This window comes from Nymphaea colorata, chromosome 5 (genome assembly GCF_008831285.2).
Source record: "Nymphaea colorata isolate Beijing-Zhang1983 chromosome 5, ASM883128v2, whole genome shotgun sequence".
NCBI lineage: Eukaryota > Viridiplantae > Streptophyta > Magnoliopsida > Nymphaeales > Nymphaeaceae > Nymphaea > Nymphaea colorata.
The window spans coordinates 14,269,863-14,414,041 of NC_045142.1; the positions used below are offsets into that span (position 1 = coordinate 14,269,863).

General features: G+C 37.1%; 3 protein-coding genes across 4 annotated transcripts; 2 read left to right on the top strand and 1 right to left on the bottom strand.

The window, feature by feature from the left end:
• Positions 1 to 25,601: 25,601 nt before the first annotated feature.
• On the top strand, positions 25,602 to 86,962 carry LOC116254330 (uncharacterized). Its single transcript, XM_050077888.1, is given in 24 exon segments — positions 25,602 to 25,809; positions 28,027 to 28,322; positions 28,482 to 28,602; positions 31,689 to 31,810; positions 32,162 to 32,164; positions 32,167 to 32,375; positions 32,493 to 32,619; positions 43,963 to 44,045; positions 44,127 to 44,342; positions 59,319 to 59,675; positions 59,760 to 59,931; positions 61,306 to 61,497; positions 61,582 to 61,797; positions 61,908 to 62,000; positions 69,012 to 69,226; positions 73,824 to 74,399; positions 74,508 to 74,588; positions 74,766 to 74,851; positions 84,299 to 84,601; positions 85,376 to 85,654; positions 85,803 to 85,877; positions 86,018 to 86,171; positions 86,260 to 86,367; positions 86,488 to 86,962. Coding segments are annotated over 23 exon segments (4,182 nt in total). The 5' UTR covers positions 25,602 to 25,688; the 3' UTR covers positions 86,345 to 86,367; positions 86,488 to 86,962.
• A 30,206-nt stretch (positions 86,963 to 117,168) lies between these two features.
• Positions 117,169 to 128,457, top strand: LOC116254199 (protein trichome birefringence-like 3). 2 transcript variants are annotated; one of them, XM_031629398.2, is made up of 6 exons: positions 117,169 to 117,475; positions 117,578 to 117,887; positions 125,423 to 125,645; positions 126,480 to 126,679; positions 126,915 to 127,073; positions 128,042 to 128,457. In XM_031629398.2, the coding sequence occupies exons 1-6, from the start codon at positions 117,271 to 117,273 to the stop codon at positions 128,373 to 128,375; spliced, it is 1,431 nt and encodes a 476-aa protein (XP_031485258.1). In that variant the 5' UTR covers positions 117,169 to 117,270; the 3' UTR covers positions 128,376 to 128,457. The 2 variants fall into 2 exon arrangements, with proteins under 2 accessions (XP_031485258.1, XP_031485259.1); XM_031629399.2 differs by having other exon boundaries at positions 117,171 to 117,475; positions 125,423 to 125,597.
• LOC116254198 (asparagine synthetase [glutamine-hydrolyzing]-like) lies at positions 128,388 to 136,491 on the bottom strand. The gene is made up of 14 exons (XM_031629397.2): positions 136,257 to 136,491; positions 131,949 to 132,087; positions 131,721 to 131,816; positions 131,429 to 131,570; positions 131,201 to 131,296; positions 130,998 to 131,092; positions 130,593 to 130,754; positions 130,379 to 130,459; positions 130,036 to 130,257; positions 129,738 to 129,872; positions 129,519 to 129,593; positions 129,164 to 129,250; positions 128,975 to 129,082; positions 128,388 to 128,812 (listed from the first exon to the last, which is right to left on the bottom strand). Exons 1-14 carry the CDS (start codon positions 136,334 to 136,336, stop codon positions 128,561 to 128,563), a joined length of 1,770 nt encoding a protein of 589 aa, XP_031485257.1. The 5' UTR covers positions 136,337 to 136,491; the 3' UTR covers positions 128,388 to 128,560.
• Between the last annotated feature and the right edge of the window lie 7,688 nt (positions 136,492 to 144,179).

Here is a 144,179-nt window from a genome sequence, read left to right on the forward strand (position 1 = left end):
ACATGCATATGCCGATTTAACTTTGTCATGCTTACACATGGATAGAAATATAGCACTTTAGTTTCTTTTTAAATCATGCACATATAATAGATACATACGAAGGCAACATGCTAAGCGTCATCATCAACCATCATGCGTATATAGAAATCTGGACCCACATGCAACCATTAAAGAAATACAACAAATAACAAGATGTATCATCCTGTGCCATTATTATGGGCTTGCTATCAAAAGAGTGCGATACCTGAAAAGTATTGCACACAACAGGTAATCCTCTGACAGTACAGTCCACACAACCTAATAAAAAATACACACGAAATAAAAAAGAGCACACACTCAGGAAAAGCCAGAGAAGAAAGAGCCGTGAACTCTCTCTCTCTCTCTCTCTCCCAAAACGGCACAACTACCCATTTAAAGCGCCGTCTCTTTGCCATTTTCCTCTACTTTCAGTGGAGGCTAACATGTCGAGAAAGAGAAAGAAATTTACCGTTGTTTAACAAGATGATAAATAAGATAATAAAATTTATAGAAAGAAAAGTTTACCCTTTAAAAACATGTGGGGATCACATACAGACATTGTTGTGGAAGGTATATGGACGTGAGAGGTCATCATCTGAAAATATTAATAGTGCATTCACCATAACAGAGTTGACCATTTCAGTGATTGATTTTGGAGACGTGTTTGGCTTCACCATGATCTTGCTGAGTAGATAATCCACAACTTCTCGATGCTTCGGTGATGTGTTAATCAAGTTTGAAGTTAAGACATTAGATAGCACAGTGTTGGTTTTGGAATTCAATTTATGCTCAATGACCTTGAAAATTTCAAAATTCGTCCTCTTTCTTCTTACATTGCAAAACCAACTTAAGCTTTAGAAATCATTAGCATATTTGATCCTTTTGCAGGCTAAATGTGACACTTTTCCGTTACCTAATTGCTGAATCTGACTTCTAGGAAAGTGCTTCAATGAAAATAATGGGAGTTTGCTTGGTGAGGGTCATTAATTGATGTTGCAGTTGGATATCTTGCTTTAAGCTTCACCTAATGTGATTTTGTGAACAGAAGGGAAGAGTAGAACCTACTACCTCCATCTCATTAGTGTGTCAGGGAAAATGGTTATAAGGATGTTCAACAAGTCGAGCCAGCTCGGGCTCGTTTCAAAGTCGTCCAGTTAAGCTCCACTTTAGTTCAAGCTCGTTGTTAAACAAATCTAGCTTTGGCTTAACCAAGAACATGACTTTGTAAAGGAATCGAGTTTGAGTTACACAAACTTAATTAACTCGAGTAGGTTTACTTACATCTGGGTACCTATTTTTGAAATTTCATATACTTGAAATGGCACGAAATAAAAATTCCAAGGCAATTTTAAGCTGTTTTTGAGAAAAACAGTGAAATATGTAATATCACTTAAAATTGCGGGGGATAAAAATGGAAGGGAAATTTTAAGTGCTTTTGTGAACAAGAGTGAAATATCAGGGTCATTTTGCAATTTTGGCAAATACCCATCTTTTATATGTTTCTACTTTCGTACTTTAACCCATCTACTTCTCTCTATTCTCTCAAACTTTCTAAGTTTCCTCTCTTAATAAGGAAGAGGGAAGTGGGACAAGAGAACAATGGAAGTAGCGAATAAAGTGGGCTGAAGGCCACCACCGTCATTGTGGTGAACACCTATTGGCCAAAGGAGATGAAAGAGCTCCTCCTCCTCCTCATCGAGGAAGAAACCACCCTTTCACTTTGTCAAGTCTTATGTTGGGAGCAAGATGTTTGATGTCTGAAAAAGCTCTATTGCTATTTCTCAAGGTCATCCACATTGATGTAGTGAAAAGGAAGGACCTATCTCAATGATGGAACAACCCAAATAATCGACCAGGTAGTCTCGTGAAATCTTCCTCTTGGCTTATTGTATTAAACATGATTTCTGTATCTAGTCCAATGATGCTATTGTTCCATACCATTATGGATGACAGGAAAGATATGGACTTCTTCGGAAATGACAAAAAATTGATCAAATTTCATTTGGTATAAAATCTTTTGGTCTTTGATACTCAATCAGACCCTCTTTTTTGAAGATTGAATAGACCTCTATGAAGCCATATTTGGTAATTCCCGAACTGCTTATTATGTATGATGGATCGTCGAAATAAGTTAGAATACTATTTCTACATAAAATATCAGTTGAAGGTATTTCAACTGTGATACTAGTACTAGAATGAGGGTTAATTCCTTCTTTTGTTTTGGATCATATTGAAATGGTATGATGAATCTATTTCTTAGCCTCTTCGCCAATAAATAAGAATTCTCTTGGAGAATGGTGGGATATATGAAATCCCCATCACGATTGGATATGACCCGCTCAAATCCTACTGCATAATGAGAAATCCTTCACCCTTTTCTTGCCAGGGGATCCGAGCCACACAGTTTGTGTCTCACTCAATTATTATTCACTGAGAAGTTAGAAATGGATCTCTCTTGGATAAAAAGAAATTGAACATTCATTTGATCTTGATCCTTATAGTGAAAAAGGTACTAGACAGGATTTGCGCAGCCCCTCAATAAGATCCATAAATGACTTATTTTGAGTAAGAAATGAACATTACTGTTCGTATATTTAGGTGCATGGTACACATTGGTACTCCACTGCATTTCTCCCTTTGAGTCAAAATAAATATGTTTTGAACCATCTCTTTAAAATGAAAAGTGGATATTCCAGCAAGAATCTCAGCAATCACTTGTTTTGATTCCACATATTGATCATTTCAAAGCAAATGAAAACTTTTTGGTGGAATATTCACACTATGTATAATATCCTGACTCTCAATGGTCACATATAGGTCTACATAGCAAAGAAAGGCAGAATGTCCATGACGTGTGTGTGTGGGATGAACCAAATTCTCATTGAATTTGATTTTTCCATTAGAAGGAACTCGTACATGAAAAGTTCTTAATGTTAGTTGAGTCCCTAGTTCTCCAATGGATTGACCTGCAATAGTACCTACTACTTCTCCCAATTCAACCAGGTCACCATGAATAGGACTATGTCCATAACATAATCAACAGATCCAAGATCACTTCAGCAAGTGAAGGGAGTTCAAATATATATTGGCTGCATCCGAGAGGTCATGAATTGATTGACAAGCCCAATCCCAACAGTAGTTCGAATCTATATACAAAGCATTCCTTTTTTTACACTTCTTACTATTGAGGCAATGGCACATTGAGCTAGTCACCACCATAGTCATGAAGTACTATATAAATGGATCCCTTTCTGCCAATAAGCTCCAAGTACATCATAGGAATTACAAAAAATAGGGTTCTTTCCCTTTCCAATACTCATAATTACTATCACCAATTCTTTCATTTTGGTGGCTTTTGGGTTACATGGATTATACCTGTTTGCCCAAATGCCTCTACGATTTCCCATTGTTAATACATACAGCCCCATAAGCATATCTTGAGTGGGTATGGAAATGGGATCCCCAATGGCTGAAGATAAGAGATTTGTATGACAAAACACAGGTAAACAAGCTTTTGCTTGAGCTTTCAAAGATAAAGGTACATGAACAATCATTTGATCTCCATTGAAGTTAGCATTGAATCCCTTACAAACCAATGGATGCAAACAAATAGCTCATCCCTCCACTAAAATAGGTTGGAACGCCTGTATGCCTAATCTATGCAAAGTGGGTGCTCTTTTTAGCAATAGAGGATGTCCCTGCATAACTTCCTGAAGTATTTCCCATACAATGGGTTCTTTTTCCAGAATTTTACTTTTACCAAGTCCTGTGTTGGAAGCACGATGTTGTCTTATTAGTCCATGAATTACAGATGTCTGAAAAAGCTCTGTTGTTATTTCTAGAGGTAATCCACATTGATGCAGTAAAAACAAAGGGCCTGCCACAATGACGGAACGACACGAATAATCGACCCGTTCACCAAGTAGAATCTTGTGAAATCTCCCCTCTTTTCCTTCAATTACATCTGAAAATAACTTGTATCAGATCTGATTGATAAAGCATCCCATCCTTTGAGACACATTCTACAATCATATCAGATCTGATTGGGATAGAGGAGGTGGTGCCATGGCCACTACCTTTCCCTTTGAAACCGTAAGTTCTAAAACCTTAATTATTCATGCATTATTCTCCTCCTTTGAATATGGTTTCAATCTTTCATTGTTTCACTTACTTGTTTTCTTCTCCTTCGAATGGGCTTTAGTTCTTCCCTATTTCTTTGAATCGATAGATAGAGTTAGAGTTACGTGAACAACCAAAATTTTCATAAGGTCAAATGATCATTTTACCCCTCATCATAACATTTCCAAACTAGTTTTTAAAAACCAAATTTCAAGTACAAGGGTCATTTTTGCACCAAGCAAGCATGTTTGACACCAACATTGAGCACCAAGACTCAGATTATCTAGGTCGCCATTCCTAAAAATGACCATTTTGCCCTTGCATCATGTCAAGTAGGAATTTTCACTAGGTTTTCGAGAATTGCCTAACATTTAAGCAATTCACCTATTTCACAACTTTACAAAACCTCAAGAGTCATTAGAGTTAACTCATTAGGGTTATCTCAGCTCAAAGCCAACACACTTTAGCTCAATTAGTTCACTAAAACCATGCACCTACCAATTTTGGATCACCAAAACCATGTCAATCCAAAACCGAGCTAAATATAAGCTCGTCTCAATGCATAGTGACTATTGCCTCAATTACTTTGAATTTTGGAGTCTAGTTTTAGAGTTTTGTCCTAAGATTAGAGTGACACCCTCTCACCAGCTTTAGTAGGTTTGAGCTATAATTCTCACAATTTGCACTATATTAGCTCATGCTAAGGTTGGATCATATTCTTCAGTGTCATATTTTGGACTTTCATTTTAGTTCATTCATTTGAATTTGTCTTCAATTTTCATTTTATAAATTTACTAAGGTTTAGACACTTAAAAGATTTAAATGTTTAGTTTTAGTATAACTCAACCTTCAGAACTCAATTCTGATAAATCTAGGAGTCCATTGCTCAATGTCTTGAAATGGTTGCAATCAGCAACACTTTGAAATAGTATTTCCATGAAGATGGCTGAGATCAAAAGTTCTCATTTTGCTTTTGCCTAGGCTGTAGAAAAGGGTTATCTTCCTGCCCATAAAAATTGAAGTTCTGACTTTTGGAGTGACAAACAAGGACATGTTTCCACCAAATTTCACTAGATCCTTATTTTTACCACACACATATCCCAATGTGGCAAACTCACTCACAAACCCACAATTTCATTTTCCTTCTAGAGATATTTTGGTCATTGCTACTATGCATATATTTTTTATAAAACCTAACTTAGGAGCCACATGAACTTAAGTTAGCATTTCATATACATTCACATGAACCTAGTATGCCCGAGCTCAGACTAAGCCATTCTCAGTTTCCACTAAACCAGAGTTTCTAAAATAGCACCATGCCCTAGTAAACCTGCCCCAACCCTAGGTCTAGACCCTAGCCCAAGTCGAACTAGGTCCAGGTTCATGCCATTTCAGATCTCCATTTCAAATTTAGATTTCATGTCTAGGTCGAATTTTCATATTTAGATCTCATATCAAAATCTCAGATTTGATATCTATCTTTATAGATCTGAATCTCAATATTATATCTAGATCCATCTTCTACAATTTTCTTCAGGTCTTGACCTAGATCTAGTTCCAATATGTTAACGCTCCAAATTTTCTCACCTGAATCCCAGTGGAAATTTCAAAATTTTGCAATATGTTTAAGCAAAATCAAAAGTAATTTACTTTAATGCCCACCAAACCCAAATCCTAGAGCAAAATCTAGGAATCGATCACAATTTTAAAGGTTTAAGATTTGAATCAACTTAGAGCTCTAAATCTCAATTTTGTACTAGATTTTAAAATAAGATTTCAAATGCAAGATTCAATCTAGACTGAAGCTTCAAAACTTCAATTATAGCTAAAATATAGCTCTAGAAATTAATATGGAACAAAGCCAAGGAGTTTGGTCCATAATTGAGTTTCAACTCACAATTTAGATTTCAACTCATTACCCAAACTAAGTTAAAACAACAACTTAACCAATTCCTCCAACGCTGGAATTATGGACTAAGATGTCCATGTACATTCTAAATGGAAATATCAAAGAAACCCTAATTTGGGGTTGCTTCAAATCAATCTATATAATCAATAGTATGTGATCACATGATCTAATTATACAAGTTGAAAGAACTTGAAATGCTGAGCAATTGAATTATGTTTAGTGACAATTGAATCAAATTGACATATATGTACTAGAAAGAGTGTTCAAAGTTGTTAAAATACCATGTGATCAATTGCGATAAACAAATTAAAAATAAAGTTCAAACTAGAATTAGATGGAAATCTAAGTACCATAATGAAAATAACTAAATTAGATCTGGTCAAAACCACGATGGGCTCATGGCTTTGACTGAGCATAGACTCACCTAGCTCTTGCATGTGGACTAGGTGGGTCCAATAATTTTCAAAATGAGAGAGTTTAATTCTTTTTGTATGTAATCAATCCTAATCAAGATATTGCAACAAATAGAAGACTGGGCCTTCATTTTAATTGGTGGATTTCACGATAAAATGAGGTGGCATCCACCTCATCATTTCTAATTTTTCTTTGGCCACCTAAGAAAAATCGACATTGGCTACTTTAGCCATGTCACCCAATTCACCAACCCAGAATTTCCAAGAAGGAAATTAGAATTCTTCCTAATAGGATGAAATCCAACTAAGAAAAGTGTTTAAAGATAATTAAAACCAAATCTCTAGTTCCACAAGATGCTTCATCTAAAGATGGAGCCAATTTAAACTAAAGAGAAGCCCTGGTTGGTTGTCTTTCTCTCTCCTATTTTGAATAATACATAAATGAGTTTAATTAAAATCAAATACTTAACTAATCAAATCTTTGATGTTTCAAAAAATGTAAAGAAGAGCCCCATCCTAGGATGGGCTCATGGCATGGCTCTTGGATGATCAGCAGCTTTCTCCTTCAAGCTTGACTTCAGCAGCTCAGCCCTCTTCTTCAGTAGCTTAGCTCTCTTCTTTAAGCCTAGCAGCTCAGCAGCTTCCAACCTCAGCCCAACACCTCTGCATCTGCCTCTCCTTCAAGCTCCATCAGCAGATGCCTCTTATTCAGCTTAGCAGCTACTCTGTCAAGCTCTTGGACTTTAGCTCGGGCTTCTCGCTCAAGTTTATGCTCACTCTCTTGTACCAGCCGAGTAGATAAGAATAAGAAGAAAGGAGGACAGCTGGCAGCTTTGATGACCTCTTCCCTTTTGCCGAATTTGCTAAGCTTGAACCCCACCCTCAGGTTCTAGCTTAGGATTTTCTGCTTCTAGTTAGTGAGCACCAGCTATATTGTTTCCACTGTAGTGAGAAGAAAGTCTCTTCTACCTCCTATGTTTGGATTTATTAACCTTAGCCCTTTCATTCTTTTAAGATTTTCAATTAAAGAAACCAAGTCCAGCTCTATTCTCTTCCAACTCACCCGAACAAGGTGGATATTCTCAAACTAATCTCATTTCATTCTATTTTTCTATTTTCTATGCATGGATGAATGATTTAGATCCAATGTGGAGGTTTTTTTTATTTAATTTAAGGCTGGGAATGATGTCCACCCAAACTATCTGAATGAAATGTACATGCTAATTGCATGACAATGCATGCAACCAATCAATTTTGATAACAAAAGCAACATAAACCTATTTTCATCAAAGAGAATGAAAATTTTTCTCTTAAGATTTTCAAGCCAACCAAATTTGAATTTTTTTAAAGAAAATTTCTTCTCAAATATCCAAGTCAAACTTTACAAAATGAACTCCAAAATCGGCAGTCTGCCTCTCAATCCTCACCTATCATATCATTTCAAACTTCAAAATAAGTTCAAAATCCGGCAAAACAATACTTCAATCTCATGATAAATTTCTAAATCTATCTTCCAAAAGAAATTGAATTTCAAAGTCCCAAATTTATCAACCCTCAATGCAATTAGTTTAAGATTAAAGCCTTCAAACCAAAGCAAATTTCCAACTCTAATTTGTTTTTTTAACTCAAGTTGCTCAAACTTGTCTAAAAATATAATTTCTGGAACCAAATCAGTAGCTTCAATTCAAGTCCAATTTTACTCAACTTACAGCCATTTCACCAAATCTTCAATTTTAAAATAGCCGAAATTCAAAAAAATTAATTCAAACTCCCAATCAAAGTTATCAAACCTAACCCAAATTCCTATCCAACTCATTTAGTCCTTGTTCAAACAAAAGCATCAATTGTTAAAAGTTGAATACCAAACCAATCAAGTTTGAAATAATCTTCAAAATCGAATCCAATCCATGCACAAGCATATAAGGTCAATCAAAATGACTTGTACAAGTTGAGAAATGTTTAGACCTTGGGCCGACTGCCTTATGAAAAGTAACAGGAATGGTCAGACCTCGTACCGACAGACGGATCCCTTTCTCAATCTTTTAAACTAAAAGAAACTCTTGCTGCCTTACATGGCTCCTATTCATAAGAGGTGTGCAAACAAAGTAGCAAACCCAGATCCAACATCCACATATGAGCTTGATTCACATTATATTTTCAAAAAGCATTGTGATTTTCTCACTCCACACTTAATGACAATTCATATGAAAGGACATGAATCATGTGAAATTCTTTGTTGAACACAACAATATAGATACAATTAGAAGCTATATCCATATGTGGTTGGAATGAACACTTTTCCATCTAATGTTTGTTCTAAACTATGCTTTAAATGTGTGTTTTCTCTACTTCATATTTTCACATCATTCATTCTCTACGCTCAATGTTAACTCCTTCATCATGAATCAATCAGCACGTCTCCATGCACGAATTGGTTTTTGTGGAATCAAATTCAGATTAGATTTGAAGTCGTACCAAACAAATTTCAATTGAAAAACATGTTTTTACTATGAAGTTTGTCCTTTGTGAAGTGAGGAGGACTAAAAATTTAGTCCTAGATCAATCCTCTTGAGGATCGACGACCCCCCCCCCCCCCCTCTCCCACAATTTCAAGCTACCCAAAAGCCCTATTATTCTGATGAAATTTTAGTTTAGTGCTTCAAAAGAGTATTGGCTAAAAAAAAATCAATTTTTAGAGTTTTGGTCTAAGTATTGGTGCTGCACTAGCCCTCAACCAGACCCAATGCAGAGGTCATAGTAGCGGGATCGGTCTTTTCAGGTACAAGTAATTTTTTTTCCTTCATTTTTTTTTTTTTGCAATTTGGTGCTTTTTCTTTATTTCTTTTCTTTTGTGCACGTTTTAGTTTTTCTTTGTTCCTTTTAGCATGCTTAATTCACTTTCTTTCTTACTTAGGTCCTAGGATTTCCTTATATGCTTTTGTAATGCTCCAATTTAGCTTATTTATTTCCCTAAAATACATTTAATTTAATGTCACTGGGCTAGGGATAGAGGCCAGGTATGCCCCTTGTTTCCCTCTCTCTTTCTTCTGATTTCATGCTTTATGTTTAGTTATTCCTTCATTTAAATCATACATATAGATAAACTCTTTCACAATTATTTCAATATGGACCTAGATCACCCTGCACCCACGTACTACTTGTATTTGACACTAGATCCGGTCAGCCTAGTAGAATATACCCTATGACATTAGCCCTACTATCTGAACACCTGGATGTAGTCTAGTCCTCACACAGGACCACATTCAAAATGATAGCTTTTGTCTAAAATGTTTTCAAAATCAACTTCCTCAAATGATTTAAAAAATCCTAGGTCATGTAGGCATGGAGTCCAAACCCAGTCTAAGCCCTCTAAGGCCTAATCTCTGACTGGTTTTAAAGTCCCCTATCAATGAGCCAAGTACCATAAGCTAGACCTATCAAACCTCTATAGAACTCATCCATACAAGATGAATGAAGCCCATATCATGAGCCATATGCTAGGACTAAACCCACCTACTTCAATCAAACCCGTCCCCAAGTAGGTTCAAACTCAGCTTAGCCAGGACCGAGCCTAGTCCATTTTGATCAATCTAGCCTTAGTTATTTGTATCATGGACCTTGATCGGATTTGATTGATCTTAAGCTTACTATCAAATCCAAATCTACCATACTTGAACATCGATCTCAAGAGTTGGATTTTTTGGATCTCAAATGTTGGACCATGGATTTTGTCTTGTAACATATCTTAACTTTAGGTCTTGGATTTTGGATCATAGATATTGAATTTCAAACACTATACTCTAAACACTAGCTCGATTCTCAAGGAATTGGATTAAGAATCAATGACTTTGAATCAAGATTAGATTATTAAATCTCAGATACAAGACCCATATTTATTGGATTCCTGACCTTGAAGTTTGGATTGTGAGTTTCAATACCATTTCATGATATTTTAGACCCTATGATATTTTTTACCTCAAAACGAGAACAAGAATTTCATTAAAATATCTTAGATTACGACTCTAAGTTTCAGATTCAGATCTGATTTTCCCTAATAGTTCCACATCCCTTACTTGAGTCTCAGTAGAGGCCAAACTCCAAGTCTAATGACCTAGTTATGCTTGTGACATATTAGGCTTTGTATATTGATTTGCATTGGTCGTTAATGATTCAGACGTGAGCAATATATCAAATTGATTCTCATTTTGTTCAATAGTCTATTTCTGAGATCTACTTAGATTAAAAAAAAATGCAAAATTTGAAAGTTAGGACACATATAAGATAATAGAGGCGAGTACATGTAACAAGTCTATTTTATTATGGTATACATGTAAGATGAAAATTTTGCATATAAACAAGTTTCTCTCTCTCTCTCTCTCTCTCTCTCTCTCTCTCTCTCTGTGTGTGTGTGTGTGTGTGTGTGTGTGTGTGTGTGTGTGTGTGTGTGTGTGTGTGCATGTGAAACTCCCAACTCAATAAGAACCCTATTTCCCCCTTTTGACTAAACTAAACAATGAAACATGAGTAGGTTGTGTTGTGTTCTTTACCAAACATTCCAAAAAAAAAGCCAACTAGATTTCTTTTTTTTCAATTGCTATTATTAGGTTCATGTCATTCCATTCTTGTTCTTCTTTTTTATCTTACAAGTTGTTTTGGAGGCTATTATACCTCATTAGAATGGGAGTAATTTTTAGCTTTGGTTCTCTTCACTTTATTTGTCATGATTGACGAGGATTAACCAAGGGTTCATTGTTGTTTTTGGCGTGTGTGATTTGGTTTCATGTTGTAATCAGCATTAAAATGAATTTAAACAAGTCAAGCTGCTCGAGCTTGGTACACTCGACCTAAGTTGAGCTCCAGCCAACCCTGTCAAGCTTGATTCCAGCTTAGGCCAAGCAAGTTTGGAGTCAAGTTGAGCTTAAGCTAGCTGAGTTCAAGTTCGACTCAGCTCATGTACATCCCTAATTATAAACATTTCCAACTATCCTTGTTTCTCCTGAAAATGCTCCTTGATGTGGAATTGGACTATATTCTTGAAGACAAAGCAAAGGTATTCACCTCTATACTGTGAATAAATTTTTCGATGAACATGCTCACTATTTTATCAAGCTTTTTCAACTTAATGGGGTTGATGTGTTCTACATACCAACAAGCTGCCACTCCTAAACTATAAGAGAAATAAAGGAAGAAAGAATAATAATCCTTGTAGAAGTGATGATATTGTGTAAAAACATGACAAGGTGCGTTTTTATTCCTTTTTTGTCATCAAATTTCCATAACTTTCTAGGCAGATCATCCAAGCAGTCATCTATTCCTTCATAGAAATTCATCATAATAGACCCTTTTATCTCCATTTTTGTTTTAGAAGGCATGCATCCTTCATTCCAATTATTCAAATTTTGCTTGGATTGGATTAACTTGGCCTCTCTAGCTCATTTGACTTCTCTATTGTTCTGGATGAAAATTCTCTCTTGACTTTCTTTATATCCTCTCCTCATTGCATCCTGCATGATTCAATAATTCTGCTCTGAATGCTTCCAAACTATGTCTTTCTCATATAAATATGATAACAAAATAATGTAACATGTTTATTGGAATGTCTACAACGCATGCAAGCTATCTAATTATTTAGAAAACATCAAACAACCAATTACATGCAAAAGCATGTATGCACCATTGTAAACATCCCAAAATTTTCACTATGACCAAATGACATTCTAACCCTCTACAAGATGGTCTTTGAACTGATCTTTCAAAAGTGATTTCAGATGTAGGAGCCGGTCATAGAAAATTAAGGTCCAACATACCTTATTTTGATGCTTGATACCTAAACCATGATTACCTAGATTGTTGCCATCATATCAAACGACTATTTTATCTCTAATCATAAGAAAAACGCAGCAACCCTTGCAATGATTTAGAACAAACTCAAACAAGGTATTCTTAGCTCTACAACCCTCACAATGATTTTAAAATAAGTTCACCAGCTCTTTTGACAAGCTTAAGTCAGCTTAGCAGAACATAAAATTGCAACTTTTAGCTCGAACATATATCCTAAAGCCGAATGAAGTTTAGGATAGATTACCTTAGTGGAAAGAATGTATTATTTCACTACTTTGAGTTGCTAAGCTCAAATTTCAGTTTTAGAGTAACTCGGAGTTTAACACTGGTCCACCCTTTCTCCTATTTAGCAAGGTTCGAGCTGAATTTCAGTTTAGCTGGGTTGAATTAGCTTGAACTGAGCTAGGATCATGTTGATCATGCATAAATTTATCTTACTTTAGTTTCATTTGAATTCATACATCTCAGTCTGAGCTCAATTTAGTTTTGAAGGTCTCAATGCTCATTCACTCTCTTGTGTTCAAGGGATTGAGCTGAATTTGAGCTTAACCTAATGGGATGAGCTGAAAGCGCGAGCTAAGATCATGTTCATCATATATAAATCTGAAAGCGCGAGCTAAGATCATGTTCATCATGTATAAATCTATCTTCTCTTAGTTCGTTTGAGTTCATTTATCTTGGTTTGAGTTCAATTTAGTTCTAACAGTCCTAAAGATCATTCCCTCTCTTGTTTTAAGGGTTTGAGCTGAATTTGAACTCAATTTGATGGAGCGGGTTGAACCTAAGCTAGGATCATGTTTATCATATGAAAATCTATCTTTGCTTAGTTCCATTTATGTTCATTCATCCTAGTTTGACTTCAATTCAGTTTCAAAGGTTTTGAGTTCATTCCTAGTACTTCCTATACTTTATGAACAATTGTCGAACTCAATTCAGCTAAACTAGATCAAAATTTTTTGATCTTTCTACATATCCTTATGAGCAATTGGTTGATCTAAGCATCCTTAATTCCACTAGTGACAATCCCAAAGATGACCTAAATTTTCATGCCCTCCTCGGTTTCCTTTTCTAAACATGAGATTTACAGCTTGTAAATTTTAGAAAAATTGACTTTTAAAACAATTCTGGATTTTTTTTTACAAAATTTTAACCAAAGCCGATCTAAGTAGACCCATAGGATGGTCAAGTCAGATCAACAAAACTCATCAGTAGCCTTGAAATTACACATATAGGTAAAATGGCCATTTCATTTTAATCACAGTTTTTTGTATAAACACAAGACATATGCCAATATAGCTTAGTTTCATCGAGCCTTGGCCAAGCCAAATTCATGATTCAAGCTTGTTTCAGTCCAAGGCACACCCAAAAGTAAAATAGTCATTTCTTTTGATACATATTTCCACTTGAACCTACAATTATATGTCACACATACGTAAGTTCATCAAGCCTATCATTTTCAAATCTTCAGAGCTCTAGTTTGAGATCATTTTCTTATTTCAAGTACATAACAAATTATCCAATCTTCACCTAAGGATAAAATAGTCGTTTCCTTTTATATATCTTATCCATGCCCAGGAGCAAAATAGCAATTCATCTTCAATAATGTGCTTCTATACTTAGGTTATAAGTCACATATATCTAAGTTTATAATATTTGGAGCATCAATATTTTCATAAAAAAAATTACATCCGGGAACTATTGTCATTCGGATCTCTTATCTAGAATTCTAATCCAAATCTCCTATCAATCCAAGAACCATTTTCTAGAACTTCTTCTAGACTCAGACCTCGATATGAATCGCAGAACCATATCCAAGATCCATGTCCATATCTATTTTTTTAGAATTTTCTTTAGATTTGGATCATGATTTGAACCTTAGATCCATATATTGTGATTGATTAGAATATTCGTTCCGAGAAAAAATGTTGTTTTTGATTTCATTTACGTTGCTCATGAAACATGCAGAATTCTGGTTCAGGATGAAGCAAATTTAGAGTCCATATGGCTTCAGAATGAATATTTTTATGTTTAACATGTAATATAGTAAATGGTTTGATATGTTCTTTTTCACTATACCTACATCAAATTCTCTCTATGCAACTTGTCAACATGAACAATTGCTCATGAATCATTCCGAATTTGCAAAGACCAGACTATTTTAGAGGAGTGCTTACATGTAAAATTTTTTCAACGTTATTTGCAGACCATACAAATAGAACTTGTTTACATGTACTCACCTTTGTCATGTTTGTGTAGGATTTCAAGAGACGGGGCCCAACCTATTGGTTAGGAGGTCCGAAATTTCCTTGTGTCTTTACGAGGGCTAATCAAACTAAGAACTAGACTAAATGTTCTAGTTCATAAGTCTAAATGTTGTCCAAAACCTAAGAAATCAAATGTGCCTTAATTTTGAAAATTTTCATGTTTTAAAATCGATTACACATAAGAAATAAACTTATGAACAAGAAAACAAAATCTTGATGTCATAGAGGTCGAGATTTAGTAAATTTGATCTTGTGTTCATAATAATTTGATCTTCTAAAATTCAAGTTGAGAGAATATATTTAAATATGATGAATACATGGTTCAAATTCATGTCTTGGGTCTAATAATGTGAATCTCAACCTGAGGTTCATCTAAAGCTCACCGTATAAATCTGATCCAAAATCCAAAATCTAAGGTTTGAGATCCAAAATTTGATGTCCAATATTCAACATCCATAATCCAGGATCCAAAATATAATACTTGACCTAAGTATTCTAAAACTGGATTTAATATCAAGGTTTAGATCAACATAAATTTTCGCGATTTGAATCCAATGCCTTTGACTTGAATCTAGATCTAGGTAGACTAAGAGTAGGTCGGCCAAGGGATTGGGTTCGGTCTTGCTTACACTTGGTTTGAACCTAACTGGGGAGGGTTTGACTATGGTAAATGTGTTTGGTCTTGGTCAAACCGTATGACATGGTATGGACTTCATTCACTTCATATGGGTGGGTGTTAAAAAATTTAGCTAGATATAGGTTATGAGACTAGGTTCGTAAGTAGTGAGCTCTAAGACCGGTTTGGCTAGGCCTTAATGAATTGAACTAGTTTGGACTCCACGCCTACATGACCTAGGGTTTTTTAAATCATTTAAGGAAGTCGATTTTGATAACATTTTGGGTCTGCTACTACGCTGACCCCAGTCTGGTTTCAGACAAGGGGTGAATGTAGGTGCAAGGAGGTCCAAATGTATATTAAAATGAATGTGCTATGCATGCCAAATAAAAGCATAAAAAGGAAATGCTATCTATATGCATGATTTAACCAAAAACTAAGTAAGCAAAAACATTGAATTAAAAGAAAAAAAAGAGGGATGAGAGGGGTATACCTGACCCCTATGTCTGCCCTAGTGACATTAAATTGAATCTATCATAGGAATTCAAATAAGCTGAACTAAAGCATTACAAAAGCAACTAAAAAAACTTAGGAACTAAGCAAGAAAATAAACTAAACTAAGTATGCTAAAAGTGAAACGAAAACTAAAACATACATAAAAGAAAGAAAGCACTAAATTGAAAATAAAAAAAGGAAATTACCTGAAGCTAGAGGCATGGCCAAGCCCGCTCCCACCACCTATACACTAAGCCTGGTTGGAGTCTAAGTTGAGCCAAGCTTTGTGAGTACGCCTTTAAAATTTTACCAAAGTTTTTGGACTCTTTAAGCAGCTTTTGCTGCACAGTGCAGTGAAAGAGGGGAAGTGAACCCTATTTATAGGAGAGAGAAGGGGTCAACCTCTTGAAAATCGATATGGGACTAAACTTTTTTTTATTTCTCTCCTTTCAACAACTTAAAACCATAGGTTAAAACTGTGTTTTCGATAGAAATTTGTTCATTGTGATCTCAAATTTGATTTTGCAAAAAGTAGTGCATGTAGGAGAAGTGTTGATCGGTTCTTGATCAAGGATTCTGATTCACATTGATTTTTAAGAACAAATGTTGTGAAAATATAAAAAGGAGAAAGCACACGTAAAACCATAGTTTAAAGCTTGATATGAAATAGAAAATGTTCATTCCAACTATGTAAGGATACCAATTTCAATTCTGTTGATGTCAAACTGCTCAACAAAGAATTACACTTGTTTCAAGTTCGTTGCGAATTGACATTAAGCATGGAGTAAGAAAATCATGATGCATTTTTGAAATATAATGTGCATTAAGCACTCGATTCGCTTTGCTCATGATGTGATTGCACAAAGCACTCGCTTTGCAAAGAGGATTTTGCTCATGATGTTTTTACAGCCAAAGCGAAGTCTGATTTTTTCTGATCAAAAGCATTAATGCCATTCAAGTATGAGCTAATATATGAAAAAATGATATAAACTATGTTGTGGTTTCTTTTATGAGTTCCCTGACTCGGTTCTTGAAAAGCTTGAGCATATCATGTGAACCTTCTTATTTCAAGGCACTAGCGACACTCATCAAATTCAGCTTCGCAAATTTTTCTCATGTTTGTAATCACATGTGGTTCCTGGATCTGGGTTTGATACTGGTACCTAGATCTGGGTTCAGATCTAAAGAAATTTCTAAAGATGGATCTGGATATGATAGTGAGTTATCGATCATCATTTTATATCTGAGATTTGAAAATTGGAATAATGGCACTCGGTCTATGAAAATAGATCTTAGAACTAGGACTTAGATATGAGATCCAGGTATGAAAACGGACGAGGATAGGACAATACCCATGCATGTGATTCTGGTCTAAACAGGTACAAGTAAGGAGGATGGTTTGAACCAATGTTCTATAAAACAAAAAAGCATAAACCAAGGTAATGCCTTATGTCTATGCATGAGAACATGGCTAAAAAAAAAAGATCCTTTTACCCCTATGTGATATTCTAGAGTTTTGGATAAGTTTTCTCAATCCAACTAAACCAACTTGTGGGCCTACTCCTAGATTGGCTTTGATTAGAATTTTCGCTGAAAAAAATTTCTTGGATTTCTCTAAAAAACAAATTTAAATTTTTATTGAGCCGTGTGTGTCATATTTATAAAGGACAATCAAGGAGGGGCATAAAAAGCTTATTTTTATTGAAATTTTTACTAGTGGAGCTAAGGGTGGTTGGATAAGCCAGTTACTTTCTAATTGAGCTCGACCACCGTGTACTAAGTGTAACATGTACTAGGAATGAGCTCCATGCCCTTTGAAAATGAATTGAACTCAAACTAAGATGAATGAACATAAACTGAACTGGAACTTAGCTTGTAAACATGATCCTAGTTTGGTTTCAGTTCACTCTATTAGATTAAACTCAAACTTAGCTCAACAACCCTGAAAATCGGATAGAGAAGAGATCAAAACTGAATTGAACTCAAACCGAGCTAAAGGAAGATTGATTTATACGTGATAATCATGATCCTAGCTTGATTTCAATTCACTCTATTGGGTTGAGCTCAAATTCATTTCAACCCCCCTGAAAACATGAGAGAGGATGAACTCTAAACTAAATTGAGCTGAAACTAAAATGAATGAGCTCAAACCGAACTAACAGAAGAATTATTTTTACATGATAAACATAATCATATCTCGATTTCAGTTTACTCTATCAAGTTGAACTCAAATTCAGCTCAAACCCTTAAAAACATGAGAGAGAAAGAGCTAAAAGACATCTAGAACTGAAAGTAACTAAGGAAATATTACGTATGCGTTGAGGAGAACTTACGTTCAACTCAATTTGGATTGACATGGGTTTGGTGCTCCATAATTGACATGTGTTTGGTTTCAGTGAGCTGGTTGAGCTAGAATGAGCTGACTTTGTGCTGAGACAACCATAGTGAGCTAATTCTAATGACTCTTCAGGTCATGTGAAGGTGAGAAATGGCCCTAATTATTTAAATGTTAGGCAATTTTGTAACTTTGATAAAGATTTGTGCTTTTCAGGTCAAAATGCCAGGATCTAGGGGCAAAATGGTAACTTTTAGCTTGTCTGATGTAGGTGATATGGGTCTAGGTGATTAATGCTAGTGTAAAAAGTGCTTGTTTGCTCCAAAAATAACCTTATTTTTAGAGTTTGAAATTTCAGGATCAAGGGTAAAATGGTCATTTAGACTTGTAAAAATTTTGAGTGTTGAGCTGCTCTTTCATGCTATAAAAAAGGGGCCTCTCCCTCTTCTCTCTACAAAACTTTTGCTATTTGCATGTGAGTGCAAAAAGTTTGTGGAAAACCCAAACTAGTACCCAAAATAAAATTGAACAAAAACTTTAAAGTCAAAGTGAAGTCTTGGATTAGAGGTGCAGTAGCACCACAAAAAACTCAAGCAGGGGGCAGGCTCAGTAAGGTCTTCCGTAGTTCAAATAGTTTCTTTTCCTTCCTTCTTTTCTTTATTTTTAGTTTTTTTAGTAGCATGTTTTAAATTTTTATTTTCTGCATTAGCACACTTAGTCTAGGTTATTTCTACTTTAGTTCTTAGTTAGTTTAATTTCCTTTAAGCATGCCTTGGTTTTAAATTTTCCAACTTTCTATTTTTCGGTCTACACGTGGGGTCAAGTATGCCTCTTTCCTTTCTCTCTCTCTCTCTCTCTCTCTCTCTCTCTCTCACACACACACACACACACACACATATTCTAGTATTTGAATTTGGGTCTCTATTCTTGCTTTAATGCATGTGCAAATATATAGTTACCCATTTGCATAATAATAGCATATGTAGGCCAATGATCTAAATTAGATTTCCATTATGCACCTCAACATAAAATTCATATAGAAACTAAGTCTGACTAGGTAGTACAATGCCATGCAACAGTAGCCCTAACATGAGAGCATCTAGCTTAGTTCAGTTTCTATGAGAGCTCACTTTCAAAACAGATTTTCAAATGCACGTTTTCAAAATCAAACATCTTCTAAAAGCATCATGTTTTTCTAAAAACCTAGGTTCATGCATGATCAAGACCTAAACCTAGAGTTAATCTATGTCCAAAGACTTCTAGAGTCCAACTTAGACTAGCCCTAGAACCTACTACAAATAAGTTATAAACCTTAGATCTAGCTCTCCTTGGTAAGCCCCTATAAAAGCTCTTGATGCTTTAATTAAGACCTCATTGAGTCTACTATAAGGAACATTGATTTGATCAAGCCCTAGCTAGGTTAACCCCAACTATGAAATCCCAATTACATCAAGCATAATGAAACCGACATCCAAATCAATTGAACCTCAAACAAGCATTATTGGACCTTGAGTTTTGGATATCATGGTGAATTGGATCTAGGATCTGGATAGGATGATATTGGACCTCATGTCTAGATTTGAATTTTATAGCTATATTAAAATTTAATATGGATCATAGTTTACATGCATTACATCTTGAATTTAATTTTTGGATCCCAAATTAGGTGATTTGGATCAAGCCTCAAGGATTTGGATCTTGCATTCTGAACTTTAGATCTTAAATTTCATATTACAAGTGTGAACCATAAAATTGAATCTAAAACCAAGTTGGCCTTCGGGTAAACCATAGAGCCTAAATCCCTATTACAAGTTTGGATCAAGAAGTCTGGATTTTAAATCAAGCTAATCATGATATGAATTTTGATTTTATTTTAGATCTTCTTAAGGTGATGTCTCATATTTCATATAACCTTAGAGACCAGATCTTGAGTATGCATAATCTAGTTGTGTGCATACATGTTAAGACCTAGGTTCGTTTGCTGGATATGAGCTAAACATGAACCAAATCTCATTTTTAGTTTTCCCGGTTCACAATTCCTATTTCTGATAATCCAATTCGATTTTAAAGTTTGATTATTTTAAATTCAGAACATGTATGATTTCTTAAGATTCGGAAGATTTCTAATTCATAGGTATTATAACATAAGGTCTACTCCGTAGTCTGATTACCCTAGCAAAGGTGTCAAGAACGTTCAGACCTCATATTGACTGGTTGGGTCCCATCTCTCAAATTCTTGTACATGGAAAGCAAAGGTGAGTACATGTAATTAATCTCATTTATGCAGTCTATATGCAAAGTTGAGAAATTTGGCATGTAAACAACCATTTAGCATAGCTCAGTGCCTCATTCTTGTCAAACAAAAACCAATGATAGTCGATGTCAGGCCTCCCGAGATATCACCATCCATGTAGAAGAGCGATGGAAGATGAGATTATACCTCATTTAAGCTCCATGTATTAGCCACAAAAAGAATGTATGAATGTAGGAAAATAAAAGAAATAAAGGGAAAGATGAGGAGATTCAAGCTTCTATCTAACTAAAACCACATCTCATTCAAACATAGAAAGAAATAAGAGCTTTTAAAGGAGAAAACTAAAAGTGCTTAGAGGCATACCTTTTCAAAGAGTTTTGGTTCCCCAACAAACTTCCCAAACCATTTCCCACCAACAAGTTTGGTCACATAAAGTAGTACTACTTGCTGTAAGGAATCACTTGTACTCTTCAAGTTTTAAGAGTCTCCGCTAAAAGGCAACTTCTTCTCCTTTTGAACTAGTCATGCAAAGGGGAAGAAGAAACGAGATGAGAAAGATAAAACATAGATGAATGGGGAAGAGGGAGAAGAGGAGAGAGATGAAAAATAAGAAAAGAAAGATAATGGGGTGGACATCCTAGATGAACAAAAAGAAGAAGTGGGTGGCCTAGAGAGAGGAGGGAGAAAAGAGGAAAGAAGAAGAAAAGGCAGGAGGCTTACTTGGAGGGAGTGGCACCAAGAAGACAAAACTAGAGAGAGAACAATTGGAGAAATACTAAAAGTGCTAGATAGAGGGTGGCCATCCCCCTCCTCTTGTATATATAGAGGAGAACAACACCCCCCCCAAAGTGGGTGCAGCCCAAGGAAGATATACAAAGAGCGAGGGAATAAGAAAGGAAGGGAAAAGAAGAGAGCGAAATTAAGGAGAGGACGAGAAGAAAGGATGGAAGAAGGAAATAATAAATAAAGAGGAAGAAAGGCAGGGGTGGCACCACCTCCTTGTTTTTCTAGTATGGGGGAGGTCCAGGTACCTAGACATATAAAGATTTAGATCTAGATAATGGAAAGATATGAGATTTGGATTCATATGACAAATAGAGTGGAGAATTGAATTTGAAAATGAAAATCTTGGTCTAGTATCAAAATGGATTCCTAGGTTTTAGATTAAGTCCTAGATAGAAAGTTGGACTTTAACTTGAGATTTGGACCAAGACATAAGATAGAACATGGATTTGAGGTGATCTAGATTCTAGAGGAGATCTAAATGCAAAAAAATGATAATGGATTACATATCAAGGCATGGAACTTGGATTTGAAACTCATTGCCAAAACAAAAGGTTGACGATGGATCACATGATGATTGATTCAAACCTAGAAGGGATCTAGACCTAGAAAGTGATATTAGATTTGTGGAATAAAAGATTGGACTTGAACCAAGATTCAGATCCAATATGCAAGGTAGATCCTAAATCCAAATAACATCATAAAATCAGGCTTGAAGAGATCTAGACCTAGAGAGTGGTATTGGATTTCGGATAAGATCCAACATTTGTAGATCAGAGTATTAGAATAGGGGGTCTCCCCTATGTGTGGGTCACTTTGGTCTCATATGGTCTAACAAAATTTTGGTTGGTGCACCAAAGATAATTTTAGTTGACTCATCTAGAACTATGTTCAATTTTGCTTGGGGGTGGTAGTTTCAAGCCCCATAGGCTCAAAGAACTAGGTTTAGTAAGCTCAGACTAGAAGATCTAGGCTTAACAGGCTAACTTGAACTAGGTTCAACAACTAATTGGAACTAAACTAGCTGGGTCTAGTCTTAAAAGGCTAACTAGGTCAAGACTCGACAGTTTGGCAGATCTAGTGTCAATAGACTAACTGGGTCTAGGTTAGGTGGAACTAGATTGACCAAGTTCAACAAGCAAAATAGGCTCACTAGGGCTAAACTCAGTAGCTGCATCAGGACCTGTTTCAGTATATTCGCTAGGGCTAGATTTAATAAGTTATGCAAGACCTGGCTTATGAGTTCAATGTTAGCAAGTTTAATAAAACCAGGTTCAACAAGCGCATGGGGACCAGCCACATTTAGAAGGCTTCACTAGGCCCAAATTTGGCACATTCTCTATGTATATGTTTATAATGTCCAATTGGTTTACTCAGTAATAGGTTTCAGGTTTAGGAAGTTCATTGGAACCAAACTCAACTCATTGGTGAGTCCCATTCGACCGGATCTAAATACGATATATTTTTTGAAACTAGCAATTTTGATTGGAAACCTTGGATTTGAAGGATAGGACTTGTAAATAAGGTATTTTGACAATAGAAATAGGTTAAAGCAGCTTCATTTGGCAGGGCCTACCTAAAATATAAGAATTGCTTTTCGAACTTGCGGTCAAGCTTAGAATGTAGAAATAAAAATTAAACCACCGAAAGCATTGAGTTTCCAGATATGGAAAGAACTGTCTCATTCAACAAAGGGTTATTGAAAATACATAAGCTCTGAGATTCAAAAAAAGTTGATCCTCTAGAAAGCCATATGAGTTTGTAAAACATATAAAAAAATCGTAGCTGCCTAGAGACTTGCTTTTCAAAGCCAAATCCAAGTTTTGGGTGAAAACAAAAAAAAAACAAAAAAAATGGTGATTTGAAGATGCAAGTAGGCCCTTGAGGTTGAAACATGATGAAAATTATAATGCTACCCTATAACACTTGGGCCACATGACCATTTTTTCAGCTGCCATATATATCTTGGCTCCCGTTAATTTTACCATCCTAAACATAGCCAAGTTGTGGACCTTCGTCTAGATAGGCCCAAGTTTAGATTCTCATTTGGAAACTCAACATAGTTTGCCTTTCTTTCCAAATGACTGTTCTCTAAATGGCAGCAACCACTGAGTGGAGAAAGTTAAGTGCAACAGCTAGAAACATTGGAATTTCAATGGGTTTCAAAATGGGATTTTCAGTAGATGAGCAAAGGGGAATGCAATTGGATGAAAATTTGTTAGACAAAGATAATGTTTGATGAGCTTCCACCTAAAATAAGCTCAAAATACAAATAAGTGAAGGAATTAACAAAATTGGACTGACGATTGGTGACCATGAGCTTCTGATAAGCTTGATTAGGAGTACCCATGCTTAGTTCATGCTAGAACTATTATAGAGTGCTTACTGAGTAAAGTAGGAATGATATTAAAACAGGGCTATACCAAGTTCGAACGCAAACTAGAGGTTTGTCGTCATGGGGGGCTAAAGCTAGGTTAGATGTTAATTAAGACCAGTTTCTAAGTCTCATGGACAATTTTTTAGGAAATGGGCCTTGCCGAGCTCAACCGGATTACATTGAGCAAAAGTGAGCTAAGCTAGAAATCGATATGACACTTTCTCCATCTAAAGTGAACAGAAAACAATCCCATAATTGGCTGATTTTTAAGGTTACAAAAAAGGGGGCAAAATAATAAAACTTTATTAGTATCAACCATGTCGTTTGACATTTTACTACATCCATGATTACCCTAGCCTACATCAGAGAGGGAGGGGATATACTAAAGCTATTTTCAGGTACAGGTCCATCATGGATTCAAAAAAATTTAGAACATTTAGAGAATGACTGCAAATTGGTTGAAAATATTTGAAAAATAGCCATGAGAAAGGTAAATAGGGAAATAAAAAGTGGAAAGTTTTTAGGTGTCGATGACAGCAAAAATAAATGATCTAATGAACCATCGAGGATTTTGGTGTTCCACAACATGAGTATTGTTTCATACCAACTGAAGAAACAACAATCAAACAATTGAAAAACTCAAGTTTCCCCGGATATATAGTGAGTGCATGCTTGATAAGATAGATATGATCTCACATTTCATGGTCAGAGTACACACTCTAATTGCATATAAGATTTCATCTCTAAATTTTGTATCATTCCAATTTTATTGGATGTCTCTAAAAAGATGATTGCATCTTTAGTCCCTCAGGTTCTAACCAACCAACAAATAGAGAACAAGGAGACATGTGGTATGTTATCCCGGCTTTTTTTGAAATTCGAAGAGATTGCAAAAAATTTGCCAATAATAAAAGGATGTTCATGCCATTTAGGCCTACCACAAATGTATGCATTTATGTTGCATTTGATGAGGTTGGATTTGTTGTGTAAATCTAAGGTTTTTCAAGCTGTCGATTTAAGAACCGCAGATTTCAAATCCGTGAGAATGCCGAAATCCATGTATCAAATTGGAGGGAGGGGTCTAACTTCAAGTGTGGATTTCAGATCCACATATGAAGGTAGCAAGGGAAAGAGAAAGAGAAGGCTGAGGCAGTGCATTAAACATGAACTTTTAAAACCTAAGGTAGTGATTGGATGACAAGTTGAAAAAAGACTTTTTTTCAGAAAACCTGGTTTTGTAAAAATGATTTTCTTAATGAGTTTCAAAAACATCATTTTATGCTTGGGTGGGTTAGACAAAATTGGTTTTGGGTGAATAAACAAAGGGGTTAGTTTTTTCAGTCTCCTATGAAAACAGCTTTTTCAGAAACCATTTTTTTCTGACAATGCTGTTTTCATGCCACCAGAACAGATCAAAAAATGAGTTTTGGAGGCAAAACAGGTACCTCCAAAATGCATTTTTGGACATGCATCCAAACATGCCCTAAGATTTTAAAAACCCGAACTTCTAAAATCTGCCTTGGATCTTTTGATCCAGGGCAATAGAACAATCTTTTTTAGATAATCCCATGAACTTGGTAGTTGGCATGTAAGAAAGTTCACGAGCAAGTCGAATGAGAGTTTAGCCAGCTCGAACTCGGCTCGACTTGCACATTGCTTGGCTCGAGCTCAACTCAAGCTCACTTGGTTAACTGAGTGCGAGAATGTGCTCAACTCATTTAAGCTTGTTGGCGAGGGAATAATCATCATCTTCTTGTCATAAAAAACAATCATCAACTAAGCTAAAAATGTATTGGAATATAATTACATATCAAATGTGCTGTGCAGGCAGGCACTAGTATCATGTTTATTATGTATAAACTAATCTTCTTAGATGAGGGTTCCTGTTTTGAAACCCTCAACAGAGGGCTGTTTTGTAACTGAAGTTTTAATTTAAAATCGAAACCGGCTCCTTTTATAACTCGAGTTTTAATTGAAACTGGGACTCAACTCCTTCAATAAACAAGTCGAGCTCGTATAACTTCGGTGGAGTCACTTGACCCCATCACTGATTTATTCCACATGTCAGACATTGGTAGTAGGGGCTTTGTCTCGATCTACTTTAGGAGGCATTCGAGCAATTTCCGAAACCCGAACCGGAAAATATAACCATCTTTGGATTGCCTTGTCCCAGGGAGGGACACATATAACGTCCTTTGGACTGGCGGGAACCTGCCGCCTGTGTCCGAGACCCAGCGCCGCCTCAGGGGTGCACAGCTTCACGCATGATGGCGGAGGAGAAGCGCTCATCACGTCTGCAGACAGGTGCTTATATTGGAGATATCTCAGCTCTGTGCCTTCTCCACGTTCCCTGCAGCATCTCCTCTCGCCCTTTTATCCTCGCGGGTACCCTTCTCGTTCCTTCCGACGCGCATCGTTTTTGTAGTTTCAAACCCATTGTATCATCTCATTAGCACTGACTATGGAAAGTTTGCACGAAGAAGATCTTTCAAGTCCTTTCTTTCCGCCATCTCTTTGCTTGATTGAGGAGGTGCTTTATGTCGCATGGTAACTTCAACATAAAAGGCGGCTTATGCTTGCGTAGTAAAAATTCTTGAAGTCTGACGTCTGGTTGTAGTATGAATCTCTTATGCATTGGGTACCTTTTTGATGGAAGTTTCTGGTGGTCTCATTGTTTCCGACTAGAAGTGTTTCCAATGCATTGACCACCCACCACGGAGATGCTAAGGTTTGAATTGGGATAATCAGTAATATTCGGTACAATAAGAAAAATAAAAATTCCAAAGCCGTATTCTATCCAGTAATATCCATATGCTCAGGCTAGTAGAGTGCAAGTGTTTGAAGCTAAACATCAAAATGCTTCATTGGCAGTCTGCAACAATGAACTGTTCTTGAAATTTGATAGCCACTAAGCACTCAACCTTACATGTACACAGTAGGAATGCATCCATCCCTAACCCAAAAACTATGAAGATTTATGGAGATTACCTTTTTGATGGTTGGAGGTGAGCGATAAAACAAACAAACACTTGCCATGAGCGTCAACTGGGGGAATTGTTCCAACACCTGGTGCGGGTGCCCTTCTCTTGGCTTCTCACAAGAGGTATTCCATCTAATCAATAACTTAATGCATGATGATGCTAGTGAAGAAGACAAGATTGTGGGTTTGTTCCAATCAACTCTTGGTTCTGAATGCCCTGTATTGTGGGCTTAGCCTTATGAAGGAAGGAGACATATGATTGTTGAGGGAGTTTGGAGGAGGTAAAGGTAGAGGGCAGGTTAAGGGTGTTCACAGCAAGCAAGGTTCTTGTGATTGTAGTCGGAGTCCTCGGCTGTTAATGCTTCCCACAAGAAGGGGAAAGGGCTGCAATATGTTGAAGCCATGAACTCAATGATGATTGGATGCATTTCCGTGAAGACAAACCTTGTTGAACGATGTTGGCACAAAGAAGGGGAGGTGACAACACAGGGTACACGAAGCACTTCTTGTTGAGTTTCCTTGGAACGATTAAAATATGTCCTTCCTTGGTAGTTTTTAGAATCATCAAAGCATTACAACATTCTAGAAATTTGAAAAAAATTGGAAATTTAGAATTTCAGGAAACAAAAAAAACTGGAAAGCTATTTTTCTAGATTTATGACCAAACAAGCCTTAAAGGAGACACATGCTAAAACTAAGAAAGATAGCAAAAGGAAAAAAAAAAGTTTTTCTTTTTTGAAAAATGCTTAAGAATCGACTAAGCTGGCAAAGGTAAATGGAACGAGAATTGATAAGGGACCACTCAGAATGAAGCAACCATGAGATGCTGGAACAATCTAATCGGGTCCAACACCAAAAGTGGTATACTCCTGCAAGTTCCACTCAAGGTAGACAAAATATTTTTAGATATTGATTTTGTGTACAAGTATGCCACATGGACCTCTAGAATGACCTATGCAACATTGTCTAGCTTTTTGTTGTTGTTAAGGATGGTATACAGGGGTACATCCCAGGCAAGCAAAATCCAGAGCTTCTTTGGCTGCAGTGTTTAACATTTCAAAATATCTAGGTACACCATTAAAAAATAGTACTTAATCCTTTGCAAATCAACCACCATGTTTGAAGATAAATGTTGCAAAAAAAAAAAAACAGTTTTCGCCTCTTCCTTGTAGTCAAGAAGTAATCTTGTATTTCATATAGACAAGCATATGATAGGAGCCAAAAGTATTGTTTTGTGAAGTGCTCTTGTGGAACATGTGCTTGCAGTTTTACTCTTGCAGAATTCAGATAACAACAACATCGGAAAGAAGTCTATCAAATTTTAAGAGCCATATTTTAAACCATAGGCAAAATGAACCATACATATGGAAAGTCTATATGATGTTCAAACGTATTGCTATTTCCTGTTATGCCTGTTAAAGGCAAGTTCTTCATCGGTGGTTGCAAAAGAAAACATGTGCATTTGTTTCAGTGCCAATTGTGTGATTAATAAATATACGTTTGCTGATTCTATGTGATGGTAATCTAGTTGCTTATAAATATGTGCTAGTAAGGGAAACAAATTATTAGACCCTGGCTGATTCTGTGACTAGATGATTAACTGGTTTCTTATTCTCATGCAGGAACTGGGTCACAAATTCTTCTTTATGACGTTGGAAAAAGCAAAATCTTGAACTTGTTCAATGTCTTTGGGGGTGTCAGGGTGCATGGGATCTTTTCTGGTGCTCCCTCTTATTGCAACGAATCTTCAAAATGGTTTTTCAAAATTGCTGTATTTGGAGAGAAAAGTGTTAAGCTCTTCCACTTGTCTTTTAGTGGATTGGATTGTACATGTCTGAATGATGTGAATGCTGGATTACTACTGATGCATTCATTGCCAAAATTTGGTTGCTGGGTAATGGATGTCTGCCTCTTGAAGGTACTACTACCATATGCTGTAGCAGAGATTCTACATTGTATACTAGCTTAAGCTGCAAAAATGACTCATTTTTGGTTATTCATATAAGAGAAGACTACTAGTTTCCATCCCCTCCCTGTTGGTCTACCTCTGACACAGGTAATGATGATGGTTTCACAGGTTGATGGTGATGGGACTTGTAATGAAGAAGGCAGCAATCTGGCAATAGGACTCAGTGACAACTCGATTCACCTTTGGGATGTCTGTGGAGCTAAAGTAGTCCTTGAAGTGCAGTCTCCTGGTATGAAAAATAAAAATTCAGATTCTCAGAATAAACATTAAAAGATGTGAACCATTCTTACAGCTTATCCTAAGACACCTCAAGTGCATTCCAAAAAAATTTAGTTGTGATCATTCAAAGGACATGATCTTTTTAGTCATACTTTTTTTGACATTTCAACTACATTGTAAGGTCCAATTTACAAGAAACTGCTACAGTGGCCGAACAACTGGTAGATGGCCAAACATTTGGTCTGCCAAATGTTATTTTGCACACACTAACACACACAAAAGCTAGATCTTGACTTCGTTAAACAAGAATTTGACTTATCTATTTATCTCTTTCTTCCAAAATGCATTTAAATGAACGAGGTACATACAATAGTAAGGGTTGTTAGGCTTCCAGAATACAAGATCTAGTTAACGTTCTAAGACGCATAATGTAACACATATTAGTTAGTTCAATAGTTAGATCAGTAGCATAACTTACAAGTTGCAAACTTATTATGATTATTTTTTAAATAGATCAAAAAAATATCCTTCATATGAAAAACGTATCATACATAAACACTACTGAATAACAAACGTGAAATCCATTATCTATCATCAACTTCAAGTTCCAAATATCAACAAGTAAAACTTGTTTGGTACAAAAAATGGATATCAAATATCATTCATTACCATTTTATTTTTCATTTTCTCTTTCAAAATCTATATCATCTCCAACCTACACAAGCCTTCCTGTTACCATCTTTTTGTGCTTTTTAATCTTGTTTGTTTTAACATTTTTCTCTTGAACTAGCAGCAGGTTGTCATCAACCCATGTATCTAGTACATCAAAGTGCTTTTTATGCTTTCCTGTTGAAGTTCTCTTCAATTCCTTAAACAAGTGAAACATGATTGGCCATATTGCAAAACAAGTGCATATTAGTGTATGAAATAGATTATAGCATAGATTATGGGATCCATCTAAGAATGTGGAACAGCTAACAAAGGACCTTTGCTCCCATTGCCAAAATGAGAATCAGTATGACACCCATTGCCATTGTAGTAACTAATAAATGGTATATTTTTCAAATGGATGTGAAAAGTGCTTTCTTAAATATTGGCGTTACCATGGATGTCTAATATCCCATTTAAATGTTCCAAAGAAGAAGGTGCTTAAATTGAGAAAAGTCCTATATAGGCTTAAATAAGTACCAAAAACTTGGTTGGATAGTTTAAATCACATATTAACAAATTAACATTTTAGATCTTGTTTTATTGGCACTACATTATTTGCTGAAGATACTTGTGTAGAAACAAGGATCCTACTTTATGTTGGTGATATGTTGACCACCAGTAGTGACAAAAGAAGAAATTAAGTTAAATTCTTTTGAAAAAGTATATTTGAAGATTGATTTGGATTTTTTAACTTACCTTTTCAGGGATTGCAAATGCTGATAACACTGGAAGTTTGAAGAGGGGGGCAGGGTGTTAAAATATATGTAAAATACATCTATATATTTCTCCATGCATATGCATCTTAATTATGTATGTAAATTTGGTTTGACTTGGCCCTCTACCTGGTCAAACCGGGTAAGGGGACTCATTTTTTGTTAAACTCGGCATGACTCGGTCTTGACTAGGCTTAACTCGGCCATGGCTTGGCTTGACTCGGCCAAAACTCGTTTGACTTGGTATAGTCCAGTGATAAATCTTGTATTTCATAATTGACAGAGTGATTTGTTTATTAATTATTAATTTTTGACATGAATCTTCTGATAGAAGAATTTAGAATTATTGTTCATTTATTAAATTTGCATAGTACAAATGAAAAGTTGAAACCTTAGTCATAGGAAACACGTTTTTTCGAAAAAAGCGCAAAAACACGCGATAAATTAAATGGCTGTTCAAAACTTAAAAAAATGCGTTTTTGAAAAAAAACGTTAAAAATGAAAAAATGCGTTTTTAATGCGTTTTTTTCAGTTTTTTCAGTTTTTTTTAATGCCAAACAGTTTTTTTTCATTTTCTATTTTTTATTTGTTGCAAATCTACTTATCTTTTGATGTTTGTGTTATTAGTTTCTCACTTATCTTTTAGTTTTTTAAAATTTTAAAAAATTTACCGTATTTTTCCCATATTTTTCCACTTTCTTCAAGTTTCCTGTATTATACCCGAGAAAAACCTCGCTTTTTAAAACTCCGAGACGTTATTTGTGACTATGGTTGAAACTAATTATGCTTAACTTCTTGACAGTATATTTATTTCAATTTTAAGGACATTGGACTCTTCACTTTTGGATTTTTAGTTTTACATAATATTAACATACATGTCGAATTTCTTAACCATTTAATAGTTGTAAATGTTGAATATATTATTCTTAGTGTTTGATTCTTATTGACTTATTTTTTCGTTAATATATTGATTCTTGCCGCACGGTTTTCTTCTAATATGCAGTTACAGAGTAGGAGTAGCGGCTTAGTTGTCCAATTTTTTGTTATCAAAGACAACGTATACCTTATTTATTACTTGATGGTACGAATTATACATGTATTCAAGTTATTTTATAACTTTTTTATATTTAAATGACAAGTTATATTGTTTTTCTTTTAAAAACGATAATTAACAAAACCCGGCCCGAGTCACTGAATTCACTCACTGAGTCAGGAGTTAAGAATGAACGAGTCGCATCCCGAGTCACCGGGTTTTAAAATATTGATATATACATAGGAATATTAATAATATGTACTGTATAGAATTAAATTTCTAGTTTTTATTCTTGTTGTATATTTGTATTTTTCTCTTTTTGTAATCCCTTTCCTATTGTGTGAGTCTTTGTTCACATGGGTTCCTTTGGACGTTGAGATTGCTGGTTTGGGCCTTGGAGCTCATTATTGCTCATTTATTTATGCTTCATTGATATGAACCTCTGTGCATGTGAAACGTAGATGTGAAATAAACTAACACGGTCCAAATAACGTAATGGATGCACTTGTACAATTTCCTTTCCTTGTTAAATGTATATCAAATGGATATTTATCTTCAATTTTTTCCTTCAATGTTTGCTTTTCAGTCTTGTTTGTTTTATCAGTTATGGGCGTTCATTTGTTTGAGGAACTTTTGCAGAGAAATGCCTTTTATATTCAATGAGATTTTGGGGGGATAACCTGAAACATCTTCACATTGCTTCAGGCACAATCTACAATGAGGTGATTTGTCATGTATTTGAGCTATGCATTTTGCTAAGTGTGAGTGCTTGTTTTGGTGTCTATTATCTGGCTTGTTATAAACTTATAGGCAAGCTGATAAAATTTGTTTATCCTTCCTTTTGAGCTTCTGTTTTAATAATATTCCCTCATTGTTGTGACGTGGTTTGGCATCATCTGGCATAATTAGAAAATAAAGCATTGCATGCCAGCCTGCAGTGAGGTTGTGTATCCATGACCGAATACTCTAACCTGGTCATGTTTTATTAAATTATACTAATGCTCTGCCTACACAATCTGATTATCTGTTGTAGCCAAGTTTCATGCTTGCATTTTGTTGTGGGAATAGCCTTTCCAACATAACAGTAATAGCTTGAAGTTTTGGTTTTATAGATCCTCGTGTGGACAATAGCTTCTCAAAAAGAACTGCCAACAATTTTAGAGGGGGTGATAATCTCAAACCAGTTCAGTGTAAATATTTCAAGTTTCAAGGTTTGGAATACAAAGCAATTCAATCGACTAGACTTGTTGGGCATGAAGGTTCAATCTTTCGCATAACATGGTCATCTGATGGATCTAAACTCATGTCTGTTTCTGATGACCGTAGGTATAGACCTGTTCCATTCCTAATCCAAAAAATGGCAGGCCATTCACATTCTGTCTATGCATCACGTTTTCCGTTTATGTAGTTCTAATAGAACATTTTTTTGTTGTCTTGATGCAGTGCCCGTATATGGTCTCTTTGTGTTGATAATTCTGGCCATCTTCAAGTGCAGTCTAATCATATTTCAGCTCGGCATGTTCTATTTGGTCATAGTGCTCGAATTTGGGACTGCCACATGTCTGAATCAGTGAGTTCGTGTTTTGAGACATTATAAGATATTGATCATAATCTTATCAAGTCCTTTTGTTCTTCGTTTTTGAAATTGGATGTTGTCAAAGTTGACTAATTCTTTTTTCTATGCAACAGAAGCCATAAAATGTCGTTCAGTTTCATTTTTCCTATGTTTTTCATTATTCTCAGAACTCTGACTCTTTGTTAGTTAACCTTCTGATAGAGTTATAAGCTCTGGCCTTTCTTCTCAAGCCTTTATATGCATGCAAGATCAAATTCATCAGCTTTGAACTTCTTGACTTTGTCGTTGTAGATATAGCTCTCATTAAGCTAATGATTCTCACAGAGAGCCATATATAAATATCACACATTCTCTTATACACCAACTTAGTACGTACACAAGAAGCAGTACAATTTTTTTTCCTTTTCTTCTCCCCCTGTACAATTTTTCCTTCTTTTTTTCCCTTGCATCACTCCCTTTTTTGTTTTCCTTGCTGCTGCTGTTCTGCAGTGCAATGTTGCTTGGACATTTCAAACAATATGAAGTTGTCTGAAACCGATACCAACACTCGTCAACTTGCCAGGCACATATGAAATGTTCAGCAGGCGTGTGTATTTCTCCCATCTTCCCTCATTTTGCACCCTCACTTTTTTTCAAGACACCTCTATGTTTCTCTCTGCACCTCTGATCATTCTTTAAAATTGACAACGTAGGATCTGTCATCCTTCCCTCATTTTCCTCGGATGTTGCTGCTGCAACAGTCTTCCGTTTTTCTTCCCCGTCTCACTCTTTTCTCTATCTTATTTCTCTCTCTCTCTCTCATTTCCTTGCTCTCTTTCCCTCACATAAGTTCTCTTCGCATCCCCACCCCCCTCCCTCTCGAACCATATGGGTCGAGAGAGGGAAATGCGGTGAGGGTGTGTGTGTTGGGGTTTGGATTTTGGGTCCCAACTGATCCAAGTCAACCCTTTTCCAATATGCTATGTCACATGAGTGCGGGTACAGACACAGCAATTTTGAAAATTGTGGGTACGCAGGTACGACAAGTTTTATATTCTGAAAAATAATAAAAAGATGCAAAAAACATATAATGGACAAAAAATTGAAGGAATAAAACAATACATAATAGTTCAACAAAATCAATACTAAGAAACAATACATTGGGATGCCATGCATTAGAAGGCTGAGGACAAAACAAATGGCTAAACCCAGCCTTAACACACGTTGGCAATACACAGATCAAAGACACACAAAGGGGAAAGAAACGTATTCTGATCTAACCAAAATTATATCTCCCATCTGCCTCCCTGTAAGGTTTCACTATTCGGCCGATTTCAACAGGGATCCCAACATTATAAGTTACCAAACAGTTTTTGGGAAACATCTCAACATTATAAGTGCATAAGGAAGCATAACAACTCAGAATATCTGCAAAGCTGATATAAATGTGAAACCAGCATATACGTCATTCCTATTATATTACAGGTGTGAATCCACCACATTTCCTGAGGTTCATTGTATCTATTTCTGTAATAAGTGATAGTCTAAACATGCACAAAGATGGAATTGGAACTCCAAATATCACTTGTATTTTTCGAAATAGATATGCTTTTACAGTTCACTTTTAGAATCGTAAATTACAGTAGAGTAATTGGACACTGCGATAGACTCCGAAGGCTGACTGCCCTGGTGACTGCAGATAGACTCCAAGGCTGATTGCCCCTGTCGATTATATGGAAGATCAGGCAAAACTCGAGCCGCGAGACTATAACTTGCTCGTGTACAAAAATAAAGTCTGCTAAATCCATCATCCATAGCATTGAACAAGAGTTAAGGCTCAAGATCGACAGATTAACCATCTAATCTTCAAACAAAAACATCCCCCAATCGGCAAATCCAAAAAAAAAAAAAAAACCCCAAATCAAGAAATTGAAACCCTAAGTTCTAATATCGAAAAGAAAAAAAACACTTACATGCCTGCCGCAGGACACCACTGGACGTCGCCGTGGGTCGCCGGTCGTCGTCGTCGCCGCTGACCATAGTTGTGGTAAAGCACTGCTGCAGAAAACGTCGTTGAAGTGCAGAGCTCGGCTTCAATTCGATATAAAGTCGAACACTTTTTTTTTGGTTCGGATTGGGTCTGACCCATACCCGATCCAACCCGTACCCGCCCATTTCCTGTAACCGAATCTACATATCTGCGTACCGGAGCGGGTACGTGGACTGAATCCACGTACCCGTGTCACGTAGCCAATATGTATGTGTCATATATATATTCTTTCACAAGAAAATAAAAGTACTATACAAACAATGAATCCCAATCCCCTGAAAGTTCCCTAAACTACGCAATTTAAATTTGCAACTCTATTCGGCTCATTTCCATTTTAATTTTACATATTTTCTTCCTTTTTTCTAATTTATCTCCAATAGTACCCATGTCTCTCTCTCTATATATGGATATATGAATATATGCTGTTATTACTAACTGATTCCAACCTCGAAATGTTGATTCCCTCATACACTTTTTTTTTGGTTCATGTGACATTTATATATTTCAGATTTGCCCTTCTTTTGATATGAGAAATTACATTTTGCCGCCACCATATAATGTTTACTATTTGATGTTGATATGTTCTTTATATGCATAAATACTTATTGTAGGGCTTATCGGACATGCATGTATTCCAACCCTATAGCTATAAGAAATTCTGTTTTTACTCTTGTTTACAAATAACAACATAAAAATCAAACTTGTATTGGAAAATCACGTGATATTACACTGTCATTGGAGGTATATTTTTCCTCCTTGCAATCAAATTTTTTACTTGGAAATGACCGGATATTATGCTATCATTTAGGTATAATATTCCTCCTCACCATTAGTAGACTCCTCAATCATCAAGTCAATAGCGATACTCTTCTTCAGACGAGGTTCTGCCTGGTTTCTGAACTTCCAATCATAAGACCTTGATGTTTGAAATGCTAGCCTTTGTCTTTTCTCTTTTCTTTTCAAACTCAGGGTTAGAAAGCATTTGCAACAGTTTCCAACCATCTAAGTAAGAAACGGTTGTAGTGGGTCAGACATCATTAGCTCTATGAAACTGCCCAACTGATTTACAATGACTTCAAAAACCAAAAACAAAATGCAACTTTAGGGGTCTGGGTTATGTAATAGAATGAAAAGACAAAAATATGGACTGAGTGAATCAGATAACTGATGTTGATTGGGGAGGTAGGGAAGAAGAAGAAGAGAACGTGAGGAAGAAAGAGAGTAAAGAGCAGTCTAGTTCGTCTCCGCTGCTACTCTTCCATTTGAATAAAAAGAATTGATTAGGGTTATGTTTAACCCCTTACATAGAGGGTCCAATAAGAAATTAAAATTCAAAGAACTACCTAATCATAAAGTTCCAAAATACAAAAAACCTCAAACCTCAAACCAGTATGTTTTCTCAACACTCCCCCTCAAGCTGGAGCATAAATGTCTATCATGCTTAGCTTGTTGCAACATTTCATGAAATCTGATATAGGGAGAGCTTTGGTAAATATATCTGCAGCTTGATCTTCTGAAGCCACATATTTAGTAGAAATAATTCCTACTTGAACCAAGTCCTTGATATAGTGGCAATCCACTTCGATATGCTTGGTCTCTTCGTGGAAACCGGATTATTGGCTATATAAGTAGCCGCTTTATTATCACATTGCACTTTTTATAGGCAATTCTATCTGAATTCCAAAACCTTCTAGCATGGCTCTCACTCAGGTGATTTCAGTAGCAGTTTGAGCCATGGCTTGGTATTCTGACTCTGCACTATATCGAGCTACAACAACTTGCTTTTTACTTCTCCAAGAGACTAAGTTACCACCAACAAAGATACAAAATTCCATAGTGAACTTTCTATCATCAATAGAGCTTGCATAATCTGCATCATAATAAGCATCTATTTGGAGTGAAGAACTTCTAAATAATAGACCCTTTTCAGGGGAATCTTTTAGAAATTTCAATAATAGCATAGCTGCATCCCAATGGACTTTTCTTGACTTATCCATAAACTAACTTAGTTTTCCTACAACAAAAGATATATCAGGACTCATAATGGTTACATATAGTAGCATTTTGTCAGTGACCGATATGTTTTACTATCAATAGGTTCAGATTTATCATCATATAAGTGAATACAAGAATCCATAGGAAAATATGCCGGTTTAGTGAATACAAGAATCCATAGGAATATATGCCGGTTTAGTTCCAGCCATACTTGTCTCTTGTAGCAAATCAAAAACATATTTTCTTTGGCAAAAAACTAAACCTTCTTTACTTCTTGCTACTTCTATCCCCAACAAGTAACATAGAGAGCCAAGGTCTTTAGTAACAAAATGTTGTTGGAGATACTTCTTTGTGTCTTGTATTTCTTGCTCACTGTCACCAGTTAAAATAATGTCATCCACATATATCACCATAACAACCATATCTCTTGAGGTCATTTTTATGAACAATGAATAATCTAAAGGAGATCTATGAACTCCAAACTTGGACACAACATCACACAACTTTTGAAACCATGCTTTGGAACTCTGCTTCAAATCATATATAGCCTTCTTTAGCAAACATACCTTGGTACACTCCCTCTGTTTCTCAAAGCCCCATGGTTGCTGCATATAAACTACTTCAGATAAATTCCCATACAAAAAGACATTTTTGACATCTAATTGGTACGTATTCCATCCATAATGAACTGCAGTAGATATAATTATTCGTATGGTACCCAAACGTGCTACAAGAGAGAAAATTTCAAAGAAATCAATACCATATGTCTGTGTATAACCTTTTGCTACCAACCGTGCCTTGTATCGCTCGACAGTACTAACAAAGTTATACTTGATAGTAAATACCCATTTCAAGCCGACAATATCTGCCCCAGAAGGATCTTCAACAAGATCCCAAGTGTGGTGGGATATTAGGGAGTCCATCTCCTCCTTCATTGCTTGGTACCACTTAGAGTCCAAAATAGCTTGTTCATATGAAATAGGAACTGAAGTAGCTGACAAGACATCAATAAATTTGCACATATGATTTCCCAAATGAGATGTACTAATAAATTTAGAAGATGAATTGTGCATTGTCTGATCCTTTTATGTAGTGCAATTGGCAGTTCATCAGGTTGAAAAACATCAATGAAACACTCAGGCATGTCATGTAATTTAGAACTGCGTACCTCCCCAGTGCAAGACGGTGCAGGGCCATTAGATGATGAATTCCTTCTTGAATATATGAGAGGTGAGTTTTTAAATCGTGGAATGGAGGGATTGGGACAGGTGGGGGATGATATAAAAGGAAGAGACTCAAGTGGAATATGAGGAATTGAGAGTGAAACAGATGGGGGCATCTCAGACTGTGGATATGAAGGGCTTGCAGGAAAGAACGGAGAAGACTCGAGGAAGGTTACATTGGCATTGACAAACTCTCGATTAGATATATGATCTAAGCATCGATGCCCTTTTTGATTTCGAGAGTATCCCACAAATACATATTTAGTTGCTTGTGCAGCTAAGAACAAGACCCTGTTTGGGTAGAGAATTTGAATTGGTATCTTGTTGTCTATGGAAGAGGATGACATTCTATTTATTAGGTAACATGCGGTGAAGATTGCATCTCCCAAAAAATTGGAAGGCATATGAGAATGAATTCATTATAGTGCGGGCTACATCCAACAAATGGCGTTGTTTCCTTTCAACTACATCATTTTGTTGAGATGTGTGGGGGCAGGTAAAATGTGGCATGATACCATGAGATTTATAGAATTCAAGCAGAGAAGTAGATTTGAACTCGAGAGCATTGTCAGTGCGAACAATTTTGACACAAACTAAATTGAGTTTTTATTTCCAATGTGAAAGATGTCAAGATACAAGGAGCTTCAGATCTATCTTTCGTCAGAATGCCCCAAGTGACGCGAGAGAAATCATCAACAATGGACAGATAATAACGAGTCAACAACTGACTCGAAATCCAACTAGGTCCCCAAACATCTACATGAACTAAATCAAATAGATTTTGGTTAGACTGACTTTGACTCGATGGAAAAAAAGTACGACTATGCTTGTCCAGTCGACAAGCTTCACACTTGATAGAGGTTGTAGAAGAAATATGAGGACATAACTACCGAAGTTTAGGGAAGGATGGATGACCAAGTCTGAGATGCCATTGGAACGCACTTGAAGGTCAATCAACTAACAACGGTGCCTCTTTAACAAATGTATCCCAGAAGTAGATTCTATCTCTTTCATGGCCTCCATTAATCTTTCTCCCAGTCGATAGGTCCTGAAATACACAAGCTCCCGGGTAAAAAATAGCTCGGCAATTCATCTCTTTAGTTAGTTTCTTACAGATAACAAATTCTTTGGGATTCAGGAGTGTATAGCACTTCATGAACATGTAAAGATGAAGATAGATGAACATCTCCATGTCCTTCTACCGGAGATAGTCTTCCATCTGCCAACCGAGCATGCCCAGAAATACTAGTATTTCTACAAGTTTGAAATACTAGTATTTCTACAAAAGTATTTAGATGCTCCAGAATCAATTATCCAACAGCTATTATACGGAGTTATACCTGCAAAATATGCTGAATTTGTGATAGTAGTGGAAGCTGATGAGGTAGAAGGTGCAGTATTTGATCGATGCTCCATAATTAAATCAAGTTTAGCGGGACTTAAATTGAGCGACGTAGCATCTATAGAAGCAGCAGTGGGATTTACCTTAGGAACCAAACTAATAGACTGTGTTTGGAGCTAGAATGGATGAGGATGTCACAGTCAAGGATGCAGATAAGTTAGGTTTACCCACTTTGTTCCAGCACCTATCCTCTAAGTGGCCAAGACGACCACAATATGTGCATTGGAGTCTTCTACGTCCTTCTGGACCACGGCCTCTTCCTCTACCACGGGAAGAGTATTGTCCATTTCGTCCTCCTCCAAATGAGGCAAGTGTAGACGACTGTGAGTTATTTGTAAATAGAGGAAGAGTAACAACCAATCTGTTTAGCCTGTTGAAGGCCTCATCAAGATCAAGAAAATTTGATCTTGTAAGAATTTGAGCCTTGGCTGCAGAATAATCTGATGACAGTGCAGCAAGAAATTTAACAACGATCTTTTGCTCCATGTGAGATTTGAGACAATGCTTGTAAGGCGGTTTTAAGGAGTTCATCTTTTCATAAGTAAACTTCAGTTTCGTAAAGTATTCAGTTAAATCCATGTCACCTTGCTGCATTTGTAACCGTTCTTGCTGAACTTGTAAAATTTTGCTGTTGTTTTTGTCCTGATAGTACAAATTTTGCTGATGTTTTTGTCTTGAGAGTACGTTTGCCGAATTGAATTCCACATAACTTTAGCTGTATTATAATAATAGAGCTCAACAGTAATTTGGGGCTGAGTGCTATTTAGAAGCCAAACACTAATTATGCTGTTTTCTTTATCCCATCGTGCATATTTGCCGATCTTTTCCACTGGTTCCTCTTCTACCAATATATATTTTTTCCCATGTCCAACAACTGATACATCATAGTTAGATCCATCAAGTTTGATAGTAGATCCAAAAGAAAAAGCATTTGAGAAGGCTTTGTACTCTACGCCAGCCTCAGTTTGCTTATTTCCAGATTCAAATGTATCATGTTGTAGGAATTTATTGGCATCTATGATAAAAACTCGAAGATACAGGAATCTGGAAGTTCACGACAGACTGCAATCACGTTTGCAGCTTTACGACAGGCACACTACTGCAACTCGTGGTCTCTGCAGCTCCACGATAGGCACACTACAGCAGCACGTGGGATCTTACAGGTAAAACAGAAATATAACTGCGCCAAATAAAGGGACAGCAGGGCAGACAACGATTTGCTGTAGCTGGATTGAATACTACTGTGATTTGTTTATCAGATTGGTACAACAGCACACATTTGATGGCAGAATTGGTACACAAAACTTGAAGTCATTCAACGACTTCAACAACTACTGGCTTCCACGTTATTCACAGTCTCATGGTGGAGCCTCCATGACGTCAACTCCATTATCATTCAACAGCAGCAATGGTCCTTCAACTTGGGGACTTGGAGGCCATTCAACAGAAAAATCAACAACACTCCACCATTGACTTCAACAGCAATCGACCTCTTCAAATGTAGCAGAAGTTGAGAAAAGAAATAGGAAGAGAGCTCAGCAGCAGAGAAGAAGTTTCGATGTCAAGAGACTCCCAAGACTTCACCGCTCTGATACCATGTTGATTGGAGAGGTAGAGAAGAAGAAGAGAACATGAGGAAGAAAGAGAGTAGGGAGTAGTCTAATTAGTCTTGGCTGCTCCTCCTCCATTTGAATAAAAAGAACTGATTAGGGTTATGTTTAACCCCTTACGTAGAGAGTCCAATAAGGAATTAAAATTCAAAGAACTACCTAATCATAAAGTAAAATGCAGAAAACCTCAAACCAGTACGCTTTCTCAACAACTGAATCAGAGAAAGAAATAATAGCGTAAAGAAAATGAGATAAAAAGTGATGAGAAGAATAAACCACATAACTTTTGAAAGACAACTACTTTCCTAGGGTTTGTCTCATTAAAAAAGTAGGTATTTTTTCATTGCACCAGATCTGAAAGAAGAAAGATGTTATGAAAGAAATGACAAGGTGAGAAGTCAGAATGCAGGATTCCATGGGAATCAAGAAAGAAGAAAATGAATTAAGGCTTTGAAGAAAAAGTGGCTTTCTTGACTGGAAGAAGAAAGATTAAATCTCTCTTGGCATATCTTTGGAGGCAACCACAGGCTTGGAACCTAACATTTCTCCATTATCATGTTAGATTTCTGAAGACACAAGAACTGATTTGTGCAAAGAATGAGGAGAGAAGGAGGAATGGGAACATAAGAGTAATGATTCCCAATTCGGGAGATGAGTTAATCTCTATTCTTTTATAGAAGAGAAAAGAATAATCAAGGACAATAATGCCCCAGGTGTATGAACAAAAATGCAATATGTGATAGTTAGCTAACAATTTTTAAAGAAAATCATTAAAATGAATCCTAATCTTGAGTTGGTTGAGTCTTTTCTCATTTTCAATAAAATATAGAGTTGTTGGTAGATGCAATCATAGTCACAAATATTGTTAATGGGTTTTAAACGATGAGGTTTCTCTCAGGTATTTTTTGGTAAAGTTGAAAATCTCAGAAACATTTGGGAATTTTTTTACAAAATAAAAACCTAAAAATTAGGAATAAGTAAAATAAAAACTAATAAGAAAGCAAAAAAAAAAAATTTCATAAAACGATAAAAATGATGTTTTTGGTAATGATGGAAATGAGGATAAATAATTTAACATAAGTTTTGAATGTTAAACCAAAAATAATGTAAAAATAACGAGATAAAAATGCTAAAAAATGTAACAAATTCGTTTTGGAATTAAAAAAAATGAGAAAACGACTATCTTTTTGTTTTCATTGGTTTTAACATTTTTATCAGGTCTTTTTTGAAAAGGACGGGTTTTTGGTGACTGTGAATCATAGTCACAGAAAATATTTTTAAAATGCAAAAAATAAGTCAGCTGAAAAAAACATCAAAGCAACGTTGTTTTTCGAAAAAAATGCCAGAATCAAAATGCATGAAAAAAGGCTTCGCTTTTTTTTCATTTTAGGCATTTTTTTCACGTTTCTTAATGTCACACTGCTTGTTTCCATTTTCTAATTTTTATTTTTTGCTTATCCACTTATTTTTTTGATGCTGTCTTATCAGTTTCTTATTTATTTTATTTTCCCTATTCTTTTATAATGTTTTAAAATTTTAAAAAGATTCACCGTATTTTCTCCGTTTCCTTCAGGCTCACTGTATTACACCTGAGAAAACCTTGCTGTTTAAACCCAAAAACAATGTTTACGACTAGCGCTATTTTTTAGGATGTTTTAAATCTTTTAAAAAATTCACCATATTTTTTCCCATTTTCTTCAGGCTCTCTGTATGATACCAAGAAAAACCTCATGTCTAGAACCTGCAAATGATTGTGATGACTATGCTGTGGATGCAGTTTGTCCTTCCAGAAATTGTAGCACCTATATCGCTTGTGTGTTCTAGAATACCAACAAAACGCATGATATGCCTTTGTGTGAGAGTTTATCATGTTTGTTAGCAAGGATAACCCATTTATGTTACTTGATCGGACCTCTTGTGGTTGTGTAGTGTTCTATGTAATATACCTTTTGACAATGATGAAGTATTTTTTTGATGTGAAGGAGGCAAAATGTTAACAAGATAAACCAATGTAGTGCCTTCTCAAAAAGTTCTAAGAACATCTTATGCCGCTGGTGAGTTTTAGTGATTCCCATCATGTGACGGTGTTTATTTCAGCTAAATCATTTTATTGAGGAATATAAGGGCATGGTTTTTGATGAAGAATACCTTGTCTTTCTAAATAATTTTGAAATTCTTTTGATAGGTACTCTCTCACAAAATCAGTTTTAGGCATTCCGATTTTTTGAGGTATTTTTTTGACGATGGTGATGTGAAAAATCTTAAAAGTTTCAAAAACTGCATCTTCAAGCCTAAGGAATTAGTTCAATAATATCTAGTGAAATTATCAACAAGCATAACATTATAACATGTCAACAAGCATAACATTATAACATTTACTTCCGTTTGCAAGAATAGAAATGGGGCCCCACACATAGCCAGTATGCAATAAGCGTACAACCGAATGAGATAAAAATCCCATTATATACAACACAAGGGAGTGGGATCTAGCCATTGGCTTATTTCTGATAGCTGCTAATTTAGCTATTGAAGACTTTCTGATGGCTAGAATGCAAACTGCTGGTAAGGATTGCACCTGTTGCATTTGTGGCACAGATGGAGATCATCATCTTACCCCAAATGGGTACTTGTGAGTTTTGACTAATATGTTGTTAACTTGACTAAAGAGAAAAAATGCAGATATCCAAATACAGAAGATACATTACCAATAATACCACAAACATACTTATATATATTAATAATAGTTTGGTTGTTCCGTAGCTTGTTTTAAATTTTTATTTGCTGCTGTGGTTTCTACCTCCTGCATTTGCATCGTGGATGGAGACAATAATCTTACACCAAAGTAGCATGCATGAATATTGACTGCCATATAGTTACACTACAGAGAACAAAATACAAAAAATATACAAATACTGAAAATACATTACACATAGTATGATATGTATGTAAACATATGATATGTATGTATATATATATATATATATATATATATATATATATATATATTTATATGTACTCCTAATGTGTGTGTGAATATCTACATATTTTTATAAATTTTTAAATGTTTTGGTCCTGTAGCTTGTTATAACTGCTGGTGAGGATTGTACTTGTCGCATTTGGGGCATAGATGGAGGTCATCTTCTTACACTAAAAGAACATGCGTAAGTTTTGACTGCTGTATAGTTACAATATCCTTCTCACTGAATATGTTATAGGTCATGGAGTTTTTTTGTTTGACACAGGGGGAGAGGTATCTGGCGATGTTTGTATGATCCAACTTTTTCTCTTCTTATCACTGCTGGCTTTGACTCTGCAATCAAAGTGCACCCTTTGGCAGCATCATTAACTCGTCCTGTCTGTCAATCTAGTGTTGATGGAACAATGTCCTCCAGAACGGAAGTACTTGATCTTTTCATTCCTAGCACCTCACATGAAGGTGGTGTTAGAGGGATGAATAGGTGAGTGATGTTAGGCTTTTGCTTGAAGTCCTCCATTTGCTTAATGTTGTACTGGGAATAGTTTTATATTTTGAATCAGGTGCTCTTTTTCATACTAGGTATATAACATGCTCATGGAAATAGAAAAAGATGGTGACAGAAAGCTAGCACACATACATATATATGTATATATGATTCTTTAAAAAAGTAATTGTTAAATATATTAGACTTTTTTTTTAGTGTCATTTAACATTTTAAGAAGTACTTTGTTTTTTTATTAATGTTTTCATGAGAGTTATTAGTATCAAGCTTAAATTTTGATAATTTTCTTTATTTTGAGTTGTAAGATCTTCCTTAGAAAAGCAAGTTCCATGTTTAATACACAACAAAAGCTTAGCCAATAGTAACCCGAAAGTGATGTTTGTGACCTTCAGAAACACACATTTCAAAAATATCAGTTGTATGAAGGTGTACAAGAAGGTGTTGGTGGACAAGTGTGTTTAAGTCTAGAGAAACAAGGGTTTGGTCAAGGCATGTCAGGCTGCAGGCAGCACCAAATCCAAGGTGGAAGGTTATGGTAGGCCAGTCACTGAGGCATGTGACGTCTCGTGGTTGTCACAAAGCCAGTGGAAGTTCATGGTAGACCAATTCCTGAGGCCTGTGATGTCTTGTGGTTGTCACAAGCCGAGATCACAGATGTCAAAGAGCAGAGAAAAGGAAGGATGGAGTGGGCACTAGGCCGGACCTCAAAGAGAGCCATAGAAGATTGCAGCACCTTTGGTTGCTGAGTTGCTGACCACAAGAGAGCTCGACAAGCCATGGCCAGTGGTTGCTGAGTTGCCTTGCATTGGGGAGTGTCTTCAAAAGTTGAGCAGGGGTCACTGAGGTGTTAGGAATTTTCAAGAGCAAAACAGAATACTAATTCGTTAAATCAAAATGAAGATGATGCTCAAAAGGTCTATAATCAAATACAAATCAAAGGACATAATTTCTAATGAAAGTGGAAAGTATGTCATGCTGGGGTGAGAACGCTGGTGGCATCTGCTGCTCATGCAGCAAATGTTGATGTTGAGGCAGCTTGCCTTTACGTGAGGTGGCACGTTCTCAGGTTGGCAGGTGAGTGTTTGCTCGACGAAGTAGCTCTCACCTGCCCTCAATGTTGAAAGTGTTGGCCAGGGGTGCTCCCTCCCCAGCATGCTGTTGATGGAAGTGGAATCTTGTCGGTTATGGTGTTATCATGTGAAATGTAGGTAAGCGACACTATTTTATGTTAAAATACATTACAATGATGTTTTTGGTGCAGTTCCAATGAAAACAAGCACACCAAATTTAAATTTATAATCAATCTCCAGAAAAGTGGTGAATACAGGTTGATCGACAAGTCGACAATTGAAATAGAAAGGATATGGACAAAAGATGCTTTTATTTAAATAAAACAACAATTTCTTAAAATTAATTTTCACGGAAAAATAAAATAAATACAAGAAAAATAACTAAAATCTAGTTTGCCCAAGGATTTGTAACGGTTCAATATGCTTCTTTGCTCTGGTCTGCGTGTGTACTGCAATGAAGTCCACCTTGGAAGCCTCCATATATGCACTTTATACTGAAATTTAGAAAGATAGAAATACAAGACACGGCTCCCTATATCTTGTCTTCACGAATTTTTTTTTAAATCTAAAGTAATTCCTATATACTATGCGCATGTAAGTCTTGTTTGAATATAGTTATTAATGGGTTAGGTAGTTTTATGGTTTTTTTCTCTCTTTCTCGACCTCATCCCTTCTTTCACCTTGGTCTCACGCAACATGGTATTAGAGCTGATCCTTCCTGGATCTGCCTAAAGCCAGCTACATCTCCTCCTTTCATCTCTCGTCTTTCACCTCCTCCTCCTCCTCTTCATCTCTAGTCTCTTGCTCAGATTTGTTCGTGAGTAGCAGTTTGCCCTAAGGTGCTGTAACGTGTGGTACATCAGGGATCTAATCACTACTGAACATGTCACGGTAGTGATTAGATGCCCTAGATCTGGTCATTGCAGAGCCTGAAGATCGTCGGTGATGTGAAGATCATCTTCAGAGTTGGGTGTGATGGTGATGTTACTGTATGAATGTTGCTGGAGTCAGGGTAGACTTCTATAATTTTTTCTTGATTTGGTAGTTCGTGGATGCTAGGAGACAATTATCTACTGATGCAGCATTGTCAGAGGCATTAAAACTAGTCTTAGTTGGAGGTGACAGCACAAGTGGTCGTGGATTAGAAGATTCATGAGTAAGGATTTTTTTCGTGGATTAGTTGTGGTGTGGCTGTTAGCAAGCAGACAGCAGTATGCTGTGAAGGTATTTATATATATATTTTTTTGGAAGAGTGCTGCTCATCTTATGGTCTACATGTGTATGTGTGTATATATATATATATACGATCAGAGAGAGAGAGAGAAGCCAAAAGATTGTCATTAACGTAACCCTAATTTCAGATTTAAAGAGATTAGGGCTGACGATACAATATTTACAATATGAGCTCAAGCAACATTAGATAATATTAAAAGACCTACACTCTAACTTTTTAATATTGCAGAAACCCTCTAATCGTCGTTTAGTGTATCTAACACTCTCGGTCAAGCTGGAGCATATATATCAATCATGCTCAGTTTGTTACAACCTCTTAGGAAATCGCCTATGGGGAGAGCCTTGGTAAAAATATCAGCAGCCTGATCTTTTAAGGAGACATGAACAGTGCTGATAACACCTTCTTAGACTAAGTCCCTAACATAGTGACAATCCACTTCAATGTCTTTCGTCTTTTCATGGAAGACATGGAAGACAGGGTTGTTTGCCATATAGGTTGCTGCCCTGTTATCACAATATATCTTCATTGGGAGATTCACTGAAATGCCCAAATATAGAAGCACTGATCTGATTCATGACATCTCAGCTGTAGTTTGAGCCATAGCCCTATATTCTGGCTCAGCACTAGATGGAGCCACCACATTCTGCTTCTTGCTCCTCCATGAAATAAGATTGCCTCCCACAAAGACACAAAAACTTGTAGTAGACTTCATGTCATCTACATACTCTGCATAATCAGCATCACTATAAGCTTCTATATCAACACATTCTCTCTTTTTGAACCATAACCCCTTGTCTAGAGCCGATTTTAAGTATCTGACCACCATTAGAGTAGTTTCCCAATGAACCTTTCGGGGTTTTTCCATGAATTGACTTAGCTTATTTACAGTAAAACTAATGTCCCCTATCAGAGATTTGTAAGATCTAGAGTCAAAATACTCTGATTCATCATGATGAATATGAATGCGAGGATTCATAGGAAGTGTGGCAGGATTAGCTCCCAATAAGTCTGTCTTCTGCAGAAGATCAAAAACATATTTTCTTTGGGACACTACAACCCCTTTACTACTACAAGCCACCTCAATACCAAGAAAATAATGGAGTTGACCAAGGTCTTTTGTGACAAAGTGTTTCTATAGAAACTCCTTTGTTTGAGCTATCCTTTGATTACTTTCCCTGGTGAAAACAATATCATCAACATATGCAATCAATATCATTATACTAGATGTAGCTCGCTTGATAAACAACGAGTGATCAAGCTGGGATCTTCGAAATCCGCACTTAGATACAATCTCAGTTAGCTTATGGAACAATGCACGGGGACTCTGTTTAAGTCTATAAATAGCCTTTTTCAGTTTGCATACCTTGGAGCACTCCCCCTGTCGCTCAAAACCCAGGTGGTTGCTGCATGTAGACGGTTTCAGAGAGATCTCCATATAAAAAAGTTTTTTTCACATTTAGCTGAAATAGATGCCATTCTTACTGGACAACGAGAGATATAATAATAGTGCCCAACCGAGCCATAAGCGAAAAAGTCTCATCGAATAGTGCCCAACGGAGCCATAAGCGAAAAAGTCTCAAAGAAGTCCACTCCATACGTCTGTGTATATCCTTTAGCGCCAAGACGTGCTTTAAACCGTTCAGCTGAACCATCCAAATGATACTTGATGGTGAATACCCATTTGGAGCCAACCACGTCGCAGTGCATCAGGGGATCCTCCAAGTCCCAAGTTTCTTGAGAGATAAGAGCATCCATTTCCTCCTGCATGGCTTGTCTCCATCGTGAATCTAACAGGGCTTGATGGTGAGAAGATGAGATAATGTGACTAGACATAGCTCGATCAAGCTGCACCAAACTTGTACTCAGATAGTCAGTAGAGACAAAATTACAAATCATATGTAGTGTGCACTGTCGATTGCCCTTGCGAATAGCAATAAGGAGATCATCTGCGGAGTAGTCATCATTTATACCTGAGTTAGTGCTACCAGTGGAGCTTACCTCTTGAGAAGGCACTGGTGGGCGGTTGAGAGAGGGACTGATGTGACAATGAGTGTAGACTAATGGAGGATCAAGGAAGCGATCAAGTGACATAGGTTGAGAAGGAGGAATAGGAAGAGGAACAGACACAGGCATTTGAGACGTAGGAGGACCTGAAGAGGAAAAATAAGGATGAGACTCCAAGAATGTAACATCCGCACTAACAATCTCTTTCTTGGTATCCTTTTTGATTGCTAGAGTATCCAATAAATACACATTTGATGGCTTGGGTAGCAAGTTTGTTTTTGTCTGGGCCAAGGATGTGTGCAAAGCAAGTGCGTACAAATACATTGGGAGGTATATGAAATAATGGTCGATCTGGATGTAAAATTTGAATGGGAATACGTTCTTGGATGGCCGACGAAGGTAATCTGTTATGAGATAGCATGCGGTAAGAATAACATCACCCCAAAAGTAGGTAGACATGTGAGAATGCAGCATGAGGGTGCAGACCACATTTAGGAGTTGCCGATGTTTGCGTTCGACAGCACCATTTTGTTGAGATGTGTGAGGGCATATGAGTGTGTAACATGAGGGTACGAGCCACATTTAGAAGCTGGCGATGTTTATGTTCCGCGACACCATTTTGTTGAGATGTGTGAGGACATGTATATTGTGGTCGAATCCCATGATCGGCATAAAATTGAAGTAGAACAGAAGATTTAAATTCGAGAGCATTATCAGTGCGAATATTTTTGACAATGGATTCAAACTGAGTTTTTATTTGCTTGATAAATCTCTGAAGAATACAAATGACTTCAGACCTTTCCGTAACAAAAATACCCAACTGACTCTGGTAAAGTCATCAACCAAAACAAGGTAATACTAGAAACGTGAACGAAAATAAACCCGACTTGGACCCCAAACATCAACATGAAGTAGATCAAAAGGACTCTGACTAGATGGACTCTGACTCGAGGGAAAACTACTACGTGTATGCTTGCCTAACTGGCATGCTTCACATAGGAAAGACTCTGATGCCGGAATATCTGGAAACATGCGACGAAGTTTGGACACAGAGAGATGACCCAGTCTGAGATGCCACTGCAAAGGAGTTGGCTTCGATGTGAATGATGATGCAACAACATTGACTGGGGTACAGAGAAAGTAGAGCCCCTCTCGTTCATGGCCACCACCAATCGCCTTCCCTGTTTGTAAGTCCGAAAAAGAACATGAACGAGGATAAAAAATGACTCTACACTATAAGTCTCTAGCCAATTGCTTAACAGATAACAGATTAACAAGAAATTTAGGAGCATATAGCACATGGGTAATGGTGCCCAAAGATGTGAGGTAGATATCCCCGCTGCCCACAATAGGTGGCAATTTGCCATCAGCCAAACTGACGTGTTGTGGTAGTGAACCTGGTTAATGATAGAAACATATGTGGCTGATTACAACAATGCCTGGAAGCTCCTGAGTCGATCATCCATACCATACCTGGGTCAGTGGTAGTGGCACCAACAGTGAAAGCCGACTCTACTGCAGCAGTGCTGGTAGATGCAGGGGAGGACCTCTGAGCAAGAACTAGATCATATTCCTCCTTAAGTTGAGAGAGTATGATGGAGCAGAGGTAGGGGACTCAACCATAGAAGCTGTAGCCTGTGAGGAAGGTGCGTTAGTCGAAGAAAACCCCTTTCCTATAATGGTTCTCCCTCCACCATGCCTTACCCAACAGAACGAAGATGAGGATGTTTGTCCCAACATCGGTCCTCTAAATGACCCAGCTTGCCACAACAAGAGCACTAAAATCTGCCACGTCCTGTACCACGACTTGTGCTACATCCTCTCGTGCCAGTAAAAAAACTATGACCCCTTCCTCCTGATATCACAAGTGCGGAGACTAGTGTGTCATGCGTAGGCTGAGAAAGAGTGACAGCAAGACGACTCAACATATTATATGTGTCCGCTAATTTTGGAAGATCACTACATGTGAGGATTTGAGACTTTGCCACATAGTACTCTGAAGATAACCCAGATAGAGACTTTGCCACCATACCAGTTTCAAAATGAGATGCATAACAGTGCTTGCACGGTGGACAAAGAGCTTTTAACCGCTCATATGCAGCAGTCAGCGTAGCAAAATATTGTGATAGGTCTTGATCACCTTGCCGTATGTTACAAAGTTCTTCTTCCAACTGCAAGATCTTAATAACATTAGTAGCATGTGAATATGTCTTCTTTAGGAAAGACCACATATCTCTAGCTTTGGTGTAGTATGCAAACGTTGGAGCGATACGGGACTCTATACTGTTCATGATCCATGACATCAGAATCTTATTATCTTCATCCCAAGTAGCATATATTCCTTTTTTGTCAAGAGGTTCATCTTCTTCAAGAATATATTTCTTCCTATGACCAGCCACCGACATCATAAATACCCTCGACCAAATTTCATAATTTGAACCATCAAGTTTGATTGTGCTTCCATAGGAGAAGGACTTACCCGCCATCTTATATTCATTAGGCCCTTCTGACCTGCTGCTGTCAGCCATAGTAAAATTATAGAATACGTGGATCACAGCCAAAAAGGAAATGCAGCAAGATGAACACAACTAGACGTGCAACAATATGAACACAACCAGAGAATAGCAGGCTAGTTTCAGGCGTAGATAACTACTGTCAGATGTAGATATCAAGCAGCAATATTAGATATAGATATTAGGCAGCAAGCATACATAGGTTGGAGGACAGCTCCACTCAACGTCAACTATGCTGGAAAACGAGGCAAACTGAAACTAATCTTGACTCCAACGATGCTGCCCAAAAAAAAATCTGAAACCAGTCTACACCACTTGACTTCAACGATGTTCCCCCTCCATATGATTTCAACGCTGCCAATAAAACATACCTCTAAATGTGAAGATCCACAAGGCAGCACCCAACCAAGCAGATCAGCACACCCTTGTCGATGGCCTGACCTTCTTCCACGGCAGCAACATACACAACGACATCAGATTTGATCAGCATACCCTTGTCGGTGGCCTGACCTTCTTCCACGACAGCAACATTCACAACGACATCAGTTTTTTTTTTTTTTTTTTTTTTTTTTTTCTGTAACTTAACGTCTTCAACAGCAACACCAGGGTGCTAATCACGTCTCTACATGTTAAACGTGATTAGCCCCTTTTCACCAACCAGTTTGATTGCTTTTTTTGTAATCAGTAGGGATTTCAGACGTGAAACCCTAGCTGACGGGAAAGATGAAAGGGGAGGAAAGGAGGGAAGGAGCGTGGAACCCTAAATCCCTAGGGCTGTCGCTCTGATACCATGTTCACTATGGGAGGAAGAAAGGGACGAGAGAGAGAGAGAGAGAGAGAGAGAGAGAGAGGAGACATTCTAATCTCCATTCACGTAACCCTAACTCATATTACAAGAGATTAGGGTATTAACAACTTTACAAAATTAATCCACTAGAAATAAGAAAACAATAAAGTGGACCCTTTCAACTTTCTAAAATTTCAGAAAACCTCTAATCAACTTTTAAAAGTATTTAACAATATATATATATATATATGTATGTATATACATGTTTGTGAGAGTTCTTTCTACGAAGATCTACTAAATTTGTTCATGATTTCAGTAAATTTATTGGATTATTGTGATTCAATAGAAGTTTAGTCTGCTGTGAAGAGTTTTCCCATCCATTATTCTACAATCTTATATGTGTTGACAGTCTACACAATATTTTTTACTTCTCTTGTGTGGTGATAGTCGATGGTTCATTTCTGATCAGCTTTATTCGACTATATATATATTCTCTTTTGGCTGAATTCTTGTGGACAGATTTACGATGGCTGAAAATCCCAAACCTGATTCTTCTCATGAGTTTAAATTTGGGGCAATCCATTCCATTAGGGTTCTACAGTTAAGTTGGATGGCCTTAACTATGAAATCTGGTTAAGGTTATTCATGATGTCGGTCACTGGACATCGCAAAAAATATTTACTTGAGGAAGATGAACCAATAATGAAGACTGGAAAGTATGTTTCTTGTTAAGAGGATAACAACATGGTTATGTCTTGGATAATGAATAGTGTAGACTCTTCTATTGCTCTTACCATTGCATATTGTTGAATATTGGAGGAAGAAGGGGACGCGAGAGAGAGAGAGGGAGAGAGAGAGAGAGAGAGAGAAACACTTTCTACCTTATTCACGTGACCCTAATCTCATTTTAAAAGTGATTAGAGTTGGCAACATAACAATTACAAAATCAGTCCACTAAATATAAGAAAATATTTAAAGAACTACTATTCAACTTTTTGATATTGCAGAAACACTCTTTAACACTCCCCCTCAAGCTGGAGCATAGATATCAATCATGCTCAGCTTGTTACAACCTCTCAGAAAATCGCCTATGGGAAGAGCCTTGGTGAACATATCAGCTGCCTGATCTTCAGAGGAGACATGAATAGTGCTAATAATTCCTTATTGAACTAAATCCCGAACATAGTGGCAATTCACTTCAATATGTTTTGTCCTTTCATGAAAAATAGGATTGTTAGCAATATAGGTAGCCGCCTTGTTGTCATAATACATTTTCATTGAGAGATTCACTGAAACACCCAACTCTAAAAGTAATGATCTGACCCATGACATTTCAGCCGCAGTTTGAGTCATAGCACTATATTCCGACTCAGCACTAGATCGAGCCACCACATTCTGCTTCTTGCTCCTCCAAGAAATAAGATTACCTCCCACAAATACACAAAAACCTGTAGTAAACTTTCTATCATCTACAGATCATCACTATATGCTTCAATGTCAACACCTTCTCCCTTTTTGAACCATAACCCCTTTCCTGGGGCTGATTTCAGGTATCTGACAACCATTAGAGCAGCGTCCCAATGAACTTTCCTAGGTTTCTCTATGAATTGACTTAGTTTATTCACAGCGAAGCTAATGTCAGGGCGAGTGACAGTCAAATATAGCAGTTTTCCTATTAGAGATCTGTAAGATTTAGAGTCAAAAAGCTCTGATTCATCATCATGTATATGAATGTGAGAGTTCATGGGGAGAGTTGCAGGTTTAGCCCCTAATAAACATGTTTCTTGCAGAAGATCCAAAGCATATTTTTTCTGAGATACCACAACTCCTTTACTACTACGGGCCACCTTAATACCAAGAAAATAACGGAGTTGTCCAAGGTCTTTTGTGACAAAGTGTTTCTGAAGAAACTCCTTTGTCTGAGCTATCTCTTGATCACTTTCTCCCGTGAGAACAATATCATCAACGTAAACAATTAATATCACTATACCAGATGTACCTTGCTTGATAAACAATGAGTGATCAAGTTGAGACCGACGAAAGCCACATTTAGATAAGACCTCAGATAGCTCATGAAACCATGCAGATAGCTCATGAAACCATGCATGAGGACTCTGTTTAAGCCCATAAATAGCCTTCTTAAATTTGCATACCTTGGAACACTCCCCCTGTCTTTCAAAACAAGGTGGTTGCTGCATATAGACAGTTTCAGAAAGATCTCCATATAGAAAAGCATTTTTCACATCCAGCTGAAATAAAGGCCATTGTCGCTGGATAGCAAGAGATATAATAAGTCGAATAGAGCCCAATCGAGCCACAGGTGAAAAGGTCTCAAAGAAGTCGACACCATAAGTCTGTATATCATTTAGCGACAAGACGTGCCTTGAACCGTTCAACTGAACCATCAGAATGATACTTGATGGTGAACACCCACTTGGAGCCAACCACATCACAGTGCCTCGGTGGATCCACCAATTCCCAAGTCTCTCGAGTGATAAGAGCATCCATTTCCTCCTACATGGCATGCCGCCACTGTGAATCTAACTTGATGGTGAGAAGAAGGGATCATGTGACTAGACAGAGCTCGATCAAACTGCACCAAACTTGTACTCAAATGGTCAGTAGAGACAGAATTAGAAATCAGGTGTAGTGTGCACTGTCGCTTTCCCTTACGAATAGCAATAGGGAGATCATCTGCATAGTGTTCATCATTTAAACCTGAATCAGTCTGATCAGTGGAGCTTACCTCTTGAGAAGACGGTGGTAGGCGGTTGGAAGAGGGACCAAGACGACGAGTGTAAACCAATGGAGGATCAAAGAAACGTTCATGTGACATAGGTTGAGATGGCGGTAAGGACTCAAGGGACACTGGTGGAATGGGAAGATGAACAGGTATAGGCATCTCAGACAAAGGAGGACTCGAAGGAGAAAAATAAGGACGAGACTCAAAAAATGTAACATCCGCACTGATAATCTCTTTCTTGGTCTGGGGATCGAAGCACTTATATCATTTTTGATTGGTAGAGTACCAATAAATACACATTTGATGGCTTGGGCAGCAAGTTTGTTTTTGTTTGGGCCTAGGATGTGTGCAAAGCAAGTGCATCCAAATACTTTGGGAGGTATATGAAATAGTGGTCGATTTGGATATAAAAGTTGAATGGGAATACGTTCTTGGATGGTTGACGAGGGTAATCTGTTAATGAGGTAACATGCAGTAAGAATAGCATCCCCCAAAAGTAGGTAGGCATGTGAGAATGCAACATGAGGGTACGGGCCACATTTAGGAGTTGTCGATGTTTGCGTTCGGCAACACCATTTTGTTGGGATGTGTGTGGACAAGTATATTGAGGTCGAATTCCATGATTGGCATAAAACTGAAGTAGAATGGAAGATTTGAATTCAAGAGCATTATTAGTGCGAATATTTTTGACAATGAAACCAAACTGAGTTTTTATTTCCTTGACAAATTTAGGAAGAATACATATGACTTCGGGATCTTTCCCGTAACAAGAATACCCAACTGACTCGAGTAAAATCATCAACCAAAACAAGATAATACCGAAAACGTGAGTGAAAGGAACCCGACTAGGACCCCACACATCCACATGAAGGAGGTCAAATGGACTTTGACTAGATGGTTCTTGACTCGAAGGAAAGCTACTCTGTGTATGTTTGCCTAATTGGCAAGCATCACATAATAAGGACTCTTGATATAGTAATACCTGGAAGCATGCGACGAAGTTTCGACACTGAAGGATGACCCAGTCTGAGATGCCACTGAAAAGGAGAAGGCTTTGAGGAGAATGAAGATGCAACAACATTTACTGGGACAGACAAGAAATAGAGACCCTCACGTTCATGGCCGCCACCAATCATCTTCCCAGTTAGTAAGTCCTGAAAAGAACATGTACCAGGGTAAAAAATGACTCTACACTTTAAATCAATAGCCAGCTGCTTAACAGATAACAAATTAACAGGAAACTGTGGAGCATAGAGCACATGGGTAATAGTGCCTAAATGTGGGAGATAAATATCACCGCTGCCCAATACAGGAGATAGCTTGCCATAAGCCAGTCTGACATGCTGTGGTGTAGAGAACCAGACTAATGATGAAAAAATATGTGGTTGATTACAACAGTGCCTGGAGGCGCCAGAATCTATCATCCACATCATATCTGGGTCATCGGTAGGAGCACCAACAGAGAAGGAAGAGTCTATCACAGTCGTGCTGGCATATGAGAAGGAATTTCCAGCCATCTTGTAGTCATTGGAACCCTCAGACACATTACCATCAGCCATAGTAAAATTCCAACCAGAATTGTACTCACAATATGTATGTATAAGGTGCAGTAGTTAACTTCAACCAAGGCACGACAACATAGAAGAATCTGGAACACACTTATGGCTCCAATCATCAACTCAGAAATTCACTAAAACAGGCAGCAACATAGGCACAAACTCAGGCAGCAAGTCAACAAAATAATTTCAGCCGATGGCTGCAACACAAGCAAGAACTTTACGATTAGCAGCAGTCCACAACTAATGAGACCTCAACTTATAGATTTCATATCCACGATCCGTAGATCATTCTGCTCCTCACGTCAAATTATATCCACAAGCAGTAGATTAACTCTGCCCCACACGGTCAACATAAAAATCTGATTACAGCAACAATAACCTCCACGAGATCCACTTAAGGATCAGGTTGAACACAACCACAAAACAAATTGGCGGACTGTTTTCAGACGTGGATAGCAGGCAACACTTTTAGATGTCGATAATAGGTAGCAAACAAGCACAAGTTTGTCAGTAGAGAAACCTGTCTCACTTCAACGATGCAGAGAGAAAACAGAAATCTGCCTACTCCATACAATTTCAAACTTGTCTCACTTCAACGATGCAGGAAAAAGACTGAACCTGCCCACACGACATACCTTTGCCTGTGAGAATCCACCAGGCACCACACAACTAAACAAATCTGACTGCTCTAGCAGATCCAACATTCTTTGGCCTGAACATCTTCCACGGCTGCACTTGAGTTAGATTTGATTTTGCAGCAAGGTCTGATCTGATTCACCATTTCAGCGACGTGATAAGCTTCAACGGCAGCAGCTTTCAGCAACTTCACGACAGCAGCAGCAACACAAGGGTGCTAATCACGTTTTCACATGTTAAAAACGTGATTAGCCCCTATCCAACCAACCAATCAACTTGCTTGTTTTGTAAACAACAAGAACCGTAGGTGTGAAACCCTAGTTTGGCGGAAGAGAGGAGAGATGAGAGGAGAAGGGAACCCTAGGCGTGAAACCCTAGATCACACAGCCCTAGGTCTATTGCTCTGATACCATGTTGAATATTGGAGGAAGAAGGGGACGAGAGAGAGAGAGAGAGAGAGAGAGAAAAACACTTTCTACCTTATTCACGTGACCCTAATCTCATATTAAAAGAGATTAGGATTGGCAACATAACAATTACAAAATCAGTCCACTAAATATAAGAAAATATTTAAAGAACTACTATTCAACTTTCTAATATTGTAGAAACACTCTTTAACACATATTACGCCACTGCTAAGGAGATGTGAGACTTTTTATGTCAGACTTATTCACATGATAAGAATATGAGTAAGGTATTCTAGGTAGAGGAAGATTTATACAAACTACAATAGGGTGATATGAGTTTGCCTCAATATTTTGCAGTTGTCAAGGCCACTTTTGAGCGACTCAAATCCCTTCGGCCCCTATGTGAGTCATGCTATAAGACTCATCATGAGCAAAATATGGTTTCCAAGTTTTTTTTAGGTCTCTCTCCAGAATATTCATTGGCTAAGGCACAGATGCTCACTAGGGCTGATATCCCTGGTTTGACAGAAACATATAACAAGCTAAGTCGTCTGATTCTCACCGTTGTCACATGGGTACTGCTATAAAGGCAGCATACTCAGGTACGACACCGGTACTGGTACTGTACTATCCCAGTACTTCTTGGGTACCGGTTAGATACAGTCAATGTACCGAGGACGTATCCGTTCGATTTAGGACTCAGTAAAAGTTGACTAGCCCTTTCCTATCCAAAATTTAGGATTTCAGTTTTGTTTTTTATACCATTTACACTTAGGAAACACATACAAGCCTGCGTTTTCATACTTTGTTCAATAGTTTCTTCTTTAGAATCTATAAATTTTGAATCATAAATGTGTTATTTTGAGACTCTGCTGTCTTCAGCAAACTAACTCTGTTAAAAAATTGAGTCAGATGCTGGCTGAATGGAAAATACAGTACTGCAGCAAATCAGCTGTGTGACATCCCAAAAAACTGATTTGGAAATTCTTGATGAGTTGAGTAGCCAATCAAATCTATCAAATATTGTGAAAACTTCAACTGAAGCATGCTGTTGATAATCTCAAGAAAAGTAATGTGAATCCAAGTTCCAGTCATTTGCCAAGATAGTGGAATACACATTATTTTTGGATTGTATTTTCAAAAAGTAATGTATTTTAAAAAAAACGAAAAAAAAGCGAAAAAACGCGTTATTTTTGAAAAAACACGAAAAAAACGAAAGTAAATTAAATACCGTTTAAAACTGAAAAAATGCATTTTTTTTAAAAACGTTAAATTTGAAAAAAAAAGCGTTAGAAATGTGTTTTTTTTCACATTTTTCATTTTTTTTAGTTCTTTCATTTTTTTTAATGCCAAACAGTTTTCATTTTCTATTTTTTATTTGTTGCAAATCTACTTATCTTTTGATATTTGTGTTATTATTTTCTCACTTATTTTATTTTCTCCCATTTTTAGTTTTTTCAAAATTTTAAAAATTTACCCTTTTTTTTTCAAGCTTGGTGTATTATACCCGAGAAAAACCTCACCATTTAAAACTCCGAAATATTATTTGCGGCTATGGTTTAAACATGATAGAAACAACATTTAAGATGCATCCATGCCAATTTGTATTGAATAAAATATAGTTTTTTATTCATATTTGTATATAACCTTGAGTTTGGTTGTAGTGCGTAATGAATATGAATGCAAATGCCTGCCGAAGGTAAGCCTGTAAAATCTTCTTTTTCAAAGCAAAAAAAGTTGTATGCAGTCTTCGTTGAGACTATAAACGAAGAAAGAAATTGATGGCTCCACTGGCTATTCTGCGTGTTTATTCACTATTTACTTATATGGAATGTTATGTAATTAACATTATTCATTTGCCTTTTACCATCTTTTACATAATCTAGAAGTAACCCTTCTTACTTTTTATTGCATGTGGAGAAGAAAAGTTATTATTATGTATCTTTGGAATTTCTTCCTTAATGTATTGCTGATTCTTACTGGACGATCAACTTTGTCACAGCAAAAGTGAATATGTAAGGTGCTTGCATTTTGCTCGAGAGGACACTCTTTATGTTGCCACTAATCATGGGTACTTGTACCATGTTAATATTTCTTTTGCTGGAACTGTGAGCTGGACTAAAGTTGTCCAGGTCATTGGAGGAAATATTGTTTGCATGGACGTAATGTCTTTGAAGTCAGCAAACGTCTTTGAACATGTTGAAGATTGGATTTCTGTTGGAGATGCCAAAGGAAATGCAACAGTTGCCAAAATCATCTTCGTGTCTTCTAGCCCCAAAGTTACTTTTAGTTGTAATTGGACGGCAGAGCGAGAACGGCAGCTTTTGGGCATATACTGGTGTAAATCATTAAGTTACAGGTGAATAAGATATCACATCATCAAATGAATCATGGTTATGATTCTTGCACGCTGTGTATAGTAACTTGTCATCCCACTATGCAGCCACATTTTTACAGCTGATCCTGGAGGCAGGTTGAAGCTATGGAGGATCTCCAATTTCATGGCATCAATTCCTGATAAAACTGTTCCTCATTGCAAAATACATTTAGCTGCAGAGTTTATATCTGACTTTGGAGCACGAGTTATTTGCCTTGATGGTTCATTTGAACAGGAGGTTTGTGCTCCTTTTGGAAAATTAGATGTGTTTTATTTCCCGACATGGAAATATGGTTATGCTATAGGATGAATCATTACCATAATACTCTGGTAGAGTTCTTTCTTTTCTATTTGTTGCACTTTTTTCTAGATGGTTAATATTTCCATGTGTGGATATGTGAGCATATTGCAATTCTATTGTTGGATCTATTTCCTAAAACTCAAACCTGAGGTCCTCCAGTATTTGCAAAAGTTTCATAATATGATGGAAAATCAATTTGACACCAAAACAATGATTCTTACATCTGACCTTGAAGGAAAATATTTAGTGAATTCAAACAATATGTTGGAGAGAATAGAATTGTTCATCAAAGATAATGTCAAAATACTCTTCAACTAAATGGTTGGACTGAAAGAAAACATACGCATATTGTCAAAACATGCAACTACAAGAACCTTACTTCTTTCAAGAGATCTGCCAATAGGCCCAATACATTATTGGGCTGAAACCGCTGTTACCACAGTCTATTTGATAAATTGAATGCCTGCCTCATCTGTAAAGAACTTAACTCTTTTAAAAACTTCACAAAATTTAAGGCTATTACAAAAGATTGAGAGTATTTGGAATTTTGGATGCAACTGCTTTGTGTGAACAATAGTAAATGAAAAATTATCTCCAAAGTCATTCAATATACTTTCTTGTGATATGTTGTTAATGAAAAAGGATCTAGATGTTATGATATTAAAAAGACAAACTTCGTGTTTCTAGACCAAAACCTGACCATAGCAGTCCAGGTATATATAGAAGGATTCACATCCACGACGTTGTCGAATGGCTAAAAGTTGCAAAATCTGTCACTGAAAAAGCACCATTGCTGTGCTAAAAGCACCATCAATTGTTGCTGCAGCATAAACCGTCATTAATGCTCATATAGTGACTGTTTTCTAGCAAAAGAGTTAATTTTTAGCCATCCGACAACATTTGTTACCAGACAGACAGTTTTAATATATATATATATGTATGTATGTATAGATGTATCTATACATCTATATGTGTATACATGTATATATACTTGAATGACCCACACTTGCACCCTGAAGCTGTGTGATATAGCTCTTGTTCTTACGATAATAACACTGTTTTTATTGTCATTAATATTATTATTGCTTTTATTTTCTTCAAATATTTCTTTTTTTTCAGGCTCTTACTGTGCATCATGCTTTGATTAGTCATGAAAGAAAAATAGACTGCTACCTGTCTTTTAGCTTGTTGCTTAAGTTGCTGATGTTTATGGTGGTTTCTTAGTTGAAGTTTCATTCCAAATTGGGATCGCATATCATTAATTTTCAATATCTTGTCACATATTTTCCCCCTTTTTTTCCTGAATTTTAGTTACTTGTCTGTGGGGATCAACGTGGTAATCTCGTTGCTTTCACTATGGAAAAAAGCCTTATGCTATCCACTAGTATAGAATCAGCAAACAAGATATTGCCATGCAATCATTTCAAAGGTGCTCATGGGATCGGAAGCGTCACTAGCGTATCCATTTCTGGATCTAGTCATGGCCAAGTCAGCATACATTCTGTATGTTCTTCAATCTTGTTTTGTTTTTGATATTACAGGTTTTATTTCTTTTCATAACAAAAAATTGGTTGGTGAGTTGATCAGACTGGAAGAGATGGATGCATTTGTTATTTTGTGTATGAGCAAAATGGAATCCTGAAAGGCTTAAACTTTGTGGGGTTGAAAAGAATAAAAGAAATTTGTGCCATTGATTCTTTTCATAATGGTGGTCATCTGCTGGAAGACTTGGGACCAGGCAAGTATGCAATAGGTTTTGCTTCTGCTGATTTTATTATATGGGATTTGGTGAATGAGTTTAAGGTATGTATGTACAGATCATTGCTTTTATTCCTCTATATTTCAATTTTATCCATTTACAGTACCTTAGAACATGTCAACATTGAGAAAGCTGACACTTTTATGTCTTGTAGATTCTACAAGTTCCTTGTGGTGGATGGAGAAGGCCTTATTCTTATTTTGTTGGTGATACACCAGAATTGCAAAATTGTTTCGGATATGTCAAGGTATGTGATATTTTGTTCTTAAGTGAGACCATTTCTCCAAACCAACTATAATTCACACAAAAATCACACTTCAGAAGGATGAATCACAAAGACTAAAAATTTGAAAGGAACATTAGTGCACTCCAGAACTGCCTAACAACAATAGTGAAATAATGAGAAGCTTGATTTACAGATTAAGAGTAGCGGAGATATGCAGCGAATACAAAGATGCATTATCTCCTCTATATGTACTTGAGAAGCAGCCAAGTTCTAGCAGTCTAGTTTGATATAAATCTAAGTCTTGTAGCTGCTTTTTTAAATTATAAGCTATGTCACATAGGTACGGGTATGGGTGCTGGTGTGGAGTACTTTTAAAAAACTTGGGTATAGGGACATGACCGTATGTGTGTGTATATATATAATTCATAGTCACAGAAAACGCGGTTTTTTGAAAAAAACACGAAAAATTAAATGGCTGTTTAAAACTTTAAAAAATGCATTTTTTTTGAAAAAAAACTAACTTAAAAAATGCGTTTTTTTGAAAAATACGTTAAAACGAAAAAAACACGTTTTTAACACATTTTTTTTTGCGTTTTTTTGTGTTTTTTTCACTTTTTTTCATTTTTGCCAGTTTTTTTAATGCAACCAATATTTTTTTCATTTTCTATTTTTATTTGTTGCAAATCTATTTATCTTTTGATGTTTGTGTTGTCAGTTTCTCACTTATTTTTTTTTTCCCCATTTTAGTTTCTTAAATTTTTAAGAAATTTACCGTATTTTTTCCATATTTTTTCTGTTTTTTTCAAGCCCGTTGTTTAAAACTCCGAGACGTTATTTGTGACTATGATATATATATATATATATATATATAAAACTGAAAACAAATAGATTAAAGGAGAGAAGTGTACAAGCACAACAGCAAGAGGAAGCAGTGGCTCAAAGTGTAACAGATTTGGGAAAACAAGCAAAAAAGCAGGATAGATGCATACTTTAAAAAAATAAAAATTTGGATGATTCTGATCTTGGTCAATTTTGACCAAGTCCAGAATTGGACGTATTTGGCCCTAGGTGTGGTGACCGTAGCCTACATGGTCAACTCCACACCTGAGCAGTGTCCAAGGTAGTACCAGTACCAGTGTCTAGTGTCTACTCGTGTCAACTGTCAACACTAGTACTTCACTCCAATAGGAGTGTCCATGTGACAGATTATAGTTGTATTTACTTGATCATGAAGGACATGAGTAACTCTATTTGCGGTTAGTAGTAGTCAGCAGAGCCACATTGGCTTTAGGGTGTGGAAATCTTACAGTGACAAGTTTTGAATAGGGAAAGATGTAAGGTGCACGATGCCTATTTTGTGGTTCTGTTTTCCTCCCTCTCACTTTGTTGCCCCTTAAAGAATAAAGATGTTTCTATCCCAATTTCCCTGAATTTGTAAAAAGAATGAGATATATGTGTTTTTCTATTTCTTTTCATATAAACGCTGCACAGGTTTGTTAGGTTTTGATTTCATTCAATAATCTCTCTCGAAAAAGAGGAAACATTTATAGGAGAATGCATAAAGTAAACAAAACACCAAGAGGGGAAGCATATCTATTACATAATATTAATGTTAAATATCTTTAACTGTCGTCTAGAGTCTTTTTGCAATGTTAGGAAGTTAGAGTGTGTTTTTAAAGATTATCTTATTTTATTTTGACTGGTATTGTAATTTTTGTTACCACCAGCCCTAATCTCTTTTAACTTTGAGATTAGGGTAAAGTTAATCGAAGTTTTTATGCTCTCTCTCTCTCTCTGGTCGTAACATGGTATCAGACCAGAGGTTTTCTGAATGCCGGCAGCCAAGTAAGTTTTTCTACGACCCCTTTTTTTTCGGCGACTCCCTTCCTTCCACCTCTCCCTCTTCTTCTTCATCTCGTTTTCTTTCTCTTAATCCACCAGCAAGGAGGCGGTAAGGGAATTGTGCTGTGTGGAGGAGGACCTGATCACACCTATGTGGAAACCGTGATTAGATCCTCAAGTGGATAGTGTGGAGCAGAGTCGATCTGCTGATTGTGGGTATGAAAGCTGTTTGGTGATGCTGTCTAGAGTAGTTTTCGTGGAGCAGCCTATGTCGTCCGCTGTGGAGGAGTATAACAATCATCGGGTGCTCAATTGATAGTCTTATATGGACTGGCTTTTAGAAAAAATCTGAAGTTGGAAGTAACAACAGTTAGAGGTTGTTCTTTTTTGTTTGCTGCTTAGAATTGTGAAGGTGACGTAATTTGTGTGTGGCCTTCTTTGTTGCGTAGCCTGTGGTATTCTTGTGGTTTTCTTGGGCAATTGAGGTATTTACTCCTACACTGGACTGTTGTGGTTGACTGCTGCGTTTTATACACATATATTGTACATCAAAACTCTTTTTTGTTTGGAAATTTACTATGGATGATGGTAGTAAGATGGTAGTGAATTCGAAGGTTCTAAAGAATACAAGATGGCTGAAAACTCCTTCTCTTATGGAACCACAATCAAGCTGAACGGTTCAAATTACGAAATCTGGTCTAGGGTATTCATGATATCTGCGGCAGGTCATAGGATGAAGTATGTTCTTGAAGAAAATGAACCTGCTGAGAAGAAAGACAAATATGCTACGTGGGATAAAGACAATAACATTGTGATGTCGTTGATTATGAACAACATGGAGTCTCATATAGCTCCAAAAATTGCATACTGCACCAAGACTAAAGATATGTGGTCTTTCTTGAAAAAAAAACATATTCTCATGCTACTAATGTTATTAAGATTTTATGGGTGGAGGAGGAATTATATAAAATCCAGTAAGGTGATCAAGATTTGTTCCAATATTTTGCCATATTGACGGCTGCATATGAACGGTTAAAAGCCCTTCGCCCACCTTGCCAGCACTATTATGCATCATACTTTGAATCTGCTATGGTGGCAAAGTTTCTTGCTGGGTTATTTTCAGAGTACATGTGGCGAATGCACAAATTCTCATTGGCAGTGATCTTCTCAACTTAGCAGATACATATATCAGGGTGAGTCGCCTTGTGGTCACCCTCTCTTAGCCTACACATGACACACCAGTCTCTGCACTTGCTTTATTAGGAGGATGTGCCATAGTTCTTATGTTGGTGCTAGGGGACGTGGTACAAGCCGTGGTGCAGGTCGCGGCAGATTTCAATGCACCTACTGTGGCAAATTAGGTCATTTAGAGGACTGATGTTGGGAGATAAGCATCCTCATCTCCGTTCAGCTGGTCCACCAGGGCATGGGGGAGGTAGGATCACTGTAGGCAAAGGGTTTTTTTCATCCCAAGCAGCTTCTCATAGGCTACAACATCTATGGTCGATTCTCCTACTTGTTTTCCTATACCTAACTCATATTCCCTTAATTTAAGAAAGGATGAATATGATCTTGTTTTTGCTCCGAGATCCTCCTCTACGTCTGCCTCCACTGTTGTAGTGGACTCGGCTTTCTCTGTTGGTGCCCCTACCAATGACTCAAGTATGATTTGGATGATTGATTCAGGAGCATCCAAACACCGCTGTAATCAGCTATAGATTTTTTCGTTATTGATCAGGTTCTCTACACCATAACATGTCGGGCTGGCTGATGGCAAGTTGTCCCCCATTATGGGCAGTGGTGATATCTGCCTCCCACACTTGGGCGCCATTACACATGTGCTATATGCTCCTCATTTTCCAATTAATATGTTATCCGTTAGGCAATTGGCTAGTGATTTACAGTGTAGAGTCATGTTTGATCTTGGTTCAATGTTCTTTTTAGGAGTTACAAACTGGGAAGACGATTGGTGGCGGCCATGAATGTGACGTACTCTATTTCTTTTTTATCCCAGTCGATATTGCTGGATCTTCTTTCACATTGATGACCTCTCCTTGCAGTGGCATCTTAGACTGAGTCATCCATCTGTGTCCGAACTTCGTCGTGTGTTTCCAAATATTTCTGCATCAGAGTCTTTCCGATGTGATGTGTGCCAATTAGGCAAGCATACACAGGGCAGTTTTCCTTCGAGTCAGACTCATCTAGTCAGAGTCCTTTTGATCTTCTTCACGTGGATGTTTGGGGTCCTAGCAAAGTTGCTTTTTGTTTTCGTTGCTGGTATTATCTTGTTTTGGTTAATGATTTTACTAGAATCAGTTGGATATTCTTGTTATGGGAGAGATCTAAAGTCATTTGTATTCTTCAGAAATTTGTCAAGTAAATAAAAACTCAGTTTGGTTTTATCGTCAAAAGCATTCGCATTGATAATGCTCTTGAATTCAAATCTTTGCTACTTCAATTTTATGCCAATCACGGAATTCGACCATAATATACTTGTCAACACACGTCGCAACAAAATGGTGTCGTCGAGAGCAAACATCGGCAACTCCTAAATGTGGCCCGCACTCTCATGTTGCATACTCATATGCCCGTCTATTTTTGGGGTGATTCCATTTTTACCGCAGGTAACCATTTTTACCGCATGTGACCTGACTAATTGATTGCCCTTGTCTGCCATCCAAGAATGAATTCTCATTCAAATTCTATATCCAGATCGACCGTTATTTCACATACCTCTCAAGGTATCTGGATGCACCTATTTTGCACACGTCATAGGCCCAAATAGAAACAAACTTGCTGCCCAAGCAATCAAATGCGTATCGTTGGATATTCTGCCAATCAAAAGGGATATTGGTGCTTTGATCCTCAGACCAAGAAAGAGATTATCAATGCGGATTTGACATTCTTTGAGTTTCGTCTGTGCTTCTCCTCTTCAAGTCCCACTATGTTTGAGATGCCAATTTCTATTCCTCTTTCTATTCCTCTAGTGTCACTTGAGTCTATTCCCTCCTCTCCACCTATGTCATGTGCCCTTTTCCTTGATCATTCGTCGTTCATCAAGCGAGGCACATCCAGGATAGTGATACTGATTGTGTATGTTGATGATATTGTTCTCACTGGGGAATGTAACCAAAAGATAACTCAGACAAAGGAATTCCTACAAAAGCACTTTGTCACAAAAATGTTGGTCAACTCCGCTATTTCCTTGGTATTGAAGTGACTCCTAGTAGTAAAGGGGTTGTATTGTCTCAACGAAAATATGTTCTTGATCTTTTGTAGGAAATAGGTTTGTTGGGGGCAAAACTTGCCACACTTTCTATGAATCCACGAGTTCATATTCATGATGATGAATCAAAGACTATTGGCTAGAGATCATACAGATCTTTGATAGAGAAATTTTTATATTTGACTTTCACTCGGCCTGACATTAACTTTGTTGTAAAGAAGCTCAGTCAATTCATGGAAAAACCTCAAAAGGCTTATTGGGAGGCTGCATTAATGGTGATGAGATACTTAAAATCAGCCCTGGGAAATGTATTATGGTTAAAAAAAGATGAACCTATTGACATAAAGGCCTTTAGTGATGTGATGCCTATTATGCAGGATCTATGTATGACGGGAAGTCAACTTAAAGGGTTTTGTCTTTGTTGAAGGTAATCTTATATCTTGGAAGAGCAAGAAACACAATGTGGTTGCCCGATCTAGTGCTGAGTCTGAATATAGGGCTATGGCCCAAACTGTAGTTGAAATGTCAAATCAGCACTTTTAGATTTGGGCATGTCAGTGAATCTCCTAATGAAGATATATTGTGATAACAGGGCAGCCACCTATATTGCCAACAACCCTATTTTCCATGAGAGGACGAAACACATTGAAGTGGATTGTCATTATGTTCGTGGTTTGGTATAGGAAGGAGTAATTAGTACTATTCATGCCTCGTTTGGAGATCAGGCAGCTGATATTTTTACCAAGGCTCTTCCCATATGCGACTTGTTGAGAGGATGTAACAAGTTGAGCATGATTGATATCTATGCTGCAGTTTGAGGGGGAGTGCTAAATACCTTTAACTGTCCTCGAGAGTATTTCTGCAATATTAGGAAGTTAGAGTGTGTTTTTTTTAGAGATTATCTTATTTTATTTGGACTGATATTCTAATTTTTGTTACCGCCAGCCCTAATCTCTTTTAACTTTGAGATTAGGTTAAAGTTAATCGAAGCTTTTTCGCTCTCTCTTTATGGTCGTAACAATTAATATGCATGTTGTAGCTGTTACAGTATAGAATTACCGTTATGCATTGTAAAGAAATTACAAGGGATACAACATGGTTTGGTTGGACCACATTCAATTGAATCCAACCCAACCACAAAATCATGACTTCTTTGACCTTCCTCAAGTTGTAGATGGTTCTAAATCATGAATATCTTGCTTTTTAGCATTTAAAACCTGTCTTCCGTTAATCTTTTTGGCAATAGATCTGCAATTTGATCTTCAATCCTCACAAATTTATGCTCAATCTCCTTCTTGGACATTTGCTCTCACAAAATGTTGGTCTATGTCAATGTGTTTACCTTGAATGTAATGAAATTGAAAGATGTATTGATGACAATTTGGTTATCACATAATAGAAGAGATTGAGAGACCATGTTTGTGACAATGATCTCAGCTATATTCACAAGTATCAGTCTTGGCTATGTCTTGGTGGAGTAAATCTAATTATACAAATAGGTTCCTGATATATCTGTTCAACATCTTGCGAAAAATTTAGGGAATTCAAAGATTGTGAAAAACAACAAAATGAGGAAAAAGGAATAGCTTACTAAGCAAATGAAATGGAAATTTCATGATAGTATCATGATATTCTTGCATCACGACATATTTAAGTATCATTATTTTGGCTCTATTATGTTCCTTTCAATTTTTTCTTACCATATTTTCAAATTATCTTGAGAGATCTTTGATTAAAATCTCAACTTTTTTCCAGAATGGGGCTTGCCACCTAACTATTTTGAAAAGTTTTCCTTTCTGTAGGATTTTGCATAAGATTATGAGCTTTTACGGGCACTTAAGAGGCTAGATATTTGTACGCTAGATGAAAAAATTTCTGTTTTTTCAGTTAACCTAAGTTTTTCTTCTGTCTTATGCATATAGATTCTATGTCTGCTGTCCAGAAATCATTTTATTTTGTTGCAGGAAAACATTATACATGTTCATAGAGTCTGGGTGCCAACTAGGGAGAAAAGGTTGTTGCCTCGTGCTCTGCACTTGCAATTTCATGGTAGAGAGATACATTCTCTTTGTTTTATAGATGTTGGATTGCAAGTCATCTCACGCCAGAGTAACAATTACTTGAACAATGTGTCCTGGATTGCAACTGGAAGTGAAGATGGGACTGTACGTTTGACGAGGTATCCAGTTATATACTGCATATTTTAACTCAGGATTGCATGTGCATGAAATATGTAATAATGTATGGTTAAAACTTAAAAAAAGACCATTTGTGTTATCTAGCTCTGTCACTGTCATGCAATTCTTTCTTCAAGCAAGTGCAATCTTTCAATCTTGGGTATTCTTATAATGACTATGAGCTTAGGTGTGGTTCTCCAACTTCATTTCGATGCATTTTTTTTTCTCTTATGAGTCCTCTGAAGCTTTGTCGATCTCACCTAGGTTATTAAACTCTAGAAAGCTGGTTATTTGTCTCTGAGTTTTGTTGTGTTAATTTTTTTATTGCTTTGCATTTGTAATGGGTAATACAGATGGTTTAAGTGCAGAGAAGGAATCACAGCTTGCTTGACCTGTCTCAGTCTATGGTTGTTCTCGTGGAGTGTTGTCAGCCCCACCCTTAATAGTAGTGATATTCTTTCTATCCTACTTAAACAGAGGCAAAGATTGTAGAACTTGGGAACTTTTTGCTTTGGACCTAATCAGATTGCAACGACCTGGGAGCCTACAGCACTTTTTTGTTTTCCCATCATCTCTACATATAAAAAAGCAAAACTAAATGTTTATATACATGTGTCTATGTGTACATATATATATATAGAGAGAGAGAATGACACAGCAATATTCTTGACCCACAAGAAGTGACCCACAAGAAGTGAGTCAAGACGAACTGTCATACAGATAGAATCATTCAGCATACACATCAGAACGTACCTATACCGTTTAAACTTAGAACTGCAGAAATTGATTCATCTACATATATTTATTTCAGGAAGTATATTGGTGGCTGAGGTCGTAATGCCTATATGGGCATCCCAAAACAACCAACAAAGGGCCATGTTTATGAATCTATTGCTTACTCCTTGGCATTTTTGACATGTAATCAGCTTGTCAGCAGTAAATCAGAGAGCTATATCGACTCATGAGTCTGTCCCCTATTGGCTGAGGAAGGCATGGATGGGAGATCGAAATTGCCATCTTTTGAGGAGCCCTGTCAAATGAAACACCAAAAAGGAATGCCGGGTGGGGACTCGTGAAGGATTGGAGTGCTACTGATTGGAACAGTAGAAGCCTTCCAGATGTGAGAAGGTGGCGCAGGGGCAGAGCATGAAAATAAGATTTAGTTTCGATTTGGTTTTATTTATTATTTTATTTTATTTGGATCCAACTCTAGCATTTTAGGTCCTTTATTTATTGTTATTTTATTTTGGATCCAGATTCAGGGATCCGTTTTAGGCTATATAAAGATGTTTAGAGCCTCTGTAATTAGTCTGGAGTTTAATGAAGCCCTAATTGTCTTTCGGCTTTCCTTTCTGCTAGTTATTTCCGTTTCGTTTTGTATTCCCTTTGATTTTCTTAGTTTAATTTAGACGTTAATTGTGGTTAGATGAGTAGTCATGTTCCCCACTCCATCAAAGTGGTATCAAAGGCCACTAGTCACAACTTTTGTTTCACATTATTTTATTTTATTTGGATCCAACTCAACCACAGCGAACAGGCGAGAAGCAACTCTCAACCTCCACAGCCTACTTTGCCGATCATTTCCAGTCAATCCAGTGTACCCAAAGTTGTTGAATACGATGGTAGTAGCAAGGGCATTGGGGAAGACGTTTTGGGGTCATTGCAGACTCCAACTAACACTCCTGAAATCCAACTTTTTCCAATGATGCTGCAGGATGATCCACTTACTGGTGGGGAAGACAACTTTTTTCCCATCCTCCAATGATGGTGTAATATGGTCTATATGTTCTCCAAGGGCCCCTTGAAAACCCTCCTGCTGGTCGCTTGTTATGCCACTAATCTGGTCGACAACACTGAACCCACCGCCCATGCAGCCACCGAACAACATGAGCAGCCCTGCCGAAACTGCCACCATGCCACTAACCAGCCACCGGCGTTGCAGGAGCTGCCTTCTTCCCCATCAGTCCTTATGGGCAAGTTTCACTACCGCCCTTTCATCTGCCCTCCACCACCATCTTTACTCTTGTTGCCATGTCAGTGACCAGAGCACCACCAACACTGACCAACGAGTGCCGGCCTTTGATGACCACAAAACTCCCACCAACATGGCGACCTTTATTCACCGTTGCATTGAAGAACTGGCAGGATTCACCCTACTTCATGTCCCGTCTGTAGAACAGGCAACCGATGCTGCTACTTATATGTGCTTGCCGCCATGGGGCCCGTCAGCGTGAGAGCTGGTTGCATGCGGCCAGAGCGTCGTCCCGGTGATGCTGTTTTGGCGGTGGTGGAGTTTGGCGATGGTGATGGCGATTGACGGCCATCAGCATCCACTAGACGGCCGTCGGACTGGACGACACAAACAGGCACCGCCCGGTGGCCGCCCTTCACCCTTGTGGCCTAATGCACGATAGGTGTCGGGCCCCTGGACGCCATTGAGTCCCACTACTCAGTCTTGTGTTGGAACCCAAAACCCTCCAACCGAAGGGGTCAAAAAAAAATTGAAGGAAGGAAGAAGAGAAGAGAAATAAAAAGGCAAACCTGAATCTAAATTGACCAGGATTGAGAGGACTGAATTTCTGTTATTATTGGCATCATTGAGGGCGACTTTTCTTCAACCCGGGGAGAATGATGCAGGAGCAGAGCATGAAAAATAGATTTAGTTTCGATTTGGTTTTTATTTATTATTTTACTTTATTTGGATCCAGTTCTAGCATGTTGGGTATTTTATTTATTGTTATTTTATTTTGGATCCAGACCCAGGGATCCGTTTTAGGCTATATAAAAATGTTTAGAGCCTCATTTATAATTAGTATGGAGTTTAATGAAACCCTAATCGTCTTTTAGTTTTCCCTTCTTCCAGTTATTTCTGTTTCTTTTTAAATTCCCTTAGAGATAATCGGCATATATATATATATATATATATATATATATATATATATATAGAGAGAGAGAGAGAGAGAGAGAGAGAGAGAGAGAGAGGGTTTAGGACTTTAATGTTCATGCTTATATGTTCTACTCAATATTTTGCTTTTTGTATATAACGTAGTAACATGGACACTGACACAAGTATCGCTATTCGACTTAGTATTCAAAATTGCCAGGCAGGCCTAGGTGGTGGACCATCAAAAAGGCCTAGATGGTGCTGGGGTGGACTAAAAACAGTAAACGAAAGAAGAGATGATGAGATGGGAAGAAGGAAATGACAAGCAGAAGAATGAAAAAAAGGTAAAAGAAGAAGAAGAAGGACACATAATAATACAGACAATATCAGACCTGCTACTGTATACATGCAGGATACAATATAAGAATGTGTTGATCTGGGTTGGATCCAGAAACCAAACAAATGAATAAATTATACACGCCTTTTCAGGATCTTGTTGATGCACTATTATACTTTTGTTCTGTGGTTTGCTGATACCAAAAGTAATTCATAAGTTGCGTGGCTAACTTATGGTGCTTGTGGTTAGTTTTGATTGTTATACTTTACATGTTACCTTTTAGTTGTTCACTTGTTTGTTAATAGTTGTTCGTTGTACAACCAGCATGTTACTTTGTTAATTATCAACTTCCAACTTCATTTAGTTTTTTTATCTTTACATTTTCTTTTGTTTTTATTTTAGTTTCTATTTATTTTATCTTTACCTTTTACATGACCTTTCTTTTCTGTGGGGAAATTCCTGAGATTTTGCTGAGAGAAGACCTCACCTTAAATATCCTGAGAAAAACTTCATTAATGAAACCGGAAAACTGTGTTTGTGGCTATGGTTTTTAAGTAATGACCATGTCTTCAATGATATAGTTGCTCTCGATAACTTACGAAATTCATGTGTGTAAATATAATAACTCTCTCTCTCTCTTTCTCTTTCTTTCTGCTGTCTTTGTAAGTGGGCTTGTAGGCTTTCACCAGAGAGCCTGGCTTGCTTTCAGGCCAGGCTTTCAGCAGTCTGATATTGTTTGAGCCTGTGATGTCCTTGTGGATGCCCATCCTATGGTGTATTTTTACATGTAAACGTATTATTTTAACATTACTGTTGTGTTGCTGTTTAAAATTTTATGCATTGTCAGCTATTCTATTTTTACTAGTATAACCAATTACCTTACCAAATGATTAGACTAGATTACTCCAAGGCATGCATTTAACCTGCAAGATACTGCCATGGGGTTAAAACAGGTTTCCCTCTCCTTCCCAACCATTTAGTTTTCTTTTCTTATTCGTTTCTATGACAACTTATAGCATGTAAAAGTGCTTTGCAGTAATGGACTGTTGAATTCCTCAAGAGAAAATCCTTCCTTGTCCTTTCATTATTTGTATGGTAAATCAACTTTTGTTGTTTTTACTTGGTTATCTTTCCTCATTCTGTAGATGTCTAACCATTCTGTGCAATGTGTCCTTGGATGCTGAGACACTTGCCGTTTAAATTATTGATATCGTCCCACTTAAACATGTAGCAACTGAAGTTGGAGATGCTCATTTATGATTTTTTATATGAGCCAGAATAATGCCTTTTTATTTTGAAGGATGTTGCTGTTGTTTTTCTCCTTGTTTCTGAGCCTAGGTGATTGAAGTTAGAAACTTAAGTTGATTATATGGTGTAGGTACATTACAGATGAAATGGGGAGGTGGTCCTCATCCAAGCTGCTTGGAGAGCACGTTGGTGGATCTGCTGTAAGATCCATTTGTTTCGTCAGAAAATCACATGGCTTTTTGGTCAATGGCAACTGCAAGACTCTTGGTGAACATGGAGGCAGTGCTTGTTCATATGCAATAGAAGATCCTGTTCTACTTATTTCTGCTGGGGCAAAGCGGGTTTTGACATGCTGGATTTATCATTCTAAAATAACATCTGGGAGATTTGTGGAAATTGGTCATACACCTGCAGAAGAAAATGCACATGCTTTGGATACTTCAGCAGGAGAAGATAAATTAATTTCTTTCCATTGGCTTTCCAATCATGTGCCATCAAAGTTTTCCAGTACACATAGGAGACTGGAAACTAGAGAGGAAGTCCCTGGGAATGTCAAGAACATTTCTTTAGATGGTTCTTGCATTGCCAAAGCTTCTGATGTACAGAATGGTGAGCCTAGATCAAAACACGTGCATCCTAAGGAAATTGAAAATGATTGGAGATATTTGTCCGTGACAGCTTTTGTTGTGAAAAGTCATGATTCCAAGTAAAAAGGCACTTGCTTTCATGCTGACATACTTTTTATCTTGTCAAGTCAAAAAATTGTTTATTGCCTTCTTGTTTTCTTAATGTAGCATTTTCCATGTTCTATTAGGCTACTAGCTTGCTTTGTTGTGGTTGCGTGTTCAGATGCAACACTTACATTACGTGCTCTTCTTCTGCCATGCCGGCTCTGGTATGTGCCTAATCTGGTTATCCTTTTTGGAGTTTCTTTTTTTTTTTACTTTTTTTTCTTTTTATGCCCAATAGTATTATCCATTGTCGAAATATTCTGAATATGGTACACTAGAAAGCACAGCCCTGAAAACTTATTCTTTGTGTATTTTGAGATTTCTCCTTGTTTTCTTTGCAGGTTTGATGTTGCTTTACTAGTGCCCCATACGTCTCCTGTTCTGACGTTGCAGCATGTTGTCATTCCCATTTATATGGGGGGTCAAGGTGAGAGATTATGCATTTATTTTTTAAGCAGTTGAAATATTCATTTCATGCCACAACTGTTGCTGCACGCAGATAGGAAAGAATGAAGGAAAACAACCAACTGTGACCTCTTATGAGTATTGATGATTGGAGCTCAATGCATATCCTTCTTGTTGTGCAGAGTAGACTAAAAATTGGCAGATATTTTTAGGTATTATTGAAGTTTGATTTTCCTGGAAAAGCCTTAAGAATTCAAAATAAAAAAAATAAAAAATAACAAAAAGGTCCAAAACTTTATGAATTTTTGTGTTCTACTTATTTTCTCACAAAATATTGGTAAAGTTTCAAAATAGTTATTAAAATAATAGAACAAACAAAAAATTATAATATGCTCAATTTGCAAAATATCAGGTTCCCACAATGTGTTTGTTATGGAAATATTTTCAAAGTATTGAGATTTTCACCTTTTTTTGGGAGAAAAACTCCAAACTATGTGGCAATGAACTAAAAGGCAAAGTAAAAATAAAGTTTTATGGTAAAGTAGGTATTGTTTCATATAAATTGGATACTATCTTATAAATAGCCCTTTTCTTGTGGTTATTGCACTGCGACTTTTGTAAGGGGTGTGGAATCATAACATTCACGCAACAATACAAGTCTTTAAGGTATAGAGAGAGAGAGAGAGAATCCTGCCCTCCAAAATGCATGTGCACCATGCCTCTCTTCTTGGAAGACACACATCTTGGAAGGTGCAGTTCTGTCTATCTCTTCCTCCCTATCTCTCTACCCCTCTCTTCAATGCAAGCCTGTCAAGATGGTCTCCCCTTATATTTTTCATTCGACCAAAATCATTCACAAGAAGAGGGATGAGACCTTGAGAGAGAAGGGGCTGCAATGCAATCAGGAAAAACCTTGCAATAATGGCGGGGTGCTCTATTACATACAACATATCACAATGATTAGATACAAAAATGCCCTTTACAAGTAAATTACGAGGTGCCATTAATGAGGCACCAACTAATATATGACACATTGGATCGGATTAATTGGATTTACCCTAATCCAAACACCACAATGACCTTTTCTTTTCACTTTTTATCAAATTGTACATGCTTCTTGTTAAGATGTGTTTATATTCAGTTTTAGGTTTAAGAGGGTACTTTTGTAATAACTTTTCCTTTAGATGGTTCTCTTGTAACTTCTCTCTCTCCTCTAGTCTATATAAAGAGGAGTTAGGGCAGATTTCGAGGTTAATCAATATTATTCTTTCTAATATTATCATGGTATCAGAGCTGCAGCCGTCTCCTCCTCCTCGGCGCGCCGATTGAGCGGCGCCACCCGCCGCCTGACCGCGCCCATCGCTGCGCTTCCTCCGCCCGCTCGTGTCCACCCATCTCCGCCCGTCGCTGACCTCTCCACCCGACGCCTCCGCCCGTCGCTGTCCTGACCTCTCCACCCGACGCCTCCACCCGTTGCTGTCCTCTCCGCCCGACGCCTCCGCCCGCCGTTGCTGTCATCTTCGCCGCTGCCCGCCGTGGCTGTCATCTCCGCCCGCCGCCGCCGTCCGTCGCTGCTGCATCGCCGCTGCTGTCTCCACTGCTCCTCCGCTGCTCTGCACGCTGATTTTCCTCTCAGCGTCTTCGCTGTCGTCTCTGGTATCTCTCTTCGTTCAGCTCTGTTGTTGCCTCTTCCAGCCGATCAGACTTATGGATTGCTGCCTGCGTTAACTGCATATTGCTTCATGATCAGCATGTTGTCTTTCGATATGTGACTGTCTTCTTTTGCCTGCACTTCCTATTCCGTGGCTCGGTTTCCTCCTTTGTGTTGAGCGATGTTTGAAATTAGCAGTGGCGCTAATACCTCTTCCTTTGTGTCGTCGGGAGAGATGAAGAGTTCCCCATTTTCCAGCATTATCACCAAAATGGATGGGGGTAATTACGAGATGTGGGCCATGCAAGTAAAAAGAACCTTGATCGCTCATGAGAAGGAACATCTTATATTGGAGCCCGAGCCCGTACAGAAGGTAGGAAAATATACTACTTGGTTTAAAGATAATTCGTTGGTTATGGTATGGATTGTTGGTACTCTTACTCAAGACATTGCAAATGAAGTCCTGCATAAGGAAAGTGCAAAGGATATGTGGGATTCCCTTGCAGCCACCTATTCACAAGCAAGGAATGAAACAAGAATTATGCAGCTTCATCATGATATTCATCAGATGCGCCAAGATGGTCGACCTCTTCATACTTATTATTCTAGTCTCAAGTCCATGTTTGAGAGACTAAATAGCTACTTTCCTGCATGTAAGTGTGAACAACAAAAGGCATACAGAGATATGCTTATGGTCGGAGTATTTCTGTCTGGATTAGACTCTGTTTATGAATCAGCAAAGAATCAGATGCTCACTAGTCCCTCGATTCCTCCTATTGATGAAGCTTATAGTAGGTTAAGCAGAATTCCAATCCCTTCATCGACTGTTCTTGATACCACTTCTGCTATGCTTGCTACTCGTGGCAGAGGTGGGTCCCTCTTTGCCCGAGGACGAGGATACCGTGGCCGTGGCAATACCCCTTCGCGCCCAGTATGTCAGTTTTGTCATCGCATTGGTCACACTGTGGATAAGTGTTGGCAGAAACATGGTCGTCCAGCTGTTGCCAATCAGACTGTATTTACTGATTCTCCAGAGCAGCCTAAGACTCAGCATACTGTTTCCTCCAGTGAGTTACGTGCAGATGATATTATCTCTCAGTTGAGAAACTTGATTGGAGATAGACCTCAACAAGCTCCTGATCCGACCACCTCTACTATCACTACTGCTGCCAGTGCATCTTTATCTGGTATGTATTCTGACACTACAGATTGGCTCATTGATTCGAGTGCATCGACACATCTCTGTGGAGACAAGGCACAGTTTACTTCTTATGTCCCTACTCCACCTGGTCGCTCGGTTATTCTAGCAGATGGCAAATATTCTCCAGTTGTTGGACTTGGAGAGGTCCAACCTACTTCATCATTACCGTTGCAACATGTTCTTCATGCACCAGAATTCCCACATAGCCTACTATCTATCAGTCAGATTACCAGAGATTTAAACTGTCGTGCGATATTTGACTCCTCTTCTCTTGTGTTTCAGGATATACTGACGGGCAGGGTGATTGGCAGTGGCCGTGAACAGGGAGGTCTTTACAGGCTAGTGCATCCCTTTCCCTTTGCTGGGTCTACCTCTGCAGGGTCGTCCTCATCCTCGGCTTATACTTGGCATCTACGTTTTGGACATCTACCGTTTCAAAAACTGCTGCATGTTCTTCCTCAGCTGTCTCCTAAGTCTTCTTTTCAATGCGAGTCTTGTCAGTTGGGCAAACACCATCGGTCATCCTTTCCTCCGCGGCCCAGTAGAAGTAGCCATTCTGTGTTTGAGTTACTTCATTTTGATGTTTGGGGTTCGAGTCGTACACCTGATCTTCAAGGTCATCGATATTATCTTGTTGCTGTCGATGACCATAGTCGTGTTAGTTGGGTTTTTCTTATGAAGCATAAATCTGAAGTGGGTCATGTAATCAAAAATTTTATCAATGAAATTCTGACTCAGTTTGATACTTGTGTCAAAATTGTGCGCTCTGACAATGCTCTTGAGTTCTGTGCTTCCTCTTTAGAACAATTTTTCAGGGATAAGGGTATCATCCACCAAACCTCTTGTGCCTATACTTCCCAACAGAATGGGGTTGCTGAACGGAAACACCGTCATATTCTTGATCTTGCCAGAACCATTATCATACATAGCCATGTTCCCCATTCTTACTGGGGAGATGCTGTTCTCACAGCATGCTATCTTATTAATCGAATGTCGTCATCTGTGTTGGGAGACCTTATTCCTATCTCTGTCCTCTTTCCTGACAGAGACTTGTTTTCTGTTCCACCTCGTGTTTTTGGATGTGTTGCCTTTGTTCAGTTGCTTGGTCCTGGGCGAGATAAGTTGTCTCCTCGGGCCATCAAAACGATCTTTGTTGGTTATTCCCGCACTCAAAAGGGATATCGATGTTATGATCCTTCTAATCGTCGGTATTATGTGAGTGCTGATGTTACATTCTTTGAATCCACCTCTTTCTTCTCCCCAAATGGAACTCAATTAAGGGCGCCTGAATTGAATGATGAAGTCCATTTTCCTCTACCTCTCATGAATTGTCCAAAACCAGTTGATCCACGCTTTGGGGCTGTCTACCAACGTCGTACTAAACCTGTTGCGCCTGTTCACTGTGCACCTGTGCCTTCACCCAGCACGCCCAAGGTAATTCCTGACACAAACTCAGCTGACAATTTTTTATGTAATGATGACATAGGAGAATGTCACGAGCATGTTCATGCTCCTAATGAACTTGATATGCCCATTGCTCAAAGGAAAGGCAAACGTAGTTGCACTTTGCATCCTATCTCTGGTCATTTATCCATGGATAGACTCACTCCTATGTACCGACAGTTTGTCAAGGGGCTGTCGGCTATTGCTCTTCCACAGAATCCCATGGATGCTCTCTCTGATCCCAAATGGGCCGCAGCTATGCAAGAAGAGATGGATGCTCTTCAGTCTAGAGGCACCTGGACACTTGTTACTCCTTCAGCTGATGCAGCCATTGTTGGTTGCAGATGGGTCTTTACTATCAAATACAGCGCGGATGGCAGCATTGACAGATATAAGGCTCGTCTGGTTGCAAAAGGCTATACTCAAACTTATGGGGTTGATTATTATGATACCTTCTCTCCTGTGGCACGACATGCTTCTTTACGGATTCTCCTTGCTGTGGCTGTCAGCAAGAATTGGTCCCTATCACAGCTTGATGTCAAAAATGCCTTTCTCTATGGTGACTTACATGAAGAAGTGTATATGCAGCAACCACCAGGGTTTGTTGCTGAGGGGGAGTGTCAGAAAGTGTGCAGATTGCGAAAGGTGATTTATGGTCTGAAACAGAGTCCTCGAGCTTGGTTTCAGAAATTGTCAGAGAATATTGAGAATGAGGGCTTTAGACGTTCTTCGGCCGACCATTCCCTCTTTGTCAAGAAGACTTCTACAGGTACGGTGATAGTTCTTGTCTATGTTGATGATATCATTGTTACAGGGGATGATGATCTGGGGATTTCCAACATCAAGGATGTCCTTGGACAACACTTTGTCACCAAGGACCTTGGTGAACTACGTTATTTCCTCGGTATTGAGTTTGCCAGAAATCAAAAGGGCCTTATCATGTGCCAGAGGAAATACGTTACTGATGTTTTGCAAGAGACAGGGATGCTGGGGTGTCGACCTGCATCCACGCCTATGGATATCAATACCCGCTTGTATGATGATGTTACTGAAGATGTTGATGCGAGACAGTATAGAGGGATTGTTGGGAAGCTCCTATACATCACTGTTACTCGACCTGACATTGCCTATGCTGTTAGCAGAGTGAGTCAATTTATGGATAAGCCCAAGAAAGTTCATTGGGATGCTGCTATGATGATTCTTAGGTATCTAAAGAATTCACCAGGAACGGGACTCTTCTTTCAGAATGGTACCTCACTCACTATATCTGTGTATGTTGATGCCGACTATGCAGGATGCCCCTCGGACAGAAAATCCACTACTGGATTTTGTGTGTTTATTGGATCCAACTTGGTTACATGGAAGAGTAAGAAGCAAACTGTGGTTGCCAGATCAAGTGCAGAATCTGAATATAGAGCTATGGCTCAGGGTACTGCTGAAGTTATGTGGGTTAGATCCCTGATGTTGGATCTTACTGTCGAAGTGCCTCTTCCTATGCAACTGTTATGTGATAACAAAGCTGCACTGTTTATTGCTAATAATCCGGCTTTTCATGAAAGAACCAAGCATGTTGAAGTAGATTGTCACTATACCAGAGACATGATTCAAAAGGGGTTTGTAAGTACCTCACACATTTCAACTACAGGGCAAACGGCTGATATCTTTACTAAGGCTCTTGCAAGGGGACCATTCCAAAGCTGCTGTTCCAAGTTGAGCCTATTTGACATATACGCTCCAACTTGAGGGGGAGTGTTAAGATGTGTTTATATTCAGTTTTAGGTTTAAGAGGGTACTTTTGTAATAACTTTTCCTTTAGATGGTTCTCTTGTAACTTCTCTCTCTCCTCTAGTCTATATAAAGAGGAGTTAGGGCAGATTTCGAGGTTAATCAATATTATTCTTTCTAATATTATCACTTCTAAACTATGATCAACTTGCCTTTTACCATCCAGAGCTTGTGTTCTATCTATTGTGAATATTTCCACAACCCAAATCTGTTCTCACAAATTTGGGTTTAGCCTCTTTTATTAACCATTCATTGCAGAAAATGTTGGTATCTCAATGTATTTGCCTTTGTCTGTGATGAATAAGATTGAAAGACATATTGGTGTTGTTTTGATTATCACATAATGTAAGGTTCAATTGATTAACTCCTTCACTGCTATCAGCGGTGACTGACCTATGTAACCTTAACAAATGTCATTACCTATGGATCTATATGCTGCCTTGGTGATTAATCTGAAAATAGCCTTTTGTTCTCTACTGGTTCATGATACCAAACTTATTCCCGAAAAGAACATAATATCCAAAAATTGACTTTCATTCATCAGTACTCCTGCCTTGTTTTTGTCATTTATAAACAAGTAATTCATGTATATCCTGCCTTGACATGTTCCATTTATACAAATGGCCATCTCAAACTATGCCCTCCAAGTGTCTAAGGATCCTTTTACATGTCTTATACACACTCATGTGTAAGCTAAGCTTCCTGGTTGATTGAATAGCAATGTTAGGTTGATTGAAAGTGAGGTATTGCAGCAGTGTAAGCTGTGATATTTTATGGGATCCTGATGGAAATCTCCATCAAGAAAACTCATCATTTAATCAAGGATGTCTAGAGTCCCCAAAGGTTTGCAGTGTGTCATGATGCTTTGCTGGGAATGTCAAGAGTGTATTAATGTTGTGAGAGGGACTGCCTGTAAGGTTCCGTCGTCTATTTCCCTTTGCCTTCATGCCTGGACCAACTTGTCCTACAGCATCGATCATGGCTTGGAAGGAAAGTAGATTGACAGTGTTGAATGGAAGCCCTGCCTGGTAAAACCATCTACTAATGATTTGACATACAATTTGTCTTTCTTCCTTATATCGATTTTCCAAAGTTGTCTATTCCATCAGAATTGAAACATCTTCTTTTCTACCTACCTCCATCCCAATAAAATATTTCAACTCTTCAAGATCTTTCATCTTGAAGGTCTACTTCAATAAATTCTTAAAGTTGTATTCATGTACATGAACTCTTAGTTATAATGATGTCATTTACATATATAAGCAATAAACTAGTGACATTTATTTCTTAGTAAGTGAAAAGAGAATGATCAAGTGGACACTTGCAAAAAATGAAATGTTGAATATGTGGGGAAAAACTATCAAGCCAGGAATGCGACACCTGTTACAAGCATAGAGAGGGGGTTCTTTCATGGTCTGGGGCTGCTCCATGTATACTTCCTTTTTTGAGTCTCCATGTAGGAGAACATTTTTAACATCTAACCAACTTATTTCAACCATGATTTACTACCAAGGATATGACCAATTCTTCCCATCTTAACTAGAGGAATGAATATGTCATCATAGTCTTGACTATACACAAGCCTGGACTTGTACCTTTTAATTGTTCCATCAAGTTTGTATTTAATTTTGTAACCCATTTGGAGCCCATGATGTTTTTCCCTTGAAGTGTAGACACCACTTCCCAAGTCAGACATTTATGAAGGCCTTCTATTTCTTCATTTATGGCTTCTATCCATAGACATGACTTGATAGCTTGATCGAAAGAAATTGGCTCATCCTATTGAAAGAACTCCTTTCTCTCTATCGTCTGTTTTTCATGTCAGATGAATTTTGACATCAAAATCTAACATATCATGCATTATAAAATGTTTTTAAAATTAAGAAAAGGACAATGTTGCTGTAATAGGTTATCACAATATTTTGACAGATGGTTTTCTGTTTCTTTTTATGTGTGTGTGTCTATGTATATATATATATATATATATATATAGATCACATATGTTTTTTTATTTTATATGTTCTTTCTTTAAATGTGTTGTATGAATTCCTTCATTTACATTCCTTGCTTCTGTTAGTCTTCTAGAGTTGCAACTAAGGCTGTGTCACATAGGTACGGGTGCTGATATGGGTATGGGTTTGGACTATTTTCAAAAGACGTGGGTACGGGGGTACGGCTGTATATATATATATATATATATATATATATATATATATATATATATATATATATATATATATATATATATATATATAACATAAATTAATAAATTAATAATTCAAACAAAATAACACATTCATGATTCAAAATTTATAGATTCTAAAGAAGACACTATTGAACAAAATATGAAAATGCAGCTCTGTATGCATTTCCTAAGTGTAAATGGTGTAAAGAACAAAACCAAAATCCTAAATTTTGGATAGGAAAGAACTCAATCAACTTTGACCGAGCCTAAATCGAACGGATACGGTCTTGGGTATGTTGACCGCATCCAATGCTGTTTGACCAGTACCCAAGAAGTACCCGGGACAGTACCAGCACCAGTACTGGTGTCGTACCTGACCGGCATGGGTACGCTGCCTTTACAGCAGTACCCATGTAACACAGAACTGAGGACATTTTTGCTTTGTCCTAAGTAGCAAGTCCTTAGTTTGTGTTGGTCATGCTTTTAGAAAATCGAGTAGCTAATCTATTTTCAAAGAGATTGACAAGGCAAAGGTTCTGGTTATTGAAAAGCAATTCATCAATAGCATAGGAGCATGTGTAACTTGAGAGTGGTGTGAGAACGGGACACCTTGGAGAAATTTGTGTTGCACTTAGGTACTGATTCAAATCCAATCTGTATGGCTCTTTATTACTATCTGTGCATTCTTAACCATATTGGTCTTTTGTACGTACAAATGTAAAACAAGGTTTGATGTAACTTCTTGGTTTGTGTTATAAAACAAAAGGAAAGTAGGCAATTACCAATACATAAATTGTGCCTCTTCAGGCCCCTTTGTTCTTGATCATCAAACTTTTTTTTACTGAGATTTTGATGGTCCTCCTAGTTCATCTAACATGAATATCAATCTTTTGTAATTTCATTGTTATGCTCCATAATTTTTTATATCATCCTGGATCAAGGTTCAATGTGCTTATGATCTTACGAACATATGCTGGTGCTACATACTAAAGAAGGTTACTTTTTTGATCAGTTACATTCTGTGCACAAAATCTTCATAAACTTGCATGTTCATGGGCATATGCACACATGGCTTTTGTCAATTTATTCATTTAAACACTGAGGGCACACCTACACAGATCAATGTGGCAGGAGCATATGCACATAAATATATTGCTTCAAGGTAAAGGATATATCTCGTCTGACTGTTCCTTCACTAACATAGGTGAGGTGCAGATTGAAATCTTCTATCTTGTTGTCAGTGGTTCTACAGATGGAAGCATCATCTTTTGGGATCTGACTGAAACTATCAGATCTTTCATGTTGTGGGTGTCTGAGATTCAACCTGAAAAGCTGATTGACTGCAATAGGCGGCCTCGCACTGGTAGAGGAAGCCAGGGTGGGAGATGGTGGAGATCATTAAATAAAGCATCAAAAGAAAAAGACCCTGTCAAATCTGAGTTCTGCTGGGATGACAAAAGTGATAATACTGAAAAGGAAGAGTATAATGTCGAAAATAATGCACAAGGTTTTCCTCTAAACTTTTTAGCTTGTGCTCTAAATGTTGGTGACTAAATAACATAAAACTGGAAATTGACAAGTTTATATTAAAAGTATTTCCAGTCACAACAAACAGAAAATGCCAGGCATGATTGTCTAGAAAAATGTTAAGAATAAGTTACAGAATCCATGTACAAAATAAATGAAGTACCTTTAATCATTATGCAGGGTTTCATTTTTTTGAAACTAGTTTAGAGACTCCTTTCTCACTACTCTACAATCCCTACACTCAATTGATATTATGGAAGTTAGTTTTAACACCTTCTCTATATGCAGAAGATAACGAGAATAGAAAGAATCCTTTTGTCTGCTCCATATCCTAAGTAACATGGACTTTTCAAAAAAGGTTATTGAACTCATCTTAACAGGACTTGGGTGCAGATGTCGGTGCACAGACTGTTTTTCTTTTATGATGGATCAGTAACAGAGTTATAGCTCGCTATTTGTTAATTTTGTTGCTTGTAGACATACTCATGCTTTTTTGAAAATGCCACACCCTCGTCCGCTTCTGCATCCACACCCTTGCCCTGCACCCATGTGACATAAAGTGTACTTTATGTCCCCATGCCTCGATGTACTGTTTCTAAACGAAATGTCCCCAAATTGATGGGTTAGTCACTTTCCTCATGTAGTTGTAGTGATTTTAGTACAAGGGGACATCTTTATGTCAAACTCTTAGCAAGCTTACCAACATTATGTTCAGATGGTTAATTTTCAATTTTAACACTGCATTTCTTTATAGCAGGCAGACTCTTGGAGGATCACATATTGTCTAACAGAATTCACGAAATTCAACCATTACATGTTATGCACAATGTTCACCAATCTGGTATCAATTGCCTCCATATCTCCCAAGGGAAAGAAAATGTTTTCCATGTAGTAAGTGGAGGAGATGATCAGGCACTACATTATCTATCTTTTCAGTTGATATTACAACAGGTAAATAATGAAAACATGGTAAAGAGAGAGCAAACACATAATTCTACAGTATGCTTGGACGAAATGTTGCTTCTGGTTTCTGGTTAGTACAGCCTTTCCATTCTTAGTGTCCTTACTTTTATCTTATCTGGCTTTCAATTCCTTTTGCCTGTTTCAATAATCTTCATTGCCGACAAAATAAGATGCATATTCTTGTGACTGTTGGATGCTAAGGAATTTGAATGTTCTAGACAGAAAGAATAAATACATGCTGAGATTCTTACATCATCATACAGTTGCCTCAGCCCACAACTCTGCAGTAAAAGGTACAAGAACCATTCTTGAACTTGATCTACACTATGGATATGTAGCCGTAGGCTATAGGCTCAAAAGTCACCACCCCGGTATAGTTCGTCTCCAGTAAAATGCAAACCATCTAATGTTATCTCTTTTAAATTTCCTGTAGGAGTGTGGGTTGATGGAACTTGGGTTTTCTCAACTGGTCTTGATCAGAGAGTACGTAGCTGGCATCTTGGAGGATGTGGTAAAATGATAGAGTGTGCATGTTTGATTGTTGATGTTCCCGAACCAGAGGGTTTGGATGCAAAAGCCTGTGGAAGGTAACAGTCACCGGATGATGGTCTGGTCTCTTGTTTATCAATTAATGAAGTCCCATTAACTCTGTTCTTCGTCTCCAATAAATTCCAGAGACAGCTATCAGATTGTCGTTGGTGGAAGGGGAATGCAAATGGTTGAATTTGTGGTCCCCTATGACACTGACTTGGTTTCATGAATTGAGCTGCATGGCTAGTCAAGGTGGCAACTTTTTTGCTCTTTGAAGTATTATTAATTTGTTTATTTACATGCTTGATTGATGATTTCTGATCAAACCAACTTTTCATGCCACTTACAATCTCACATTCATATCCTTTTCAGTGGATGCTTCAGAAGTAGCTGTCAAGGGCTCGAACTAGTTTGTGTGATTGAAATAAGACTGAGAAATCATCCATTCCAAGACCTGTCTCATGTAATTCAAGTGACGCTGCTGTCCCATGAAAGGGGATTTTGGAGAAAGTGAGAAGATTAACGGACCATTTCAAAGATGGTGAAAGAAGGTTTTAGAAGTCTCTCCATGTCAGGAAGAAGATCCTAGCCCACTTTGGAAATGCCTTTCATATTTCAGTATGAAAAGAATGGGAAGAATGTTTTAGGATCTAGACCGCTGAGCACTGGAACTAACCTTCTTTGTTGCCATTTGTCAACAGAACGCCTTTCTGGTCATATTCCGTCAATGCAAACTTTGTTAAGGCTCACTTTTTTCGTGCTGATTATGATGCACATGGACTACTGGAAATTGTGTGTTGATGATTTCTTTGCCAGTTTATAGTTCAGGATGACTTGTACTCTTTAATTTTCTTTAAAAACTGTTGCAGTCGACAGGTTGAGAGAAAAAAAACATCGATTAACTGGCTCTAATCTCTATAATAAGGAGATTAGGGCTACGTTAGAGAGTTTACAAATATCTTCAATGGAAAAAAAGAAAGTTTAAAAAGAACTATTTTTAAATATTTCAAAGAATTATATAAAAACTAAAAGCTTTCTAATTAATCATTCTCTTTAAGTTGGAGCAAAAATATCATGCTCAGCTTGTCATAATATCTAAAAAAATCGCTAAGAGACTTGGTGAAAACATAACTTGATCTGCATATGATACATGGATGGTGGTGAAAACATAACTTGATCTGCATATGATACATGGATGGTGGCTGCATATCATACATGGATGGTGGCTATGGCGGCTTCTTGACCAAGGTCTTGAGTGTAATGGTAGTTCTCTCATATCAAACTGAATTGTTTGCAATGTAAATGGGTGCTTTGTTATCACAATATATCTTCATAGAGAGAGAAACAAACAGGCTTAGGCTAATTAGCATGGGTTTAACCTTAGTCATTTTAGCCACAGTTTGAGTCGTAGTATTGACATTGTGTTTAATTTTTTGCTTCTCAAAGATATAAGGTTGTTTTCCACAAATACATAGAATCTTGTGATAGACTTTTTGTATTTGATTGAGCCTGCATATTCTGCATCACTTAGACTTCCACTTTCAAGGACTTACCATTTGCGAATAACAATCCTTTGCTTGGAGATGGTTTCAAATATTTGACCATTATTAATGTTGCCACCCAATGAACATTTTTGGGTTTTTTCATGAATTGACTTAACTTCCTCATTGCAAGCTAATGGTTTGGTCACAGTAACATAGAAAAGCTTACCAATAAAAGATTTGTATGATTTATGGGTTTTTCTATGAATTGACTTAGCTTTCTCATTGCAAAGATAATGGTTTGGTCATAGTAACATAGAGAAGCTTACCAATAAAAGATTTGTATGATCGTGAATCCACTAATTCTGATTGATTATCATGAAAGTATATGCATGGTAAAGTGGTTGGTTTAGCTCCAAACATCCTGGTGTCCTACAATAAATCAAGAATATACTTTCATTGGGATAGTACTACACCTTGCGTGAGACAATTCTATATTCAAAAAATATCGTAGTTGATCAAGATCTTTCATCACAAAATATTTTTGGATGAACAACTTTGTATCAAAAATTTCTTGATTGGAGTCAGGATAATATTATCAACATCCACCAATAAAATGGTCATATATTTGGAATTCTTTTTAATAAATAGTGAATGATTAAGAGGGGATCTCTCAAAACCACATTTTGAGACTACATCAAAAAACTTGTGGAACCATAGACGAGGACTCTACTTGAATTTCCTGAGTTTGCACACTTTTCCACAATTTTTCTTATCGTTCAAACTTAGTGGTTATTGCATGTAGATGGTCTCATCGAGTTCCCTATATATAAATGCATTCTTTACATCAAACTGATACATGTGCTAGTCTTGGTGTACAACCATAGAAATGATATGACAAATAGTTTCCAACCATGTGACAAGAGAGAAGGTTTCAAAAAAGTCATCATCATATGTGTGAGTTTATATGTGAGAGTTTACCCTTGGCAACCATCCTAGATTTCTATCTTTTCACAAATTAATTCAAATAATATTTCAAAGTGAAAACTCACTTGGAGCAAACAATGTTACAATGAGGAGGATGATCAACTAGTTTCCAGGTTCCTTGATGGACCACGGCCTCCATCTTATATTGCATAGCTTGTCTCTACTTGGGATCTAAGAGAACTCATTGATCATAAGTGGAAACTATATGGGCAGTCAGAATATGAATAAATTGTTGCATATTGTCACCAACATTGTTAGTAGATACAACGCGAGACGTGATGCAAAGTACATTGTGGTTTACTTTTGCGAAGAACAATAACTCCTAACAAAGAACTGAAATATTTTTAGTGGGCTCAGATGGAGTAGGCACACTCACCTCAGTTGTACTTAACCTCCTAAAATGAAGTTGGGGAACAATCATGAGAGGAGTCTTGTCAACGTGTGTAGTCCAGCAGAGGATCACGAAATTTGGGGATACTAGAAGGCGACTCACATGAGGACTCCAATGGAATGAGTAGAATAGGTTATGGATCAAATGATAATGATATCTTAGTAGAGGTAGGAGAGAAATTGTAATAAGACTGAGACTCAAAGAATGTGACATGTGCATTGATATTTTCATTTTGAGTAAAAAGGTCAAAATATTAACTTTTATCATTTCTGAAATAATCAATAAAAATATATTTTGTTTTTCGAGTGGCCAGTTTATCATATGTAGGTTCAAGAATATGAACAAAGCACGTGCATCCAAACACTTTGGGAGCAAATAGAAATAGGGATTGATGAGAATACACAAGTTTAATAGGAACTGATTGCCAATGGAGGATGAGAGTAAGTATTTGGTCAAAAAACAGGCAGTGGGAATGACATCTCAAAGTTATAAAGGTAGATGAGTATGAAGTATTAGGGAACAAGTCACATTTAAAAGTCGACGATGTTTTCGCTCAGCTACACCGTTTTGCTTGGAGGTATGAGGACAAGTAAATTGAGAAGAAATGCCATTGTCAAAGTAAAATTTCATTAAAATAGATAACTTGAACTAAAGAGCATTATCAGTGTGAATGTTTTTAACAAGAATACCAAACTGGGTCTTTATTTCAATAATAACGTTTTGAGAATACATATGACTTCAGACCTTTATTTCAAAAGAAAACCTGTGACATGAGAGTAATCATCAATAATGACAAGAAAATACCAAAACATCGACCTACTAACAACTTTGCTAGAACCCCACACATCCACATGAAAAAGATAAAAAAACCACAACTGGATGGACTAAGATCAACAAATAATTGTTATGGGTGTGCTTGCTTAGTTGATAAGCTTCACATTGGGATGATGCTAGCACTGATAAATGAGATGTGGGTGATTGACCTTGCACAGATGGATGACCCAATTTGAAATGTCATTGAAAGGAGGAAGATGAGGACACAGATGAAGTGGAGGAGGCTGCAATACCCATGGAGTCTGATAGGATGTAGATGACTCATTGCTCATAACCTTCACCATTCGTCTTTTTAGTTTGCAAGTCTTAAAATAAACATACACTAGAGTCAAATGTAACACGATATTGTAAGTTACCTGTTAATTGTCTGACAGATAAAAAATAGTGAAAAACTCATGAGTATATAACACATTAGGAATTAACATAGAGTGAGAAATCTTAACATCTCCTTAGCCCTTAATAGGAGATCATCTTCCATTTGCAAGTTTTACATAACGAATCTGTGTGGAGCAAGGTGATCAATGAAGTTTTATTACAAGAGTGTCTCAATGCCCCAGAAGCAAAAATACAAGTAGTACTTGTATCATGCAGAACAGTATTGATAACAGAGCACTACACATCATAGCTATAAAAGCTGATGTCTGAGTGGATCTGTGGACTAAGAATTGCTCATACCTTGACTTGCTGATATTCACTATCATTGTCTCAGGTTGGGAAGAGGAAGCCCCCTTTATCACTACTGAAACTGCTTGGACAGATCCAACAGACGACTGTAAAGAACTCTTGCCTTGCTTAGCTACAGTGCTTCTGCCTAGAGGTGTAGTGGAAGGATACCCATGCTTATCCCAACATCTGTCGTTTAACTGTCCTATTTTCCTTGGTAGGTGTACTAGAATCTACCATGACCTCCTCCTATAGAGAAACTTCCTCCACAATCTCCTAAAGCCACCAAGGTAGAGGCAAGAGGATCAGTGGAAGACTGGGAAGGAGTCACAACAAGACGGCTGAACCTGTTGTAAGCCTCAGCTAAGTCAAAGATTTCTACTCTAGTCAACAATTGTGCCTTAGCTACTACGTACTCCAGAGAGAGCCGTTGTAGAAACTTTGCCACAGTTTTGTGGCATGTGGGACATGGAGGACGTAGAGCTTTCAACCTTTTATAGGTTGATTTGATGGAAGCAAAGTACTGAGCAAGATTTTGATTACCATGTCATGAATTAAGTAACTCCTCATCTACATGCAAAATCTTACTAATATTTTTGTCATTAGAATACGTTTGTTTCAAAAAATCCTACATCACATTTGTTTGGTAGAGGTATAGTATGAAATAGTAGAGGTAATTTAAGATTGCACACTATTCATGATCCATGACATGACAATATTATTATATTTCTTTCATGTAGTGCATTTTCTACTCTTCACTACGAGCTCTTTTTTTTTTGTTTTATAACATGTTCCTTGCAATACCCTATCACAAACATCATAAGCACACAAAGCCAAAATTTATAGTTTTTTCATCTAATTTCACACTGGAGCCATAAGAGAATGGATTGTCATGCTTTTATGCTCATACAACATCTCTATTTTGCCTTCATCAGCCATAGTGAAGGCTGGATTTAGAACATCACAGGAAATACACATCACTCTAATTGCAATATGAACATTGATCAACCCACACAAATACTAGAACTTCAAGTCAGCCACCGATATGAACAGGATTTGCATGTAGATGTTGATCAGACAATTTAATTGCTTGGAATCACCACAACTTCTCACTGAAAACAACCTTACGACAATTTGATTTCAACAAAAAGGCTGATCAAATAACATACATATGGGAAAGTAATACCACCTATCAATCAACACAGCATGAGCCAAATATCAATTAGATCAGGGCAAGAAAGTAACAGATTTGCATATCATATCATATCAACATCTATACTTGCATCATCAAAACGAAAAGCAGATATTTTCTACCCTTCGATTAAGCCACATCCACGAAAACAGATCTGATCAACATCGATTCCATGTCTATAATCCACAATAAATTGGTCACCACCGCATTCCACAGTCATAAATCTTGATGGGGAGTCCAGTTAGGTATGCATCTCACTCCATGACTAGACTCCACTACGTAGCCACCAATAACAAATCAGATCTTACTCAGAAATTCAGTTTTGAATCAAATCTGTCTAGTTGAAGAAAAAGGGTGTTTAGGTGAAAGGAGAGATCAAATAGAACCTACTAATGACCAGAAGGAAATGGGTACCACTATCCATTGGAATCTGGTCAGCGCTAGTAGACCTCTAGTCGAAACCTGGTCATTGTTGGTGGAGAAGTGGAGTTGCTGTCAAATCTTGCTATGATGCCATGTTGCAGTGGATAGGTTGAAAGAAAAAAGTCATCGATTAACAAGGTCTGATCTCCTTAATAAGGAGATTAGGGCTATGGTAAAAAGTTTACCACTAACCTCAATAAAAAAAGGAAAATGTTTAAAGAGAATTTCTATTTTAAATATTTCAAAGAACCACCTACAAACTAAAAGCTTTCTAATTCAACAAAAACAGTAGCTACGACACTTCCATACTGGGTTTCTTTTATAGATTCTAGCAAAGTATTTGTTATATTAGATTCATTTGTTTTTCAAATGGAGGATAAGAAAGTATTGGTCATAGGAAAATAGGGAACTTTACAACATTTTTTACTAAACCACTCTAAGGTACGATTGTAATAAGACCAATCCATCGCGTCCCCTTAGAGAACAACCCATATCTTATGTTCACTATATATAATTTGAAAGTATGAGTTGATGGACATCAATGTACTGATTAATGAAATCCTCTCTCGCTGGGCTATGGAAACTTACTCTAACTCAGTGCGTTTAGTCTATGTTCTTCTCTAACTCTTTGTTGGGTAGGGTTAAGGAAAACACTAACTAACATTTTGGTATCAAACCCATCAACTTGGGAAAGAAAGGAATGGCAGGGCAGGATACCTTGTCATCATTGGAAGGGTTGTGGCAGTAGATGGACATGTAGATTGTGCACAACCATCTGGAGTCGGCGGAGAAGAACTGTGTGGAAATGAAATAGAGGTTAACGAAAGTTGATCAAAGGCTCCAGGCATTGACGTTGGGGCAGTTTAATGCAAGATCCAACTTCGCCATTCAAGATCCCCAAAATGGAATTCTTAAAATTCACAAGCAAAGATCAAATCTGTTGGCTCTTTAGTTTTAAACCATACTTCAAATGCCAAGCGTTTTCTATAGAGCAATAGGCGAGCCACACTGCTGTGCATCTGGAAGGAGCAACAATCAGATGGTTTCAAAGTAAAAGAGAGTTATCTAGGAGTAGTTCATGGAGGCTATTAGGGTAAGATTTGCCCCTTTTGGTTATTTAGATTTTAATGCCGAACTTTCTAAGATCAAGCAAATGGCGGCAGTAGTGGAGTATCAAACCCATTTCAAAGAAATAAGTAATATGGTGAGAGGTTGACCACAAGAGGTGCTATTAGTATCATTTGTCAGTGGCATGCAGGACGAATTGCTTATTGAGGTACTAGTGGCAAGGCCCATGTCTCTTTTGGAAGGATTTGAGTTAGCCTGAATTGCTGAAGAAAAATCCTTTATATTGAACGCTGAAGTGAAAGACAACAGAATGGGACGTGCGTTGTCCACTAACCTAATCTTCCTGCTAAAGAGAAGGATGACGTTCCTATAGTGGTGCTGAACAAGGACTGATCTGTAGTGATCAATAAATTAAACCTGGTCCAGTTCAAGGACCCGCAGGCATCATGGACTCTGTTTCCATTGTGATGAAGGATAGAACCAAAGCCATGTATGTCAAAAATTACACATGAATCTTGTGGAAGTAGGTGATGAAAGTGAAACAGCTGCGGAAGGAGGTGAAGAGGCCACTAACAATGAGGAGCTGGGAGAACTACCCCAGCGAGAAATTTTCCTGCACGTGTTAACTGGGGATGACATCCCACAGGTCATGTGAGTATAAGGACGTCTCAAAGGGAGATCAATGAACATTCTGGTTGATATAGGGTCCACACACAATTTTAGGTGTGAGAGGACGACTAAAATATGCGGTTGTGTTGTGAAGGAGCAACCAGACTTTAACGTTGTGGTTGGTAATGGGAGTTCCCTCATTTGCAAGGGAAAGTGTCAGTGTCTACATGAAATTGAGATAAGGGGCAGCATTTCCAAGTAGAGTTATACCCATTAACCTTTGGAGCAGCAGACATGGTATTAAGAATGCAATGGCTGAAACAATTGGGTAACATGGCGGAACTTTATAGAGATGATGATGAAGTTTCAAGAGGACCGATGAGAGATTTTGTTGCAAGCTGCTCCCCCGGATGTGCAGGCCATAGAAGAGGAGCATCCGTCGAATAAAAACAGCTGAGAAGAAGCTAGAATCCATCTCTTGTGGGTGATGCAGAACCCGCCTACAAAAGAAGGGGTTGTCATGGATATGTAGGCCATCACGCAGGTGCTGCAGCCCGTGGTTGTGGATGTTTTCAGCCACCCGCAAGCACTGCCTCCCTCATGCACAGTTGACTATAGGATCGAGATGGAGCCAGGAACAAAGCTTGTCAACCTACACCCCTATCATTACAGCCATGCACAGAAATCAGAGATTGAGAAGTTGGTGGCTGAGAGGTCTCATGACGGAGTGATTCAGGCCAGCCGCAGCCCCTATTCATCCCCAGCCCTCTTAGTCAAGAAAAATGATGGGCCATGGATGTTCTGTTGACTATAGAATTCTAAATTCCATTACTGTTAAAAATAGGTATCTGATTCCGATAATCGAGGAGTTACTCAACGAGCTACAGAGAGCAGCCATGTTCTCCAAACTTGATCTGAGGGCACGGTACCACCAAATCTGAGTGGCAAAGAAGGATGTGTACAAGACTGCATTCCAAATCCACCACGGCCATTACGAATTTTGAGTGATGTCGTTTGGATTAACAAATGCCCTGCAACATTTCAGGCCTTGATGAATCATGCTTTCAGGCTTACCTCGCAGGATTGTATTGGTTTTCTTTGATGATATTCTATTTTCTAACAAGAATCCTATGGAGCACAAGGAACACTTACTCGTAGTGTTGTGTGTCATGATAGAGCACTAGCTGTATGCGAAGTATTCCAAATGTGCATTTGGGAATTAGCAACTCACCTACCTCAAACATATTTTCTGCAGCCATGGAGTAAGCATGAAACTTTAAAAAATCAAAGCCATCAAGAATTGGGATATCTCACAAGGTGTAAAAGGAATGAGGGCATTCTTAGGGCTGCAGGTTGCTGTAGACGTTTTGTGAAGGGATTTAGGATCATTGCTGCTCCCCTATCCAGTTTACTAAAAAGTGGAGCTTTTTGATGGGAGGAGCACAGTCAATCAGCTTTTGAGCAGCCCAAGACATCAATAACTTAGGCTCAGTTCTCGCGATGCCTAGCTTCCAGCCACCATTCACTCTGGAGACTGATGCTTCCGATGTGGGAGTGGTGGGAGTGGGAAGTGGTGCTTAGTCAAGTTCACAAACCTATAGCGTATTATATTATAGCAAGACTGGGGGAGAATGATTCCAAAGTAAATTTGCATATGAGAGGGAATTAATTGGAGTAGTGTTGGTAGTTCAGAAGTGGCACCAATACTTATTGGGGAATAAGTTTTGGATACTTAATGATCATGCCAGTTTGAAGCACTGCATGATCAGAAAATACTGAATCCCGTTCAGCAGAAACGGGTCTTCAAACTCTTGGAGAACAAATTTGAGATTGTGTACGAAAAGGGGAAGGAAAACTCAATTGCTGATGGGTTATCAAAGAAATTTTTCCTGAAGGATAAAGGAGAGACAACTAATGGGCACTTGCAGACATTTATCCGTTTTCACACTTGTGGTAAAGGTTAGATCAAGAACATCGTGACTCCAGCTTAGCACATGAAAAATGAAGACAGCAAGAAACCACACCAATACAAGCCTATGGGTACAAGTGGCGTGAACCTTACCTACACTACCAGGATCAGGCCTATGTGCCACCTACTTCTTGTGCAACAATTGTTAGAAATATATCATGATGAGGTAAAAGCTGGTCATCAAGGGGTAGAAGGAACTTATAAGCAGCTGAGGCAAGCCTTCCATTGGCCAGAAATGAAAAGGGATGTCAGTAAATATGTACAGTCTTGTGACGCTTGCAAAAGACAGAAATATGAAAAACTCCTACCTGCTGACTCCTCCAACCCTTGCCCATACAGGCACGATTGGGAAGATATTTCCTTTGATTTTATGGAGGGGCTCCAAAATCCAAAGGGAAATTTATCATTATTGTTGCAGTGGACCAACAGTCAAAATATTCTCACTTTATTGCATTGGCCAATTTGCGAGAGCTTTCCAAGATCAGGTTGGAAAACAATCCAAAGGGAAATCTATCATTATTGTTGTAGTGGACCAACAGTCAAAATATTCTCACTTTATTGCATTGGCCAATTTGCGAGAGCTTTCCAAGATCAGGTTGGAAAATTGCACGGAATGACCATCTGTAAGTGACAGAGATACTGTGTTCCTAAGTCATTTTTGGCATGCTTATTTTGAGCGGCAAGGGACCAAGTTGCACTTGAGTACGGCTTACCATCCTCAAACAAATAGTCAAATACAGGCTCTAAACAAGGTTTTGGAGACTTACCTAAGACACAATGCGGAACATCAACAACACAATCAAACAAATTATGTAGCCTAGGCTGAGTTTACATATAATATAACTACTCACTCATCAACGGAATGTACCCGTTCTAAGCATTTTTTTTTTCAACATAAAGCATTGAGGTGCGACTACACAACAATTCAAAAAGGAGGGAGCTATGCCATTCGAAACAATGGGGGCAAACTTTCATTTATATAACAATTTCAATCCATACAAAATCACATCTATGTGTATGACAAAAATGCCCCAAACCATATAATTGATGCTTAACAAAAACAAGACATTAATATAACCAAAACAAGACGCGACGACACTACAAAAGACCCAAAACCTCCCCAGTAGAATGTGAGTTCAACCATCTAATCAACCTGTTGCCCCGGGTCCGTCAAAACCTGAAAAATGAAACAACAGAAGGCTTAGCCTTCACAGTATGGCAACAAGCCAGAAAAATCCCTAACCCTGTTAGGCAGGGCTCAAATATGAGATAATCACAATGATAAAAGCAAATCATCATCATGTCGTAACAGGACATAGTCACATGACTTGACAAGAAAGCCCCTCACATAGACCACGACATGTAAAGGTTACTCAATGACCACGATAACACAATTTCAATTCACATGTAAGGCATGCATAAACATATCATTCTCATTCATTTCATTCACATGCACATACATTTCATTCATATTCTTTTCATTTTCATTACCTTCAGTGAATTGACAGTTCCTGTGGGCGTAAACACAGGCACGTGCACACCGCGGGCGGCCTATAGCCGAGAGACAACCCCATGGTGGCTCGAAATAGTATGGATTCATTCTCGCTGTAGTGGTAGAGCACTCGTCCATAGATGTGTGAATTCCAATGAGAGATACTCAACCTTCCCTATGACACCCAGTTTGGGAAGGCGGGAGCCCAACGCTCCAAGCACATCACACAACAATACCCTGGGGTCTCGCACTGCCTGCACTCTGAACAGGCGAGACTAGTGGTGAAGGCGGGACAACTCCCAAACACAATGTCACAACCCACTGGCCTCTCATCTCTTATTCTTTCATTCTTATCATTATAATTAAACATTTACAAAATGATTGGCTAGCTCATGAGGTTGGTACACTTCACGAGTGCACCCACACCTCCTATTGCCTCCACACGAGGGCTACACATGTCATTAACATTCTTAGCAAGCCGCCATAACAATACGAGTACAACTACCCTTCAATCTCATTCAATTGCATTATTCAATGCATATGCAACAATTCAGAATATTCATATTCATCAAAATTCACATTTATCCAATACATCGATGACATCTGTCAAAACTTAGCCAAATCCTAAAGAGTAATCTCGATCTGTGATTGACTCGTATCTATCTTATACAGTTATCATTCTATGATGCTTTCTAATGCACAATCGGGGTCGAGGAGATACTCGACTCGATACCCCACCTCATCTGTCCTAAGCAGTTATCAATTCTAGCAAGCACATGCAATTAGGTAGAAATTTTTAAACAATACTAATCACATAAGCATTAAACTCTTATGCATACATTCATTCAATCACTTTACAATCATTCGATCACATCACAATCCTAGGGTCTAATGATCCTAAGAACACACATTGACAAGTTGGCTCTAGGCAGGGATTTGCCTGGAATGGCGCCATACCTGTCACGCTTCCACAAAACACTTCAAAATGCCTTGAGCTTCATGTCTTGTTGCTCAAGGTTTATTGGACGTACCTGGTGTACCTGCAAACATAAGAAAGTGATAAGATTTTTACTCATTTTGCTTTACAATCTATACAAGTGTAAAATATAGTCAATGAGGCATGCCATCGCCTCAAAAAGGTGTCGACGGGTAGTGTCGACCCACAAAGCCCTCCAATAGGCTTTTTCTCAACTCCTTTAGTTTGTCACCTAATGATTTATTCTCCGCGCTTACGATTGAACCAATCACTAATATGTTTATCCCTTGCTTCCATAGTTGAAGCGTCTTCCCAACAATTACACTCAACTTACCTACCCTCTCCCAACCAACAATGCAATATGCCCATCGACAATCGCATGAGCCAGCCACGTGTTCACTAAAATGATTCTAAATCTTCATAACCCCATCAAATCTCTACCATGTTTCTCAATAGCTTCGAGAATCAACTTATCATGCTAAAAAAGTCATTATAAGCATGAATCATCGTCTCTTCAAAATAATCCTAGACTTTCCCCAAAAAGCAAAGTCACTAGCATATATCATAAATCATTAATTCTTAATTCTAGCATGCTCAATCAACAATATGTTTCTCCATTGCTTTCATAGTTGAGGCGTCTTGCCAATAATTACACTCAACTTACCTACCCTCTACCAACGAACAACGCAATACGCCCATCGACAATCGCATGAGCCACGTGTTTACTAAAATGATTCTAAATCTTCATAACCCCAGCAAATCTCTACCATGTTTCCCAATAGCTTTGAGAATCAACTTATCATGCTAAAAAGGTCATTATAAGCATGGATCATCGCCTCTCCAAAATAATCCTAGACTTTTCCCAAAAAGCAAAGTCTCTAACATATATCATAAATCATTAATTCTTAATTCTAGCATACTCAATCAACAATTATACGTGCTCCAACAGAAAATATTCAACCGTCTAGGCTCGATTAGGCCTTGCTCACCCCAATTTAAGAGTCCAAACTGCTGTGATGCTTCCGGCAGCCACCCCAAGCATTCAAACAATCCTCAAATGGTAAAAATCGTGCAATGCCGCCACCACCAACACCATCTAGCCGCTGTTATGAGGGGGAAGAACATGTTCCCAAGCTGAAACCCAATCAAGAAGCGATAATATAGTGAAAAAAATCAGTGAGGAAGAGTGCTCGGTTGGGAAAAGGGGGAAAACAATCAGAAAATGGGGAGAGCACTAGAGTAGAGAGCATGTGGGAAGGGGGAGGCATTTGACAGAAAGACAGACAAACAAGAGAGAGCAAGAGAGAGAGATGAGGGAAAAAGCGAGCGAGCAGGAGGAGGGTGCGGGTAGTGCGAGAGGAAGAGGGCACAACACGGGAGAGGGAGAAAACAGAAGGGAGCGAGAGTGAGCTCTAATAGAGAGAGCATGGGTAAGGGAGTGAGACAGCACGAGAGGGAGCGGGTTGTGTTGGTGTGTTCAGTGGAGGGAGAGGGAGAGCAAGCGGGTAGAGAGAACGTTGCAGAGAGGGGATGATGCGTGAGAGTGGCGGAAGAAAAGAAAGAGGAAGAGATAGGGAGGGAGACCGACGGCTTACCCATGCAACACCGTCGCCCTTCCTCCTCCGGTCCAGCTGCTGCCACTGCCACACCGTCCGCCTCAATCTTCTCTACAACACGGTAGAGGAAGAAACAAGGAGGAGATGAAGAGGGGGAAATGAGGGAGAAAGGATCGATGTCGAGCTCCTGCTTTAGCATGGAGCTCGGGTCTGGGTCTGGACCCACTCCAGCTCCACCTACGAAAATCAAAAGCATTACATCCTACCCTCCTTAATTAAAATTTTGTCCTTGAAATTTACATTATATCTCAATGCAAGAACAAGTGTGGATACTTCTTTCGCATATCCTTTTCAAGTTCTCATGTACTCTCATTCAACCCATGGTGTTGTCATTCCACCCTCACTAAAGGAATTCTCTTCGTGTGAACCACTTGTTATCTTTGATCAACAATTATAATAGGTTTTTCAGACCTAAATACCTTGAAAATCAATCACATGTGTAGGATTCGGTACATACTTTCGAAGCATGAAAACATGGAGAACGTCATGAACATGACTCAAGTTAGATGGTAGTGTCAATCTGTATGTCACAAAATGTTATGATGAATGTTATGAATGTTATGATATTTCGAAATAGTATGGAGTTCAAATTGAAATTAGGGCTTCCACTTGATAAATAAAGCATAATGAGAAGGGTATATTGTGGCAAGCTCATTCAAAGCCCTAAGTTCATATACTGAAGTTCAAATATAATATTTTTGAAATAATATACATTTAACTATGTGTGAATACAGTCAATCAAATAAGCACATTATATAACCCTAAAATGATGACTTACATGATTAACCTAGTTAATTTGGGATTTTACCATAAAGAAAGTAAAAATGTTAAGTAAGAAGTCAAAAATCAGATGAAAAATTCCTAACTAGGAGGAGAATAGTGAGAACAAAACCCTCTTGTTAAGAGTGCTTTGGTCATTTGTTTGTGCTTTAGCGAAGTACTAGAGATGCAACTTGTTTTTTGCAACAGATTGATTAGTACTGAAAGAAAGGCAAATAACGTTCAATCTTCATAAAGTTTTAGGGTGGAGAATCTATACATATCAGAGAACTAGTTCCAACTGATAAATCAAAAGAATCCATCTTCTGTGAAAAGATATTAAGTAATAAAATCTATGCAAAAAATAGATTTTGTGCAGTAAAAAGACATTTTATCTGATTTGTTGCCACTTTCCTCACAGATGATGCCTTTGTGGAATGATCGATCTGAGCACAATGTTATTTACTTTGAATTTTCTCTCAAGGACTGCTTTAACATACTACCTGACTATCATTTGACTATAAGCTTTGGCATGCTCTGCAACTTTTAAACTTTTCCCTTAGAAGAGGACGAATTGTAACATTTTTTTATGTTGATATAATCCATGGTTAGTTCTGTAATTTCCGCAAACTTAAATGCTGGCTTTTGTACATGAAGTGGCTGTGCTACATTTGTTCTATCTACTAATTCTGCAAGAGTTGCATTGGTTGGAATTTTAATAGTTGTTCTATATCTGATGAAAATCTTGTTTGTGACTTCTGCCTGGTCATCGCCTTGTGGCTGAAAAGTGATGTTTGATTCCAAATTTTAAACAGAAATTATGCATGTGTTCATTATTGAAGTGTGTCCCATTATCTAAAACAATATTATGAGGTACCTCAAATCGACACAATATGTTCTTGTGAATGGAAGCTACCACGTGCCTATTATCTAATGTTTTGAGTGTGACAACTTCTACCCACTTACTGAAGTATTTTTTGGCTGCAAGTAGTTTTGACTATTAGATGCAGAAGGGTTTCTAGGCCGTACAATGTCAAATGATCACATCGAAAAAGGCCATGGTGAGACCAGTGAGTGTAAATATGTCGTCGGTGCATAAATGAAGTATGCATAATTTGGCATTTGATGCATTTTTTGACATATTTATGACAATCCTACTACATAGTTGGCCAGTAATAGCCTACTCTAATTAATTGCTTGGTGAGAGAGTTTGATATCCTGCATAGCCACCACAAATTCCTTCATGAGCTTCTTTGATTATTTTCTATGCTTTATTTTTGTTTAAACATTTGGAATATTCTGCACTGAAGCCTTTTCTGTATAGAATTCTGGCGAGTATGAAATATCAACCAGTTATTATTTGAATTGCTTTCTACTCTTTTTTGTACATATCTAGGAGGAAGTTTCTAGTTTTTAGGTAGATATTTATATTATGATACCAAGATGCTTTTTGCTAGTCTACCGGGTAGACCTGTTTTGTCCTTTCATAGGTTGATTGAGTCAGTCTTCTAACTTTAAAGGATCTACATGGCTCAGATTTCTTGAAATTGATTGAACTCCCTTCTAACATGGAGAAGCTGAAATTCGTCAAACTGTTTGACTAGTGCTTTCGTAATCTCTTGATACGGTATAAGTTTGGGTCTTTCACTTTCCATTCTTCATTGAATTGATTTACAATACATTTCAAAATAGCGTGGAGTTCAAATTCAAATTAGTGCATTCAATTGATAACTCAAGCATAATGAGAAGGGCATATTGCCACATGCTCATTCGAGATCCTAAATTCATATACTCAAGTCCAAATATAATATTTTTGAAATAATGTATATCCAACAATGCTTGAATATGATTAATCAAATAAACACATTTTAAAACCTGAAATGATGATTCACTTGATTAACCTTATCAATTTGAGATTTCACTACACAGAAAGCAAAAATGTTTAAGTTAAATATCAAAAATCGAATTGAAATTCCCTAACTAGGTGATGAATACAACTTTGGCCAAGTCATAGAGAACTACAACTTATTTCTACGACAGATTGATTATTACATAAAGATAGACAAATGATGTCCAATCTTCACAAAATTTTAAGTGGAAAATCTCTACATATCACATAATTAGTTTCAATTGATAAACCAAAAAAATCCATTTTCTGTAAAAAGTTATTAAGCAATAAAATTGGGCAGAAAACAAATTTTATGCAGAAAACATAGCAGAAAATAGTTTTACTGCTATGACTTCATCTCGATGTCCAATGATAATGAAACTTAGCATACTAACGCTCAGTACGTCTAGTTTCCAACCAAATTTAAATTCCCAAAAAACATTTAAGGGCAAAAAGACACGAACTTAAAAACATGAGTTGTTAAACAATTCTTTGCAGAAAATCAGAAAACATGAAAGTAGAAAATAGCTCAAATCATGAACATTGTCAATATTGAAAACATGTCAAATCTACATAAATTAGTGTGAAGTTTTATTTGTAGACTCTCCATACATTAGATAATCTACATAAATCGAATCACAAAAAAAGATTTATAAGTGAGAGAATTATTCATATAGAAAGTTGATGAAGAAATTCGAAAAGCAAAATTTTTGTACAAAAGAACAAGTTATTACAACAGTTTATGCATAAATTTCAAAGAGAAGTAAAGTAGGGTTAAAAAACCTAACTTGATCTGAAATTTGGTCTGTATGTTTTCTACAAACAATAGAACCTAGAGCAACTTAAAGATCAAAAAAAGAACTTCAAATATTAAAATGAGAAAGTAGCAAAGTTACTAAAAATTAGAAACTTTATGATCCTATTTAAAGGTGATAGAAAACTTGCTTTTGGCTACAACTTAAGGCTAGACACAAAACATGACACAGAAACTAAAGAACTTAAAAACACTTAAAAAGAATAACCACACAAGAAATAGAGTGCATGCAAGCTGGAGCAGAAATTTTGTTTTATGCAGAGTTTTGCAAAAGCCTGCAGAAAGCGTATTTGACAAAAATGTTGAATGAAGGAATCAAAACAACATGCAGTTACATGAAATTTGGAATTAAATACCTGCAGCAAACTCTTGGGTTTTACAAAACACAATTTAGACCTATGGATTGAGAGAAGTAAGTTAATTAATTTAAGAAAATTTCATGACTTAGGTTCGCCAGAAATTTGGGATGGAAATACAGTTTAGAAAATCGATCAACTAATCATATTAAAATTTAAAATAAAGTAGTAAAATGCAAAATAACAACTAAATACATGAATCAAATGAAACAAAACAAGGAATCAAATACATGCATGAAAGCAATGAACTACGTGCATGTGCATATGCATTGCAATCTACATAAAAAGAAAAAGCTAATGGAGAAGAGAGGGATGTGGAAGAGAAGAATGCTAATCACGTGAAACCCATAAGAGAGAGAGAGAGAGAGAGAGAATGTGCATTTTCCTTCTTATTCTCTTTCTTCTTCTTTTTCTTTCCTTCTTTCTTCTTTCTCTCTTGCTAGTCCACATCAAAATCACTTGGAAGACTGTTAGAAAGACCTTAGAAAAACGTGCCAAAAAAGGAGAATGGGGATTGGACGGGCCCCAGTCCCTATTTATAATGGTTTTGGCTGATTGCTAGCCATTCCTAACCAATTAAATTTTTAGAAAATCAAAACTGATCAATGGTCGAGATCTGCTTATAAATCTGATCAAAGGCCAACATGTTATGAGATTGTTTTGATTTTTTAAATTAATAACAGAAAATAGGAGTGGCGGGCCGCGCTCCTAGGGTTTGCTAGGCATTACCGCGCAGCAACATTCCTAGTCAAACTAAAGGTGGCATCAGTGTCTATTGGTTTTCAAAACTGACAATAGTAAGATAAATGTTGTGCAAGACAATAGTACCCAGTGTTGTTAAGTGCATGCGCCTCGAGGCGTGAAGTGCATGCCTCAAAGTGCATCAGCTTTCTAAATGCATCAGTGCGTTCTATTGACATGCACATTTACCTGATGCATGCGGCTCACAGCGGTGACACACACGCATCAGCATTGTGCGCCCAAGGCACCTGAAGTATGTGCTTCAGGTGCCTTGTTTTTCCACTTTTAAAACAACGAAAAAAACCCTTTTTTGGGTTTAATCTTACGTTAAGTTGAAAATCAAAAGCCTCCTGCCATCTTTCAAACTTTCGAACTATCGATTAAGGCAAGCCTTCAGCCCCTCATTTCACTCAGCCTCCTTTTGGTTAATGCCCCTCTCCATCTAGTTCTCTCCAGCAACCAAGGAGCCGGTTCTTATCCAAACGACCAAGTTCAGCAATGAAGGTATAGCCACTAGACTCATCACCCATAGGTAGTTTTTGGCTCCCCCTATTGCTGCCTTTTATGGAAGGCTGGTTGATTTGTTTTGAATATTGTCCCTTTTTGGGGTTTTTCATTTTAATTGTTTGCATCACAAGTGAATAGTCATCTCATAGATGGTAATAAAACGGGTGGCCTGTTGAGATTATGGCAAATCCACTGCCGTCCACAGTTGGGGATGGTCGTCCGTCACCTATAAAAAAAATGCAGATTTGATCACCGTTCACAATTTGATCACCAAACACCTCCAGAAGAAACTGAGAAATAATTGCTTTCAATTGAGACTTGCAATCATCGTTCACAATTTGATCATCTTTTTTGTTCTTCATTGAGACTTGCTACATCTGTTGTCATGGCTTGTGACATACTTGCTTTTCATATGGTTTTTGAGTGTTTTTCTCACTTGTATTTGAAATATTGTCTACAGATTTGACATTGCTTCAGAAATTGCACACCTTAGTGGTGGCTTTTTTCAGTTGATTTACATATGTCTACTTGTCAGTAAAAAGAACTTAGAAACTCTATGGCTTCAAATTTTGTGCGTTGGATTTTCTATGCCTTCAATTTTTTTTTTTGTGCATTGGATTTTCTATAACTTCAATTAGAAAAACTTGAACATCAAATATTCAAGTTTAATACATTATGTTTATTCATTTTTTTCTAAATTCAAAATTCAAAATCTAATGTTATAAGTTTTATCCAAACATAACTTTAAAATAATCAGACTTTTCGTTCCTAAACTCCTTGTTCAATTGAATCCTGTTTTGCACTCATTTCTCATTGACAGACAAACCAGTAGCATTTGATGTTTCTCCAACATTTTTTCTGGACTCTTCAGAGATGACCACTCTCTTGTTTGTAGTTCTAAATACATTTCTGGCCTTCTGTCTAAGACCATGTTTAACATCCATTCTTATCAGTTCAAAACTTTTATTCTCATATATTCATTGATGTAGGGGACTTTATTACCACAAATATACATTCTTGTCCTTTTTGCTCTTTGTTCCAGTGTGTGTGTTTCCTAAATTTCCAATTCTAAGACGGAAAAAGGAGCTTTCTTCAAACAAGTTATTCAACACAAGTAGAAGCAAGCTCTTTAAAGAAGAGTTCTGTTCAACCATCTACCAACAAACATGATCATTAAGAAACAAAACTTATACAGATTAAACCACAATCTTTTGGCCAAAAAGACTTTCATGGATTATATTTGCAACAGTTTTAAGATTTTTTCCTCATAAATCAAGAAGAATTTCTTGCTAATAAATGAGCTTATTGGTTAGAAATACAAGGGAATGTGGGCGTTTAGTGGTTACAAATACAAGGCAAAGAGAGGAGGATGGATTGATGAGGGGCTTTATTGGTTAGAAACCTTGTGCCTTAGAAATTTAGAAACTTAAACTTGAACTTCAAATATTCAAATAGACTAAAACAATTTCAATGCATTCTGTTTACTCCTTTAAAAAAAATTGTGGAACCCTCATTTTTTTTAGTTCGGTTCTGCATATTGGGGTAATATTTTTCCACACATATTAGTAATTTTAGCAATTAGCATGAATTAAATGTTTTAGATTAACTTGTCGATGTTGCTAGTAGGTTAACTTATTGATGTTGCTTTATCTTTTTTGAATTATATATGCAGTTGATTGTAAGTTACACAACAATATGCGAATTGATCCAGCTTGGAAGCATTGTGTTGAAGAAGATCCTAATGACAAATCGAAAAGCAGAAATTTGAAATGCAAGTATTGTAACAATATTTATAAAGGTGGTGTATCAAGAATAAAAGAGAATCTAGCAAGGACTCTTAAAGGTAATACATTATGCAAGGATGCCCTAGCATACATAATACAATTTTTTTCAGAATTACCAAGAATCAAGATCTACCGAAAAAACAAAGAAGAAAAGCAATCTCCATTTGTCTACAAATGAAACAAAAAATGATATTGGTTTTACTTCTCCTTCTGTTAGTCAAATTGGAAGTTCAAAAGGCCCTCTTGATCAATTTGTAACTTCAGGAGCTTAACAAACAATGATAGATAGTGTTTTCAGAAAAGATGCAAGAAAGGAAGTTTGTGCTTCAGTAGGAAAGTTTTTCTTTGCAAATGGTTTGTCATTTAACTTATGCAATAGTTCATATTTTGTATCTATGCTTGAAACTATTGCAAATAAAGGTTGATGAATGAAGCCACCACGTTATCATAAGACAAGAACTTGGATTATAAAAAATGAAGTTGAGAGTACCAAAAGCATGTTAGGGGAGTAAAAGAAATCATGGTCGCAAACTGGTTATACCTTAATGACAGATGGATGGACTAATGGTAAAGGTAGAAACTTGTTCAATTTTCTCGTGAATAATCCTTCAGGTATAATTTATCAAAAATCATATGATGTTAGTAGAGTAAAGAAAATAGCAGATAATTTGGTAAAATTATTTGTTAAAGTAATTAAATAAGTTGGGGAACATAATGTAGTTTAAATAATTACAGATAATGTTGCTTACTACAAAGCTACATGCTTGAGTATAAAGGAGAATAAAGGTTTTGAGCATATCTTTTGAACTCCTTGTGCAACACATTGTTTAAATTTAATGCTTGAAGACATCGGCAAAGATGAATATGTGCAAGCAAACCTTAGACAAAGGAAAGACAATTACTACATTTATATACGGGCATTTGTGGCTTTTAAATTTGATGAGAAAGTATATAGATGGTAAAGAACTTTTGCAACCCACTATTACTCGCTTCACAACTTCTTGTCTAACTTTGCAAAGCAACATCACTAACAAGAAAAGGTTGAAATACATGTTTTCATCTCTAGAGTTTCAAGATAGTGACTATTACATAAAGAAAGCAAAAGGCAAGTCAGTAGTATACATTGTTACTATAAATAAAAACTTTTGGAAAGCAATTTGTTATATTATTAAGGTCACATTACCCTTGGTGAGGGTATTGAGAGCAGTCGGTTCAGACGAATCCCCAACTATGGAGTTTTTGTATAACTATATGAGAAGCGAAAGAAGAAATAGCTTTCATTGTAGGAAGTGCTGAGAAAAAAGTATATGAAATTTTGGAAATTGATTGACCAACGCTAGGTACTATTGGAACCCACAAATTTTCTTTGATCATGATTTACACATGAATGATATGGTGAAATTTGGGTTTTTACATTGTTTGAATTTGATGGAAGCAATGTAGCATAGGTATGCAAAATTGTTGTTCAAATAAATAGATATGAAAAAGCAAAAGGTTACCTTCAAACACCTGAAGCTATTTGAACAAGAAATATATTATCTCCTAGTATACTTCAAATCTTATTTTCTTTTTCTTGATTCTTTTTATGATTGAATTAATTTCAAAGACTTAATATTTTATCTTCTTGTTAATTTCTTTTGTTAGCTGATTTGTGGAATTCTTTTGGTATGGAAACTAAAGAACTCAAGAACATTGCAATGCAAATTCTCAATCTTACTTGTAGTACATTGGGATGTGAGCCTAATTGGAGTACATTTTCATTGGCAAACAATAACGTCTTGTCATGATTGATCCTATTTACTTTTTATCTTATATTTTCATTGTTTAATGTTGAAAAGTTATGAAATTATATGATAGGTACATACAAAAAGGAAAATTCGTCTGAACAAGAAAAACTGAACAATTTGGTGTTTGTCATGTACAACATGAAGTTAAATGAAAAGCATTCAAGAAGAAAAAGTGATGAAACTTCATTATATGTTGACAACATTTCAAATGACGAATGGATTGTAGAAAAGGAAGATCATGTTTTACCATATTCTGCATTAGATGATTGTTGGTTGGACTCGGGTTTCAATTTAGATGATGTACATAATATTCCTAAATCTTGCCAGTTCCTCAAAGAAGCATAAGCATACTTTATCTTCCAAAGATGACAAATGTATGTAAAAAGTTTGTAGTTTTCCAAAGTACATATGAATTCAATTTCCTTGATTGCTTACTAAATATGTTACTTTTATTAACATTTTTGAATGAAAGTAAACAAAAAGAAAGAGATGAAGAATGTGAAAATGCTGATTATGAAGAAACAGAAAATGATAATGATAATTCTATTTTGTATATGGATTATTCAAATGAAGATCCTTTGTCTACTTTTGATGAAGATGACAATGATGAGAACATTTGAACTTTAAACTTTCTTTGAACTTATTGGCATATGTATTAAAAAGATGATTTTATTGAGTACTTGTTCATATACTATACTTGAAATTTGAAAACTTTGTCCTTTTAAATTGTTGTTCTCTTGAATTTTTTGTGTAGTTAGTTATTCTATTAGTTGATATTTTCAGTTATTGTTGTCCAATGTGAATGTTAAATGATACATTGTGCAATATGGTTTGGTTTATGTCATATTCAGTTTGTATATAAACCATGCATAGAGGATATTGCTAGGACAGGTCGATTTAGGGGATTGCCTCATTTTGTTTCAGTTATTTTCATTTTTCAATATCATGATTTGATCAAAGATTACAAAATGTATCTGCATGTATGACAATTAACATAAGCAAATATGTTTTTTCATGTTGTTCTTTACTTGCATATTTGTTATTTTAATAGTTTTTCTTAATTTTAACATTATATTTATGGATACTACTTTATGATTTTGGTCATAGAGCTGATGCTTTGTTTTGCCTTACAACGCTTTGCCTCATTTCGCAGGCTTAGTGCTTCGTTTTGCCTTATCGTGTTTAACAACATTATAGTACCACCACCTCGATGATCTTCATGTACACATTTTGAGTTGGATATTAAATTCACAAAGAGCCATTGGCTAGTTTGCTTCACACCCTAACAACATGGATGATCTCCAATTGATCGGGCTGCATTCTAGGTCATTGTTGAATAAGAACCAAGGTTTAGTAAGACCGTTCCCTCTTACATAAGTAGTCCAGTGTGTCTCCCAATGGAAAGATGCTATTTAAACATGATTGGACTAAGGATCAGCCAACATCAATGTCTATCGGGCATGCAATCACCCTTCACCTTTTCCAAACCACACGTGTGTTTGATATCTTAAGGTATATACCCACCGACCTTCATCTACACAATCGGATTTCTTCCTTCTCATAGGATGAGGAACGTGTACCAAAAAATATGATCAAACTCAAGATCACTCTTCATCGAAATTTATCATGCATACAAGCAGTCATTTTCTTTTTTTTCATTGCCATGGTGAAGTGTTTGCAAGGGGTTGTTCTTGAAAAGAGAGAGGGGAAGTAAGTCGGATGTGGATCCAGTGGGGAGACGAGTGTCAGTTGTTAGGTTAGGGTTTAGTGAAATCATCAAGGGTGTCACCGGATCCTGGCGATTGCAAGGAACAGGGAGGCTTTAGAGTGGCAGAGGATTCTTATCCCTCTGGGACCAAAGAAGGCTCAAGGTGGAATGGATCTCTATCTTGGGCAGCCATTGTTGAGAGTGTTGGGGTTTGTGAGGAAGGTGAATGGGATGATATGGGGATACCTGATTTAGGGATATATAAGTGAATGCCAATAGGTTGGTGAAGCCATTCTGGTATTCTGCAATCGCAGCCTTGACGAGAGAAACCCTATTGTGAAGATTGATTTTGCTATTATCTTCAATGATCTGAGAAGACATTGGTCTTTCATGTCTTCTGCTTGTTTTATTGTGCTTTTGAGGAGAGTGTTCCTTATTAGGGTTTCTTCATTAGGAGATCTTGATTCCATTCTATATCCTAGACGATAGAGAGTAAGGGGGAAATTTATGGTGGCCAAAAGATGGGAGCCAAGTGTGGAGTTCAAAATTGTGAAAGCAGCAAGAGTTCCACTTCTAGATTCACCTATTAGACCTAGCTTCGCATCTTGGACTTGCGAAGATGTTGTGTGGCTTACTTCTAGATGCAGATTGTTTTACAAAAGCAAGGGCCAAGTATGGTTTTGTACGTGTCCTTATTTCTATTCCATTATCTTTCTCGCATGTGGGCTCTATCTGTTTGGTGGATGGTGGTAGGGTTTATAAGCAATCAATTGAATATGAGTCCAAAATTAAGTACTATTCTTTGTGCAATGTTTGCTCCATGGCAATCTGAATTTATTGACTAGGAAGCCCTTGAATGATAATCAATCTACGATGCCTATGGAGGCTCTCAATGATAGGTGGTCTCATGTCAAGATTGCTAGGAGTAGACCTTGAGGAGGTGGGAGGGCTAATAGGTAGAGGTTACTGGACTGGCTTAAAACAATGGATTTGTTGTCTTGAGTGATGGCAGTCAAACAAAGGAGGTGGATGTTGTTTTGCTTCTTTAGCTGATGGCGATGGCAGGGAGCCTCTAGCTCATGATGCAGCCTTCGTGGAATATGTGTCAGACCACCATCAGAATGACGAATTAGCTGGTGATATGATTAAGGATGTTGATGTGGGAACTCTTGAAGTGGACATTGAGGGTTATGGGCATGTTGAGCCTAAAACCAAGGGTATGAGTAGATCAAAAGTTTCTAAGGATTTTGATTCTAAGCCTATTTTACTTGCGGTTGCTGAAAGGAAATGTGCATTAAAGTACAAGGAGGTTAGTCTCATTAAGAAAAAGGGCTTGGCATTGGATGGGTGTTGTTCTATGCCTAATGCTAACTACCATGCTTCTGTTCATAATGTTTTAGATCAGAAGATGGAGGAAGGAGGTAAAGCTGTCTTGGAGGCCCGTGGTGGTCGGTCATAGTAGACTAGAGAAAGAGATCCATCCAGTCTCTAGCTCTAGCATCTTGTGTCCTCCCATTCTCCATATATTTTCTTTTCTACTTGATTCTATGTGTACTAAAGACATTGTTTTTCAGTACAAAGTTTTTTTTTGTTTTTCCTATTCTAACATTGAATGTGACAGCAATTGGGTGATGATAGTATGTGTCTAGAATACGTAGGAATTCAACCTAATGAGTTGTAGGGTCAATAGATACCCTGCACCTTTTAAGAAATTAATTCTGGAAAGGAGTTTGATGTTATTAGAGTCTACCTCTCCATATTGGTTTTTGATTGAGAAGATATCATATCATAATTCTTGGGACAATAGTGATAAATAAGAGTGAGCATGTGCTTTTGATTGGTGACTTTAATTTTATCTGCAGTGAGGTTGAGAAGATGGGACAGGTTCCAACAGACATTGTATTCTTGATAGAAAGCATTTGTTTAGGACATGAGATAATTGAGATAGGCCAAAAGCTTGCAATTTTGATATATGTTTTTTACATGCTTTGACAAAAGGTATTCGTTTAGGACATGAGATGACTAAAATAGTTTGAAAGCTTATAATTCTTATATTTTTTCTTTACATGCTTTGATAAAAAGTACTTATTAGGATAGGAGATAACTGAGATAGGCCAAAAGATTATAGCAATGATGTATGTTTATCATAAGAAGTTATTTTTTTACATGTTTGATGAAAGACTTTATTTAGGAAATGAGATAAATGAAATAAGCTAAAAACCTATGAATGTGATGATATTTTAGCTAAATACATAATTGTTAAAAGATATTTATTATTTATGATATAGCTATAAAAAAAATTAGACAAATTATAAATGATTGATTGTTATATACTTTTGATTATTAAATTTTTACTTTATTTTTAATGCATGGACATGGATAAGTTTGTGGTCAAAATGCCTATGTGAGATAAATATTATTCAAAGCTAGACGATATTAAATCAAGTAGAGAAGGAAAATCAAATGAGAAATAAAACAATATAGAATTTGATGAAGTAAAGTTACATGTAGATCATGCTCTTTGTCCTCTTGTATCTACCTATCATCTTAACAGTAAACAAAGCATTCATAGAGGATTTCTTTTATGAGGCCTTTGTCAACCTTGCAATTGTGATTTTCAAACAAACTGCCAAAACAAAAGTTTAATCCAACTTGGTATAATGAATATAAGGGTTGGTTGGAATTTAGTCTTAGCGAACATAAAGCATATTGTCAATATTACTACTTTTTCTTGCCAAAACATACCAATAGATTCAGTACGTAAGCATTTGTATAGAATGATTTGATAATTAGAAAGAGAAAAATAGACTTCATACCTTGGAGGCTTTAACAGTAATCACAATGTAGCATAAATGAAGTGTGAAAATTTGATGCGACAAAGAAAACATTAATTTGATACTTCAAAAGTAAAGTGATAAACAAAAAAAATATGCATATCAAACTCATTTTTAGGCAATTGTTAATGTGATATGAGTCTTGTTAAAGCAATGATTATCATTTCGATGACATGATGAAAGTGAAGACTCTCTTAATAGAGGGAATTTTATTGAGGTATTCAAGTATTCTGCAAAGATCAGTTATCAAATTAATAAAATTGTGTTAAAGAATGCTCCAAAAAATAACAAGTTGACATCTCCAGATATACAAAGGATATTCTGGGAGTTTGTGCTATCAATACTATAAATGTCATTATGAAGGAGCTCGGAGGTATTTTTTTTCTAATAATTATTGAGGAATATCAACCAAAGAACAATGCCTATTGTGTTATGGTTTGTTAATGAAAACAGACAATTAGCTGAATACTTCTTGCTCTTGTACATGTTCTTAAGCAAGTTTCATGTCATTCAAGGCAGCTGTTAGGGCCCGTTTGATGGGCGGGTGAAAATTGATGGGGAGGGAAGAATTTGTACGGGCGGGTGAAATTTCACCCGCCCGATTGAAAACCCGTCAAACAGGGGAGCTCGGACTTTCGAGCGGGTGGAATTCCACCCGCTTGAGTTCATGTTTCGGGCGCTTCACCCCGCTGGACTTCCCTCCACAGCTCCTCCTCCCTCCTTCTCACCGTCGCACCAGAGGTCACTCCCACTGTCTCCGCTGCGCCTTCGCCTCACTCGCACCGTCGCCTCCCCGCTGCACTGTCGCCTCTCTGCTCCTCCGTTGGTACGCTTTCTCCCTTTCTCTCTCTGATGCCTTCCCTTTCTCCCTTTCTCTCTTGCCCTAAGATGTTCCTCTGTATGGCAGGGAAGACATAAGCAGAGTCAGGGCAGCATTTGGGCGTTCTTCTGTATGGCAGGGAAGACATACGCAGAGACTGTGAGTCTCTCAATATCTCTCTTGCTTCTCCTCCTTCGAGATTTGGGCGTTTGATTTGCTGCCTTATCTATGCATCCTTGTTTGCAGGCTTCATGGAATTAGGAGAATCTGCACCAGAAAGTGAAGGTATGATTTCTGATGTAGCAGCTGCTATCGAGGACCTATTTCTAATGTGCACATGCGTCGCTTATTCAGTCTACCCCTTCAATATATATTTGCTCTGCATGATAGAAAATCCTGTTGCTCAGCAGAACCCATCAGATCGTGAAGGAAATCAAGGGCATTGTGATGGCTTCACTGAGACCCAGATGGAATCTCAGGTTCTCAAATCTGAACTTGATTCATTTCTTTTCAACCTATGCTTTATTCCTAGGGGAATCAACTTATGTGTCACTGGTTTGGTTGACAAATGATGACAGCATGTTGTTGAGTATGAAGAAGATCTAGTAGGAAGGCAGATGATAATAGAAAGAGTGAGGACAAGATCTATGGCTTCATCTTCTGCACGGGAAAGGCCTTCGGGTGAACAGATAGATGACAATCTTGGACGTCTTCTTCGAGTTGCTAATGAGAACAAATAGTTTATTCTTTCAATCTTATGTGGACTGTGTAGGTGTGTACGTAATCATATTGCCAGCTAACTAATTTGAATTTGTTTCCACCATCTGGGTCTCCTACATGATCCTCAGATTGGGATGGTTAGCTTTCTGTAAATTACAATTTTGGCATGTAGTTACTGAAACAGTTTGAGAAACAAGCGAAGCTTGTTACATCTGTAAGACGCACTAGATCTATGTACAGTTTCCATTTGTAATTACATTGAACAGTGTAACAGTAAATTTGAGATGGTCTGGATGCTCTTTAGTGCAGCTGCCTGTTTTCTGTTTTATTCGCTGGGATGATTGGTGACTATGTTGCTTCCATCAGAAATGGTTGAATATGTGGATCATCCATTTTATCTTCCTTTCTTTTATTGGACTGGCTGCTATTGTAATCCCTGTTTCCTGCCTCTATGTCCTAACTGCTTTGGGCATAAATAGGTTTGTAGATACCACTGTATGTTAAATTGGGGAGGATGTCAAATTGGGGAGGAGAAAAAAAAACAACATTTTCCAAGTTAAATTTTTCTTGTGCATCAAACAGGGTTAAATTTACCACGTTAAATGTCACCCGACAATCAAACAGGGCCTCATATTGGAAGAGAGTGAAATTTCATCCAGTAAATTTTTCTAGAAAAATTTATCATGGTAAATTTACCACGTTAAATTTCACCCGCCCATCAAACGGGCCTTAAAGAAACCTTTTGTAAGCATGGATTGAATATAATACATTTGTGTGGGCTTGGTTAGGAGCAAGCAACATGAAAGGAGCATTTAATGGATTAAAGACACTCATATTGAATCTAAATGAGTTTGTATATTATATTCATTGTTTTGCATGTGAGCTCTAATTAGCACTTGTTGTTGCTGAACAATAAGTATATTCTTTTTTGGAATAATATGAAAGTTGTCAACTTTCTTCTCCACTTCATGTAAGAGATTTGAGCTTATTCAGAAAGCAGAATGTATAAAAATTGTTGAAGCACTTGAGTTATGTGAACTTCAACAGGTCATGAACTAAATCATTAGATGAGTTTCAAATGACCTACTGATCTTGTTGCAGTTATCAAAATGATGCTTTAGTCAATTTAATTGACATGTACCTTATGTGATTAAGGTATTAGAATTATTGCAGAAAAGATAATTAAAGGAAAATGAGAAACAATTGACTTGGCATGTGTATTGCAAGACTTTGAATTTGTATTTGGCTTACATTTGATGCATAGAGTTCTACGGATAACTGACACACTTTTATAAGCACTCTAAAGAAAATCAAGATATTGTGAACGCTATGAATTTAGTTGTTGCATCAAAGAATTGCCTTCAAGACTTGAGAGATATTGACAGTGACTCTCTTATGAATGATAGATACATATATATAGATATTGGAGCAAAATTGATGTTTTAGTGCTTGACTTAGAGGACTCATATATACCTTAAGAACAACCTAGACATGCATAAGATAGGATTACTTGTTTGTGTCATTATTGTATGGAAGTGTTTTATGTCATTATTCGTATGCAACTTCATGAATTGAATAGTTGTTCCACCGAGGCAAATACAGATCTTCACCTTTCAATGGCATGTTTGCGTCCAAAGAATTGTTTTTTTGCTTTTGATAAACATAAGTTTGTTAGTCTTGCCGAGCTTCACCTTAGATATTTCCAAGAAGAAAACATGCATAAACTTCAAAGTCAATTGGAAGTACATATTTAAGACATAAAAACTATTGAATAATTTTTAAATTTAAAATTTTGACTAAGCTTTCTGAAATGATAGTAGCAATTGGAAAACATGCAATAGTTCCTCTGTTGTATCTATTGATTACGTTAGCACTAACTTTACCAGTTGCAACAGCACCTATGAGAGAGCATTTTCATCCACAAACATTAACAAAATTCTGCTTCTTAGCAAAATGAAAGATGAATGACCAATTTTAAATTTTTTTTATGACTATAGATTTTTTATTTGCTTTTTGAAGGTTAATTGTAAATTTGTTCATATTTATAGTCATTTGGTTTGCTTTCTGGAGGTCAATTATAAATTTGTTCATATCTATAACCTTTGATTTACTTTGTTTAGGCCAATTATAAATTTATTCATAATTATAGCTGTTTAATTAACCAATTTTAAGTTTGTTCATAACTATTGTTATTTGTTTTACCTTTTAGATTTGCAAGTCTTTCGCATGTACCATGTATTAGTGCCCTTGAGCCAAAAATTAGGGCCTCCGCCACTGCATAATAGGGGCCTTCTTTTGTCATCCTTATTAAGTTAATCTCATGGACAGTTGGATTGAATCTTCCGGTTTCCTTGCCTCAATTTCATCCATGAAAGATACCCAAGAGAGAGAGAAGATACACTTCTACTGTCAACTTCTTGCTTTTATCCTTTTCTATGCGGTGAGGTTGGTGCAACGGGAGGGGTTGAGGTGTAAGGAATAAGCAATTACAAACGCAAGCAACGGTTTGGCCACATTGAGAAATTAAATAAAAAAGAATCTTATTATTTCATGCGACTGTTTTCCTTCACTTAGACTCCACTCTTCACCTAAACGGAACTTCCTATTAGGTTAGATCACATCCAGGCAGGCCACAGAGAGACGTCCAACCCCTAAATCAATTCCTCGGCTTAAATAGTAACGCTTCCCTTCATCTCTTCTGCTTCTAACAAGTCGATTCGTTCGTCACAAAGCATAATGAAGCCAGCTAGAGGAAGTCTTCGTCTCTCGGGCATGGCCACCACCATCATCGTCGTCACCTGCGCCATTGGCTTTGCGAGCTTCCTTTACCTCGAGGACATCGCCTACCTTGCCCGTGCATCCGTCTCCAAACTAGGCTATTCGTGCACCATCAGGGACCAAGTACTCAAGGCCGACGCCGGCGTTAGCTCCGCAACCGCCGGTAATCACGCCCTATATATATAGATATCCTTTTCGTTATATTTCTTCTCACGTCCACCGTTCATGACCACGAGTAAGACGAACAAGCTATCTCCATGGGCAGGGAAGACGCAGGCCATGAATAGGGCAGTAGCTGGGAAGGGAGAGGAGGAGGATAAGAAGCCGAAAGAGATGACGCAAGAGATGGCAGCCGGCGCCATGCATGGGAGAGCCGGCGGCGGGAGGAAAGCCCGTACGGCGCCTGAGTGCAACGTAGTTGAAGGGAACTGGGTGTTCAACAGGTCGGTCGAGCCACTCTACTCAGACAGGTCGTGCCCTTACCTCGACAGGCAAGTACAGTGCGAGAACAATGGAAGGCCGGACACAGACTACAAGTACTGGCATTGGCAGCCTGACAACTGTGACTTGCCCAGGTGACACAATCCTTCCACCTAGGAAAACCCTTCTAATTTGATGATCGTGATTGACATGTTTTCTATAATATACATGCCACGAATAGATCGTATTTACCAAATTAGATTACGTACAATGCATAAAAAGCCACCTATAACTAAATTAAATATGTCAGGCATAATATATATATATATATACATATATATATTAATTATGTTAACAAAGAATTAATTGAGCATATGAAATCTGACAAAGTGAATTAGCCACGTACGTACTACGTAAAGAGTGTAATAAAGAGCTCACTATTTTAGTTTGGGCATTAGTACTTCTTTATTGTAACAAGCATGATCTGGTAGCTCATATCAAGAACTTATTTACATAAAGAGCTTAGTTTCTAGATTGAACATTACGGTTTGTCTATAATAACGATCTGCTCAGCTCACAATCGCATCAAGAATTTGATGAACAAATTCGAGCTTTTCTTGGATCAATTCAAGGCAATGCATGGATTGACTCAAAATTATTTCTTCCAGCTAAGAAATTTAGGCCTTGTATTTAATATATATGTGTGTGTGTGTGTGTGTGTGTTGTTATGCTTTTCTTTTTGGAGCATAGGTCGTTGAAGAGCTACCCGTCACTCAAATTCATACCTAACCTTACTAAATGTGATTAGGGCAGTTTAAGTAATATTTGTTTAATATGGTATACAGTCATTTTCATGATCATTTAGCATGGGCCACTACACAGCTCCCACCTACCTTCTTCCTTCACATGCAAATCATAATAATGACCACTTCGCCAGGCTATGTACTTATGGTTACAATGCAATCCAATATCTGATCCAAATCTGGCTTCAAGTAATTGGACCTTGTAAGAAAACTCAAATCCAGTATATGTCTGTTTTTTGCAGTTATCCAAACTCGTTGACATGTAAAAATTGATATTGTACTTTGTATATATATATTAGAATATAAATCAAATTTCAAATGAAAATAAGCAATATCCGAGTAGTCGGATATCTTATTTTTTATTTCAATCGGCTGACATCCCAAGCAATAAGAGATCTGCTGCCCAGTAGTGAAGGAAGACATTAAAATAAAAATAAAGGTTCATACTAGAAAGTCCACATGGAATTAATAGTCATACGAGGTTATATCTCCCCCAAGTGACTCCACCAAGATAGTTGTTAAACCTAACTAACTAACTAACTAGCTGGCTCCCTGAAAAAAAAAAAAATATTTTGATACTGAAAAATGTTTTATATAAACATTATTATATTATGTTTCTTTTAGCCGAGTGGTCCCTTTTCCTCCACACTTTTATGAAAAATAATTTCAAGAGGTTTCCAAGTGATTAGTTTAGTTAAACGAAAAAGTTTCCTACAACCGTGAACCGTGTGCCTATTATGTTTTTCCGCTCTTGGTAATAATGAAAACAACCATGTTGGATGATTGTGGGTGCATTCAGGCTCCTATTCATATAGCTTTCTTTTCTTAACGTCAGCTTGAAGCATCAAATCCATGCCCCTCTCTCTCTCTCTCTCTCTCTCTCTCTCTCTCTCTCTCTCATGTCCTTTGTGTGTGTCTCCCTGTTCTATTTGCCTCTCTCACTCTTTCACATACCTCGATGTCTTTCATCTCTCTCTCTCATATATATATGTGTATGTGAAGAGAAAGTGTGCGTAAGTGAATAGTAACTCAGATCATCTAGAGTCACCCGGCCATCTAATGAATGAATGGTTGAGAGCAAAACATAAAGAAAAAAATAAAAACTAATATTAAATGATAAAAATACTCATCAACTTTTTCTCTTAACCATCCATCATGATAGATCAGACGACTCTGGTTACATAATTGAGTCACTCTAAAAACTAGAGTCACCATTCAATTTTCCTATATATATATACCTCTCAATTTCTCTTGTCTTTTGACTTAAAATTTGTACCAATAAAAATATCTATAAATTAATGCGATGTATAAATTAGGTTTTATAATATTTTAAAAATTAAGATATTTAATTTTTTCTCTTTATAAATTTCAATATTTGAAGATATTTCTTGTCATATATATGTGTGTGTGTGTGTGAAAGTTGGTAAAAGCAGACCACTTGTGTGTGTATATATTATTCTTCCCTTTTTAATCTAATGCTATAATATGATCTTAAGAGTGATTTGATGGGAAACATATATTAAGTAAAATGTTTTCTTACTTAAATAATGTTTTTTTAATCATTAGGAAATGAACAACTCTCATAACATCAAAATTTTGGTAGTATAAAGATAAATTTTTTTACAAAAATGACTTGAACTAAAGCATAATTTATATTAAATTAGTGTTATAAACACGTTAGAAGGTTCATATTCTGTATGAAATGTTTTTTGACATGAATTTAAGATGCTTGATTTTTATCCCTTACCCAAATGGTCTCGTACCTACCAATGTTGTCGAATGGGTGAAATTTAAAATTTCGTGACTAAAAGGACCAAAATCATTGATAAAGCTACCTTAAGCTGCGGGAACATCTGCTATCTGGGAGGATTGAATCGTTCATATATATGGGTTTGCCTCCTTGCCCCTGCTATCTGTGAACTTCGACGTCCATGCGAATGATTCGTCTTTCAAAAAAAGAAAAAATAATAAAACTTACGACTTACATGGTCGGGGACCGAGGCAGGCCGCCACAGGCCTTCCGTGAGATTTTGAAACTAAAAATTTATTACTTAACATTTTTAATGTTTTAGAATTAAAGTGATCAATTAAGCCTGTTTTTCTTTAAATAAAATGATTCTGAAAGTTCGAAAAAGGATACAAAAGCTTGTATTCTTTTTTTTTTTTTTTGAATGGTTAAAGTAGTAAACTCACATATTTACTGTCGATAAGGAGGCGTTTGATAGCTTCTGACATGAGATTTTTAGAATTTAATAAGCGTGGATTTAAGATCTAACTTTCCTCATTTCGATCTTAAATATGAGGTTTTCTCAATGCAATGAAGTAAAATAAAGATCTTAAGTATCAACAAAAAAAACGTAATAAGTCATATCCACATCAAATCTGTGGATTTCAAATCCCGAGTGATTGAATGCCGTCTAAAGGATCAGGGGGTCCCTCCTTGCCCCTGCAAATGGTAGAATGACGTTAGCAAGAACTTGACTTTGCATTTCGTGCGCATTGAGCCTAGAGTTGGTGTGGGTTTTCTTTAGTTGTTTTTAATAATACATCCAATTTCTTAGCAATTTCAAGTGAGACCTGTTTACATTGTTGTTATGCTAAAAGTGAATTTTTGAAGTTTTTCTCATGTTCTTTTTTATCTTCTATCAACAAATAGTCTTGTTATAAAAATTGATAAAATTTGTTATCTTCTATTAACAAATTTGATAAAATCTGTTGATTAGTCTTGTGGTTATAATAGATCATTTGGCAACGCGTGCTTGTTTTGAAACGATAACTAAATTCATTCATTTTTGGCGAACACATCTTCTTTTCCCTAAAACTGTAAGAATCAAAACTAAAATCGTTTTTCCTTTGCCGTTCAAAAAATGTAAGTGTCTAAAGATGCTGATTGTCATTAAACGGTAACTATGAGTTATAGGTGAGGAAACATTGGAGCAAATGCCAATAGTTTGTTTTTGTAAACTTTAAAACATTAGACTTCAAGCTCCAGTTAGGAATTTCTCGACAACAAAGACAGAAGACTTTTCTTTCCTTTTTTTTTTTTTTTTAAAAAAAAGGAAGCTATGGAAGTCCTTGGTTGTCTAATCCATGATAAATCATATATTAAAAGGTGGGAACACTATTTTGCAACATGGTAAACGGGGAAAGTAGTATATTAGAGAAACTTATGAAACGATCCAAGACAAAAGAGATGAACCTTGCCCGGGATTATATATATTATCATTCTGAATAAACAATTATGCCAAAAGCTGCTTCGTCAACATTGTCACAGTCATGGGTGTAATGAGGTCACACTCTCGTTGGTCCTTTCCGTTTCTTTGTTTTCAACATTCAACGTCAGTTTGGTACGACATATCCATTGTATCCGTCCACCGACTGATTTTTATGGTACTATATATTCCATCTGTCAATATCCAATTAAACGAATTACGTGGTGGCAACCTCTTTTAAGGAGAGAGCAGAACCTTCACCTACCAAAATCATGACTTTCTTTTTTTGGAGGGTCGAAGTTCATAAATTTTTCATGACAATGACTAAATTAAAGTTTTTGATTTCTGACAACGATCGAAATATTATTTTTTAAATTTTTTAAATTTATTTCTAATTTTAAAAAAATTGAGAGAGGGTCAGAGGCCCCTCTGCTCTCTTGTGATATAAATTGTAATAAAATCGTTCTCTTTCTCTCTGAGTCAGTGATCCGCTGTGCAACCCATGTGATTGGATGATGTGTTGTAGCCATATCTTCTTTGAAATATGTTCTTCTTATATAATCTTTAGAATTTAAGCCAAGTGGACTGGTTCCCTCTCTCTCTTTATAAATTGTGACAGTGAAAACTTTGGAAATCAGGTTACCCATTGTGGAGATATGGGTAATTCTCTTTTCTTTTGCTTAGTTGGATTTGTTTTCCTGAATATCTTTTCTCTTAGATGATACAGTAGACTTTTTGTTCCAACTTACTCCGGGAACGGACATAGAGGTTTTTTTTATTGGGTTAAACGGCAAAATTCGTTTACAAAAAACAAAAAGCTCTTCTTCTTCACATCCTGTTTCATTCCAAAACACTAGCATATTTATCATTTTCTCATTATTTCTGTCACCTTCCATTTGTACAATTATTTTCCACATCGACATTGAAATGATGTTGTTTCTATAATTTGGTCCATCATATCCGACTGTCCTTTCAAGTGATCATCATGTTCTCTACCTTGTACGTTACCCTTCACTACGATACAATAAACCTTTTCTCATACCATTTTTTTGTATTAGTGACTTATCTTGATCATTGTTAGATTTCAACACGGAGTTTGCTAACAATAACATCGCATTATTTTTAAATACATCTTTCTAAAGCACCATATTCTTGCTTAAAGAAACATACATATTGTCATCATATCTAGTCTTTTATTGTTGCATTTAGAAACGACATTTATAAATCAGACCATGCTTATTTTATGAAACATGAACATGCTGTTTTGTTTTGACAACACAATGATCTCATTAACTACCTCTAGGAACTTGCATTCATTTGTCATCCCGAACTGCAACAACAAATAGGCCAGGACTCTCCTCTACCACGCCTATGTCACGACCCTCCGGCATGTCATCTTGCCCTCTTAGATTCGATTGATTAATAAGACATGGCCATATACTTAAAGCCGGTTGCAGTCAAAACAGAGCCAAGGGGGCTGGTCATGACATAAGCTATGCCTAGGGCTGCACATGAGCTGAGTTGGATATGCTCGTACTTGACTCGGTTCAAAAGCTCAAGCTCAAACTCGACTTGAACTCGAAGTTGAGCTTGATTTGAGCTTGAACTCAGCTTGATGATACAATGTCAAGCTCGAACTCGACTCTCTTAACTCGTTTATCTTAAGTGTGTCTCATTTCTTTTTACTCGTTTAATTACTACTTGTTTATCTATTCTCTCATTATAATTCATCATTTATTATGTAGTCGAACCCGAGTCGAGTTTAAACTAATCCAGTTCTTACAACTCAAACTCAATTCATTTAAAATTTTGAGCATACATTTGAAATCGAGCTCAACTTGCTGTGCAGCCCTAGCCGGCTCATTTCCCCCACCCTCCCACCTCTTGGATTTTGGAAAATGGATTTTACTTGTTTAAATCTTTGTAAATTTTACTTTGGATCATGTACAAATTTTGAAAAAGACAGTGGATTCCTTGCCCCAAAAGAAAAGTCTTGGGTCTGCACTTGGTTCGAATTTTGAAAAAGTTACGTGTCCTGGTGGGTTTGGCATCTCAAAATTATATTTGAGTTTTCATACATGCCCAATCACTCCCTTCCCTTGGGAAAGGTACGTTAGTCTAGACAATGATGCTTGTGGTAATTAAGCAACAAAGAGAAGTTGGATGCCATCCTACATTATTTCAATAACACAAATATGAGGTAATCATAAAAAAGGTCAAGTCATAGGCCATTCAGTTGCACGCACAACCCTATGCAGACAATAAATATGCACTCTTCGGAAAAGGAAGTTGAGATATGCACTCTTCCGAAAAGGAAGTTTGAGATATTTTAGAATTTTTTGATAATGAAATGTAGTTTTTAGTTTTTTCTTTTTTCTTTACATTTTTCACAATCTTTTTTTTGTCCTTTAGAAACCTTTGGTTATAAAGATATTTTGGCCATTACATATCTCCATACATGGTTTGGACAGGGCGGAGCCAAGGTTTTGAAAGCATGTAAATTTTAAAACATTTCATAGGCCCTCCCACCTCAAAAATTTTTCTTTGAAAAGTTTACATATAAATTTTAAAAAATTTCACTTTTATATAAAAATTTTAAAAAATGATATTACAGCTCTAGTCAAAGTTCAAATACTTTAATTCGGCCGGTCTCATGAAAATTTTTTGGCTTCACTCCTAGATATTGATGTGCATATAACCAAACTGACTATTTTTATAACTATAATAGTTTCAATCCTTGAAGTGTAAAGCCAGACCTATCTCCCTGACTTTGCAACTAGTGGTTGGACCTGGCTAAGTGAAAACTGGAGTTTGAGCGTAATGAAGGTCAGACTTGGACCGAGATGGTTCGAAAGGAAAAAGGAAGAGCTTCCTAGTTATAACGATAAGGCCTCTTCTAAAGATACAGCTATACATGACGCAGTTGTGGCTGAGCCGCACTTCTGTTCAAACAATAATTACGACAACTGTGCAATGTGACAAAAAAGTCTCTTTCATTTAATTTATATATTGTTATATATATATATATATATATATATATATATATATATATATATATATATAATATAATGGGTTGTTTGGTCATGAAGGATATGTAAAAAAAAGTGATGAGCATTTTGGTCATTTAAAATTAGTTTATATATATATTTTTTATTATATATATATATATATATATAGATATATATATAATCACTTGAGTGAGAGACAAAAACTAGACCTATTGGAATCAATTATTAATTTTTTTAAAATCTAACAGTAAGAATGATTTGATGAGAAACATATGATAAGTTAGTTGTTTTCTCACTTCAATCATTTTTTATAGTAAAAAAATGAACAAGCTCTTATAACATCAAAATTTTGTTAGTATAATGATCAATTGTTCTTTACAAAAGTGACTTGAACTAAAACATTATTTATATTAAATTAGTATTTATAAACAAATTAGAAGGTTTTTATTTTGTTTAAATTAGTTTTTAACATGTTTTTATCTTTTACCCAAGTAGTCTTGTTCACACACACACACACACACAGTGTTATATATATATATATATATATATATAACAGTGTGTGTGTGTGTGTGTATGGAAGAAAAGGCATTTAGAGAAAAAGCCTTACCTATAAATTGTGGACAAAACCATGTTAGTGACTATGACCGGTGGATTGTTGTATATGTAGGTTCGACGCTGCTGTTGCTTTGGAGAGACTCAAAGGGAAGAGGATGATGTTTGTGGGTGACTCTCTCCAAAAGGGAATGTGGCTATCCTTTGTGTGTTCGGTGGAGTCGCACATACCTGAGCTTGAAAAGTCCCTAATCCGTCGGGGTCGAGATCTCTCCATATTTGTAGCCAAGGTGATCCACCACGTCACAGAGCCCATTTATACTTCACGGCAACGGAAGGTTAATTATTCTTAACTAAATTTTTTTTAAAAAGGTAATTCCAACCATAGTACTGCCGCATATGGCTCCCCAAGGTGCTTTTCATAAGAATTGGCGTATGATTATGTGATAAAAGTCTCGCTACCTTCTTTTATTAGAAAAATAATCACATACCTTACGAGTTAATTCATTGGCATGCGTATTTATTCCCGTTCATATCAACTTAGAACTAAGTTCTGTTTATGAAGGAAACTCTTTTCCAATTGATGAAATGAAAAGAAATAAATGCCACCAAAGCAAGAGAAAATGATGCTAATCATGGAGATGCATAGACGTACTCTCTTTTGAGCGACCGGCCAAACTTTTTTGTTGTATATGTGACCGGGCAGGCTGATGGCAATCGTACTAAAAATTATTTTTGTCCTTTGGAAGATATTTTTTTCTCTGCATGAAAGACATTTTTGTTTTTTTTAATATCAAAAAATAATAATGTTCTATGTCGGTCGGTGCTTCCTGAAGATTTCTTGCAAAAGTGGAGTGTTTATCTATTGACTTTCAAAAGGTGAACAGTAATTTGTTGACAGGTTAAATGTTTTTTGTTGTAATTTTTTCAATAGCAACTCATTAACATAAAAAAAAATCTAAAAAATGGATTGTATCATAGCAAGTAAACACATAATTTCATTAAGGTTGCAACGTAAGTGGGAGCATGTACGCACGTAGTATGAATTTCGGAAGGCCTCAATGAAGAGAAGAAGAAAAAAACTGAATGAACGAGATGATGGGTTCATGCTCATGCATGCCAAACGGCCATGCACCGACCTTCTTTCCTTTTTTGTGGGCTTCCACTTGCAGAAATACAATGTGAGCATCGAGTTCTACTGGGCTCCCTTCCTTGTCGAGTCCAACTCTGACAACCCCATCATCTCGGATCCAAGGAAGAGGATACTGAGGGTGGACTCCATCTACAAGCATGCCCGCCACTGGATGGATGCCGACATCTTCGTCTTCAACACCTACGTCTGGTGGATGAACGGATTCCCCATCAACTCCTTGTAACGCTTCCATTCTTCCCTAGTCCAGTGTTTGGTGAATCTTTTCCAAAGATGGAGATTGGTTACAGTGTTTCATGAATCTGTTCGTTCCAAAGATTGAAATAGTTTCTTAACATATCTCAATCTCTGAGACAGATAAATGAAACACATGATCCGTGTTCATATTGCTAAACATCCCTTCAATTTGTCGGTAGAGTTAGAGTGATGATCTACTGTTTGATGGTTGGACGCGCAGGTGGGGGTCCTTCAAGAACGGAGAGGAAGGCTACGAAGAACTGGACGCACCAACTGCGTACATGATTGGGCTGAAGACGTGGGCCAACTGGGTCGACTCCACCGTGGACCCAAACAGAACGAGGGTCTTCTTCACCACCATGTCCCCCACCCACATGAGGTCACTTCTCTCCCTTAATTGCTCTCTTCCACTTCATCGTTTTCTTCCAGTCAAGGTAAACCCACGTGCTACCATCCGTCCTTGAGCTTATCCATAACTGGGCACGCAATGTCTTTGACAATTGCTATTGTCTGTGGATTTTTGCGAAGAATATTTATGGGGGCCGATCTATCTGTTCCCATAACGTTGGGGTCCCCATTGTTTAAGAAGACAACCATCTATTTTAGGTCCCACAGAAATTGCTGCTGGCGCATATACAGATGATCCACTTGAATACTTTCTCTATTTTAGCCCATATAGGAACCACAACCATGTGCTCTCATTAAATTGTCTGCGAACTGATGGTGGATCCCAGACTCTTGTCCGGACAACATTCTTAAGTATTATTCCTGCTTGCTGTTTTTTTGACATCTCCACACAAATAGATACTAGTTGTCGATTCATCTTACAAATACATTTTAAGAATTTCTTAATAGTGAACAAACGTTCGATTTACTTCCTTGATTTCTCAACGATCTTTCGACAACAAAGTTTCGTTATTTGATTTTATTAAATTGATTAAGCATACCAAATGACCGAAACCTCATCAGCGATTCAGCAGTTGGTTGCTTAAAGCATAAAGGTTCGAAACTCATATTGAGAAGTAACCTTTCACAACGATAGCGTACTTGTGTTAAAGAAAACTACGGATTAAAGCTATCTTATTATGCAGAATAACTACATGTTGAGTTCACGCAGCATGACTGTGTGTGTGTAAGACGCACAGTTATTCTCTACATTTGAAAATATATGGTTTTGTTGTGAAGACGAAGTGGAAGGGCTGTTACGTATGCTAATTGCTATGAGGCAAACTTTATTTGGTGGTAAAGTTAGAGCAGTAGACCTGTCACAGTGAATTTGCCTGCATGGGGAGCTTGGTTTTACAGTTTGTTCAAAGATGTGTCACAGAGAGAAGCTTGTATATGCAGGAGTGCTGATTGGAACAAACCACAGGGCATAAGATGCTATAATGAAACAACCCCGATGCTGCAGAAAGGATATTGGGGAAGCGGCTCCAGTGTCAAGATCATGGGCATAGTCGACAGAATAGTAAAGAGAATGAAGGTTCCTGTGACCTTTATCAACATTACTCAGCTCTCAGAGCACAGGAAAGATGGGCACACATCCGTTTACACAGAATTCAAAGGAAAGATCATGACAGAAGAGCATTGGGCACAACCACAACAGTATGCAGACTGCATACATTGGTGCTTGCCTGGAGTTCCCGACACGTGGAATCAGCTCTTACTTACATATCTGTAAGGCCACAAGGTCTCCAACAAGAAGAAGCACCAACATTTTATTCAAGGCCACCATCCATCTAAATACATATCTTTTATCTACAGGAGCTTTGACTATCATCGGCATAAAGACACTGCAACACGTAACTCTGAACTACTTTTTCCAGCTGCTATTTTTATTTTTAACCCCTAAAGTAAATAGTAATACTAGCTCCTGATTGTGAGGCTCGGGGCATACACTTCTACCATATTTGGCTTCTTGCTTAAGATAACTGACGGTTCGGGCTTTCCAACAAAGCCATTGCCTGGCAGCTGTGGCTTGTATGCAGACGCATGGACACCTAAAGCAGCTCTTCCAGATGGATCAGGATTGTTTGACCACTCAGCATCCCACTCTAGGGCCTTAGCAGTACTACAGGCCACACTTGGACCTCCAGGCACAGTCAATTTCGCCGAGTTCTGCACAAAGAGAAAAACGTAAATAAAAAGTCATGTATAAGCAACAACACCGAACCTTAAGATACCAAGTAACTCTTGGTAATTTTATTTCTTCAAGTCAGAAAATGGGAGGAACCAAAAATCAGTTAAGAAAACCAAGATACTTTGTTTTGTACTCGTTACCTGTGGGAAAAACCTTTCGAAGATCATCCTGTAGTAGTAAGCTTCTTTTGTTAGTGGTGTATTATGAGGGAAGATGCACTTTGCATTTGCCATCATTTTGTCACTAACCTGCATATTCATGCTTACACATGAGGGTGACAGAGGGAGAGAGAACGAGAGAGAGAAAGAGAGAGAGAGAAAGGGAGTTACATGTGCATTAGCATGATCTTTCAAGCCATCTATCCAATTGTAACCAACACCATCACTAAACTGTTCCTTCTGCCGATACAGTATATGCTGCAAAACAGGGAACGTTGTTAATTTTTAGCATGAGACTGACACGTGCTATAATATTCAGCTGAAAAGTCATGAGAAGTGGCTATCAGTTGGCTGTGCTAACCAAAAATGGCCACAACATCACAGAACAATTCTTCATAGAGGAGGAAAAATAATGCAAAAGTTCCAGATTAAAAGGTGACAGACATTTTATGGACTAAAAACTAATTTAACTACAAAATGATAAAAAAATCATTGTCATGACTGATCTAGAAGGAGCATAAGCAACCTTAGGCAGATAAGGTTTCTCTTCATCATCGAAAGCTTTTCGCAGCACCCATTTTTCAATGCGTCCGGGCTTTATCTGACAAAAGAAGTTTGCACATGGAGTAAGCAGTTAAATGAATAGCCAGTTCTATCAATAAGCACCGCGCCATAAGATCAAACCACTTTTCCTCCGAAATCCAAGATGGTTGAACAAGAGAGAACAAGGAAAGAGAAGGCATACCATCTTCCACTCTGGATCAATATCCATTGCCACGTTTATGAAATCCTTATCCAGAAATGGTACACGAACCTCCAAGCCCCAGGCAGACGATGATTTGTTTGCTCTTAGACAGTCATACTGATGAAGAGCCTTGATCTAAAAAATTAAGACTTCTAGAATTATTTGGGAAGACTAACAATCAACAAAAAAGAAACAAGAAAGGGAATCTCCAAGAGCTATGGTCACCCTGACATCTATGACGTCCAATTTCACAAAACCATGATTGACTTGAAGGAACCATGTGGAAAATGACCAGTACCTTGTGGCATGTTTCACGCTGGAACTCTTCCTTGTTAGGAGCCTTGTGGAAGTACAAGTACCCACCGAATATTTCATCTGATCCTTCACCAGAAATAACCATCTTTACTCCAAGAGCTTTAATTTTTCGTGCCATTAGAAACATGGGGGTACTAGCTCGGATTGTAGTAACATCATATGTTTCAACATGATAGATAACATCCTCAATAGCATCGATTCCATCCTGCCAGCAGATCAGCGTGCATGAGTTTAATGAATGTTTCAGTAAAAGTTAAACCAAACCAAAGCGGCAACTAATAACAATTTAATCTCCAATGTGATCATAGAACAGAAAAGTTCATTACCTGAACTGTAAAGTGAAACTCATGGTGAACAGTGCCCAGATAATCAGCAACCTCCCTCGCAGCCTTCAGATCAGGGGAGCCCTGCAATGCGTTATGGGAGATGTGTAACCATAATAAACTATGAGAAATTGGTAGGTCTTTTCTTCATTCAAGAAAAACAAAGAAAGAAAGGAGCACATGGCTGTAACCAAGCCAAAAAAAAATGCTCGTTCACCTGTAGGCCGACACAGAATGAGTGTAGTTGTGTTCCCCACTGCTTGGCTGCTTTCGTACCAGACAAATAACGAGCCGTAACAGCTGCAACTAAGGATGAATCTAAGCCCCCAGACAACAGAACTCCAAATGGTACGTCAGTCATTAGCCTTTTAATCACAGCCTGCAAAGGTTGCAAAAACTAATATTCATGAACGGCCTTCCTTTTAAAACGACAATTAAAAGAACAAACAATTCAATTATCTGCAAACTACTGGAAGGAAAAAATGAAGAAATGACCAGCCAACAGGCAAGATTTCCTTCCTTTTCATAACTATGGAATGGACATTATTAGACGCATCTTGTATAATTTTACAGGAGACAAACATTAAAACCCAAAACGATGGTCCCAATTTTAGATGCATACATTTTCGAAGGCCTTCCTTAGAGCCAGGGGATCATAAGGAGTCGAGGGAATGCCTTCGGAGTACCATGGTGGATTGTACCATCTTCGAAAGCCCCCTACACGTTGCCAACATTGATGATTAGTTTAAGCAGCAATCTTTCATAAAAATTAGAAATCAGAAATTTTATTATCCAACGGGAATGATAACAGAGAAAAATTTTTGCCTTCTTTGCTGGAGTACAAGTGGCCAGGAGGAAAACACTCGAAATGTTCACAATCATCATTTAACCCTTTCATCTCGGATGAAACCCACAGTGATCCTGTACAGAACAACGAAAATGAAGATGGCAAGCTCGCGGAAGGTATCGTTTATGCCAACAAAAGGAAAACTATCGAAGCAAATCTCAGAAACAATAAAATAGTAGCAATTCATATGGTAAACAAAAACTGACCATCAAGTCCCCAACCAATATAAAGGGAAGTGATCCCAATAGCATCTCTAGCAACAAGAAAGCTGTTGTCACGGGTATCCAGCAGAACAAAGGAGAACATTCCGTCCAACATATCAACGAAGTTTTCTCCATTTTGCTCATACTATTAGCAAAAAGAACAAGAAAGATAAGAGGAAAAACAACAGAAATAACAACCCAATTAGATATTCAATCAGTCAACCATTATGAAGCTGAATGCAAACGATCTAAAACAAAGGGAATCGCTCACCAACAGAGGTAAACTAGTTCTTACCAAGTGTGCAATTACTTCACAATCACTTCCTGTTCTGAATCGATGACTCCCCAACGATTCCCTCAAACTCTCATGGTTGTATATTTCCCCGTTTACCTAGCATACCCATATTCCAAAACATTGAAACAACAGTCCTATTTCAACCACACCGTCGAAAAACAACAGAGAAAATAGGTGGAAAGGAATAAAAAAAAGACCAGGATATCTTGTTTCACAAGGAGGTTTTACCGTGACAACGATAGACCTGTCTTCATTGAAGAGTGGTTGGTCCCCAGAGGCAGGATCAATGATGGCGAGCCTTTGGTGGGCCAAAAAGAAATCTCCATGTTGATAGATCCCACTCCAGTCAGGCCCTCTGTGCTTCAGCCTGATCTCAAGAGGAGAACCAAAAAAAAAAAAGAGAACAGATAAACTCCCTTTGAATATTTCCCAATTTTCAGAGTGGAAAAATCAATGCATTAAAATTAAAACATCTAGATTGCGCGTCGAGGGGAAAGAAGGGTCTTAGATCCTCCACATTCACTCGTGAATTACAAAAAGCAAAACTAAATTGCCAACAAAAGATAAGATAGTTGGGTGGTTTCCACTAAAAGGCCTCCAAATAAAAAAGGAGTCAAGAATTCAACACTAGCCTTAGCAATTAGCATCCGGCTGGCCTGGCTTCTTGACAGTTGAAATTGGAGTTTGGGTTTGGTCTGGTACTCAAAACTTTAGATCGTTTCGGTCTGATTAAAATTTAAAAATATTTTTTAAATATAAAATATATTTCAATAATAACAAATATTATTAATAAAATAAAAATAATATTAAATAAATTATTGAGTTGAATCAGGCTTCGTCGACTCGGACTGATTTTCGGACCTTCAACCCATCAAAGTACCATCAAGTACCCAACCCGATTCAATACTAGAGTGTGAGCATCTCCGCTTAGCATTTTTTTTTTTTTTTACGACCTATAAGGGAGAATTTTAAGGTTCTATAAAAATATAAATATATAAAGTTTCAAAATGTTGGACTACAGTAAGAGAATGGAAGAAACCTACAAGATAAGATGAAGAGGACAAAGCACCATCAAACCCACTTGTGGTAACATGATTTCAAGAACAGTCACCAACGATGATTTTCCAACCCCACGTCCCAGTTATACTGGGGACAAAAAATAAAGGAGGTTGGTGGTATGTCAAATTGCAAGCTTTTCGTTGATAGAGGAGGACCACCCACCCGTTCACCATGAAGGGGACAAAAATCACAATATGCTTGGGAGAGGAGAGGAGAGTGCCGGTTCGTCAAGTAAGCTTTTCCGTGATAGTAAGAGGAGAATTGCTCTTTACCACTCTATCCATCAATCAAGAGACCCACAATAATAATATTAACTGGCTTTTATATTATCCACTGCTCCTGCTGCTTTTGCTATAATTGTGATCTAATATACCACTCATTGGAAGAAAAATCTGTATTTTTTCAAGTTTCAAAGATTCTTCAAAAATTGTCCTCCCTGCTATCGTCTAATTTTAGATTTTTCATGGAATCTAACATATATTCAAAACCATTTGAATCTAACAAGCTTAACAGAGTATGTAAATCTATGAGATAAATCAAACGATGAGGTGGGATTTAGGTTTCTTAATTTTCAATTACCTCTAACTCAGGTATCCTTAGGTCCAGGCGCCTAGGCCGTGGCCCTACCCTTGCCAATGAAAAAAAAAATTATGTTGAAAAAATATAATTTTTTAACTGTACCATGTATTTTTTGGATTTGAATTCAATTTGACTCTACTCAAATCTAAAGGTTGGATTGTCGACCCGCCCTTAAAGAAATCCTGACTTCGCCTTTATTGCTAAATGAGTGTTTGAAGGGTTCCTACCTAGTCTTACTTCCAAAGAAACCCTGATATTCTTTTCAGCAAGAAATTGCCAACTTGTTCATGCCCTACTGAGAAAAGTCGTCGAGTTTTTCTCGGACGTCTCTAAGGCCTCTCAGGCGCATAGCTCTCCTATATACGGAGAAGTAAGCATGAGCTTGACAGCTGGTACGGGTTAACACGCAAGCGCTCATGTACTAGCTCAAACTGTTAATTCACGATAGCAACTAGACTCTCCACTCCACAAAAGCTAACCTAAGAAACTTTTATCATTTGCAAAGTCCTTCAGCCACAGTCAAAGGTCATTTGAAAGCACACATAGTTTTTGAGTGGGTCATCAATTTGCTTTCAAGATAGAAGCAAGTTCATAAAACAATAGTTATAATATTCGATAGATCTGTATCAATTTTTTGAGCAGATTTATAACACACTCACAACTCTTTGATGTTAAACGACCGTTAAAAGAGCATTTAGATGAAGTAACAGTTTATAAGTGTTTCATGAATCTATCCTAAAAATTAAAACAGATTCATGAAATATTATGTTTTAGTGTTTCATGAATCTGTTCAAGTTTTTCCATGCTCATAGTTAGTTTTTGTGCCTAAACACTTCCTAAGACCACGAGCAAGACAATTTTGATTGCAGCTCGCTAAAACAAACACAACCTTTAATTATTCTGGTTTAAGACTCCTCCCGTCGCTTGTCTTAACGTTGGCCAAGTTTTTGTATAATATGGTTGAATAATTTAGTGTCCAACCCAATTAAAAAACTCTAATCAACCTAAGACAGAATAAATTAAAAATGTATGAAGGGCTAAATTGTAAATAAATAATAAACTTTAGAAAATGCCAAAAAGAGTTGGAAGTGATGACATATTATCGTATTATAATAATAAAAAAAAGAAAAGCATCACATAAAAACATCCAATCGTCCAAAAGGAAGACGTTGACGCAACCTTACCAAGAAAAAGCCAAAGGGAACAGATACACTGAAATAGAAAATAAGGCAACAGCGGAGAAGCGTAATTGTGGGGCATCCACTTCCGTGTCCGAAGTAACGAAAAGTAAAGGTTGATATAAAATAAAGGCCCACAACTATTTACGCTGAAATAGGAATCGGAAACAAAGGAATATCATTGGATTGGGTAGGCCTTTTTTTCAGACTCGAGACTAGGTTCTTTTCAAATCCTTGAGCCATCAACACCCAAAACTAACATTCTAAACCGACACAAAATATTACTTTAAATCTTTTGGTGCCCACATCCTCCGATACAGCCACAATTTCATCAGGAACAAGAAGAAGAACAAAAGAGAAAACTCTCTCTCTCTCTCTCTCTCTCTCTCTCTCTCTATATATATATATATATATATATATATATATATATATATATATATATATATATATATATATATATATATATATATATATATATATATATATATGTGTGTTCATAATTGGCAATTCTGGGCCGTTCATATGGACGGGTCATGTTCCTTTCTTTTTCGAAAAAGAGACCAACAAACCAAGCGGGCTCCCCTCTATATCCTACATCCCGTGCCAACGAAATTCCACCGTTGAGCGGCAGGCTGAGGAGCTAACTAGTGGGCCAAGGGGTGGAATCTGCATCGTCTTCGTTTGCAACTTCCTTTTAAATGAGCAAAAGACCTTCTGCATTTTCCTTTTTTAAATGAGGAAGAGGAAGGCTGTCCCCTCGATGCGCGGCCGCCTTTGTCTTGTTGTGGCCAGACAGTAGAGGGCAGCGGCAGTTCGCTGCGCAAGAGAACCTTTACTTTTTCTTGTTCGCTGCGCAAGACAACTTTACTTTTTCTCATTCTTTCTAGAAGGAAGACTATATATATATATATGACTGAATTGTGGTTCTAAGATGAAAAAAAAAAAAAAAATATTTAACACGTTTTTTGTATTATGATAAATCAACCAGCCTTTATGAATAAATTAGGTAACTTTATGTAGTCAATCATTATCCTTTACAAAATATATATATATATATATATATATATATATATATATATATTATAAAGAACCGAAGAGTTTGAGATCCAAATATCTCGGGTCAATCTGGCGCCTCACAGGTTTACAGCACGACGACACTAACGACGAAATCGCCCGGAGGCGATGGTCACAAGAGCAGACGACGATCCGTAATTAATCTAGATTCTCATTGACGGTCTGCCTTTCTCTTTATCTTGTCTTATCTTTTATATATATATATATATATAAATCTTGAAAAAGGACAAATGAAAAAGCATAGCCGGTTCTTAACTCTTTAGAATTATCTAGGGAAAAATACACACGTCAGGGAGGCTCCCATCTTACAGTTGCCTCCAAAAGTAGCACCAACGACGAAACCCACAGATGGTGAGCCTCTAAAACTAAAAGCTTCAGCAATTAATAACTGAAAAAGCCACCTCACGCTGGAGAACCAAACGGCAGCCCTAAGTCCAAACCCTTACTAGCCTTTTTGAGCATCAAGTCTGTTTCTCTCGTTTCCAAATTGTCCCACAGATGATGAAAAATGCTAAGAAGTCCAGATGAAAATGCACAGAAAGCGAACAACGATCACACATCGCCAAAAAAAAAAGAAAAAGAAAAAAAGCAGCGAGTAGATGGAGAGAAAGGTTAGCTTTGAAGAAGCGGTAGGGCAGAAGATTGCCTGCGAGAGAGTTCGAGCACCCGAACTCGTTTCGACTGAGAGTCATCGGAGCATCCAAGAACCGCGAGTATCCCACACATGATGCTAACAATGGAAGAAGAAAGAGTTTGTCTGTAGGAAGCAATCTAATGGCTCTTATGGATAAGAACCAGAAGAAAAGAAAACGGGAACGGGGGGAGAGAGAGTCAGAGAAGAAGGGATGGCCACTAGGGTTTGGTTTGCGGTGGTGAAGGAGAGGAGGATCCCCATATTTATAAGCCCAAAAAGAGGGGAGGGAAGGATGGCTGGAAAGTGAGAGAAAAGTGGGGTCGTTTTTTTCCCGAATGCGGCGTCTTAGCACCGCACAGGATTTCTCCACCGCTACCTTCTCTCTTCACGTCCTGTCGCGGCACACATCCCATCTCCCATCATCTTACTTTCTACGTATTTGACGTTTGCTCATGACTTAATTTTCCGGCCAACTGTGCTTAACGACCAAATTATCCCCGGTATTTTTTTTCAGTTGACTGCCCCGTAGTGATAAAGACAAATACGCCGAGTCTCGGTTTTGAGATATTTTTGGCATGGTTTTAGATTTTACTGTCTAAATTTACGTTTCTTTTTTAATATATATATATATATATCTTTTTGGTATAGTTTTAGATTTTACTGTCTAAATTTATATTTCTTTTTCACATTTTACATATTTTAGGATGAGTGATACATTCTCCACTGACTACTGCTTTCCCTGTGTTCATAACTTAACTTTTTCAGTGTTTACATAGCTTTGAAACTTATTACTATTTAAAGGATGAGCACAGTATGTTTGAACATTAATTATAGGATTTGAACCTCAAATACTTTTGAGACAGACTGCCTTGTTCACATAGCTTTGAAACTTATCACAATTTAAAGGTTAAGCACACTAGGTTTTCACAATAATTATAGGATTTGAACCTCATATACTTTTGAGACGAACTGCTTTAAAGTGTTAAAAGACATAAAATACAAATGATACACACCTGTTTTTTCTGCATAAAAAAAGTAAAAAGCCACCACCTTCTAACTTAAAGCCACGTGTTCACGGACAGAAAGAAAGGGGGACTTCAAAAATTTATATGTGAATGTAAAAAAATTTAGTTTAATATACATAAAAGTTTTAAAAAAAATTATTGCGGTCCCTATTAAAATTTTGAAATTATAGCTTGATGACGTTCAAGGAAGTAAATGTCACTTGCCGTGACGCAACTGCAGTCCTATTTTGAGAACAGTTTAACGAAATCAAAAAAGCCAAAGTTGGTCGAGAAACCATGGACCAAGCCTGGATTGTTTCAAATTATAGCATAACAGCTCCCCAAAACAGTTTTAATGGGAAAACTTCTAACCGGAAAACTTTGTCCAACAATAATGGCACCGAATGGTAAGAGAGATGATCTTTCGTCGCCGTATTCCAGCAACTATTACGATAGGACGAGGAGCGTCCCCACCCGGACGTAGACGCCAACACCTTATGAATTAAGCAGATGGAAACCGTGGGGAGTAATTTTTTTCATTCTTGACACGTCGTCCGTTCGTCATCATCCCCAAATGGATAAGTTATATTTTCGTTTTCATGGGGGCTGGGATGATAGAATTAAAGTTTTTAAATTTTGACACGTGTTAAAATATTATTTTTTAAAATTTTTTTATAAAACAAATATTTTTTTTTTTAAATTTACATATAAAATTAAAAAAAAAAAACTTTTTGAGTTGGGGCTAGGACCCATACGCTGCAAGCCCATACGCCCTCGGCTCCACCCATGTTCATAGCTATCTTGTGTCTCTTATCTTTAGTATGTTCATCTCCAGTCCCCTTCTCCCATCTAATGGGCACCGGCATGGGCCTCTTCCAAGTATCTACCCTATTTAATGGTGCGCACTTGACACGTTACTTAAAATTTTCAAATTGTACATAGAATTATAGGTGCTCAAAACCCAATCATTGAATCAGCTAAAAGAATAGAATGTGGAAGCAATAACTGAATCGATTATTTGAATCAATTATTAAGAGAGATCCTTCCTAACATATGATCTTCCCCGGCCTATGTGTGAGCACACCATTTCTCGGTGCCGTGAGAGGAAAAGAAACTAAAATCACACTGCATATGGTTGGACAACTCGCTACAACGATTGCTCGTGTTTATGATGCAGCCGCTTAGGGCATCGACCATTGCTCATGCCCTCAAAACTCGTGGCAGTTTTGGATGTACAACATTATATGGCAGTTTTGGATGTACAACATTATATATATCATGTAAATGTACCAAAAGACATGTAAAAGAACAGCATCACCTTTAAGAACTTTTGTTTGAATCTTAGAGTGGTCACTGACTTACTGTTACGTCATAGTGCGTTATTTCTAGACCATAACAGGTTCTAAAGCATGTTCTGTGAACCTAAAATGGGCTGGGAAAAAAACGAGTGAGGAGAGAGAGTGTGTAGGGGAAGGTTTGAGAGCGCCAAGTTCTTTGAACGCTAATTGCAGCTATGGCCACAAGTTGGAAATCCGCTACAGGAGGCTTCCTGGGGTGGCTAGAGGTGTTGGGAAGGTGGAGCACTAAATTTGTTCTCATCCCATAAAAAATTTATTTTTTAGGTTAAACTATATATATTGTCATTCTGCCATTCACCCAAGTTACAGATCTAATTCAAACATCGACTCAACCTTTACAGCCCAGGATCTGCAATCCTAAATCCCAAGATCTAGCTTTCAGATCCAAACTAGATATGAGTTTGAGTCCCAGAATCATTTTGGATTTAAATCCATACTTTAAACTCACTTTAGATCAAATGAAGGCTAAATTTCACTTTTTTTGGATCCAAACTATCAATTTTAGTTTTAAGCCTAACTTTTAGAACCAATCCAAATCAAAATCTCATTTCTAGATCAATTTCAGATACAAACTACCAATCCTAGATCCAAATATTGCTTATCATCCAAATCTCACTTGTGCATACATTTCAGATCCATACTAACAATTTCAAGTCCAAATCTAACTTTTGGATCCATGCCTGCCCAAACTATCACTTTCAGATCCATTTGAACCCAACCAATTTTCCATCCATTTGGATCTAAACCATCACTTCCAGATCCAGACTATTTTTTATCTAAATCTCTATCTGCATCCCAATAATCACATTCTGATCCAAAACCCAAAATTTAGATCCGAAACTCGTAATCCATATCTAAAATTCCATTGCATATACAAAACACGGTGTATTGCGAAAGTTTCATAAATTATTCCTCATTTTCATTTAAAGGTTTTCAAAACACCTTTGGTTTACCAAGTTATCCTTGGTTTTACTTCAAAACTTCAGAAATAAATAACTTCCCAAAATACCTATGATATGCCTTTGAATGTCTTGAAATTACCTAATTTTTTTTCCAAAAATTTTCCAAAAGAAGGGGAAGGCAGGTCATGGCCCTGCCTGGCTTGGCTAGACCTGAACCTGCCGGACGAGCTAGGCTGCAGGTCCTTGCTGGCCATGTGCATGGCCGGATGGCCGGGCAGTGTTGGCCATAAGTAGAGTGACGTGGCCACAAACTGGCTGTTTATGGCTGTGCACTGAGCCTGACATGCCACACGGCCACGGTTAGCCAAGGCCGTGCATGGCCGGACCTAGTTGGCTAGGCCCGTCCATGGCTGGCTAGCACGGCCGGGCTAGGCCCTAGCTTGACCACGTTGAACCTTTTAGCCCGTTTGCTTGGCCAAGGAGGGGCTGATCAGGCTAAATAAGCCAAAAATAACCTTTGACCAGATAAACCTAACTTTTTTACGCTGTAAAGAGACTAAAATGCCCTTATGTGTGTAAGTATTTTTTTTCTTTGTAATAATTACTCATTTCAAACATGAAATGATTAAAACATCCCTGGTAGGACAATTATACGTATTCTAGGTCATCAAACAGACCTTAAGTAAGCATTACACTCTTTCGTTTTTGTTTTATTTTTCTAAGTTTCATTTTCATTGTAACTTTATTTTATTTCTTGAGCACCCTTAGATTAGGCTAGATTTAATTTAAGGTACTAGGTCTCAAAGGAGTTGGGTTTGCCCCTTCCTCTTAAGTTTAACTGTTGATTTACTCAAACAATGCACACAACATGCTTTATTATAGACTTAAAGATGATTGATCCCTAATCGTGATACTAATCATGGATTAGGAAACTAATGATTTTCTCTTAAACTTGATGAAGCATCACTTAGATTAAATATGATTTCTTTCATTTAATTATATTTCGAACAAGATAATTGTTAATTTTTAACTTTTGACCAGTTTTAGCTTAGCTCATATTAGCACGTAACATGCTTAGTTGAGGATTTGATATGATGAAAACCCTTTAACCATGATACTAACATTGGTTTAGGGAATAAACAACCATTTTATAAGATTTCAAGTAAGTTCACTTAGATTTGATTTTCTTGTCAATTAGGTCATATGGGATAAGGTATGTCCCTTTTTCCCTCTCTTCTACTCCAAGTTGTTATTTTCAATTTCACTTTTATTCATTCTTTTAGTTTGTTTCATATTTTTGTATCAAACTCATTCACACACAACATATTTAGTTGAGATTTGAGAAGGAATAATCTTTGAATCATGGTATTAACCTTGGATTAGGAAATAAATAGCCATCCTTAAAGCTCTTTAATAAACTCACTTAGATTAGGCATGCATAACTTTTATTCATGGACCATTAAAATGCAAAACACACAACTCACTCCTGATTAGAATTTAAGCTTGATTGATTATAGTACCAATATTATTTTATAAGTACTAACTTGGGTATATAAAAAAAATTATACTTGCTTAAATTTGACTAGGTACATTATTTTCAAATTGCATCCATGTTTTTCAAAGGAATTTCAAAAAGCACAAATATCTGAAAACAATGACTTTTTTAAAAACTTCAAAGATTTAAATGATTAGGATGCCCCAAAACTTAGGACTAAAACACCAAAACAATGACCTACATTCCAATGAACCTAAAACATAAAAAATATAAAATCCTAGATTAAAACCTTAAGTTTTAAATTACTAACATAAACTAAACCATAAAATCATCATCTTCATCTTCTTCATCTTCATCAAAACCCTCAGTTAGAACAAAATAAAAAACATTAAAGCTAAAAGAGAATTAAAGCCTAAAGGCCTTAATCATGTCACATAAAACCTAAATATAAAATTCAAATGATAATAATTTTACAACTATCATAAATGTCAAGCCTCAAGCTACAAACCTAAATTAAAATTTATTGAAATATCAAGTCACAGGCTAAATGCCTTAATAAAATCATTACCTCAAATCATAATATTAAAAATGTCAACATCCTAAGGCATAGACCTTCAAACTCATCAATAAAGCCTATAGCATTCATCAAACCTACAACAAATCATTAAAAACTTAAACTATGAACCTCAAATTACTTAAGTCTCATAAAAGAAATTTAACTCAACACAAAAACTTTAACTCATCCCAAAAGCTTGAAAACTATGGCATCTCAAAATCATGAATCCTAAAATTGAAAATATCTCAAACCTTGTTCACTTAAAAAACCTAATTTCAAACTCAACTTTCAATTTAAAATAAGCATTCCAAAATTCAATTTAAAACTGAAAACATCAACAAGGCATAAACTTAGGATCTAAACCCAGTTCTTTAATCCTTATAGACCAAATGTTATTCATCAAATCTTTGATATGCATGCATCATGTAGCTTAAGGGTAAATCATTATATGACTTACGATGATAATAAGAATAGCCTAGTGACATCTCATTATGAATCTAAGTTCTAAAGGCCAAATTAGATTTCAAGCATTACTTTCAAAATTTAAAGCACATTTGCTTCATTATTGCATTATGATCACAACGATAGATACTTAGTCAATTCTCTGATATAGCCAATGAAGTGATTTTGGGGCTTTTTCTTCCTGTATGAATAAACTACATTATAATTCATTTGGGATGTATAAATATGATCTAGCTACTTTTTCCATTATTGTACTTGCTTGTGTTTGAATGCACGACATCTTTCCATGCATACAAGAATTATTTGAATGCGAATCCCACCCACAAGAGCCTTAAACACTCACTCATGTCCTTCTTTGCAATTAGATTCCATTGTATTTACTTTGCTATTAACCATAATGGTTCAGTGATAATCTTAAAGGCATTTCTCCTTTTTCGATGTATGTCTCAAGAACTAATGTTTTGTAATATGCACACATGCTAAATTTGATGTATCTAGATGCCTGTTTGATATCACAACTTGCTCAATATTTGGAGTATTGAAGCTACCTATATTAATTTTTGCTGTTCACATGAATCAGAAATTGCTTTATTAACATATTTGTGTTCAGAAACTATGAGTTTAAGCAATTAAAACACTAAAATTTCATATTTCACAATAAAAGTGTAGACATGAAAGATGATTGGTGCAAATGTCCCAAGGGATGGAAGAGTAGCCAATAGTATAAACAAATCCCAGTTATGTCTACCTTGTTGTATGTTCCACTAGATAGCCAAGCAAGTTATTAGCCAAGTCTACCTGTCAAAATTGGTGAAAGGACAACCACACTAAAAATGTTTTTTTAGAGGTAACCCAAAATGGAATGTAGTTCCTTAAAATGAGATTAGACTAATGAACCTGGTCTAAATAGCTGAAATGATTAGGCCTTCAAAACAAGATTAGGCCTTCAAAACTGATATAATTGTCTTCAACCTGGTCTATATACCTTGTGAGAAAAAAACTTTCTAATAACATACTATTTTAGGAAAATATAGAGAATTAATTATCTCTAGGGATTATGGGGTTAAAAATCCAGATTTTTTTCTTTTTTTTTTTCAAATCTTTGTCTTAGCTTATTTCCTAGAAAGGTATAGTGTTTGGAAAAACTTAAAATATAGAAAAAAATAAAATCCAAGTTTATTTCCCCTGTTTACATATAATGGTGGAATTTAGTTCTCTCCTTCTCTCCCATGCAACAATGGTGCACACCGAGTTTTTCTTATTTTAAACCCTACCAAAAGCTCAAGTTTTGCTTGAGAGTAGTCATCTTATGCTTCTTATTGCTGCCTATTTTCGTTTATTTGAATGCAAAGATTTCATGCATTGAATATATACAGTCATGCTTGCATGCCTATGTGCTCCTTTCATCAATTTTGTAATATCTACATTAGATTCGCTTTGGATATGCATTCAATGCACTATCTTGGCAGCAATTAAGATCTTTCAATGAAAATGAAATTCATTGTTCATTTTCAAAGCCATGTTGTGTTCCATAACAATTCTAATACGACTGCAATTCTAGTATGATAGGTGCTTGTTGTCGTTCTGTCTTAGCCTTTTAACTTAGCCAAGCTGGACTTTTGAACAAGCATGCATGCATCCAAGATGGGCCTTCCACTATGAGAGCTACAGTGTTAAGGATGAGACAAAAAGTATTCCTAGCATTAAACATATGTAAAGATAAAGATTTACTATCAATAGATACCTGTTTTATTGTAGGGATACCATCGATTCTAAACCTACCACGGTGTTTGAAAAGCGGTAAGGTACAGTGGCTTCTCCATTCGCAAATATAGTAAGCCCAATAATGTGGATCGCCATAACCTGCCTTGATCCTTGTATAAGCTGCTCGAGGAATACCTGGCTTGGCACAAAAAAGTAGTACAGGTCAATCAAATGAACTGCCGATTATGTGGAAAAGTAATTTCCTCATGTTCCATCTACCTGTACTGACTAAGAATGATGGTCCAATGCATCATCGAATGATGATGCATAGATGCACCTTCTTTTTATTAATAAATTATATAAATTTTATGGTGAAAATGAGGAAGATATTCAGTTTTTGGCATTTTGGAGTGGATTCATTCTAGAAATGGATCCAGATCTAAATCCATAACAA

Bases quoted from the DNA above. Each gene is read 5' to 3' on its own strand.
- LOC116254199 (XM_031629398.2), top strand. From the start codon at position 117,271: ATGAAGCCAGCTAGAGGAAGTCTTCGTCTCTCGGGCATGGCCACCACC. The intron at 117,888-125,422 runs GTGACACAATCC...TTGTATATGTAG, and splicing joins GACAACTGTGACTTGCCCAG to GTTCGACGCTGCTGTTGCTT. The intron at 127,074-128,041 runs GTCACTTCTCTC...TTGTATATGCAG, and splicing joins ATGTCCCCCACCCACATGAG to GAGTGCTGATTGGAACAAAC.
- LOC116254198 (XM_031629397.2), bottom strand. From the start codon at position 136,336: ATGTGTGGGATACTCGCGGTTCTTGGATGCTCCGATGACTCTCAGTCG. The intron at 132,088-136,256 runs GCAATCTTCTGC...TCTTGAGATCAG, and splicing joins GTGCTCGAACTCTCTCGCAG to GCTGAAGCACAGAGGGCCTG. The intron at 131,817-131,948 runs GTAAAACCTCCT...TGGGTATGCTAG, and splicing joins ACAGGTCTATCGTTGTCACG to GTAAACGGGGAAATATACAA.